Source organism: Trachypithecus francoisi, unplaced genomic scaffold (assembly GCF_009764315.1).
Source record: "Trachypithecus francoisi isolate TF-2019V2 unplaced genomic scaffold, Tfra_2.0 Lachesis_group3, whole genome shotgun sequence".
In the NCBI taxonomy this organism is placed as follows: Eukaryota; Metazoa; Chordata; class Mammalia; order Primates; family Cercopithecidae; genus Trachypithecus; species Trachypithecus francoisi.
The window spans coordinates 119,156,105-119,298,420 of NW_022681468.1; the positions used below are offsets into that span (position 1 = coordinate 119,156,105).

The 142,316-nt window shown below is 49.7% G+C and overlaps 1 protein-coding gene and 2 long non-coding RNA genes across 20 annotated transcripts; all 3 read left to right on the top strand.

The window, feature by feature from the left end:
* Positions 1–17,614: 17,614 nt before the first annotated feature.
* LOC117071599 lies at positions 17,615–18,834 on the top strand. The gene is made up of 3 exons (XR_004432373.1): positions 17,615–17,905; positions 17,993–18,225; positions 18,556–18,834. It is a non-coding gene; the product is annotated as an uncharacterized LOC117071599 (long non-coding RNA).
* Positions 18,835–20,710: 1,876 nt separating this feature from the next.
* Positions 20,711–71,535, top strand: TLE3 (TLE family member 3, transcriptional corepressor). Of its 18 annotated transcripts, none has more exons than XM_033189557.1 (20): positions 20,711–22,086; positions 22,602–22,702; positions 23,218–23,281; positions 24,290–24,334; positions 42,695–42,757; positions 44,236–44,340; positions 53,212–53,416; positions 54,938–54,954; positions 58,770–58,889; positions 59,950–60,000; positions 60,601–60,753; positions 61,117–61,258; positions 61,756–61,955; positions 63,056–63,132; positions 64,127–64,376; positions 64,739–64,986; positions 66,011–66,158; positions 66,865–67,015; positions 67,920–67,996; positions 69,166–71,535. In XM_033189557.1, the coding sequence occupies exons 1-20, from the start codon at positions 22,063–22,065 to the stop codon at positions 69,271–69,273; spliced, it is 2,349 nt and encodes a 782-aa protein (XP_033045448.1). In that variant the 5' UTR covers positions 20,711–22,062; the 3' UTR covers positions 69,274–71,535. The 18 variants fall into 18 exon arrangements, with proteins under 18 accessions (XP_033045448.1, XP_033045450.1, XP_033045451.1 ...); XM_033189559.1 differs by having other exon boundaries at positions 61,117–61,249; XM_033189560.1 differs by having other exon boundaries at positions 61,117–61,249; positions 61,756–61,940.
* Positions 71,536–87,090: 15,555 nt separating this feature from the next.
* Positions 87,091–113,162, top strand: LOC117070424. Its single transcript, XR_004431909.1, has 3 exons — positions 87,091–94,956; positions 111,932–112,425; positions 112,555–113,162. It is a non-coding gene; the product is annotated as an uncharacterized LOC117070424 (long non-coding RNA).
* The last annotated feature ends 29,154 nt before the right edge of the window (positions 113,163–142,316 follow it).

Genomic DNA, 142,316 nt, shown 5'->3' on the forward strand with positions numbered 1-142,316 from the left:
GCCTGAGGGCATCAACTAGGTGGCTGAGCTGAGCGCAGAGAAGTGGGGCTTGGAATGGAAAAGTCCAGACCCAGCTTGCGCCTGCTCCAAGGCCTGGCCCTCAGCCTCTTAGACTATGAGGCCTCTCCCCATTCTCTCCTTAGAGAAACCTGGAGCAAGGCCAAGGGCACCAGGCGATGAGAGGTCAGGACCCAGGAGGATCAGCCTGGAAGGGGGAGAGTTGGAGAGTGCAGGATGATTGTTGGGCCTGGGCCTGGAGTTCAGGGGACTTTTATTATCCCCCACTACCCTTCTATCTGGGCCTGGCACTGCACACCTTGGCCATCCTGGTCCTCCCAGGTCCAACCCTCACAGGCCACTCTGGGGGATGGCGAAGCCGTTTCCAACAAGGGGGAAGGTCACAGGAGAGTCTTCTGCCCTGGGAGTTCAAAGACTCAATCCAGTTGTACCGCTCACAGCTGGGAGACTGGGGCACTGTCCCCTATACCCTAATTCTCATCAGAACTGCAAAGGGACTAGGCAGCGATCTTTAAGGTCTTTACTTCTGACCCACTGAGATTCCAAAAAAGTCATGCCTCCACTTAAAAAGTCCTCCAACTGGGGCGGTTTCATGAGGGAATCTTCTATAAAAGTGAGGGTCACAGATTGGAGACTGAGAAAACAGGATCTCTAAGACCTTCCCTTCTCCAAGATTCTGAATCCATGAGCTTCATCTGTGCTTGGATATGTTTCTTTCTGTGTGTCAAATCTGAGCTAATTTTTAAAAAGTGTTTTAATAGGCTTTATTTTTTAGAGCAGTTTTGGGTTCACAGCAAAATTGAATGGACAATACACAGATTTCACATACACCCCTTGCCCCCACATTTATACAATCTCCTCATTAACAACATCCCTCACCAGAGAGCTGATTTGTTACAATCGATGAGCCTACATTGATGTGTCATTGTCACCCAAAGTCCATGGTTTACATTAAGGCTCACTGTTGTTGTCGTACATTCTACGGGTTTTGGTAAATGTATGATGACGTGCATCCACCATCTCAGCAACAGAGCAGTTTTGCTGCCCTAAAAATCCTCTGTGCTCAGCCTGGGCAGCATAGCAAGACCTCATCTGTACAAAAAGTTTTAAAAAATAGCCAGGTGCGGTGGTGCACACCTGTTGTCCCAGCTATTTCAGAGGCTGAGGCAGGAAGATCACTTGAGCGCAGGAGTTTGAGGCTGCAGTGAGTTATGATTGCATCATTGCACTCCAGCCTAGACAACAGAACGAGACCTTTCTCTGAAATTAAATAAATCCTCTGTGCTCCACCTATTCACCCATCTTTCTCCCCTAATTTCTGGCAACCACTGATCTTTTTACCCTCTCTACAGTTTTGCCTTTTCCAAAATATCACATCACTGGAATCCTAGTCTGTAGTCTTTTCAGGTTGGCTTCTTTCACTTAACAAAATGCATTAAGATTCTTCCATGCCTGCGCATGGCTTGATGTCTCATTTCTTTTTGTTTGTTTGTTTTTCTTTTAAATTTTTTTTTTTGGTAGAGACGGGGTCTCAGTATGTTTCCCAGGCTGGTCTTGAACTCCTGGCCTCAAGCGATCTTCCTACCTCGACCTCCCAGAGTGCTAGGATTATAGGTGTGAGCCACTGCACCTGGCTTCTCATTTCTTTTTATCACTGAATGATGTTTCATACCCTGGATATAAGTTTATTCATTCAACTACTGAACGACATCTTGGTTGCTTCCAAGTTTTGGCAATTATGAAAAAAACACTGCTATAAACATCCATGTGCAGATTTTTGTGTGGACATACATTTTCAACTCCTTTCGGTAAATACCAAGGAGTGAGATTGCTGGGTCATATGATAAAAGTACTTCTGGTTTTGTCTGAAACTGTCTTCCAAAGTGGCCGTCCCATTTTGCGTTCCCACCATCAGTGCATGAGAGTGCACATATACTCTGCATCCTCACCAGGATTTGGTGGTATCAGGGTTTGGATTTTGGCCCTTCTAATAGGAGTGGACTGGTATCTCATCACTGTTTTAATTTGGAATCCTCTAGTGACATATGATGTTGAGCATCATTTCATGTGCTTATTTGCCATCTATATACCTTCTTTGGTGAGGTCTCTGTTCAGATCTTTGGCCCATTTTGAAATCAGGTCGTTTGTTTTCCAATTGTTAAGTTTTAAGAGTCTTTGTATATTTTGGTTAACAGTCCTTTATCGGATAATGTGTTTTGCAAATATTTTCTCTCAGTTTGTGGCTTGCCTTCTTATTCTTTTGATAAATTAAGTTTTTTTATTATCAAGACACTCACGATACATACATCATGTTGATAACACAGATCACAATAAAAGAAAAAATATTCTTGATTATTCTTGATCATTCCTCCAAGGATGATAATAATAATGATGATAGTAATGACTGTTCTCATCTTGAAACCCTCACTATGTTCTGGGCCCTTGGCAATTGTCTCATGTGACCCCACCACAGAACCTTGTGTGGTAGGTATTAGTATCCTTATTTTGCAGATGCTACAAAGGAGGCTCAGATAAATTAAGTGGTGAGACCAAGATTTCACGCTAGTAAGCAGCGGAGCCAGTATTCAAACCCAGCACTGTCAGCCCCACAGTCCTTGCTCTGAATGCTGCAGTTTTAGACTGTGCCGTTTTCATCTTCCACCTCCCATAGTCGGAGACTTCAGTATACAGTTCATGTCTCTCCCGCCCCCAGAACGTCTTTGATTCTTACCATCTTATTTCAATTTCAGGATCTCCCTAGAAGACAGACATTCTTAAAGAAGAACTAATTGAAACTCTAAGAGGTTAAATGACTTACCTACAGTCACACAGCTAGCCAGCCGGTGACTTCAGGTAAGCTGCTTTCCCAAGCCACATCCCGAGCTCCCAGACCCCACAGTCCAACTTTTCCCACTACTTTGGCCCCAGAAAAATTGTCCCTGGATTGCTGCTGTCATTCCTTTCCTGATTCCCGCCTCCCCCACAACCCCGCCCCGCCATACTCTCTCCCATCATTTTTCTATGCCTCCTGGAGGGAACATTCTAAACTTCCAAGCCAATCATGGCTATACCCAGTGCCAGTCATCCTGCCTTCCATTAATCCTCAAGAGGAAATACCAACTCCCTAGCACGGCACACCAGGCCACAGCACCCTACCTATCTCTTTTGCCTCTGCAGCCACAGCCTCCACCCTCCACATGCCCTTCTTGGCTGAGCCAAACCCCCTGCATCGGCCCTTCCTTGAACCTCCAGGGCTCTGCCCACATTGCTTCTCAGGCTAGCATGCTTTCTCCTCCTGCACTCCACCTGAGCCAGCCTCCTCACCCACCATGGCATGAAGAGGAACTGTCTTTCACCAAATGCTGACTCTCATCACTGGCAGTGCCAAGTACTTTATTTGCATTTTATTTAAATCTCATAATAATTTGGTGGCAGGCGTCATTAGCCCCATTTTACAGAAGAGTAAGCTGAGGTTTAAGAGGTGTTAAGTAACTTGGCTAAGGCTACATGGTGGATAAGTGGCAGAGGTGGAATTTGAAACTTTGTCTGTCTAACTTTACATACAAGGGTCTTGACTTCGTTACTGACTCCCATACTCCCAAGCCCTCCCCAACCCCTACCCCAGATTGCTCCCATAACACCTATGCATTTCTCCATGATTACACTTCATGATGCTCTTTTTTTTTTTTAAATAGACTTTAAAAATTCAGTTTTAGGTTTACAGAAAAATCAAGCAGAAAGTAGAATTCCCCAACACCCTTTCACTTCACCCCCAGTTTCCCCTGTTACTAACATCTTGCATTAGCATAGTACATTTGCTATAATTGATGAGTCAATAGTGATACATAATTAGGTGAAATCCACAGTTTACATTAGGGTTCACTCTTGATGTTGTACATTCTTTAGATTTTGACAAATGTGTAAAGTGTCACACAAAGTAGTTACACCGTCCTGAAACTCTCCGGTGGTCCACCTATTCGTCCCTTCCTTCCCTTTAACCCTTGACAGCCTCTGATCCTTTTCCTGTCTCCATAGTTTTGCCTTTCCCAGAATGTCATCTAGTTGGAATCATACAGCCTTTCTCTTTTCAGGCTGGCTTCTTTCACTTAGTAATATGCATTTAAAGTCTCTCCATGTAATTTTGTGGCTTAATAGCTCATATCTTTGTTTTATCCCTGAATAATATTCCATTGTCTGGATGTACCACAGTTAGTTCACTCATTTACCCATTGAAGGGCATCTTGGTTGTTTTCAAGTTTGGGCAATTACAAAGCTGCTGTAAACATCCCTGTGCACGTTTTTGCATGGATATAAGTGTTTAACTCATTTGGATAAATACCAAAGAGACAACTGCTACAGCAGCAACATCCTCTCTTACACAACACCTCCCTCCGGACCCCAGCCAAAGAACTCTTGGAAGCAGAGAATGTGTCTTGTCCTTGTCCATCTCCAAGGCTTATGTATAATGGGTCCTCAATAAATATCTGTTGAAACAAAAAATGCAAACAGCCAATCATATACCTCAGATTTTCCAGGACATTTTAAATTTCATATTATTTTATTCTTTGCAACAAAAATGATTTAATATAAGCATAACCAAATAAAAATGAAAAATGCCTGTGTAAGGCTTTCTATCTTAAAACATTTCACAAACAGTTTTTTTCTTTTTTTCTTTTTCTTTTTCTTTTTTTGTTTAATGCGTCCTTTGCTAGATACTGACTCTTGCTTTGGGATTCCAAATATGCAGTTGCCAGAGGCATGGTGAGAGGGACCTAGACTGGGCATCAGACTTCAGTCACGTCCCTTTCCCACATGGGGCCATCACGTCCTCCTATGACACAAACACAGGCTGTTCTAGGAATCCCTGTCAGATGAGCCTCCCCATCCCACTACACTTTCCAGGAAAGGCAGGGGATTGGAAGGGGAGAAGGCCAGGTCTCTGTTAGCTGAGGTCCCACTCACAGAATGGGGCCCCAGGCCCCAGCAACAGGAAGGAAGAGGGTAGGAGCACCCTTAACCCCTTTCACTGGGGATAAGAGTCATGTTCATTTTAACACATTGATCATGAGAACATTCATGTTCTTGATCGATTGATTTAATTATTATACAGCTCAATGATTTAGGGACTGTTATCTACATCACCGATCTCCACGACTTTTAGCACTAGGGACCAGTTTCATGGACAACAATTTTTCCACGGACAGGGTGGGGATGGTTTTGGAATGAAACTGTTCCACCTCAGATCATCAGGTATTAGATTCTCATAAGCAGCACACAACCTAGATCCCTTGAATATGCAGTTCACAATAGGGTTCGCACTTCTATGAGAATCTAATGCTGCCACTGATGTGACAGAAGGTGGAGCTGAGGCAATAATGCTTGCTCATCTCCTGCTGTGCCTCCCTGTTCCTAACAGGCCATGGCCAGATACTGGTCCACAGCCCCGGGTCCACAGCCCAGGGGTTGGGGACCCCAATCCACATTCATAGATTCAGTTCCACCCACAAATATGTATTGAGTGCATACCACAGGCAAAGGCACTCTTTTAGGGCTATAGTAGTGAACAAGACAGAGTCCCTGGCTGCCTCATGGAGATGGCATTCCAGGGCAGGAGACAGACAGTAAGCAATCAACATAAGCAAGCTTCATGGCTTGTTAAAAGGTGCAAGGGCTACCAAAGAAACAACAGGTAGAGCAGGGAGTAGGGTCAGGAGTGGTGGGGGTGGAACTGGACTGACTCCAGTATGGTAGGCCATGTTAAAAAGGTGAGGTTCTTAGCAGGATGTGAAGGAAGAGGGAGAGAAAGTTAGCCAAGAAAACCTTGCAGGCAGAAGGCTCAACCAGTGTGAAGGCCAGAGGCAGGGCTGGATCTGGCACAGAGGAGGGGATGAGTGGAGTGAGCAAGACAGAGGGGCAGAGGACAATGGGGACAGATCCTCTCCATGATCTGTCTGTGGCCCACCAGGCCACTGAAGGACTTGGGCTTTTCTTGGCTAGAAATGGGAAGCCAGGGCAGAGTTTGGAGCAGAGGACTGACATCATCATACTGACTCCTCTGTTGAGCGCAGACTACACGGAGGGGTGGAAGGGTGGAAACACAGAGGCCTGTTAGGGGCTGCAAGAGTCTGCCAGCAGAGGCAATATGGTGGCTGGGACCTGCTGGTAGCAGCAGAGTGGGTAACAAGAGGTGGGATTTGGGATCTGGTTGGACAGATAGAGCCATCATGATGCCCTGATGAGACTGGTGTCTACTTTAAAGGTCTAGGGGGGAAGCCCTTACCGAAGCCCAGTACTTGGGGCAGCCCTGCCAGTGACCCATGGGAAATGGGAGATTCCAGGCTTGCTTCTTTGCCAGGTAGGCTGCTGATGCTGGGGCCACACAGAGGTGGAAAGCACCTGGTACAACTCCTCTTCTCCGGAGTGCATGGGCCCCAATCCCAGTTCCTCTTGGCCTTACCGTCAATGGCACAATGATGGTAGCTTCCTATTGCACTCCCCAGAAGCTGACCTCCCAGTCACCCGGCCCCAGCATTCCAGTTAAAGAGGAAGCAGGCAGGGCCGGAAGTCGAACTCGTGCCCCAGCATCCTCATACCCAGCCAGGAGCCGGGGCCTCAGGAGGGTTGGTGGGGAGAGCAGGGGAAGGGGTTCCTCTCAGCACGATTGAAATATTGTGTGTCTAGCCATTGAGCTAGGTGGTGTTTGCATATAAGGTCAGAATGCCAGCCTTTCCTGGAAACAGCACTGGCCTTTGACTCGAAGATCTACGCAATCAAGTCCTGTTCTGCAGTTACTAGCTACCTGATGATGAGTACATCAGGAAACCATTCAGGTCTCTATTGCATCATCTTTAAAATGGGGTCAATGGTGTCTATCCAAGAGAGCTATAAGGGAGCAGAGATGTGAAACCACCTCACGAACTGGAAAATGCTGCACGAAGGTCAGATGAATGCTCACAGCCTGGGGGAGAGACCACACGTACCCAGCTAAACATGGAGCAGGACAGCCTGGGATGAGGGTGTCAGACACAAGTAAAGATACCATGCTAGCCCAGAGAGGGAGGTGACTCATTCTGACTAAGGGGGTACAGACAGCAAAGGTTTCACAGAAGAAAAAAGGATCTTGAAGAATGGATGGGTTCAAATAGAGAAGAAAGGACATTCCAGGTAGAGGGAGGAGCATGGGCAAAGGCCTGAAGTGTGAAAGTGCACAGTCTATGTCTGCAGGGTGCTATGGAATGATTCTGAGCAGAGGAGTGGCAGAACCCAATTTGCTTAGAGGTCACCCTGGTTCCTAGGGAGGGATGGAGTAGAATTGCTAGGGCTGGCTGAGCAATACTGAGGCTTTAGCCAGCTGCACTCTCCAGAGGAGAGGGGAGCCCGCCCAGGTTCCCCCCGCAGTCTGGATCTGCGTGGGGGAAAGGCAGATGGAAGTGGAAAGCCAGTGAGGGTGGGAGCCTGGGCCAGGCTGAGCCAGCTGGCTGCCCCCTCCTCCTTCCCCCAAGCCTCCCTCTGCCCTAGCCCACCCCCAGCCCCTGGGAGCCTGAAGACCTGTTTGTTTTCCTTGTAAAGAGGGGAGCCCTGCCCTTTGTGAGATTTCTGCTTGGGAAGGAGCGAAATGTCTACTTGTGCTGCTGCCTGGATTTCCAGCTATTGACAGAGACTCTGACAATGAAAGCAAAGGCCAAGAGAGGCAGAGACAAGGCGGCTGATTAAAATGTTCTTCCAGGGGGTTGTTCAGCCCTGCCCAGGGAAGGCTGGCTGGAAAACCCGTACTGGAGTCCTTTCCTCCAGAGCTGTAGGCCCAGTTCGTGATGGGGCTGTGAAAATAGTTGAGGAGTTTCTGCACCCCCACCCCAATCCAGTTGATCTAGCTCCCAAATCCACTGCTGTTGTTCCACTCCTGCCTTAATAACCAGGGTCACTCATAGGACCAGAATTCGAGGCTCAGTGTTCTGTTTCTGAAATGAGGGCAATGATAGTGCCCACTTGGTGGGGTTTGTTACAGGTCAGGTTCCCCAAAGCACAGACTGAGATGGAGTAGAGCTGCCAATGAAAATATAGGACACCCAGTACAATTTGAATTTCAGATAAACAACGGGTGATTTTTTTTTAGTATAAGTATGTCCCATGCAATATTTGGGACATAGTTATACTAAAAAAAAAATTCATTGTTTAAAGGAAATTCAAATGTAACTGGGTGTCCTGTATTTTTATTTGCTAAATCTGGCGATCATAAAGTGGAGAATATTCCCATGCTCACTGGAGAGTGCTTCATTGCCAGCGCCTCACCTGAAGGCAGGACGGAGCATAGGGAAAAGTACATAGGGCTTGATGAAGTCACAAAAAGGTCCCCGCGACCCCATGGGGGGCTCTGGAGCTGGGTTGGCCCTACAGAGCTGCCTCAAAGGGGCTGGGGCACGAGGCCTCCCGGGACCCTCACATCCCAGCATCATTTGAGTCTGGCTTCCCTGGGGAGGCAGCTGGCTGTCTTCTGCTAGAAGGGTCTCAGCTCAGCGTTTTCCTCTCCCAATACTCTCTGCAGCTGGGGCATGGGGCTTCAGTGCTGAGGGGGTTCTGGGTGCAGCAATCATGACCCTGTTGTTACACAGTTTGATGAAACAATTGTGTAAATGGCTTAGCACAAGGCTGACACCTACAAGTCAGTAATTTTAGTATCCGCTGAATAAAGGCCAGGTCACTTAGCCTGGCCCTCAACCCATCAGCCATCCAGGGCCAAGTTATCTGCTCTTCTGATCTCCCTCAGCCCCTTTTGGGGAGCCCTTTCCAAAATCATGTATGTTGGAGTACCATCTGGGGAGGGGTCCATGTTCACAATTCCCCTATGGGTTGATGACCCCGTGTGTAGGTCCTCTCTATACCTCAATTCTGCGACCCTAACCAACAGTATGATGGAGATCTTCTAAAGATTCGTTCTGAAGTCCAGCCCTATAGACAACAGTCGTGGGGGCTTTGTTCTTGCTCAGTCTGTGTCTGGCCTCATTCCTATCTGAGTTAGAAGTTACAAGTCTGCAGTTAATTAGGCTGAAGAGGACCTTCTCATCATTGCCTAAAAGAGGAACCCTGTGTGCCAACTGTGGAGGGCAGCCTGGTTCTGGCTCTCATTCTCTCCGGGTTTGGCCTCCAAAAAGAGGGAGGCTGTAGGCAGGTGGGCTGGGGCTGCCTCCATGTTTCGCCCTTGCTGGCTTTGGAGGAGCGTCTCCCTACCTCTCACCCCCTACACATACATTCAGGTCTACTGAAAACCCACCCACCTCTGCATTCTCCTTTTTCGAGGACTCCAGGGGCCCTTTGATGAACATTGACTTCTAACATTGAGGCCTCTGGCTCCCCATCTTCCCATCTCTCGGTGTCTCCCATCAATGTGAGACATATTTAAATTCTGGGAGCAGAGAATCTGGCTCTAGTTAGAAAAGCATCCAAGCTTGGATTTAGACAAAGAGGCTGAGGAGTCTGAACACATTGAGACCAAGCGGTTGATGTGTCCTCATTCATTCAGAATCACTCACAGTCATTGAAGGCTTGCTGCCAGCCGCGTTATCCTGCTTAATTCTCACAACAACACCGTGAGCAAGGCACTAGCATTATCCCAATTTTACAGATGAGGAAACTGAGGCTTAGCAAAAACAAGTGTCTTGCCTAAGGTCCTAAAGCAAAAAAGCTGGGGTGTCAGGATTCCAACTTGTGTAGCTGCAAGTAGCACTTAAGCTGAGTAGCATGCTGTGCCTCGATTGCGCGGAGTTACCTGTTCATGTGTATGCTTAACGGCCTTATGTCATCATTACATTCAATATCACTATTCTAATAAAACAGATAAACATCAAGGAAACATAAATGACCCCAAAAAGCCCCAGTCAGGCAGAGATTGACACAGTAGGGAGGTTTGCTGGAAGAAGCAGGAGTATATCAGTCAGAAGCCAGGTGCTGGGAACAAGGACCACCCCAGCTATTTGAAACAGACATTTAATAGAAGGAATTAGTATCTTAAGCTAGAGGAGAGTCCTGGAGGCTTGGCCTGCAGGAACTATGACTAGAACCCCACAGAACTCACATGCCAGAGGCGCTGCCACCTTTTATCTATTTTTTAGTCCTTGTAAAAAACACATAATATAAAATGTATCATCTTAACCACTTTTAAGTATAGAATTCAATAGTAACTATATTCCTGTTGTTGTGCAACAGATTTTTGGACTTTTCATCTTGCAAAACTTAAACTCTGTACTAATTGAACAATAACTCCCCATACCTCTCTCCCATCAGCCCTTGGCAACCATCATCCTACTTTCTGTTTCTATGAGTGTGATTACTTTAAATTCCCCAAATAAGTGAAATTATACAGTGTTTGGGTTTTTGTAACTTAATTATTTCACTTAGCATCACGTTCTCAAGGTTCATACATGTTGTAGCATGTGACAGAATGTTCTTCCTTTTTAGAGCTGAATAATATTTCATTGTGTGTCTATACACACACACACACACACACACATCCATATCACATCACATTTTCTTTATTCACTTATCTGTCAATGGACATTTAGGTTGCTTCCACCTCTTGGCTATTGTGAATAATGCTGCCATGAACATGGGTATGCAAATATCTCTTGGAGATTCTATTTTCAATTCTTTTGTGTATATACTCAGAAGTGGGATTGCTGGGTCATATGGTAATTTTATTTGTAATTTTTTGAGGAACCTGCATACTGTTTTGCATAGAGGCTGTACCATTTTATATTCCCCCCAACAATGCACCAAGGGTCTAATCTCTCCACACCCTTATCAGCAATTCTTTTTTTAAATAACTGCCATCCCAATGGGGGTGAGGTGATATTGCACTGTGGTTTTGATTTGCATTCCTCTAATAATTAGTAACGTTGAGCATCTTTTCATATGTTTGCTGGCCATTTGTGTATCTTCTTTGGAAAAATGTCTTTCAAGTCCTTTGTCCATTTTTAATTAAGTTATTTGGTTTTTTATTATTGAATTGTAGGAGTTCTTTATATATTCTAGATATTAACTCCTTATAGATATGTGATTTGCAAATATTTCTCCCATTCTGTAAGTTGCCTTTACCCTCCCTTTTTTTTTTTTTTTTTTTTTGGAGATAGGGTCTCACTCCAGTTGCCTAGGGTGAAGTTCAACAGCGAGATCATGGCTCACTGTAGCCTCAACCTCCTGAGATCAGCTGATTCTCTCACCTCAGCCTCCTGAGTAGCTGGGACTATAGGTGTGTACCACCATGCCCAGCTAATTTTTGCATGTGTGTGTGTGTGTGTGTGTGTGTTTGTAGAGATGGGGTTTCTCCATGTTGCCCAGGCTGATCTTGAACTCCTGGGGCTCAAGCAATCCTCCCACCTCAGCCTCCCAAAGTGCTGGGATTACAGGTGTGAACTACCACACCCAGCCCCCTTTTCCCCTCTTTTAATCTATTCCTTTCATGCATGGAAGTTTTTAAGTTCTAGTCCCATTTGTCTATTTCTGCTTTTGTTGCCTGTGATTTTGGCATCACTGCCAACCCATCATTGCCAAATCCAATGTCACAAAGCTTTAGCATGTGTTTTCTTCTAGGAGTTTTATAGGGTCAGAGGGCTGCCTCTTCCGGTATAGTCAGGAGGATGGGGAAATAGATGGTCCCCTCAAGAACTTCTGACTTCAGGGAGGTCTGTCACCAAAATTCAGAGCTCAGAGAGTTGCACCCTCCACCCACACAACTTACACTGGACGTTTATGAAGGTAGTGGCTAGATACTGCAACATAGGTGCAGAAAAACTCACCATCTCTGCAAACATATCACCAACCAGAAAGAACAGGTAGCCAGAGACAGTCTTTGTCTTACTGCTGTTTTCCCATCTTGCTTGGGTGGATCTAATGCGGAAGCCATGTTTTCTTCAGAACCCTTGCAGTGAGTAAGTCTAGAAGCATAATGTTTAGCTGTCAGCCTCTGCAGTGTATAACATTTCCAGTGAGGAGGTTCAAATGGAAGACAAGTACCAGGAAGCCACAGTAATAAATTAGGTGATGTATTAGGAAGTGCCAGGCCCCTACTTAGCAGAGAACAGAGCATTATTTCACTGGGATCTGGCATGAAGGAATGGCGGGTTAGTGAGGCCGGATGGTATTGGGTAGGGTAGTGTAGTGGTGATGGGCACAGCCTCTGCAGCTCAACAGGGCTTACATAGAATCCCAGGCCCACCATGCATGAGCCGTATGACTTGGCTAGGTTACTCCACCTCTCCGGGTCTTCCTTTCCTTCCCTGTAAAAGGGTGGGAGGCTGCCCCCAGAATAATCTGTAGCCTGTCCCTTCTGAGCTGCTCAGCCCTTCCACACAGCAAGGCCTGAATTTGAGTCCACTTTCCCTACCAATGAGGCTCTGGGGGTATGAATGGGGCTTCCCAGAGTCTCCCTTTTCTAGTAGGCCATTTCAAGGAGCAAATGAGATGCAAAATTAGAGCTAAAAGACTCCCAAAGCGCGAGGAGACACAAGGTCCTCTGAATGAGGCATCACCAGGACACCTAAACTATAAAACAGGTAAAAATTGGGGCTGTTCTGATTGAGGTGGGGGAAGTGATCCCTGTGACCACTCTCTTTACTTCCTTATCTTCTTGGCATCCCCATCAACTTCTGAGGATCCCAGGACCTCCTTAGAGCACAATTTGAAAGTTTGACTGGTTTATAGAAAGAATCAATTCCAGTGCCAGAAAGCCTAAGTTTGGTCAGAACTCACCCTCGTCAACTGTGTGGTGGTGGACAAACTACCTAACCTTCCCTGGCCCTCAGCTTCTTCATCTGCCATGGGCATCACTTTCCTCGCTCTCCATGTTGTGTCTTAACTAGGAACCCACAGACACGACAATGCTTTAAGCAGAAAACACAAGACAAAAGTAAGATGGCATTGGTTTTGTTTGTACCTTGTCTCATCTTATAGATTTTTTATGGTAGGTTAGTGGTCAAATAATAAGTTGGAACTCCAGGCCCTCAAAATTGAGTCTTTTTTTTTTTTTTCAATTCCACTCCAACATCAAAATCTATAGTCTTCTATGTGCCTTTCTTGCAAGTGAAGCCGCTTTACCCCCTTTTTTGGCCCATCTCTCTCTATTTCCAGAACTCCAAGGTCCACCTGCAGCTTGGACTTTCAGAGTCCCCATCAGTCTCCTGTGTTTGTGCCCCAACCTTGTTTCAACCCACCCCTCTCTTGTTGCCCCTATCTCCCTCCTGCAGAATCTCAACTTCAGGAAGGGCACTCCCCAAAAAGGCAAAGAATACCCCATCACTAGGCCACACCTCCCTGCCAAACTCCATACAATCTAATTCCATTTAGCCTTCCACCCTGACATCTTTCAGGGATGTGCCAATGGTAACTTTTGTGACTATTTTCCAATGTTACACAGGCACCTAATGACCTAGGACTGTTGTCCCCACTTGGAGGAGATGCCAGAGGATCCCAGGACTTCTCTAGCATTAGCTCTTCATAAAGTGACTTTATCTGAATGACTAGATAATTGCTAACTTGTAGGGCAACCTTTAAAATGGCTCAAATGCGGCACAAGGTAGGAACCTAGAACTGGAGGGATTTGAATTACTTTCTAGTAGAGAGGGCACTGAGAGGAGAGGACAGAGGGTAGGCTTTGGAGACAGAGGGGACTGGGCTCACCAATCAGCTTCTTCCCTTCCTGCACATATGACACTTTGCTTCCTGTATCTCAGTTTACTCACCTGCAAAATAGGGACATAGAGAACGGCCCTATTTGTTAAGATTACATGAGATAGTATATGTCAGGGTCTCTCAACTTCAGGACTATTGGCATTTGGGGCTAGATAATTCTTTGTTGAGGAGGGTGTTCTGTGCATTGCAGGATATTTAGAGGCATCTCTGTTTTGTACCCAAAGGCACTGCTACCCTGAGCTGTGAAAACCAAAAATGTCTCCAGATATTGCCCAAATTCCCCTTGGAAGCAAAATCACCCTCAGTTAAGAGCTACTGGTGTATGAGAACACACTTGATACCCAATCAGACTCTCACTATTGCTGGATGTATGTGACAAACTCACATTTATGAACTCATTTATTAAAAAGATACAAAGCTGATAACAGATCTGGGAGTGAAAATCAAATCTGTCAGGCAAATACTCTCTCATCTCTCATTCCCTCCTCATTCCCCGCCCCATCTCAGAACCTCCATCAAAGACCGGGTGTGCCTGGCGCGAGTTCTGCCTAAATGATCCAGACTGACCCCAGAACTCCCCTCCACTGGCCTGGATAATTCTTACAGTGTGGGCCTCCACCCTTGTGAAGTTGAATGCATTAATACCAGCAAAATATTTCTTAATCTCCTAAGCCTCAGCTTTGAATCCTTAAAAAGGACAGAAAGAAATAGCACAAATCTCTTAATTAGAACGCCCAATCACTTCGATAAATATTTACCCGCTTCCGGCATGAGGCATGGAAACCCTGCGCCATTAGTCAATAGAGGTCAGCAAAGTGCACCTTGGGAACAGCGGGATGCAATTCAGCTTGGCTTTGGAGCGGGTGTGGGGAGAATGTTTCCAGTCTTATTCTTCTGCTAAAGACAGGTGAACAAACACATTCCATGCCTACCCTGCACACCTGCCCCTCACAAAGTCTCAGGTGGGCATGAGGGCCTCATTGTAAATCATCGCCTGGTAGTCTGGCTTCCAAAGCTTTCTGGAGAGAGGCAGTGTCCTCTTCCGCTAGTTGGGCCATGGAGCAAACCAAACCATTCCCCAGTGAGTGTTCTCTGGAGTGTCCTGGCTGGGCACCTTTGCTCCTATCTGGAACTCTCTTCCTTCCTTCCCACTGAGCCACAGCAAGGTCCACCCTCTACAGGCAGCTTCCCTAATGGTCCTGGTTCCCCCACCCCCACCCCCACCCTTCTACCCAGTACTATTTCCCTGCACAGGTTCTATTTAGCTCTGAGGGCCTAGATACAGCCTGGAATACAACCTAGAATTGGGGACAGTCTCGCCTTGTGTATGTTTTCGAAGGCAAGGGATTTCCTTAGATTTTGGAGGTAAGCTTTCCATAAATTCTTGCCACGTAAGAAATTAGGTGCCGTTATTCTCATTTTTCAGAGGTAAAAATGGAGACCCCAGGAGTTTGGGGGTCTTGCCCAAGATCTTGCAGATCTTCAGGCCTCCTGAAGCCCAGGTTGGTGCTGCCACACAGTCCAGATGAGTGGATCCCTCTCTCCTGGCTGTAGTAACCTTCAGAGGTATCCTCATTGGAGGCTGAAATGGGAGTGGGGATGGGAGCAGGGTCTTAGAGAAGCAAGCTCTTAGCTTTGTTCCCCAGGGAGCAAAAACAGCTTGTCAGGTGGCAAAACTAAGAAAAGACCCAAGGAAGCAGAAACCACTCAGGTGCTGGGGAAGGGGGAAGGGAAGGGTTTTGTTAGAAATATTTATTCATCCTGCCCCCTCTGCCCACTGCAACTTCTGTGCATCCTTTTGAGCTGAGCTCAAGCGCCACCCTTCCAGGAAGCCCTTCCAGAACCACCCTTCTCACAACTGTTCTTCCCTACTTCACACTTTATAGGCTTATTTCTTGTGGCTTTTCTTCTCAGAAATGCTATGAATTCCACTGTGGTGGCAGACAGATCTCTCTCTGCCTCTATCCTCTCCCACCTCACCCAGGGTTAGCTCTGAATTGCTCCTCCCCATTCCTTCCTTCCCGCCTCCTGAACGCTCCAAGGGTCCTTGGGCTGCAGGGATGCCCAAGGTCATCTGAGGACCCTGATAAAGAATGGGATTTCCAGAGAGGGAGAGGAAGGCCCGGTGACCTCAGGAGGGCCTTCTTGAGAGCCCAGAGGAGAGGAGCTGGGTATTCCCACCTGGGCGTGGCTGTGCCTATGCAGAATAAGGTTAGGGCTGCTGCCTGGCTTGCTCCCCCCAGGGCTTCCTAGCCTCTCTAGGCACGCAGAAAATATTGGAGGAGTTGAATCACCCAGATAGTTGTGTGTTATCATCATGGCCACCACAGCTAACTGTTATCGATCACTTAATGTGCCAGGTTCTGTACTAAGTACATCACATGCATTATCTCCATTGATTCTCAGGACAATCCTCTCAGGTACTGGATTGTTATCTCCACTTTACAGATGAGGAAATGGAGGCTTAGCAAGATTAAATAAGTCCCCCAAGGTCACATAGTTTGAATCAGTCAGAGAATGGGAAGATGGAGTTGGGAGACCCTGGAAAGTTCTCTCCCTCCACTAGCCTCTGTCGCCTTCCCTGAGATGAGGTGGCTGCAGGATGAGCTCCCTCTGGGACCCTCTGGGGCCCTCCAGGTTCCTGTGGTCCCTCTTGCAGTCCTGGCCTGCATTCTCAGGAAAGCCAAGCTTGTAGATACAGCAGGGCATAGTAGTTAAGGGCAGGGACACTGATGCCCAAATGCCTGGGTCCATCGGTCACTGATGTGATCTTGGGCACATCATTGTACCTCTGTATATCCATTTCGCCATCTGGAAAATGGGGGTGATACTCATGGCACCCACTTCATTTCTTGTGTGAGTATTAAATGTGTTCATATTTGTCAAGTGCTTAGAACAGCACTGCACACAGCTTGAGCACTATGTAAGAGTTTGTTAAATAAATAAACATTTCCCTTCCTTTTGCTCTGTGTCGAGGTCCTTGCTTGTGGAGGAAGGTCTGCAATGCCTGGTGAGTGGAGGGGTGGGGGTAGGGGGGACAGAATTACTCTAGTGATGAAGACAAAGCCCAAGAATCAGAGGAGACTTATAGAATCAACCGAGGGGGCAGGGCATGGTGAGGGAGATTTCTGTCCTCTCCGAGCAGTTCCAACAAGAGGCTTCCAAAAATCAAAGCCAGTGGAAGGGATGACAGGGAAAGGTTTGCAACCCCACACACGGCACTGTGATCAGTTCCTCAAATAGGTGACCACAGCCTGGTGGCTGGCCTGAGCCATACCCTTCAATTCCTAAAAAAAAGGGGGTAAAGCATATATTAACTCAGCTAAAGTGCTTGACGAATATTTTAAAAGAATCAGAGAAGTGGCTCCTTGGACTGGCAGACAGTCGCACACCAACCACCTTGCACCCCAAATGAAGGGCTGGGGGCTGGGGAGCCGCTGCTCTGCAAATCCAGGCCGGGCTTTCTGTCTCACCCGGGTGACTTTTTTTTTTTTTTAATGTGCCAGGAATTCCTCTCCCACGTGGGGTGGACTCCGAGGTACTCAATTAAGCAGCCAATGAAAAGTCAGCTCTCCGGTAGCAAATGACCCTGACACTTCTTGTAACATAAACAGTTGAAACGTTTCCAATTAGAACTGGAGACAGAGACGTTTGAACTCTTTCTCTCGACTCCCCTCCTTCTTTAAAATAATTGTCAAGCCTTTGGACGGGGTGTTGTATACATGTTTTTTATTTTCTTTTCTCTTTCTCCAGCATAAAAGACATGCATTTTTCTCCTTGTTTTTCCTAATTTGTGGGGTGGCATGTGGGGGGGGGCGGGGAGATATTGGTGGTAAGCTTAAAGGGATGTTGGCCTGGTTCCTTACCTCCCTGCCCCCTTCCTGCTCAGGGTTCAGGCAGCCGGTGAGAGCGGGGAGCGACGCTGGGTGAGGAGTGAGTGGGAGCTACAGGCAGGAGAGGCCTGTTCTACCAAAACCAGGCTCTCAGTAAGGGCTGGGAATGAATGAATGAATGAATGTCTTTTCTTCAGCAAAAACTCGCACGTATCCAGCTTGCGCAAGCAAAGGGGTCGCTGAGGTTGACAATTAAAATGGATTCGAATCCTGACCCTCTGCCCAGCTCCGGGCAAATGCCTGAGCTTTCTCAGCCTCTCTTTTTTGCTCTATAAAATGGGGTCCCCAGCCAAACTGCTTCCGTCGAGAGTGAGGTAAGGGAGAGGAGAGCGCTGCCTGGGTAGCGGTGCCCTGCCTTGTACCCAGTGAGTGCTCGAGCGCTGTTCTTCCTGACTGCGTAGAGTGGTTCTACCGCCCGGCTCTGCGGAGGAGGCGGCGCTCTGCAAAACCGCGTCGGGGACACGCAGCCGCGAACTCCTCCGGCGTGCCGGGCTCGGCGCTGGCGCTGGGGCTCACAGGTGAACTCGACGTGGGTCTGCCCTGCGGGAGCGTTCTGGCTCGTGTGGTCACCGGGGACGTGGACATCGGGGCAGGAGGGACACCCGGGCCAGAGATAGAGCTGCTGTGCTTTTCTGTATGTACACAGTCCTCGTAAGACCCGCTTGGGTCCCCGGGGCTTCTCGGCCCCCTGCGGGCGGGCGCCGTCGGAGCCAGTCCAGAGCGAGACTGAGAGGGAGGCCCGGCGAGGCGCCGCGTCCCTGGCATCTTAAAGGCATTGTGTTTAATAAATCCAAGCGAGACGCACACCCGCTCTCATCCCCCTCTCCTCTCGGCTCCCAAATCGAGACTTGCTCTAGGACCCCCAGTTTACAGGGTCTTAAAAACCCCTCTACTTTGAGTGGCAGCTTCAAAGAGCTCCCTTTAAAGTTCGCCCCATCCCCCGCCCCCACGTCCCCTTTTACAGGCCACCCCTCCTCCACCACTCCTTCTAGACTTCTGGAGTACGACGACAACAAAACACTAAATGCAAGTTTAGAGGAGGGGGAAGTCTTCAGGCTTCCTCCAGAATGTGGGCTGTAGAAGTGACCTGTTACAGGCGTGCGCAGGAGTCGCAACAAGGTGGAGTTTGGGTTTTCTTTTTCTTTCTTTTTTTCCCCTCTTTTCTTTTCCTTCTTTTTTTTTCTTTTTTTGTTTGTGTGTGTGTTTTTACCTTTTATTATTTAAATTGATACGTTTCATTACTAGGGAGAAAAAATATTCCTTTGATACACAAAATCAAATTGATATTTAGCCTCTGCTTACTTTTTTATGCATGGCTCCTTTATACCACATGGTAGTGACAGATTGTTTGAGCTGGAAGGAAAAGCCATTCAAAGCTAATTAAGCAGCCATTCCAAGCACTATTTGCAAGCGGGAGGCTCAGAAGCCTCGGCATTTGTCAGCGCTCCCCCACCCCGCGTGGTTTTGACTGACAGCTCTGGCCGCGGACTGACAAGGCCCAGCAACTCCGCCAATCAGCAACGAAGAGCCCCTTCGGCGGTCCGTGATTGGTGACGTGCACCTTGCTCGGAGGCGTGGTCGGCGTCCCCCACGTGGGGCGGAGCGAGAAAGGGGCGGGGCGGGTAAGAAGCGGGTGCGCCCACCCGTGACGTAAGGGGGAGGGCAGAGAAGAGGGAGGGGGAAAGGAAGCTCCAAAGAGGAGCCATTTTGTGTCTAATGAATGCTGCGGCCAGATGCTCGCATCTGTCGAGCCGTGCTTCTCCCTCCTCCGTCTTCGGTGCGCGCCGAAACACGATTTATGTTTTTATTTAGGAGAATAAATAAATGAAGAAGGGAGCGCAGTTCGGGGCTGGCGGCCGGAGCGGGCGCGGGGAGATTCAGTTCTGAGGCGGGTGCTCACGTGTAACTCCCCGCGCTCCGGCCTCCGAGCGCCCGCTAGCTCTCAGCTCCTCATTAAGATGCAAAAGCTAACCTCCGGCTCCTAATGAGGGGAGAATATAGATCCAGGGGCGCGCGGTCGGCTCGCGCGCGCTCGCCGCGGGCCCCGGGGTGCGTGCGGGCTCGCGGACTTGCCGGGGAGGGCCCCGGGGGTCCCGCCTTGGCAGCCCACCGGGCGGTGCGCGCTTCGAGGGCCACTCCCTGCTTGCTCGTCTGCCCCGCCGTAACCCCGAGCGCGGAAGGGCGAGGCCATCGGTTTGCGGGCAAGCTGGCCCGGGAGTCGAGTGGCCTTTGCGACCAAGCGGGGAGTCCGGAGAGCGCGGGGCAGGGGTGGGCGAGGCGCGAGTGGGGGAGCGTCCGCGTCCCCCGGGGTGCCCAGGCTGGCGACCGAGACACCTACAGGCTTCTGCCAACGCCGTGACACTGCCGGGAGCAGGCTGAGCAAACCAGGTGGGAACTCGGAGTTCCCGGGCCTCGGCAGAGCAGGGTCCCGACCCCATCTCCAACCCCCTCAGCCTGGGGATGCAGTGCAGTGAGGAGCCCGAGCGGCGAGGCTGCGGCGAGGGTGAAGTTGTCCCCACGGGGAAGGCGCCCCGAATGGGGCCAGCCGTGGCTGAGCCTGTTGTCCACGGGCAGCCAGGCCTTTCCATCTGCGCTGCCCGCCAAGCCAGAGTCCCTCAGACTTCTCGCAGGCAGCCGCCGCACATCAAAGGAGCTGTTTATTTGGCTTTCTGAAAAGAAGGGCGAGTGAACAAAGGAGAGCTGGGGGCTATGGGGGGGAGGCGGGCAGAAGAAGGGGTGAAGAAAAGGGGACATCCTCAGTTACGAGCAAATTTTTAAAGGTCGGAGGCAACTTTGGGAGCCACCATTTTATCAGTCCTAAATCTTTTGAAGTGAAAACATTAAAGTGACAAAGTGATTCTGTTTGTTTTATAGTATCTAATTGGGCTGCTTTGCAGACCTAATGAGATTAGAGGGAGGAATCGTTCGCCGCCGCTGCAGAATAAACTGATACATTACTACCAGCCACAGGTTTTGAAGATTGTACAGCCTGTCTTATTTTCTTTTGTTGTTATTCCTCTGTCTTCCCTCTTTCCTCCTCCCGCCAAATAATTATTTGCTAGTAGATCGTGGGAAAAAAAAAAGAGGAGGAAAAAAACTCTAGCAGCCCAGGACTATAATATATATCTATTTATTATACGTCTTTCGGTTAATTCCTGATCTGAGGAGCGCTGTTTTTCACTCCCATGCGAAAGTCACCAGCGGGTAGGGCCTGATTGCTACTTTTCATGCATAGTTTTAGACACAAGAGGGCATTGTGACGTCGCGCCCAGCGGCACCCAGTCGTAGGCCGAGTCCCGCAGCCCCACGTGGGGGCCCCGCGCTCCCATTGGCCAGCGCCGGACGAAGCTGCCACATTATTTTGTTACTTTTCAGTCCCTATTTGGAACTGCTCTCGCGGCAGTTCAGACCTCGTGCTCGTCCCCCTCGCCTGTCTGTGTGTGGTATCCGTAGGTCCGGGGCACTTTTTTTTGGTGTGTGTGTGTGCGCGCGCGTGTGTGTGTTGGGTGTGTGTGTTTTGGGGGTTTGCCGGGGCGCGGAGAGGAGAGCCGGGCAGAGGGGAAGGAAGGAAGCCTCAGAGCTCCCCGGTCTCGGGCTGCGTCTCCCTTCCAGCGCTCTCCTGCTTGTGCGCTCCGAGGCGGCAGCGGCGGTGGCGCCGAGCGCTCCTCGCTGGGGACGCGGCGCTCGAGCTGGGAGCAGCGAGAACCCTTTGCGGAGGCTTCCCGTACCCGCTGGAGTTAGGATGCCAGGGCGTTTGATTTGCACCTACTGAGCCCGGAGTTCCTCCCCGGCCCTGGGAAGGGCTTGCAGCGGCGGCGGCGGCGGCGGCAGCGTCAGTAGCAGACGGAACAGCAGGCTCTCCTCTCCGAGGGGGGGCGTCGAAGCGCCCGCGCCGGGCTCCCGCCCTCACCCTCCTGCGCTCCTGCGGCCCCAAGCCACCACCTTGTAGCCCGCCTCCTTCCTCTTCTCGCAGCGAGCCCCAGGCCCGGCCGCCTCTAGGATCTGACCCGCGCGTCTCCGATGCTTGGGGCTGCCCCGGCGCGCCCCCCTACAGGCGCGACGCGCTGAGTGACCCAGAGGGGGCCCGAGCTCGCCCCAGGAGGGGCCCCTGGCCTCGGGACCCCGCGCCGGACCTGCCGGGGTGCCGACGATGTCCGCGCAGTCCCAGGCACTGACGCGCTCGACGCAGCCCAGGGAGGGCGGCCGGCCGCTGCCCGCCGAGCCCTAGGCGCACAAAGCCCGCGCCCGGCGCCCGCCGACGACTTTGCCGCCTGCTCCGCGGCTCTTTGTCTCCACTTGGGGCGGGCGCCCGACTCTGGGATTTCGCTGCGAGAACGAGCTGGGGGGGCCGGGGACGAGCTCTCGGTTTCCCGGCCGCCCCCCGCTCGGGCTCGGCTCCCCCCTCCCCCGCACCTCCCCGGCCCGGGCTCTCGGCGCTTCCACGCTCTTGGAATCACGACCCCTCCCTGCCATGTATCCGCAGGGCAGACATCCGGTGAGTAATTGCAACTCGGTTTATTTAAGCATCTATCATGGCAGGGTAAACGAGGCAGTTTATCTGGCACCTCCATTTTGCTTGTTGCTACCTTTATGGTGTGTGTTTGTGCGTGTGCTCTCACACAAAGGGGATGCGGCCGGGGGGCGCCGTTGAGAGAGGAGGTTAATTCCGCGTGAGTGGCGCGGGGGGCTGCCTGTGTTCCAGGGGGAGCTGTTCACGCGGTCCCCGGCCCAGCTTTTAAGTCTCCCAACTCACCCGGCTTGTCTCCCGCCCCCGCCTTACTGGGGAGAGGGAGGCCCTTGGTGAAAGGCATGGGAGCCCCGCTGCCGACGGGGAGAGATGGGGCGCCCCCCCTCCTCCCTGTCGGAGAGCTGAGAAACTTGCTGGGAAGGTTTTGGGCTGAGGGTGGCCTCTCTGGTTGGGCGCCGTCGGGGAGGGGCCGGGGCCGCGGCCGCTCTGAAAGCCGTCTCATGCCCCCGCCCCCTCCCCTGTCTTGTCTTCGCGGGCTCCAGGCTCCCCATCAACCCGGGCAGCCGGGATTTAAATTCACGGTGGCTGAGTCTTGTGACAGGATCAAAGACGAATTCCAGTTCCTGCAAGCTCAGTATCACAGGTAAGGCCGGTGGGGGCCGCCCGGGGGCTGGCGGGGAGGGGCGGCCCCTGCTGGCTCCTGCCGTCCCCCGCGGGGACGGAGGGGGCTCCGGACCCAGGGGCGGCGGGGCAGCCCGGGCCTCCGCCTTTTGTTTCCCCTTTCCGAGCGCGCCGCCTTAACCCTTTATTGCCCGCAGCCGCCCGGCTCCCAGCGCCGCCTGTGGGGTCCCCGAATGAGGGTCTAGGTCGCGGCGAGCGGATTCACTCCGGGTTCTGGGTGTGGGAAGCCAGCGTCAGGGTCCTGCTCCCCTGCGGCCGTGATAAGTCCTCTGACTGGGCCGCGGGAAGTTTCGAATTGTTTCACATCCCCCTCCCCACGGCGGGGACCCAAATCCCCTCGCGTCCCCTGGCTGGGGGATAAAAGGGCGCCCCGGGGGGGTGTCAGGGAAGTGGAAAAGTGGCTCCAGAGGCTCTTGGGTCGGGGCCTCGGAGGCTGCTCAGGCGCCAGGCCTGAGCCAGCTTCTTCTGCCCTCGCAGCCTCAAAGTGGAGTACGACAAGCTGGCAAACGAGAAGACGGAGATGCAGCGCCATTACGTGATGGTGAGATGCGGCAGTGGGCCTGGGGGGCAGTGGGGGCGCCGACCCCGGCCGGGGGCGCGGCGTGTATCTGGGGAGATGAGCGCCAGGTCCCCACCACCCCCAGCCGCAGGGCGGCCTTAGTAGAGGCATAATCTGGTCTTGCCCTCCCCTTCCCCAGCTTCCATTGCCGGGGCCACTTGGAGGAGGGTGAGTGAGGGGAGGGACAGAAAGAGAAACCCTGATTCCAGGCCGGCGACTTCTGTATTATCTTTGTGTGCCTTTAATTTGTGTTTTGAAAGTTGCCCAGGGGCCGATTGCCATTGCCCTATCTTGACTAGTAAGATAGGATTGGACCAGCCCATGTGAAATTAGGGTTGCTAAAAATCTCTCTTAGTGACCTCCTGGAAGTGTTTAGAAACTTTTCTGCTTTGCAGCTGGGATCTAGCCAGAGTGGGACAGAAGCTCTCCTTCCCCAGGATGTTGTGAGGAGTGGAGAGGCCTTATAAAGCCCTCTGCTTTCACTCCCCTCCTCAGGGATCCCCCAGCTGGGTATCTTGTCCATGCTAGGGCAGTAGGCAGACTGTCTTCCTTTTGCCCAGTGTCCGTTTCAGCAAGTTTTAATATTCATTTGTGAGAGGGCACGGCTGCCTGCACTGCTTTCCACATAAGAGGCCTTCGACACAGTGCTAAATAACTCTCAGAGGACGAGAGGGTCCCAGTGTACACACGATTCCCTGTTGAACCTGAACCTTGTATAAACAGGATATAGGGCACATGTGGTGCTTGTGGGAGGGAGGACCCAGCTCCCCTTACTACCACATATATAACATTCTGTTGAGATGAGAGGAATACTCGCCCTTGTCAGCTCTTAAACCGCTCTGTAAGCTGGCTTTGGGGTTTGATTTAAACTTCTTTAGCAAATGTATCGTAAAAGTATGACTTGGCCAAAACCTTTCCAAGAAAAAACTGATTTTCAAAAATGATCAGATTTCTGTGTTGTCTGTTAATAGCCATTCTTTTTACTCTTAGTACTATGAGATGTCCTATGGCTTGAACATTGAAATGCACAAGCAGGTAAGTGCTTTTCTCTTCTGAAAAATATATTTCATTTTTAAAAAACTTACTATGTGGATGTCTTATGGTCTATCTTGTTTGAAAATGAGCCTGGTTCTTCTATTCCTCCCCCTTCTCCTTGAAGAGTAAATGGATCAAGTCCTTGAAACGCAAGGTCTGAGGCTTTGCTGATTTTTTTTTTAGACACGTTGAGCTTTTAGCATTCGAGCTTGTGAAATTAGTCCTGGTCTTGGATCCTGGTGGAGGATAAAGGACCAAAGGGAAAGTTGTACCTCCAGGATCTGCCTTACAAACTCCTGAAAGCCCAGAGGTGGCTGGCTGCTTTTATCTGTTTTAATGTAGAATTCTCAAGAGGAAATACAGGAGGATTTTTTTTCTTTCTCTCTCTTTTTTTTTTCTTTTTGCAAAAATGTGATGTTCTGCGTTGATAAGATTAAACTTCAAGAGCCTTAAAAGCCAGGCTGAGCTGTCGAAATTTAAGGGAATGAAGCTGCTAACTGCTTAAAAATATAAAGCCATAATGAAATATAACTTTAATGCCTTGCATTGACAAGGTGGCTTTTTCATCTCTGTCTTGATTTGAAGGCAGCTGAATTCCCATTTTACAGAGAAGGCAGCTGAAGCTCCTGGATGAAGTAACTTGCCCAGGGGCAGCCTAGCCAGGACTTTTGAGATGGCTGGGGGTTGAGCTCAGCTTTGAAATCCTGAAGTCAAACCAGTTTAGCTAGTGTGGTGTCGTTTGATGGATATGTAAACTACCTGGTATTGTCGCTCTTCTAATAACAGTATACCTCAAACCTGCTACACAAACCGAGCAAATACAAACACCCTTTATCTCAGTGCATATCAGTAACTAGTCCCGGTGCTAGGCTGGGCTGTGGGAGAGGCCTGTTTGTGTATTTGTGTTCTGAGGAAAGGCTGCCTATAATTTGGCTTAGCCAATGATTAGAGTTGACTTGGCATGTATAAATGGAGCAGGCAGGCCGGTTGTTCTTTTTAACAATTGGTGTTCATGAAATCTCAGAAGACTGTTGACTCATTCTAGCCTTTGGTGACCGTGACTTGAATGGATTTTCTGCTGTAAATTAACAGTCGTTTACAAGGTTTCAATTTTGTTCTTTAAGGAGGCAGGACCCAGGGCAGGTGACCCTGGAAAGTGGGCAGATTCCTACCCACTCGAGTGGCTTCCTGTAGAGCCTTTGGGATCTGTAGTTTCCTTTCCCCTCCTGGAGGGAACCCCAGTGTTGAGTGAAGGGAAGCCAGAAAGGGGCCTGAGTTTATTGAGCAATGTGTGGGAAGCCAACTTGTGGCTTCCTGAGGGATTAGTTAGTCCCTTAGGAAGGCACATGAAGGCTACCATGTTTTTACTTCTTGACACACAGAAATAAACAGACAGGGCTTTATATGTAAAGATATTTCTCCTCGGGAAAATAGAATCAAGACAGGTTCTGCGACTGGAACGGGCCGGGTCCCGGAAGAATGCTTGAAATGGAACTGGGGTCCCAGGTGTTTCAAGGACCTTGGGGTGTATGCAGGGTGCCACTTCCTCCCTTTGTCTACCCCCCTCTTTTTTTTTTTTCTCAACGCTTAGTATCTTGGGTGTGTTTAAAGAAGGTAATTGCACCCAGGTTTAAAATTTATAGCAGCAGTTATTGTAAGAGCTTGGTAATTAAGGTGTAATGTCTCGTTGCATGTTGAGGTCTGCATGGGTGGTGTTCCGCATGTCTGTGAATGGATGGTGCTTTGGCACTAAGAATCCACCTTGGCTCGCAGCAGATCTGTTCTGTGAGTCCTGGGGATGCTGTGAACGCAGGAAGAGTTAAATATCTTAACGCATTTGGTGGTGGGGTTTATGTAAAGAGCAGGTGTGTACATCTGGGATTTCTGGCCATTCCCCAAACAAGGTTCTTAAGGGGAGAATGCCTGGGGTTTGGCTACGTTGTCTCATTTAATCCTCTCAACTGCCAGTGGTGGATAGAGGGATTCTTTGCCCTCTTTTTATAGGTGAGGAAACTGAGGCTTCAGGGAGGCCAGGAAGTCAGAGCTGGGACTCAAATCCAGCCCTCTGGCTTTCCCACTGGGCACTTTACCTTGCTTGCCACTCACCTTTGCCCTCTAGCCTGAGTTCCCAGCCTGAACATGTGTGCTCTGAATGCAGTGGCTTCTCAAGCTTATGGCAGTCTCTGAGTTGGGTGAAATCACCCTGTGGCTGTGGAGGAACAAAGAGGCAAGGAGGTGAAGAAACCTGTGCCATGAAATGCAACCCTAACCTAAAGGAGTTGGCCACTCCCTAGGTTTGCAAGGGTTCTGGAGAAGAAAGCCCTGCCACTAATTGTAGTGTGGGTCTTGGGTGCATTTGGCGAATGGTGGTTAGGCCTGAGCAAACAAGTTTATCAGCTGACCTGTTTAGCGGTTGACTGGTGTTTTATCTGCACACACAATCAAGTGACTGGAGTGCTTGAATTATTCATGCAGTGTCCTGCCCTCTAGACTTGACTGTTCGTGTGATTACATCTGCCTGGAACAAACAGGCTGGATTCTTCATCTGTAAGCTGGGGTGGGGGTGGGGACTGTCTGTACTTTTATATAATAGATGATCTACAGAGCTAGCACCTTGGGAAGTGTGGCAGTCCTCAGCCTGCGCGCGCATACGCTCACACGCACTCCACCATCACCACCACATATTTTTTTTAAAAACTCTCCTTTGCTGGCTCTATGGGAAATGCCAATTAGCTGGGAACCTCGAGTCCTGCCAGATGGGCCTGGGTATTGACAGAGGGCAGCTGATGAGGTGCGTCCAGCCCATTTTTATTTTACTGAGAGGTTAAACTCACTGTGGCTGGCTCCTTCTCTGGCTGTTTCTCTGTCTCTCTCTTTTTCCAAGCTGTCAAAATCCCAGAGAAGTAATAAATGGTTTCTCCTCCTACTCTTCTGCCTCCCTTCCTAATTACGGTAAAGCAAAGATTACAGAATCACAGGCCTGGCCCGGGACTTGAAGAGGTCACCCACCTCCACCAAGCCCCCTGCTTCCAGGCCAAATGTCGAGGGTGGTTCAGAGAGGCTGGGGAGGCAGTGATGACTGACTGGCTCATCAGTTGCCATCTTGTTTGTGCAGAGGCTTTCCAGTGTCAGCCACAAATAACAAAGCCAGCTTAGAACCAGGGGCCCCAGAGCGACTGCCATGTGTTGGATTTGAGGCACTGACGCTCTGAGAAGCTGGGTCAGGCAGCCTTTTCACCCACTGTTGGTGAGCACTGATGTTTTTGAAAGTGGACTTGAGCCATTTTGATTTTGGGGCAGTGTTGTGCCAACACGATATAGTCACCTATTTTTTCTGTAAGCTGAACAACCTTTCCTGTAAGTTTCTCTTTGAATCCTGGAACTGGAAGAGCCCTTTGGGTTCTCATGCAAACTTTTCAAGTTACAGATGAGGAAACGGAGGCCCAGAGAAGGGAAGCTGATGTATCCAGTCATACAGTCCCACGTTAGTGGTAAAGCTGCTACCGCTGCTTCCCTTCCAGCCCGGGACTCTTTTCTGTCAGACTCAAGAAATGAAGAGTGCTCCTTTTCTAATGTACTCTGTCTTTAATTACTATTGCTTCTTTCTGCGTTATTATCCAAACAGGCTAAGGCTACAAACCTGGCCCCACCAGAGTCCAAAGTGCCCCATTTTGGGTTGTATAATCATATCGCCGAACCCTTATTGTCCACAGTCCTGTTTTGAATTGCCAGCTATTTGCACAACTAATGATTTGATGTGTGTAATAATAATACATAATGCATAGCTAGCAATCCCAGAGGAAAGATTCATTGACAGAGAAGGGAGGTACAACCTGTGAACTTTTTACCCTAGCCATGGGGTGCCATAAACACAGAGCTGAGGTGGGAAATGGAAAATCCCCATTTGTCACTCCCCTTCCCTCCCCTCCCCGCTCTGGATCTTCTCATCTAAAGGATAAGGGGCTCGGCTGGAGGATCTTGAGGCACACAGAAGTTCTGTGACCACGGTGAAGGTGCAAGGTACAGGTGGCCAGAGGGAGCTACCAGGCAATGAGGTTACAAAAGACTCTGCCAAGGAGTTGAGCCTGTCTTGGTAGGAGAATGTGGGACCACTTGCAAAGTAGAAGGGGTCAAAGGTCCTTAGACTAGGGAAGTGCCTATTTGTGTGGCATCTGAGTTGAACTGTGAAATTTTTTTTTCTTTTTTGCCATAGTGCTAGCATCCAAGAACCTCCCTATGCCCTGGTATCCATCTGACTTTTCCTGCCATATTGATCTTCCCTAGAACAGACTGTAATCACGAGTCCTCTCACTGAGGGGGTGCCTGCCTCGCTCAGCTTTGGGGTCTGGGGGCTCCAAGCTCCCTGCACGCTGTCTAGCTAGAGGGAGGCTGCCCAACCCCTCAAGACTGCCTTTGGACCCCTTTTCTCTAGTTGCCAGTGGGAGTGGTAGAGTGGGGGTTTCAGTGCTTTTGGGGTCTTTTCCTTCTTGTGCATTTGTCATTGAAATGACCCTGGGAGATAAGCAAATGGCCCCTTGTCCTTACTTTACAAATCAAGGGGTGGGAACCTGGCTCCTAATTCAGGACTCATTCTCTGAACTCTTTTGGACCAGGAGCCCATGGCAGACCGCAGAGTTCTTCCTTTGCTTGAACTCCTCCTTCCCAGCTTGCGGAGGAAGGCTCTAGGCTGTTTGTTTCCATTTTGTGGAAGGAGGAGTCCCTCAAGGAATAAATCTCCCTTTGCTTTCTCAGTGGGAGAAAGTCCTTCTATCTCATTGTACAAAATACTGGGACACCAGGGGCAAAAAGATGACAAAGACCTAACCTCGGCAGTGTTTTCCCCTGTGATCTGGCACTCATTCCTCATCTCATTTTTGTAGGTATGAAAGAAGCCCCTCTGCTGAGGTCTCTATAGCACTTAGTATGTAATAGGTGCTCAGTAGACATCTTGGTTTTTCTTCAAAATTTACTCAGGTTATCTGAGAATAGAGTTGCGATTCCCTGAACCCTGAGTAGGAAGTGGGGATTTTAGTTGTGGGCTGGCCGCCCGCTCTGCAGGCTTCCTCCTATGGCCCGGCATCCAGTTTCTTCATCAGTGAAATGAGGGGGTTGGATTCATTCCCAAAGCGGTTATTAGGGGCCTGGGATGTGCTGGGTGTGGGCAGAGGTTGGTTACACAGCCGAATAAGACACCATTCCCTCTGCGGGGGAGTTGGATGTCTAAATAAGTAATTGCAATGCAGTGAGGTAAGTGCTAGTGTGGCCCGAGTGTCACAGGAGGAGCACCCAGCACAGAACAGCTTATTTTTCCTGGGAGGGGAGAGTGGAGTGAGAGCGGACTTCACTGAGGGCTTTACTTGAGGCGAGTCTTAAAGGGAGGGTTTATGAGGCAGAAGTCGGCAGCGGAGGCCCCTCCAGCGGAGGCCCCTCCAGGGTGGCAACAGCTCGCGGCAAGGCAGTGAGATATGTTCTGGAAGCTACACTTCTTTGGAATGATGTGGGGCGGGGACTGCACTTGGGAAGTGAGGTGAGGTGGTGACATTTTGCAGCAGAGTGATCTCCAAGGCCCCTCTGCCCTTGCAGTCGCGGCTCCCAACTCCGTGGCTCCCTCCATCCCTGCATGGCTGGCTCTCCAGGGCTGGCCTGAGTCCATCTGCCGCGGGGTGGGGGCGGGGGCCCGCTCCGGGCCGTCTGTGGCCTGCCCTGCCTGCTTTGCTACCGTAATGCGCTGCTTTGAACTTTATTCCCCAAAGTGGCATTGTCTCCTTTCTCATATTGGTAATTCTGTAATGACTGGTTATGACCCGCCCCCTCCCCCATATTTAATTCTCATCAGCCCAGCTCTCCACTTTGCTATTAATGATAGCAGCCAGCAAAATAGCTTTCAACATGCCATTGACAGTCTGGTTTAAGAGAGCACTTGAAGTAGTGCTAGACAGCTGAAAGCACCCATAATTGTGTACCAGAGTGAGAACTGCGTGCTCAAGGGCCTTGTTTTTATATGCTTAAAGGGACAATATCTTGTTTTCAACAAATGCTCTCTGAGACGCACAGCCAAGATACTTTCTTCCTTTTTTTCCTTTCTTCTTTTGACTTTCTCTTCTCTTTCAAAATACATAGTTTAAAAAAATTCTTCATAAAATAATTGTTCCCTTCAAGTTGGGGTTAAGGAGAAACTTAAGGAAGGGGGAAATGTCCTGCCGCCATGTAAGCGGGGAATATTTGGTGGGTTTGTTGTTTTGAAGCATCGTCCTTTGCAGGCAGCAAACTATGGGTCAGCCTTGCCCTACTGAGAGTCCTTAGGACCTTGCGTTTCTCGAGGTAATGGGGGAGTCTGAATTCGCATCAGCATTGATTTTGAATTCTTTTGTTTGCTAAGGATGTTGCACAATCAGTGGGCTGTGGAGCTGTCACTGTGAATGTTTAGGCAGAGGCCACCTTCTGGGGGAGGGCTGGAGGAGAGGGGTCACCTTGTTGGAGAGTCAGGGCAGGACTGTTAAGGAATTAGATTCTAGGAGGCTGTTAACTGCAGAGTTGGCGGCCCAAGAGGCGCATCTGGAAATCAACAGGGTGGGTAGGACAAGGACTTGTATTCTTAAGTAGAGGTTCGTACCAGGCTTGGAGGGTTAACCAAGGGGCCCGTCTAGTCCACCCCGAAGATTTTATCTGAGAACAAATACCTTTCTCCCCTTCACACCAGCCAACTTCATTATTGCTTTGAAGATGCAGTCCTTTGGAAGAGGTTTCCTTTGCCTCTCTGTCGCCAAAGCCTCCCATTGCCAATGTGTCCTGTGAAGGGAGAAGAGAGAAGCAAGTTCCCATCTGTGGGGCCTGAGAGGCCAGAGAAACCCTGTTGGGGCCTGGAGTCCATGTCGTACTGTTCTCTCTCAGGCTGGCTGCTGTTGGTAAAGGGTAGGAGCATGGATGGGCTTGGCTGGTGTGTCTTAGGTGGTTCCTTCAATCACCGTGTGAATGATAGGATCCAGTGTTCTGGCTGCTGCCACCACCAAGCAATCCCAGGGGAAGTACTTTCCTGAGTACAAACTGTTTGAAAAATTTGATCTTCCAGGTATTATAGATTATAATGATGTGGCCCCTTAGAATTTCTGTAGCACTTGATTGCAAAGCAGATTCGGCATTTTCATCTTAGCAGCTAAAATAATGGGTATTTGGGTCCAGGACAGACAGACATAGGATAAAAGCATCAGAGCATACCCTGAAAGCTTGGAGTGTGAAGATGACCTGTGTACTAGAGGGCTATGTTGTCAAATTGGGGTGGGGGGAGGTGAGGCCTGTGCTGTGACAGGACTGAGAGTTCCATGAGGGACAGGACCATTTTGTATTTTTCACTAAGGGCCCTGAACCCTGAGCAGTGCTTGGCCCATACTGGATATACAGTGTGCATTTTGTGGGGACTTGAGGAGGGAAGGTAATATTCCAGCTCAGGGTTCTCTCTTACCCTGAAGAGTGTTATGGACTCTTTGGGAAGGACAGAGGCTTTCTTAGTTTTCTGACAGAGGCCTGTGGGCTGCAAACGTTGTGATTATAGAAAGAGTTGTAAAGGTGTCATGAATCTTTATTTAAACGTGTCTTTAATGTATCTTAGGCATCTTTTTCTTTTCATCTCACACTACGAACAGTTTTAAGTGCAAAAGGGGAAGAAGGCAGGGTGGGGTGGGAAGAGATAACTGGGAGGGAGAGATGACAAAGCGGAGATGGGGAAGAGACAAGTGCTGAGTGGGTGAATTGGTAAACTGGGCTTGCCATGCCTTGGCTGTTTGGGCATGGAGTTCCAAGTGTTGTGTGTGGCCTGATCTCATGAGCCTTTTAAGTCTGACTATTGTTCACAGCTCTTCTACTGCTATTTTTGTTTGTTAATTTTGAATGAAAACTACCGCAGGCCAATAGAAGTTGCTTTTTCGTTTGCACTGAAGGCTGACGCTTTCTTCAAATGGAGACTCAAATGCAGAAGAGCTCTTCCCACTAGTGTTTTAGCACTGAGTACCAAATGCAATTTGGGTACAGGAGAGGGCTCTCTCTTCCTGGTCAGCCATGAAGACTTGAGGTTTAGACTCCTACATCACCCAGCCAGCTATATGAACAAAAGGTTGGAGGAGGCGGCCCTTCACCCACTCCCCAAATCTTTCCCTTGGACTAGCCTTCGACAGGTCTTTGCTGAGTTTGGATCTGAAACTGATTAATTCTGATAATACTGGCAGGGGCATGCTTTGGAACCGGTGATGCTTTGCAATTTCTGCTGGGGAAAATGAGAAGAGGAAGGCAGTTCAGTGCAGACTACTGGACAAGGGATGGGAGTCTGTTCTAGCTCTCTGGTGGGGGTGGGGTACAAGAACTTCTATTAACCTTCCTGGCCTCTGTCCAGGGAGAAGTAGGACACTCAGAGGGCTCAGAAGCAGCAGGTGATGCCAGATGGTGTGGAATGAGGGTCTAACTGGTTGGGTGGGATAGAGGAAGGAGGAGCAGGGGAGATAGAGGAAGTGAGCCTGTTGGTACTGATTGGTCAATAGGTCTTTAGCTCATCCTTAAACCCTTACCTGCCTATTTTCCTAGAAGGAGGCCCCTTCCTCTGATCTCCATCTCCAGTGAAGAAAGCTAAAGTCCAGTTCTTATTTTGCTTTGCCTAACAGCAGAAGCCCTGGGGAAAGACGGGAAGAATTTCCCATCTACCATCCCTCAATCCCTGGGATCTCATACTTTATCCCAGAGAAACACGGGATCTCCATGAAGCCAGACTTGAAATGGGGGAGAAGCAGCCTGGTTTAGAGCTTGAAAGACCTGCCGCTCCCCCACAGGGTCTTTCCGCTGTTGGCCTGGTTTCAGCCTCCATGTCACCCAGTCCTTGTGTGTGGCACCCACAGGCCCGGCCTGCAGGAACTTGAGAAGTGTCTAGATACCCCTTTCTCTTTGCGTCTTGGATTTTCTCACTGTTCTGTTACCTAGCTTTTCACCTTACTTCTCAAGAGACCCCTACCCAGCGCTTCCTCACTATCCATTTGCCCAGAGATGTTGGGCAAACTCCCTTCTTAAACTCCCAGGACGCTGAATGCCCATTGGGCATTTTCCAGGCCTACTGGGTGATGGGTGGGGTTTTTCTTGGCCAGTGAATTCCGTTTCTCCCTCAGAAGATCACAGGTTCTTGCCGGGTGATCCTGGAGAGTTACGTGTAGAGCACCAGAAGCTGGGAGATTTGTCTTTATGGCTAAGAGGTTGACTTTGGAGTCAGACAGATGTGGGTTTGAGTCCCAGATCAATTCCTGTTGTTGGTGTGTGACTTTGAGCAGACTGACCTCTGTGATCTTCAGTTTGCAGTGGAGATAATAATAACACCTGCCTGTTGGGGCAGTGCTGCCCAGTAGAACTTTCTTCAGTGATGGAAATGCTGTGTGTCTGCACTCTTCAGTAAGGCAGCCACCAGCCACGTGTGGCTCGTAAGCACTTGAAATATGGCTACTGTGAGGAACTGAGTTTGACATTTAATTTTAATTAAATTTAGCTAGCCAGAGGTGGCTGGTGGCTTCATAAATTGTATAGTTACAGTTCTAGGGAGTGCCATGAAGGATGCATATAGCCTGCTTAGCACAATACCTTGCACATGGAAAAGCCGAAGCAAGGTATTCTCACAAAGGGACAGAGGCCCCAAATTGTCAAGACCTCAGACATAGAGGACAAGATCCTTGGTGTTGCATATGTTGTAAGATTTCTCAGAGCCCTTTCCCATATGTGACTTGTTGGCTCTACAATCCTGCAGCATAGGCACCGTGGGCGCCACGCATCAGATAGCAGCACTGACGGTTAAAGAGGTTGAGTAACTTGCTCATTGTTGCACAGCCGACCAGCGGCCAGTTCAGAACTGGAAACCAGGCCTGCTTCCCTCGTGGACCTCAGTGATCTTTATCCACAGACCATATCAAGATGAGGTCTTCTATGATCTTCCCACGTGTCCACCCCCAGACCACCGTACTATAGGCATCAATTCCAGTGCTAGGAAGAAACCAGATGAACCCTTGAAGAATTCAGTAAAACCTGAGTGTCAGCCACATATGGATGGGGGATTCCCAGCCTGGGTGCTGTTTGCATTTGGGGCTGGATACTTTTTTGTGGTGAGGTTGTCCTCTGTGTTTAGGATGTTTCACAGCATTTCTAATCTCTTCCCACTAGTTGTCTTTATCAGTGCCCCAGTTGTGACATCCAGAAATGACCGTAGGCATTGCCAGAATCCCTTGGGGAAACAATTACTATTGGTTGAGAGGCCTTGATATAGAGGGAAGAAGTCTGGCTCTAACCTGGGAGATCTGCTTACCACCTGGTCTTCCCGTGTGGTCTTCCTGTGTGACAGCTTCTTGCCCACTCTGGGCCTCTTTTGCCTCATCTGTAAAATGAGAGGTCAAATGGTGTGACTTGGGAGGAGGTCAGTTTGAGAAGGGACTTATCATGTAAAATAAGTTTCTAAATGACTGATCTTGATTTTCATAGCCTAAGAAATGCCATCACTCCTGCCTTCCTTATTTGGAGAAAGAAGACCCTCTCACCCTTTTTATTTTAATTTATGGAAGAGGTATGCTCTTTGGTTGTGAATAAGATGGTAGGTAGATAGAATGGGGCTCTGTCTCTGCCTACAGTCATTCCTCTTCCCCTCACCTTAGTCTTCCCTCATGCCACTTGGGTTTCCCAAAGAGTCCATGCCCTTAAAAAATCCTAGCCAGCATTTCGTTTGTAGTGCTGACCTGATGTGAGGAGACCCCCAAAATTTAATGAGCTGTCTCTGCAAGGGTAATGTGACTTTTACAGCCTGTTGAGGGGCAAGGGGAGATTTGCATAATGTTCCAAGGGGGATTAGGTGGCTGGGGGTTGCCATGGCAACCCCACAGGGATGAATTGAGAATTTTTCCTCCTGGCAGGAGTTGGCCAATGGAGTCTGGGAAGGTGGGGGAGGGGGCAGGGGGTTATCTGAGGGGAGGGAGGAGGAGAAGGAGAGAGGGAAGGGTGGGGGTGGTGTGCCTGGGATGAATGGGCAGTGTTGGGGGAAGGTGTAATCTGAAAAAGCACTCCCTGTTCTGTCTGTACAAGCAAGCTCTTTGAGAGTCATCTCCCCCCACAAGTAGGGGTGGGAGGCAAGCAGAGTTTAGTGTTTGGGAACCAAGAAATTAAAGTGAACAAATATTTAAAGATTATTGGATCTTGTTAACAGGAAGCCCGGTAGATGGAAACTGAGAGTCTGAGGAATGAAACTCTTAGAGTCCCAAAGCCGGGAGGGACTTGAGCTGTCATATGGGCCCTGTGGTGTCTGCCTCCAAGTCTCTGTTGGGTCTCCATGGAATGCTCCCAAGGGCAGGGCACTCACACAGCACCTAATTCATTTTTGAGAGCTCCGATTATTACACTGGACTCAGATCGGCCTTCTTTATTCAGTGGAAACTGAGGCCCAAGTGCAGGGTGGATCTGGGCTAGGAACACAGGACTCTGGACTGTATGTTGCCACGTCTTTCCGGGATTGGGTTGCCTGGATGCGTGCTCACTCAGCCTCACTATCCCCAGTTCCCTCACACTGTAGACCCCTGGAAGAAAAGGGGAGGTGGGATTCCTTTCAGGGAAGTGTGCAGAAGGGTGGTCCCAACCCCAGCAACCCCAGAGTCCCTTGCCGTTGGTTGGTCCTAGCTGGGGAAAAGTGAGTGTGTTTCCTTCTCCCTGCCCTGGATCCTCACTGTCATCCTTACCCGCCTGTGGAGGGCACAGGGGCTGGTGCCCAGAGTGTCCTCACAGGCTAGCCCAGGCCAGCACCCCCGTCCCTCCCCGAGGAGACAGATCCTCAGGGTCACGCTGAGGGGGCTGGGCCTGTCTTGTACCAAGTCCTCCCTGCATAAAGAATTCAGCAGTCTTCCTCGGAGGGCATAAATATTTAATGGCATTGTAGTTATATATAATTTGATCAATATGTCAGTGCTAAAAGGGCCTTTAAGAAGGCTCACCTATCATTGAGTGATCTGTGATGTGAACCTTCACCAGCCCCTCCAGTAGCGGGAGGGGCTACGTTTCCCAAGGCTACTCCATGGATCATTTGTTGACCCTCCTCCCCTTCTTATATTGTAGCACTGCTTCCTCTCAGAGCCCATGGTGTGCATGGAACAGGGCCTGGGAACCCCATCCCAGCTTTTGTTGGCTGTCCCCCGGCCCCCCATGGATTTCTTCCTTTGTTGATAAAACACCCGCTTGCTTTATTTCAGTGTTCTCTGAGCTCGGCCTAAGGAGAAACTACCTGGCAAGGAATATCTTCTTTTAGTCAAATCATTGAGGGGCTATCCATTTAGTATTGCCTAGGAAATGCAATGGGATATTTTAAGTTAAATGCCCAGACGTGGTGTTCTGAATCTGGGTGATTGGCGCCTGGCTGCTGGGAGGCTGCTGGGAAGGTTGGGGCCAGGGCACCTCTTTCTGCACAGCCTCCCACCCCAGCCTCTCCCTGCAGCTCTGAGATTTCATTCGAGATGAAGCAGACTGTTTTCAAATCCCAAGAACTCAGTCGGAGAACCAGGTAAAACCTGATTAAAATTTAAGAACCTCAGAGCTGACTGAGACGACACCCCTAAACACACGCATTTTCTAGAGGAGTAACCTGAGGCCCAGAGGCCTGCTGGGATGAAAATCATCACTTCCCCATGGCTTTGCAATGTAATTCACCTTTCAAATGGGCAGGTCCCTTCCTCATCTCATCTTTCACACACATCCACAAACAGTCTCTAGACTCACAGTACCATGCTCTTTGCATGACACTGCCCTGATTTTCCGAAGAAGGAATCCTCATTTCACAAATGTAACTAGACGCCTAGTAGCATGGGATGGCCGGCTTGCCTGTCTAACAGACATGGAATTACTTCCCACTGAATGCAACAACTTGGAGAACCCTGGCCTGGTTGTCTTAGCCTCACCAACCAGTCTTCCCTTGTGAATCACAGAAACTGCACAGTAGGGGCTTGACACTTAGAAATATGATATCATTGTTCTTGCCTAGAGGCTCTTCCACAGTGAAGCGCAGTTTTGCTGATGGACAAATTTGAATGGCTCGTGCTCTGAAGGCTGGTCCTTGGGACCCAGCCCAGGTCAGCCAGCTGCCCAGCCAGCAGCCAGCATCCATCCACATCTCAAGGTGGCTTGGCTCTTCTCCGCTGGTCCTTTGTAAATTCATGTGATGCTCTGTTTTATGGATCTTTATGGAGGAAATTATAAGCTGCACAGCAAATCGGGAACATTTAGGGTTCTAAAACTCTGTAAGTTAGCGCTCCTGGATCTTAATACATTATCTAGTTAATCCCTTTATTTTGCAGACGGCAAAATTAATACCCAGAGAGGGGAAGTGATTTGCCCCAAGCCACACAACTAAATGTAGGCAGAATTGGAGGTAGAAGCCAGCTCATTTCTGCGTGGCACTGGAGCATACCACATTCTTTAAAGGGGCAGCTTTCTCTTCTCCTTGCCCTTATTTGGCTGAGTTTAAAAGGAATTGTACATTCAGAGTCCACAGGTACACAGGACAGGGCAGTTTAAAACTAACTAGCAGACAGACCCTCTGGTGGAAGTTGCTCTCGACTGTGTGTTGAACACAGTCACCTAAATTAAAAATAAGGGCAAGGACCGGCTGGGTGCTGCAAGACCAGGAGCAGGAGATTGCTGGGGGGTACAGATCAAGAGCGGACTCCATCTCCCTTAATTTAGTGTCTTGGGTCAAGGGCCAAGGATAGTCTGAACTAGCAGCAAACGTGAATACTAGACTGTGGTTAGAGAAATAGACTTTTAGAATGCTCAAGTACCCTCGGTTTACAGCAAGATGTTCAGAGGTCCTGCTTTAATGAGGAGATGATCATGCAAATGGGAGCTACTAAGACGCATGGAACAGATTGCTCTTTGGGAAATTACCCTTGCCCCCCACTATCTTGTTTTCTGTCATTTATTTGCCTAACAATCTCGACAGAGATGCAGGGCAGATGTTACTCCCAGCGCCCAGTTGGTAGTGCAGATTCTGAATGTAGCAGGACCTCTGTCCCCATTTCTCTGAACTGCTTCTCTGTCTGTATCTAGTAGATTAGTTCCTTCTGAGGAACAATGTTTTTCCACCAACAAAGCCGCCTGCTTTGAACCATACTTGAAAAGAAACTTTCAAAGGCGGCACCAGCCTCCCTGAACACCTTTTCCAAAGTGCTTTCCAAAGGGAGCCGTCTTCCCACCTCCCACCACCTCTCAGGTTCGCTTCTGAAGACCTGGCTCAAAAGCAGTGGCTTTGTGGGACCGAGATGGAGGGAAGGATGGAGGTCGGCCTCTGGAAACTACAGCCGCCTTATTGATAACAACGGATTGTGCCGAGTTGCCAAAAGGAGTTTTCCAGCGTATGATGGAGTTCCAGTTTGTGATTTGTGACCTGTCCCAATTGTTGAAGTCACACTTCAACAATTTTTTTTTTTCCTTTTTTGGAACTGATGTTTAGAGCTTGTTTGAGTTGGATCCAATGCTGTTTTAACAGCTGTTCTAATCAGAAGTGCTGTCAATTATTAACCTTAATGGTGGTTTTTCTTTCAGAAATATTTCTCTAAACTCTCTTGAAATGTCAAAATTCGGCTTCTTGGTAGGAAGTCATTTAGTGAAGTCACTTAATGGCTGGGCATCAGTTTCCCCATCTGAAAAGTGGAGATGTTGACAAGCGCCTTCTCTGCTGGGTTATTGTGGATGCACACATGGCAAGTTGGGTGGGCGATGTCAGCGGCCATTACTGTTGTTAGGAGGGCTTCTGTTAAGCCAGCTTTTCCTTTCCAGGAACTTCCCCTCCCCCAAGCGCCACCCTCCAAAAAATAAACATGTTTTTAAAATGTTGAGCAAACAGCTTTCCTGTTCATGCTTTGACTCTGCAGAGTACACGCAGCCCATTCTCAGGGTTGGGCAACCTTTGTAGAGATGGGGGAGGACCAATCCCTGTTTCCACGTTGTGGGGAGACCCCAAGAGGGTACTAGGAGATGATGGCACAGTGACAGCTGGGAGGGATAGGATGTGCTTGCTTCACACCCCTTTCCCAAGCAAGGGGCTGGGTTTACATTGGGACAACTTTTACCATGAACCAGGAGGTTCTCCCAACATAAACCCAGCCCCTCCCCTCTGTCTGCCTCAACCCCACACAGTCCTGTCTTGTGACGTGCCAAAGGCCTTCCTGCCATGCAGAGAGGCCTCTCTTCATGGAACGTGGGCCTCAGGAAAGACAGCCTGAACGCCACTACCCCAGGCTCGTGGAAGGTTCTGTATCTGTGTGGCGTTGTTGTGATAGCCCTCAGTTGACGCTTGTTTGTGGTGCTGGGAGGCAGGAACTACTTTAGAAGGGTGGAGGGGTGAGAATGAGAGAGAACTTGGCCTGAGCCACCCAGCTGTGGTCACCTGGTTGCCCGGATGGCTACATAAATCCTGGGAGATCCCTTGTTCTCATAACCAGAGTGAGCTGGGCTCCAGACCAGCCCTATGGGAAGATCCTATCTGTGGGAAGCCTTTGGTCATGTGTTTGCTGAAGGGTGTGGGGAAGGGCAAGGTCAGCTACTTTTCTTTTTTGTCAACTCCCAAGACCCTGACCCTTGGCCTGTTTGCCAGTGGAAGGAGGCTACAGTCAGAACCTTTTTATAATCACCCTGCCCCCTGCCCTCCCAGAGACTGTGAGAGTTAATAGTTGCTGAGGAGGCCAGAGTGACTGGGGATGTTCTGAACTTGCCCCCCACCTTCCTGGCCATGGGGAGGGGCAGTGGTCAGAGACCCATCTAGGTGGCTTGCGATTGGCCTGGCTTGGAGGTGCCGCCCCACACCGTTGGTGAAGGGCTTGGGCCACTGGCTACCCACCAGCCAGTTGTATGTCAACACTCCATCCACCACGGCCCCTCCCACGGATGCCGCCCACGCTGGGGCAGGCCCAGATCCACAGCCAGGGGTCACTGCAATATGAAGTCTCAATAAATGCGTAGATGCCAGTGATACTATTCTTTGGGCCAAACATTTGTTGAGCACTTACTGTGTACCAGGCACTGCTCTATCATTGTTTGAGATAACGGGCCTTGGACCTGTGAGCTTCCTGAACAGTCAGGTTGGTTTCTTTTGTTTACTTTTGTTTGCTTTTTATTTTTACATATCTTTCTATTCTTATTTGGCATGTGAACTCAAAGGTGAGCGAACTTGTTACTCTGTGCAGGTTTGGAGTGAGGTGCAGCCTATGCTTGTTTCTAGAACTCCTGCCCTATCCAACCCGGACTTTTTTCCTTCATTCCCCATTCCTACTATCAGTTGATTTAGGCGGGGAAAAAATAAGCAGAGTGAGGAAGGATTCTGTTTGGGAGAGTTCTTCCCACTTAACTAGATTAATAATTTATATAATGATTATTTAGTAATCCTCCCGGGTTCCTTAGAGTATGAATGAAGGGTGTCTAGGAGGTGGAGAAGCCAGGGATGCTGTTAAAAGCCCTACAGTGCACAGAACAGCTCTACACAGCAGTGAATTATCTATGCGTTTGGGGAACCCTGATGTATGGTGTCCTGGCTAGAGTGCCCCACACATGTCAACGTGGAGTCCCAGTGGGTCTGAGCTGGGCAGTTCGGAAGTGGGGGCCGTTGTTGACACAGTTGGCCTGGGATGTGAGTGACAGTCCTTCATAACAGGAATTGTCTCTCCCCAAATGCCAACAGTGGTGCCGGCTGGAAAACACTTGACTCTGTTCCTGAGGAGCTAGAGTGTTCCAGGCAGAAAGCTGACAGCAGTGATTCCTGATCTTCTCCCCACCAGGATCCCCCACTGTAGCGGACAGGCTCTGTAGGTTGGCGAGCCCTGCCACCATGGCTGGCAGCCCAGCACGCAGGCCTGCAAAAGCCCATAAGGCTCTTTAGTTGATGGTCTGCTTTTCCACAAACCAGAGATGTCCTCTTCAGTGGCCACGGGTGGAGGAGGTGGAGGGTGTTAGCCCCAGGAATTCTCCCAAAGTCCAGGGTCTATTTATGCGCCTTCAGATTGTTTTTATTTTAAGTGCACAAGGATTTCTCATCCAGAATCATTTGACATGCAGATACTCACAGATTTTTAAAGGCTGTTGTCATGGTTTTGTCTCTGAAAGATTGCTATGTGCTGATGAGAGCTTTGAAGCCAGCTTTGGGACCTTAGTCCTGGCGGGCTCAGGATTCAGAATGAGATAAGAAAAGCGATTCTGAGAGTCATCTGTAAGTGGTTCTAGGCCTTTCCATCTGGACTCAGTTAACCCTTATAGCACCACTCTTGATCTGAGATCTAAAGTTTACATAGGATGCTGGTGGAAACTGTTGACTTTCTAAATGCAGTCTTTTCTGGGGTGTTGGGAGATGAGGCAGAGAATTGATCTGCCTTCCTAAGATTGACTTCTGTGAGGGATTGGGGATCTAATGAATTACGTCTCTGAGCAGCTTCTTAGACAAGGCAATGCTGTATCCTAAAAAATGAAGTGTTGGTGGGGCGTGGTGGCTCATGCCTGTAGTCCCAGCACTTTGGGAGGCCAAGGTGGGCAGATCACTTGAGCCCAGGAGTTTGAAACCAGCCTGGACAACATGGCAAAACCCAGTCTCTACAAAAATACAAAAATTAGCTGGGCATGGCGGTGCACCTGTAGTCCCAGATATTTGGGAGGCTGAGGCGGGAGAATCACTTGAGCCCAGGAAGTCGAGGCTGCAGTGAGCCAAAATCGTACCACTGCACACCAGCCTGGGTGACAGTGAGACCGTGTCTCAGTGGGGAGGAAAAAAAAAAGGTTTAATGGTAGGATTTTAGGCTGGTAGCATATATATGGGGTATGGATTGATCTTGGTGAGGGAGGGGCTAGTCCCAGGGAACCCTTTGCCACATAGGACCACTTATCAGCTCTGTCCCATTTGTCTCAGAGCTCGTGTCCTATTGGCACTGGGCACCAGCGGGCAGAGCAGTTCCTCTCTCACTAAACTGTGTTTCGCTCTTATAATGGATTTTGCTGGATTGTTGGGGGTGATTTTTATTTCATTTTGCTTTAATTAGGGATTCCATCCAGAGGATGCAAACTATATTCTGATCCAGACATATATACCACCTCTGATGGAAATTGGAGCTCCCCAAAATGTAGGCATCCTGGCTGTGAGGGAGTTGAAAGAGATTTCTTCATGCTGTGGATTTAGCTAGAGCCTCCTGGCAGGAGGCAGACTGAGGGCAGAAAGGATGGAGCCCCATGGAGAGGGGCTGTGGTTTGGGGGGGGGAGTTTGCATTTCCACTTGTCTGTGACATTTCAGTGACTTAATTTATTTGCCTGAGCTTCATGTGGTCTCCTTGCCTTTGCAGACAGAGATTGCAAAGAGACTGAATACAATTTTAGCACAGATCATGCCTTTCCTGTCACAAGAGGTAAGACCTTCTTTTATTATTTCTTCCTTTTCTTTCCAAATCAGCCCAGTGACTAGTGGGGTCTCACTGGAGCCTGAGCCCCAGCCCTAGCCCCAGTCTCAGCCCCTGTCCATTCATACTGACTGAGCTGACAACCTGGAGATTTCCAGAGCCTTCTCCGGCCAGTATGAAGGCAGGGGGCCCTATCAGAGGGACCATTTGCTCCTTCTTCTGATAGAATTGTTTCTCTGCCATTGCCTGAGTCCAGAGATGGGGGTTCTGGCGTGCGACCTAACCATCAGTGGTCAGTGGGTGCCTCTTTCCCATCCAAACTAGCATCCCCAGCCCAAAGGGGACCTCAGTTCCTGGTACAGAGTGTCCTTGCTGGGAGCATGACCACCTTCTAAGCCTGCCTTCCAGGGGACCTCCATTTGGGACAGCGGCTGGACCAGTGCGTGATTTGAGATAAATCTTCCAAAGAAGTCCCCTGGTGCCGACCAGACAGATGGGCCGACTTTAGCAGGCTCTGTTTCTGTCCCGATTTCACTCCAGCCAGGGCAGGCCCTGCCCTCTGCTCCCACTCGGTGGCTGGGACCATGTCGGCTCCCTCACAGACTCCTGGGTCTCGGACACAGAGTGGTGACCAATAAATGATTGAATTAATATATAAGAATCAGATACGGCAATGCCCTCGGAGCTTGCAGCCCAGTAGGGGAGAAAGCTGTGTATGTGGCTGGTACTACCTCAAGGCCAAAGGGAATTAATGCAACCACTTTTTAAAATAGACTTTATGTTTTTAGAGAGCAGTTTTAGGTTCACAGAGATTTCCCATATCCTCCCCAACTATCAGCATCCTCACCAGAGTGGTACATTTGTTGAAACTGATGAATCTACATTGACACATCATCACTCAAAGTCCGTGGTTTATGTTAGGGTTTATTTTACCACTTTTTCTTTCTTTATCTGTTTATCTGGAAACATACTTTGTTTTCTCTCTATTTATGGATAAGGTATATGTAGATACACTTTTTCCCCAAATCCTTTGAGTGTACATTGCAGATATCCTGACAATTCACCACTAAAACTATAACTGCATCTCCTAAAAACAGGGATACCGTCCTTCATGATTACAGTATTGTTACCGTGTTTAGAAAATTAATAATCGTCCTGTAATACCATCTGATATCCAGTTCATATGCAAATTGCATGAAAAAATTTGTGTGTGTGGTTGACTAATAGCCTTCTTTTGGCATGCGTCTTTATTTTAGAACTTAAAAAGAAGTTTCAGTTACAAAACTAATACATGCTCATTGACAAAGGTCTAAAAGAGAAAGGAAAATTGCCTGTCACTCTCCCCGCTGCTTGTGTCCTATGCCTGTTCAGTGGGGCTCCTCTGTCTGCTCTGGGCCTCTCCGAGAGTCCCTGCCAGTGCTGCACAGCCTGTCACCTCCTCTGTCCAGGACAGTGGCTGCATCTAACGCACACCCTCTTCCCTCCAGCACCAGCAGCAGGTGGCGCAGGCAGTGGAACGCGCCAAGCAGGTCACCATGACGGAGCTGAACGCCATCATCGGGGTACGTGGACTCCCCAATCTGCCTCTTACCGTGTGTATAGCCCTTTTATTCCTCTCATTTATCATAACCAGAGATTGACCCTGACCTTAGCTGGCCTCAAAGAATGGCAGTCCCAGGGCTCCGGCTTCTACAAACACCCCAAGGGCTTGGATCCCTGTGGGGCTGTTTCCCCATTGACTCCTAGTTGCCTCCTAGGCCTCAAACTAAAGGGAAGCCAGGCAAGCCTCAAAACCACCTCTTCAGCCATCTGCCTCATCTTCCACTAGGTTTTGGTGTCCTTGCTATTGAGGAGGGTGGGGGCCTAGGGTCACCTTCAAGGCCAGGCCAACTGGCCAGTACCTGGCCACCTCCTCACACTTACCCCAGCACCTGTCTGCCTCCTCCCTGGCAGAAGTCTGCCCTTCTTTGGCCACTGGGATCAGAGCAGTCTCTGCTGTACTGTTGATGTGCATCGTGCTGTGGAATTTGGGTTTACGTCTTGCTGTCCCATGTGCGAAGCTTCCTGACTGAGCATTCATCACATACGCTTGTGAACTCCAGCTGGGGAGCCTAGACGAGTTTTCCTGACTTTCTAGAAGTCCCATCTCCCCTTTACACAGGAAGACATACCCAAGAGTGCTCTGTAAGGCCCACTTCCAGACTGGCCCCTTAGTGGAAAGGGGAAGCTGGGTCTACCTGGCTTGTATCTTTAATGCATTTCTTAGGTTCAAGTGGCATCTTGCTCCTACTTGCTGCTTTGGTGTGAGGCTAGCGACATTTAAGATAAGCACCTGCGGAAGAAGAGTCTTTTAAGTGTGACTTTGGGCAAGGCTCTTACCCTTGGGGTGTGCCTGTCCACCTTTCATCTCTAAAATGAAGGGGGTGGATGGGATCACTGCTTCCCAGTCCACGGAGGAGCTTCTGGACAGTACAGATTCAGGGGCACTTGCACCAGAGGTCTTTTCCATAGGTCTGGTGATGGGACTGGAAATCTGTGTTCCTAGTGATTTCTAAATCATTCTAAAGTGTAGTTAGGCTTGGGAAGCAGTAGACTGATTCAACTCTAACATTCTGGGAACCTGGTTGGTCTTCTTTCCTCTTTCTGTTCTTACGGGAAGTCACTATTTCAAGGTGGAACTAAGGCCCCAGAATTTTCCTCTGCTTGATGGGATACATGATAACTCTTGACTTTTCCGCCTGGGGCAGAAACCTGGAGGACTGTGTTTTAGTCATGGTTGTTCCCCCATGTGACCTTTGGCAAGTCCCTTCTCTTCCTTGGGCCTCAGTTCCTGTATCTGTAAAGGGAGAACGTACACCGGCTCATCTTTTTGGGCACTCCGGACTCCTACCAGCAATGCTGGGAGGCTGGAATCACAGAATGACACTTACGGGCACTGACCCCTCCATCACGCTGTCAGGACCCGTGATGGTTGCAGAGTCCTTTGGTGAAGGCAGCCCAGTGGGTTTACCCTTCTGAGCTGAGCCCATAGGGACACTTCTCATTGCTGCTTGGGCGGGTGGGGGTTGCAAGCCTTGGCCTGGTTTGAATCCTGGCCTACTGTGTGGAATGGGCAGAGAGGAGTTTTAAAACTGGAACGTGAGGAAGTGTTCAGTGCTGGAAGGCAGCACCCCAAGAGGAGAAATCATGATATTTTAATGTTTGAAGTATCATCAGAGATCATCTAGCCCAGGGATCGTCAGCCTTGACACTGTTGAAATTTGGGGCCAGATCATTCTTTGCCATCCTGTGCATTGTGGGATGGTCAGCAGCATCCTTGGCCTGTAGCCACTAGATATCAATAACACCCCCGACACTTGTGACACTCCAAAACATCTCTAGACGTTGCCAAATATTCGTAGGAGGCAAAATGGCCCCTGGTTAAGAACCTCTGATCTAGCTCAATGCCCTGGTTTTACCGAGAGGGGAGGTGATTATGATGTTTAGGAGCAAAGCCAGGCCAGAGGCCCGGGTGGCTGACTCGCAGCCCAGGACTCTTCCCCTGACTCTGGTGCAGCCCTGGAGGGTGGCCTGTGTCATCTGTCTCAGTGACCAGCTCTCAGCTTGGTGGTTCTTCTGTTAGTGGTAGCAGGGGGCTGCAGGAGTAGGACATACCTTGTGAATTCTGTTTTCTGACACTTCTCTTCCAGCTCCTCACCCCTATCCCATGTCCAACCATCTTCTTGAGGTTTCCAGGCCAACTCCTCCTACCCCTGCAGTGGCCACAGCAGGGTCCCCTCTCCTTCTCTGCCTCCCTTCCTCTTTGGGATTAAAATCCTCTTTTTTTTTGAGACGGAGTCTTGCTCTGTCGCCCAGGCTGGAGTGCAGTGGCCGGATCTCAGCTCACTGCAAGCTCCGCCTCCCGGGTTTACGCCATTCTCCTGCCTTAGCCTCCAAAGTAGCTGGGACTACAGGTGCTCGCCACCTCGCCCAGCTAGATTTTTGTATTTTTTAGTAGAGATGAGGTTTCACCGTGTTAGCCAGGATGGTCTCGATCTCCTGACCTCATGATCCGCCCGTCTCGGCCTCCCAAAGTGCTGGGATTAAAATCCTCTTATGAAAATAATTTTTTTTTTAAGTTTTAAGAAAGGAGTAAAATTGGGAGAGAAGCACTGCTTGGATTAGCTGTACTTCCTTTAAGTCGTATTTAGGAAGCTACAAGTTAGGTCGAGGCAGCTCGAGGCAGACATTGGAATTCAATTAAAGCCAACGAGTGGGGCCTGTGACCCCCATTTTCAAGGTAATTGCTTCTCCAGCTCCGAGTGAATGCAGCCATCGCCCTGTCATTAAGCAGGCAGCCGTCTAATCGCTGCGCCTGACAGAGCCTCACAAGGCAGGAATTACGGACAGCCGAGGCGTGCTCGCACTGGGGAGCCGTGCTTGACTGCACTCCAGCGAAGGAGGCCGCTAATCTAGTCAGGGCGTTCTTTATCTCCTCCTCGAGGAGAGCAGGGAGGGAGCCTGCAGCTGAGCTGCCTCTGGGAAGCGAGGTGAAGAAGGATAACAGGGGATGCAGAGCCACCGGCTGAGCAAAAGGGCAGGCATCCTGGCCCCAGCAGGAAAGGGCAGGAGAAAGAGGGTCCCAGGAGGCTCTTGGCAGCTTCCAGTGGCTACCCCCACTGCACTGTTGGATTTGCTGCTCCGGAAGGAGACACGGCCTGGCACCCTGGTTTTGGACTTAGAGGAGGGCTTTGGGCAAGTCGATTTGTTCCTCCAAGCCTCAGTTCTTCCATCTGCCCTACTTGTTTAGTGGCTTTCTTGCTCATAGACTTGAAAGATTCTGAGGTCATGGCTCAGCTCAACTCAAAGAGAAATCAGATGCCTCTGGCATGGGCAGGGAGGTATCCAGTGGCGTGTTTATCATGAGGATTAGAGTATTCCTGGGGTCTTCCTTCCTGATGAGAAAGGGCAGGATCCAAGGTCAGGGTGGTGTGTGTGAAAAGGGGAAGGAAAAGCAGATACAGGGAACTGGGCTCTCGAGCCAAGCCTACCTACTCCCTGCTGGACCACAGGGAACTCAGGTGTCCACCGAGGGAAAAGAGGAAGAAGACTGTCTCTCTTCTAGCTGGGGCCTGGCAAGACTTGGTTACAGTAGCCCTGTTTCTTTTACATGCTTCTTGGATAAAATTAACAGGAGGGGCTTTAGAACGACAAGATTCCTGAGCGCGAGGAGGGAAATTTGACCCTTGGTCAGCAACTTGCAGAAGGCAGCATCTGTCTTTCCCAAGCAGATTTAAGACCCTGTAAGCTGATGTATCACCCATTTCTGGAACCCTCTTTTTAAAATTGCTGTATCATGGCCCAAGGTCTTTGGACTGGAAAGTGGAGGAGGTCTCATCTGCTTACCCACTGACAATTTGGTCTTCATTCCCTTGGAAATTAACAGTAGGGGAGATGTCACAGAGCACTGACTTGATTTTTTTTTTTTAAGTGGGAGGGAGGGGAGGAAGAGGGAGGTTGTAGCTAGTCACAGAATACACAGGGTATTTTGAAGCCATACCTAAGGTTCTTGCATTCACTCCAAGATGTGGATGAGCTGCAATCAATTGACTGAATTTTGTATGAGGGAAAGGATGGCCAAGAGAATGTGCCTTAGGATCCGTCTTTCAGCCAGGCAGCTGTGGTGGAGGGAGGTAATGCCGAATTTGAGTCTGGGCTCTGGTTGCTGCTGGCTTCATGGAGCTGTTCAGCCTCCCAAGCCTGTTCGCTATCTCTGAAGTGGGGATCACAAGGGTTGTTGTGAACACTAAAAGCTATTACTAACCCCAGAAGCTCAATGCGCACGGAGCTATGGTGCCCACTGAGTGATGTGAAAGAGAAGGAGCAGTCGGAGGCCAGAGCTGTTCTCGCTGTCATTGGAGAGCAGGAAGTGTTCATTTTATGCAGTCGGGACTCGGTCTTTGCCTCCTCTGGTGGGAGCCCTTGGCATGTCTTGGCTCTGGAAATGCTTAGACAACTTCACTAAGTTCAACCCAAATTGTGAACCTGAGAAACGCAGCATTAAATTACCTAGCGAAGGCCTAAGGCGTGATGTGCATAATCCAGTTACACATACTCTGCAAGCAAGATCTTCCCTTCAACCTCTCCTGGAAGTGACCGCACCTTCTGAGCCAGGCCACAGGCGCTTATCACTTGTGTGGAGTACATGTTCGTTGTCCTGTTTATGCTCTGGCAGGAAATGTTCAAGGAGAGAAAAGTGAACGCCCATGCATGGGCTTGGTTCCAGGCTCCTAGCCCCTCTTTGGGGTTAGCGGTGCAAGAGGGAATTATTGACTTCCTTTCATATTGTGGATGGAGAAGTTCCCATATTGGAAGGAATGGTATAAGCTGGAGACAGGCGTTCTCTGATGGTGGAATTGATTCCATTTCTCTGCCATGGGGAAAGCTACCCAGTTGCAAACAGTATCAGCCTCCCACTCAGCCATCACTGTGTTTGAGCACATTGTGCTCTGAAGCCAACAGACGTGTTGCAGGGGATAGGAATACAGCCTGAGGATAGCTGTGCCCGCCCGCCTGCGGAGGTGCTGAGCTGTGATAAGGACGGGGGTCAGGTGGGGCGTTGCCTGCTGGCCCCTAGACCTGTCAGGGAAAAATCCTCGTTTCACTTTCTGTTGTACCCAAGATTGTTGTTAGCAGACCCTCTGTCTGACAAGCCCTGGCATCTGCTCTCACACTGAGGAAGGAGCCTCGGAGTTTGGCTCTCCTGTCCCTGCTTCCCAGAGTCTGCTGGGCCAGTCCTCGCTGTGCCTTCAAACCACCCCAAGGAGACCTGGAGGGAGTTTCTGGCTCTTTGCAGCAGGTTGCTCTTGCACTCGGAAATGAGGAACGCTTCAGTTTTGCATGGGAGATTCCTTTTCTCTTTTGCAAAGAGGACGCTCTTACCTGACAACACTAAGGCAGAAAACCAGCCTCTCAGCCTCGGAAGCTTAACAGCTTTGAAAGCCACTGCCTGCCAAACAGCCGCTGCTGCCTTTGTTCCAAGTTTCTGACGTTGGTTCTCTGGTTCATGTTTTGGGCAGGCAGGACACCTCATGACCCCATTGATTCTTCCTGTCCCAACTAACTGTTCTGGCTGCATCTAATTGGCCTTGGAGGGAAGGCGTGGAGCTGAGAGGCGGTTGGCACCTGTGGACACCATTTCTCAGCCTCTTCATATACCTTTTCCAAAATTTTCACTAATTTACCTAGAAGACATGTACTAAGCAAACTTGCTAGGCACTGTTGGAGGTGCTGGGATGGAGAAGACACAGTTGCTGTTTCTGGAACTCACAGGTTGCCAAGCAGTGCAGAAAGGCAAAAGAAACAGTTTTCACCTGGGATCTGTCCATTTGCTAAGACTGAGCACCTACTCCATTTTTACCTGTAATTACACATGTGATCCTTGCACAACACAGAGAGGTCGGCTGACTTGTCCAAGGACTCATAGCTGATAAAGGGTAGAGCTGGAAGTCCACCTTATTCTGCCTGGTTCCATTGTCTGAGCTGTTAGAGCTTGTACAACAGAGAAATCCATTCTGACCTGAGGTGGGAGGGCATCCAGAGGAGACAGCCTTTGAACTGGGCAAAGCTGAGCCTAGAGGATTGGGTAGGAGAAGAGACCTTTCCTGGTAAGATAAGAGTCAGGGTGCGTGGAGCTATTCAACTCCATCTTTCCTTGGGTACAAATGTTCAATGCACATTTTCTCTAGAAACAGACTTGTGGCCTGGCGCGGTGGCTCAAGCCTGTAATCCCAGCACTTTGGGAGGCCGAGACGGGCGGATCACGAGGTCAGGAGATCGAGATCATCCTGGCTAACACGGTGAAACCCCGTCTCTACTAAAAAAATACAAAAAAAAAACTAGCCGGGCGTGGTGGTGGGCGCCTGTAGTCCCAGCTACTGGGGAGGCTGAGGCAGGAGAATGGCGTAAACCCGGGAGGCGGAGCTTGCAGTGAGCTGAGATCCGGCCACTGCACTCCAGCCTGGGCGACAGAGCGAGACTCCGTCTCAAAAAAAAAAAAAAAAAAGAAACAGACTTGTTCGTGAAAGGAGTTAGCTGTGTCTACAGGCAGCAAAGCTACTTCTTTGAAGCCTTCCTTCCCCTCCTCTTCCTTGTCTCTTCCTCGAGGGATCTTATTGGCTCTGCACTATAAAATGCAGATTAAATACCTCAGCCCTTGCTTTCTGGGTTTTACTAAATAGTTACCACCAGCAGAATTAACAGGCCTACTAACAATTGGTCTAAACAAAGGGGCCCTACTGGAGACTCACTTTAAAACCAGGTATCCAGATAAAGTTGTATTGTCCAACCACACCAGGGAATACTACTAGGTAGCCATTAAAAAGGTCAAGAAAATTTCTTCAGAACATTCCTAAATTAAAATCAAGCTGTATAGCAGTATGGTTCACAAGAGTCCATTTCTGTATAAATACATTTGAAATGTGTAGATTTTCATAAATAAAAACCTAGGTAGATTTAATAGTAGAATCTTCCGAGGGTAGGATTGAAGGGTAATGAAAAAAACTTTTTAATGTCTACTTATTTTTAGTATTTTCTTAAAATAAGCATGTATTAGTTTTGTAATAAGATATAAAAAATTACATTTTCTTAAAAAAGAAAAAGTGGAGGAGCTCAGAGTAAGCTCCTATCCTAGAGGAGCTGGAGTTTCTTAGCTGGGAGGGGTTGGATCTCTGCATTGGACTCTGTGATGCTGGCTCCAGAGGCCCCATAGCTTTGTGTCAGCCATAGTGTCTCAGTGCAGATGTGGGGTCAGACCACCCTGGGACCGTGCACATGAACTGCCTAGCAACAGACATCACAGAAGTGCTCTGACAGCTTTGAGCGACGGCTGCAGTGCCAGCCTTTCACCCAGAACTGACAAAGGGAACCCTGGCGAAAGCCATGGCTACTGTGGCTGCCATTAACTTTGGGATGAGGCCAGGTGGGCAGTTTGCAGCTTAGCTGGGGGAGAGTGGGGCCCTTTATCCATAACCTGAAATACTTACTGCCTCCTCCTGCCGGAGCCGTGGGCCTTCGCTGTATTCTGTTATCTGTTCGCAGTTACCAGAAAACCATCTCATATTGACAGGCGAGCTCCCTTAGTAAGGCGTGAGATCTGGAAGCTTCTCAGATCTATTCTTTATGGCACTCTCCACCAACCCCTCTTGCTTTGGGGATCTTGTTAGGAACGAACATTCTTAGGATGAGGGGTGGCGGTTGACAGATTTACTAGTGGTAGATTTGGCCAATTACTAGCTACCTACTCCAGCCTCCTAAGCATCTATTAAATGGGCACAACCCCTCCCTTGCCAGGTGGTTAGAAGGTGCCCAGGCATTCATTCAGGCATCCAGTAAGTGTTAGTTTTCTTCTCTTGCACAAGTTGAGAAGAAAGATGTGTGCATTAGGTGAATACCAGTAGTGGAGAAGAAGTTGGGTGTGGTGAAGGGAGAGGAAAGAGAAGCCCCTGAGGCTAGTGTTGAGTAGGGAAGCTGGGCCTCTGGAGCCAGGGCAGCCGAGTCCTTGACTGGGGAGGAGACAGAGAGAATTGCATTGTTGTTGTTGATAATACTGACTTGCTGCATGGCAAGTTTTTAGAAGGGTTCAGGAATCCATTTAAAACTCTTTGTAAATGTTAGCTGCTGCCATGAGGCTTAGTAGCTGTGTGCCGTGAGCTGCTGCAAACATTATCTTACAATAATCCTCTGGGGTCTGCTGCTTTCCCCCTTTACAGATGAGGAAATTTGAGGTCCAAGACTTGAGGTAACCTGCCCCAGGCCACAGCTAGGAAGTGCCAGAGTTGAGATTCCAATCCTGGTCTGTCTAGTTCCAAAGCCTCCACTCTTCCAGTTACCCCGTTGTCCACTGATGTCCGGTGACATTAGCTCTCATTCCACTGGCCTCCAGCTTATCTGGCTCTGGGGCCTTTGCTGTGATGACCTGTCCTGCCCCTGCTCTGTAAGGCAGGCTTGGAGTTCCTAAGAAATAAGGAGACTTCCCCAGAGTCCAGCCTCAGGGTAGGAGATGCCGGCAGCTAATGCTGAAGGCATGTATGCATGAGCAAACACTGCCAGGGCTGTGAGCTTAAAAATGGATCCCTCTCTACTCAGAGGGAACCCCATGACTCTATGGTTTTTTGATGCATGCATTATTTATCTCAGGCTTGGAAACAAATATTGAGAAATTCTTCCTGAAACTGGGGTACAACGGGTTGGGGGGTGCTTGAAGATGTAAATCTTTACATTGCAGTCTATTAACAGACTTCCTTCAGCGAGACATTCATGTGGACTGAGCTGGGGGCAAAGGTTTTGGGGGTGCTACCTCCTACCACCCACCCAATGAAGGAGCAAGAAGAATGGGAAGAGCCACTCCCTCCCTCCCTCCTGAGGTGGCCACGCCTCCCCTGCCCTCCCCAGCTCAGCTGTACTCACCACCAACTTCATTGCAGCAGCAGCAGCTCCAGGCGCAGCACCTCTCCCATGCCACACACGGCCCCCCGGTCCAGTTGCCACCCCACCCGTCAGGTCTCCAGCCTCCAGGAATACCCCCAGTGACAGGGAGCAGCTCCGGGCTGCTGGCATTGGGTGCCCTGGGCAGCCAGGCCCATCTGACGGTGAAGGATGAGAAGAACCACCATGAACTCGATCACAGAGGTGCGGCTGGGCTGGGGCAGAGGGTGGGGTGGGGCAAGGCTGGGCATGGGCACTCATAGGCCTCACAGTGAGTGGACCCAGCAAGTGCTGTCGCCCTAGGACCAGGAGTTACCAAGGATTTGGAGCCATCTGTTGAATACTTGGTGCATGGAAGCCAGCGCCATCTGCATCCCATGCACCTTTTCCTAATCCTTGGTGTAGACCTGGTATTTCCTGTCCTGAAAACCCTGTCTGTTCATCTGGAGCTCCCTCCCATCTTCCTACGACACCTATGCCTGGCCTTCAGGGGCCAGCCCCAGTCCACCCCTTCAGGATGCCTTCCTGGTCAGATTAGGGGCCTTTTTCAAGTTCTCATAAGAGTTTAAGAGTTGGGATGCCAAAGCTAAGTCCTTGTTACTGTTCTCTTATATTCTACCCCTGGAAAATGTCTTATGCTTACCATGATCATTAGTTCCCTAGGACAGGGGCCAAGTTCTTGGGTGTTTTCCTTACATCTACATCTCACCAATGCAGAAACCTGGGAAAGGTGCACAGTCAGTGCTCAGGTAAAGGTTTGTTAGCTGGCTGCCTGTAAGTGGGAGTAGTGTACACCCCAGCAAGAGATCACATTGACTTGGAGTCAGAACTTGTTCCCTGACCCTCTGTGAGCCCTTACCATGAGGACCCAGGAAGCTGCACCGAACGTGGCCTCAAGAGTGGTTCATTGGATCAGAAAAGAGAAACGCCTGGCTCCCTGGGAGGCTCTTTTCAAAAACTGGTGCCAAATGCACTCTGCCCTTAGATACGGTATTTACCAGGGCACGTAGCCAACACCTTCTGAGCACTGGGGACCTGGAATGTCACCATCCTGCCTTGGCCCAGGCCACAGGGTGGTAGCCGGTCCCGAGAACTGGAGGCTACATTTTTTTGTCTCACAGTGGGATGGTCCTTTTGGTAGAGGAAGAGGGACCTCTGCACAACAGATAGGAGAACTGGGGAGCTAGTGCTTAGCTGGGAAAATTATCAGAGGCTTCAGCTTTTAGGGGTATCCTGACAAAGAATCAGAGAATGGTTTTAATTTCAAAAACAAAATTAAAGAAACCACTCCTAAATTCCTTTTTTTTTTTTTTTTTTTTACAATAAAGTTCTTAACTCCCAGGTCCTGCTGGTATTTTGTATGGCATGATCCTTCCCAAGCTTGTGGTCTTAAGACCCCTAGTCTGCTAAAGAGTAAACTTGGTGCCCTTTGGCATGACAGGAAGAACTGGCTCAAAGGCCTCCCTTCCCCACCCTGGGGACTGGAGGGGTGGGGGCAGCACTGGAATTTGGGTGGCGAATTTCCAAACCAAGAAACGCCACCTAATGGTCCTACCTTGGCTGATCCACAGAGACAGCGATCCAGGCCTTCTGCCCATTTAAAAACCAGTGCACTAGCAAATCACAAAAGCCAGCTGGACTTAGACTGACCTTTTTCCTTTCTTTTTTGTGTTTTTGTCTTGGGGTGCCTGACCTTCCTCCTGTCCTGGCCTTCCTTCCCCAAAGAGAGAGAATCCAGTGCGGTAAGTGTTGGCACTCTGGAACCCAGAGGGGTGTTTGGGTGCTGGGAGGAGGTGGAACTTGGGGCTCCCAGAATCATGGGCCTGAGACCAGTCAGTTGGTGTCCAAAGCTGGCTTCCGGGTTCCCGGTTCTGCTCTGTGTGTTGAAACTGGGGGTTTTGTTGTTTGTTTACTCTTGCCGAGCTAGGAGACCTGGCTTCAGTGCTGATGTCTTAGTCCAGAGCCAGTGGTGGTAGTGGCAGGGTGAGGGGTAGTTACTGTAATAAAATGGGAGCTGCTGTCGTCACCTGTTGAGAGTGACCTTCAGTTGTGGAAGCCCTTCATCTCTCCAGGCTTTAGGTCTGCCATTTGTCAAATGAAGAGCTTGGGCAAAATGAGCTCTAACTCCCTTTCTTATGAGAGGTGATACTCTGAGAGGTCAGCTGACCAGCCCTGGGTCTTCCATTGCAAGGGGCTTTGTAGAGTCTCTGGGCTAAACCCAGGTCTAAGGACCGAAGTGTCCCATGTTGAGGGCCAAGGTTCTTACCCACCCCCCAGCTAGGGTGCCTCTGTATCATCTTGAATCCACCTCATTCCCTTCAAACGCCTGCAGTTTCTCCCTGCTCTGGGCTTTCACTCGATTTAAGAAAGTGCTAGCAAGCAAGCATTAAGGCCAGGCCGCCTGCGTGTCTGCCAGCTCTGAGATTTGTTGTAAATCTTTCTGATCACACTGAGGCTCCGAGGTTCTGTTTCAAGTGAATAAGCCTTCTGAATAAGCGCAGTGGAGTCTGGATAAAAAAAATCCTCCAGCGATTAGCAAAGCTATTTTATTCCTCATCGCCGTCCTTGTATCTGGGGCCATCTAATCTGTTAGGATGGCTTTGGTTATTACCTCGTGTTAAGTAGGACTTGGAAGGTCAGGCAGTTAACTAACCATCTAGACAGCAGCTTCCTTGGGCAGCTCTCTCCAGTCCAGCCCTCCTTCCCTTCCTGGCCCTCCCCCAACCCAGGCTGACTTTTTAAACCTCCCATTGACAGTGAGGCTGGCGTCGCCTCTAACCCTGCCTATATGCTCAGAAATCCAGGACCACATTTGGACTGAGGAATGGCTAGGTACCTAAAAGAGGAGTCATTGAAGCTGAAAATCCATGTTCACTGCCTCCGTACTGATCCTGTAACAGTGGCATTTTTGGAGAGGCAGTTTGCTTAGATAGAAGGAGGACTGGATTGGACATTTTAAGGCTGAGGTCTGGTCCCAGCTTTATGAGACCCTGCGTAGTTCTCTTGGCCTCTCAGAGCGTCAGTTTCCTTATCTATACCATGGGAATAATTCCTGCTTGGCCACCCTCTCAGCTTTGTTTAGGAAGACCCATGATAACTTGACTGAGGATCCAGATTAGCTGGCTAGCAGGGACCCACGGCAGTGGAACTGGAGGGGGAGTGGGAAGGCCAGCACTCTCTAAAGAGCATGAGTCTTTACCTCATCCTCATCCCTGTTGGCTTCTGGCTTTGTGCCTCATCTGTGAAAGTTTTCTGCTAAAAGACCCTCTCTGGGAACCCCCAAGAACTGGGCTCTTTACCATGCTTACTGAGGTTCAGGCATGGCACACATGGGCCACAGGAAACTCCAATGGGAATGAATCAAGATGCAGGGCAGAGGCAGCAGTGGGCAGCTCAGGGCTGAGGCTGTGCGCATGGCATGTGGTGTGGTGATGGTGTCAGGGGCGGTGTAGACTGAAATAATCAGGCTTTGGAAACCAGGTTGTCAACAGATGAGGCCTACGGCAGGAAGGGCAAGGCTGTGTCAGAGTGGGAGGGGGGATGGGGGACGGGCTGGAAGCTGTCCCAGAGGGGTTAGTCTGGAGTCCAATTAGAGGTAGCTTCATTCATATTTCCTTGCCTAGCCGAAGCAATAAAAAATACTTAGTTTTTTGGCCGCCTGCCAGCCAGAGGCGGGCTGGATCGATGCCGCTAAATGCCTGACATGACTCTCCGGTAGCGGCGAGGGTTTTCAGCCTGACTGCATGAGAAGAAAGAGCTCGCTGTTCTCCCGAGCCGAGCACCGGGTCGCAAGGAGAAACACGAGCAGCCGCACACCCCCTCCCCTGCCCGCCCGCCCGCAAGGGGCAGCCAGTGCGAGGGGCTGGAAGCATTTCTGCTTAGCACAGGGTGGCCGCCACCGTCAGAGGAAATGAAATGAAATGACGGTGATTTTTCTGCCGGCGATTGCAGCAGCTAATTGAATTGCGGCTGTGCGCGCATCGCCGCCGCTCCTGCACGGCTGTGGGGAAGGTTGAGCTGCAGTTCCATTATAACCTCCATTTTTTCTTCAAGGCTTGATAACTCTGCCATTTTAATTTGCTTCAGGCAGAAACTTGGCAGGGAAGGGCTGCCTAGAAACCGGCTTAGGAAAGGAAATTAAGTTCTGAGGCTGGTTGCTGCACTGTTCCCACCAAATACTGCCCAGCTCTGTTCCCTCCAAGTGGCCCTTGCCCCTGAGCCACCCTTGGCCTCTGAGAACGTGGAGAAGAGAAGTGAAGCCTCATTCCACTTGCCTTCTGATGCTCTTCTCTTCTGAACAGATGTCCCTCTGTGTCTCCATGTGACCTCCTGTGTTGCATGGGGACTGGGACCCAGGATGGCCTGTCCTTTTCTTCCAGCTCCATCATAACTGGACCATAGCCGCCTTGGAGGGCAGGGATTGTGTCTCGTTCTTTCTGCCACTCCTGGCCTGCAGCACCAGACCTGACCCAGGGCAGCTGCTTGGAAATTGGTGGGTGGGTGAAGGTAAAGTTTGGGCTCTTAGGAAGGAGTAAACCTCACCAATATTGTAGAGGAGCATTGGTCCTGATGTTATTCTTTGGACACAGAGGTTTGCTGGCAGGTGTTTTGCCAGTAGCACTTCCCTCCCTGCTCCCCAGCTCGGTGGTAACAGCCACATGGTGATTTCTGACCACTATCAACCCCCAGGACTGCTCCGTCATCTTCCCTCTTCCCAGGCCTCCCATCCCAAAGGCTTCTCATCCTCATTTGCTTTGTAGTTGAGGGAGAACTCATGAAAATTTGAGGTTCCCTTTGTGCCACCTTCTGCTAGGGGAGCTTGGACACATTCACCAACCTCTTGGGGTCTCCACTTGGTAATGGCTACGGAGGCGGTGACTGTCCCTGGCCTTGTGCCTTTTCCTGTCTCTGTCAGAGGGGAGGCTTCATGACGTGGCATTTCTGTTTCTTCACAACCCTGGTGTTTCTCCAGAGTTGCTGACAGCCTTGCCGTGGAGGCGGGGGTGTTCACACCGAATGCTCAGCTGCTCATCTCCACTGGGAAGTTGGTGGCTGCCTGACACCCTCCTTCCCTATCAGTCTCCCCATTCCTGTCGGGCTCAGCAAATGAAGTATTGCTCATGGCCCCCGCCTGTCAGCTCGGATCCGTCTTACAAGACTCAGTGCAAATTCCACTTACCCCTCCTTTGAGCAAATGAGTGCGGCAGGCTCGAGATGGGTGGTGAACGAGACCCAGGTGACCCTCGCCCTCACGGAGTGTAGTCTCACAGGCCAGAAGGCAGACGGCTCACTGCAGGGTTAATTATTTAATAGCAGTGCAGAGCTGCAAAAGAGAATTGGGGGTGCTCCCAGGGCATCTGCCTGGGAACTCAGTCTGGGGAGTGGGGAAGGCTTCCCTGGCAAGGCTCTGATGGAGCCACGATCTGCAGGGCAGAGAGGAGTTTAGCTTCTCTTCCCTCCTCCGACCTCCCTGTCACCTGCACTTAGCAGTGTGTGGATGTGGGAGTTGTTATATACAGCAGAAAGTTTTAACCCCAAACCCTCTTCTTCCTTCCAGAATAACTCTGTGTCACCCTCGGAAAGCCTCCGGGCCAGTGAAAAGCACCGGGGCTCTGCGGACTACAGCATGGAAGCCAAGAAGCGGAAGGCGGAGGAGAAGGACAGCTTGAGCCGATATGTACGTCTGAGGGGCCGTGGCGCCACTGGGGTTTCTGTTGGGTAGGGCAGGGGGTGTCTGCAGGGCCCAGGCTGTGGCCAGGGTCCTCTTATGGCTGGCAGCGAGTCAGAGAAGCACAGGTGGCAATAGGTGGCCCCATTGAGGAGGGCAGGGTGGGGAAGGGGCTAGGGTGAAGTTCACACACTGTGAGCGTGTGAGCCACTCTAGGGCGAAGGTGGACAGGGAGGTCGTCCTGGCCTTCATGGGGTCTCTTCCCACAGATGGGCCAACAACCCCATGCTGCTGTCACGGTGCTGCCAGAATCCCACTTGGCTCTAAGGAGCTGCTCCCGACGCCCCGCAAAATGTGGACCCTACAGTCCTCTCAGTCGGCCCCAGGCATGCACTCACTTGGCCACCCAGTCATGTCTTTTATTAGCCTTTTAATGGGATGCCCCCGGCACATGAGACCCTAGTGGAAGCATGGCTGTTGTGTTTCCCCTGTGCCAGGCTGTGCAGGGCTGAGAGCTGGGACAGAGGGAAAGGGAGGATATGATGCAGGGCCTCCACAGTCTTGCACCCAGCCCTCTTCAGCTACATGGCTGCTGTGTGGCTTTGGGCACATTGCACACCCAAAGGGCACTCAGCTGTGTTTCTGGGAGAGAAGGCAAGTCACTATCCCACGCGGAGCGGGGGGAGTGACCAGGTGAGAGCAGCACACTGACTGTGAAGGGTGGTGAATGTAAAACCAGCTGGGAAGAAGCTTCTGGCTTCAGAGAGAAGCAGAAAGGCAGGCTGTGGGGGCAGGGGCTTAGAACTGTTATGATGGGGTGGGTGTCAGTGTGGCTGCCCAGTGGGCACAGGAGTGGAGTAACCTAGGGGCTGGGCTAGGGGACAGCTTCACAGGGAGACCGTGTTGAGCTGGAGTGGAGCCTGTGGAAGGGCAGGGCTGGAGTAGAAAGCATGGACTTTGGAGTTTGGCCTGGCGTCATGTCCTGGCCAGTAGAAGGATAGGGTGGTTTGGGCCCAGTCGGGTGGGGAAAGTGTGGCCTCTTACCATTTGGCTTCTCCCTTGGCTGCAGGACAGTGATGGGGACAAGAGTGATGATCTGGTGGTGGATGTTTCCAATGAGGTATGGGCAGGCCTGGTCACAAGGGGGCTCTTGGTTTGAGATGGTTTGGGATTATTCCTCCCCAGGGTGGGATCTCTTCCGTCTGTTTTAATATTGCTGGCAGCCTGAGCAGGGAGACAAGGCCTCCAGTCTTGGGGTCTCAGGGGGTCAAGAGGAGCAGGGCAGGGCTTTGCTGCATGGTGTCCAGGCATTTATGGGCCCTGAGGGCCACCTGCAATGTGTCTCCAGAGAGACACCCCCAAAGATCCCAGATAGGGGCCATCTTCTATTCCCTGTGAGTGACCCTCCATCCCCCTAGGGGCTCAGCCTCAGGGGCCTGAGAAGGAGGAGCTGGAGAGCATCTACACTCGGCCAAACCCAGGCAGGCTGATTGAAGTCCTGAACTTGTGTTTGACATTGGGCAGATCACCCTTCCACCCTCCCCAGGCCTCAGTTGGACCAGATGGTTAAGAGTTAGTTTCCCCTCACTGTGGGACCCCCAGTCTTTGAGCCAAGCTCTTCTTCCCACACCCATGCCCTCTCCCTTCCCACTCCCAGAGCAGGGGAGCCTCAAGGCTGGCTGTTGCTTTCAGTGCATCTCTGCATCACTTGTGTTTTCAGGACCCCGCAACGCCCCGGGTCAGCCCGGCACACTCCCCTCCTGAAAATGGGCTGGACAAGGCCCGTAGCCTGAAAAAGGATGCCCCCACCAGCCCCGCCTCGGTGGCCTCCTCCAGTAGCACACCTTCCTCCAAGACCAAAGACCTTGGTCATGTATGTGGGGTCTGGGTGGAAGGGAATGGAAAGGGAGTGGCAGGGACCAGAGCTGGGGTGGTGCCAATTGGCGGGCAGAGGGGTGGAGTGGAAGAAGCTGGATGGGTGATTGGCCCAGGTTTACCTGCTGGGCCTGGGCTAATGAGTTAACATTTTCTGAGCCTTGGTTGCTACATCTGTAAAATAGGAGTGATCACCCCAGTCCCTGCCAAACAAGGTTGGGTAAGGATTGAGAGGCTGTTCGGCAGAAGCTTCCTACGGGGCTGGCTCAGGGCTTCATGTTGGGACTGGCACCAGTTGTGCCCGGCTCCTAGGAGAGTGGAAGCCTCATGGCCTCCCTTGTTGTGCATCTCCCCTCTTCAGAACGACAAATCCTCTACCCCTGGGCTCAAGTCCAACACACCAACCCCAAGGAACGACGCCCCAACTCCAGGCACCAGCACGACCCCAGGGCTCAGGTCGATGCCGGGTAAACCTCCAGGCATGGACCCGATAGGTATAATGGGTAGGCACCATGGGCTGGGTTGATCTGATTGGGGGGAGGGGGTCTGCCCCTGGTCAGGGCAGGAGTCACACACACCCATGGGATAGAGCACAGGCAGTGTCTCCCAGGGCCTGCCCTTGGGGACTTCACGGTCAGATTTGAGGAGGAGGTGACACCAGGGTGTCTGGGGCCCCTGCTGGGCCAGACATAGGAAAACAGCATCAGACAGGTCAGGGCTCCCAAGCTCTGTTCCCACCCCTGTCATTAGTACAATGAGGCTCTATGCAAGCCCATTTGGACCTCCATATCCTGCTCTGTAAAAACAGGTGGGTGCATCTGCCAAGCTCTAAGTTTCTTTGGCTCTGAAGGCAGGGATCCCAGTTGGGTGGGTTCAGTCTGAGAGGACTGCCTGGAGCAGGCAGCTTAAGAATGCAGGGAGGGTTGTTGCTGGGTGAGGTGGCCGTGGCCATGTCCCAATCACCCTTAGGCCCACCTCCCTGATGCTCACCCCCTCGCAGCCTCGGCTCTGCGCACGCCCATCTCCATCACCAGCTCCTATGCAGCGCCCTTCGCCATGATGAGCCACCACGAGATGAACGGCTCCCTCACCAGTCCTGGCGCCTACGCCAGCCTGCACAACATCCCACCCCAGATGAGTGCCGCCGCCGCTGCTGCAGCCGCTGCTTACGGCCGATCGCCAATGGTGAGCTTTGGAGCTGTACGTAGACCTTTTGGCTCCTTTCTTGGGGACTGGGCGCGGTGTGGGGAGCTGGTGGGGGTTGGAGGGGTGCTCTCCACATGCCAAAGGGGGCCTGGGGGCCCCTCAGGGTCTCGAGGCCAGGCAGCTGACCCTGTAGGGAGAACCTATATCGGAAACAATTGAGACTTAGCTGGAAGGGCACACACTTTGGGGCCAGCAGACCTGGGTTCCATCCCCCACTGGCCTATGAACTGCCCTGTGACCTCACGCAAGGCAGCCTCCCTTTCAGTCTGCAAAACGGGGCTGACATCTGCCTTTCCCAGCTCTGGGGGGTGGGAATCCCAGGGCGAGTCAGGTGATGTTCATGGAGTAGGGGTCTCATAGATGGGACTGGTTGTTACAAGACTTTCTATTGTGGTGAATGAATAATAAGAGTTAGGGGCCTGGCACGGTGGCTCAGTAATCCTAGTACTTTGGGAGGCCAAGGCGGGTGGATCACCTGAGGTCAGGAGATCCAGACTAGCCTGGCCAGCCAACATGATGAAAGTCTGTCTCTACTAAAAATACAAAAATTAGCTGGGTGTGGTGGCAGGCGCTATTCGGGAGGTAGAGGCAGAAGAATCCCTTGAACCCGGGAGGTGGAGGTTGCAGTGAGCCAAGATTGCGCCACTGTATTCCAGCTTGGGCTACAGAGCAAGACTGCATCTCAAAAAATAAAAAGAAAAAGAAGAGTAGTTAGGGTTGGCGGAGAGAGGGGCCCTTTTTTAGGACACAGTTTTCCTTTTTACCTCCTGGACCTTGGGTGGCCTCCTCTCCACTGGCAGGCCCACTAGGACCACAGGAGAGGAAAGAAGTAGGGCAGGGCCAGCTCTGCCTTGCAGAACAGGGAGGATGCTGGTTCAGAGTGGGGTCTACACACTGTCACCCGCTCTCTGCCACGGGCCTTCCTGGGCCTGTGTCTCCTCTGAATCAATGGGCTCTGCTCTGCTCAGCTTGTCTCTTGGGTTATAAAGTGGCAGAGCCATGCAGGTAGGACCCCGGGGTAGGTGGTGGAGGAGGCAGGGGTGGGGGTGTGTGGCAACACGGCTGATGGAGGGCTGTCTTGCCTTGCTTTACAGGTTGGTTTTGACCCTCACCCCCCCATGCGGGCCACAGGCCTCCCCTCAAGCCTGGCCTCCATTCCTGGAGGAAAACCGTAAGCTTTGGCTATACTTACTGCATGCTTTGTAGGGTGGGCAGGAGAGAGCACTCTACCCACCCCCCCGCAACAACACACGTCATCCCCAGAGTTTGCCCTGGTGCATGTCCCTTTGGAAAGGTATCTGTCCCTCTGGAGGCACTGAGGCCTGGTTGCAACCCCAGAAAACTGTAGTCAAGCCATGCTTCTCAGCACCCACAGAAGCTCCCTCCAACAGAGGAGCCATGGGGTTAGCTAAGTACATGGCCACTGGGCTGGGAGAGAAGGAACACTCCTCACCGAGTCACCTGGAGCTGTGGTGGGCCTTGCCAACTCCTTTGGGCTCTACCTGCTGGGAAGGCCCCAGTGCCACTGGTAGCAGGCCCTTCCCTGTCAGCAGTGCTTTCCTCCCCTGGAGGGCACACTCTCCCTGGCCCTTCACTTCCTCAGGTTGCTAGGAAACTGAAAGATTGAGCCTACAGATAATGCGGAGACACTGCCTGACACAGTCCTCTAATTGTCCACGAGAATCTAGATGCTGATTGAGAGGGCGCCCACCAGAGCCTGAAACAGCAGGCAGGCCAGGCTGGCTCCCACCGACTCTGACACGGACTTTCCCATTTGCTATTGGAGGGGCAAGCAGATCCCTTCCCTAATACCGCCGGCTCCTAAAGCAAGAGGTGGCATTTCAGCCATGCCCTTTCCAGGGTTGGCATGTTGGGGGAATGTATGGATCGTGGGAAAGGGCATTCCAGGACATCTGTGGGTTTCTGGTCTGATTTGGAGCAAGGATATATAACCGGCTATAAAAATCAAAGCTGGTCTGTTAAGCACTCTCCACCCTGGTGGAGCCCTCCCAGTACATGGGGTTACTGGATTCGAAAGGTTTCAGAGCAGAGGGGCTTGGAGGCAGGGCAGCCAGTCGGGGGCGGTGCAGGTGACCTGGGCCAGGCCTGTGGGAACTCTGAGGGGCCGGGGTGGATGGCAGCAGTGACGGTTCTCACCTTTTCAGAGCGTACTCATTCCATGTGAGCGCTGATGGGCAGATGCAGCCCGTGCCCTTCCCCCACGACGCCCTGGCAGGCCCCGGCATCCCGAGGCACGCCCGGCAGATTAACACGCTCAGCCACGGGGAGGTGGTGTGTGCCGTGACCATCAGCAACCCCACGAGGCACGTCTACACAGGTGGCAAGGGCTGCGTGAAGATCTGGGACATCAGCCAGCCAGGCAGCAAGAGCCCCATCTCCCAGCTGGACTGCCTGGTGAGAATCCCAGGGCCGCTGCGCCTCCTCCAGCTGGTGTAGGAGGATGGGGCAGCCTGGGCCACAGGGGAGAGCCCCAGGGCCCGGCTCAGCATCATATGGGCTGAGCAACTTTAGGCAAGCTGACTAACCTCTCTGAGCCCCAGTTGTGCCTTCTGTGTGTGGGGCTGATACTGACCTCCTGGTATTCATGAAAGATCAAAGGCTTGTGAATTTGAGGAATGGGGACAGCCAGGCAGCTGCTGGGTGTAGGGGAGGCTGTAAGCAGGGCTGGTGAGGGTGCTCCGTATTGCTGGACAGGACTCTCCTGGTGCCCACGAGGGGAAGTAGGCAGCACTCAGCCCTGCCCCTTCTCCCTCCAGAACAGGGACAATTACATCCGCTCCTGCAAGCTGCTTCCTGACGGGCGCACGCTCATCGTGGGCGGCGAGGCCAGCACGCTCACCATCTGGGACCTGGCCTCGCCCACGCCCCGCATCAAGGCCGAGCTGACGTCCTCGGCTCCCGCCTGTTATGCCCTGGCCATCAGCCCTGATGCCAAAGTCTGCTTCTCCTGCTGCAGCGACGGGAACATAGCTGTCTGGGACCTGCACAACCAGACCCTGGTCAGGTGAGCCGGCAGGAGGGAGCATTAATGCCTCGTCCTGGGGAAGTTTTTACCCATCCTGCCTGGTCTTGTTTGCTGTGACCTTGGTCTTGTCTGAGGTGCTGTGGGGTGGGCATAATCATTGGGATGAGGGATGCACAGGTGAAAAGACAGCTCCGCCTGCCTTATGCGAGGGACAGAGGAGGGAGGGCCATTGGGCCCAGGAGTTTGGAGAGGGCTCTGGGAAGAAAGTGGAGCTAGAGCTTGTCTGGGAAAGTGGAGGTCAGATTAGTGGAGCAAGCAGAGAGGCTGGGAGCAGAGGCCGAGAGACCAGACTGGGGAGACCTGACTGGGAAGCCACATCGTGTGGTGGCTAGACAAGCCTCAGGCAAAACTGCTGGGTTTGAATCCTGCCTTCACTATGACCTAGTGCAAGTAGCTGAACCCCTGCGGCTCAGTTTCTTCCTGTGTAAAACAGTGACAATGGAGCATCTGCCTCTGACTGTGCTACAGTGCAAAGGCAGACGGGGTGCCTGGCCCAACTGACTCTTTTATACATAGGCTGTGTGTGTTATTCAGCGTGTTCATGGATGGCCTCAGCCCCATAGTTCATGCAGGGTGAACGGATAGATTAAGATGGTAAACTGAGGGCGCATGGAGTGCGGGCTAAGGAGCTGTGTCCTAAAGGCAGTGAGGCCCTGCATTCTCTTTATCAGTCATCTCACACGTAGCTTCCCCAGGGCCTTCCTGAGCCTGCAGCTCCACCTTCTCCAGAGGCCCACCCTGGAGGGATTCAGTCTCGGAGGCCTGGTGTGAGATCCCCTTTTCACCCTCCATTTCCCAGGGGAGATGTCCCGGGGCAAACCCTTCTGTGGAACTGGAAAAGAGGCCAGGGCTAGCTTTGCTGCAAGCTCGCTAAGGGACCATGTACATAGTGCACTCTTCTGGGCCTCAGTTTCCTCTTCTACTCAGACTGCCCCTGGGATGGCTGCCACCTGGCAGTCTGTGGTTCCCGGGGCTCACCCTCTTCCCTGCTTGGCTTTCATAGGCAGTTCCAGGGCCACACGGACGGGGCCAGCTGCATAGACATCTCCCACGATGGCACCAAACTGTGGACAGGGGGCCTGGACAACACGGTGCGCTCCTGGGACCTGCGGGAGGGCCGGCAGCTACAGCAGCATGACTTCACTTCCCAGGTGTGCGGCCCAAGACTCCTCCCTTCCCAAAGAGCAGTGTGTTCCCTCCCTCCAGGGCCCCAGTGGCTGGGTCAGGGACAAAGGGATCCTCACAGAGTAGCCATTGCCAAGAGACTGGGGACCAACCTGAGCTATCTGGGAAGGCTTCTGGGAGGAAGCAGCAATGAAACAGACAGAGATGACCTTGGGGTTGGACACTTTTGGCCCAACTGTAGGAATTCGATTTCTTTCTCCGCTGCTATTGAGCACTTTGTCCTCGGTGTCCTCATTCACAAGATGGAAATGATAGTGGCACCCTCCTAGGTCTGATGTGGGCACCGGAAATGATCCCTCTAAAAACCGTAGCCATAAACCTGACTCACAGAAAGCATTCAGTAGATGCCAGGGATGATTATTTCTTATTTGCATTCCCCACTTTAATATTTTAATCTTAAATGTTTAATATTTTAGTAGGCTTTTTTTTTAACTCAGTTTTTTCTTAAGGGAAGACGAAAGTCACAGAGACAGAGTAACTTTGAATGCAAAATGTGTGTGCTTTCTCACCTATAAAATGGGGATGGAAAATGACCTCCCATACTCCTGGGTTATTGAGTGGGTAGGGAGGGACCCTGAGCCTCAGAGGACCTGAGCAGCACCTTTGGGAGCCGCCCTCCTCTTGAGGCAAAGAATGCTGAGCTCAGTCTGTCTCCCCTCCCACTGCCTGCAGATCTTCTCGCTGGGCTACTGCCCCACTGGGGAGTGGCTGGCTGTGGGCATGGAGAGCAGCAACGTGGAGGTGCTGCACCACACCAAGCCTGACAAGTACCAGCTGCACCTGCACGAGAGCTGCGTGCTCTCCCTCAAGTTCGCCTACTGCGGTGAGCCTGGGATGGGCCCAGGCCTGATGGAGTGGGGTGGGGAGCCCAGGGCAGCCTGAGCCAACAGGACAGAAGAGGGGCCCAAAGCTTATAGAATGAACCAGGCCCTGGAACCAGGCCTCCTGACCCCTGGGCTGGTGCCCCTTCAGCACCCTTTAGTAATCTTGTTCGCCATCCTTGTTTCTCGGATGCAGATGTCACCATGAGTTATTGAACTCTCAGGACACTAGGCCAGAGCCAGTTCTTGCAGGCTTGGGGCAAAGGAACAGGACAGTAGCAGTGCAGGCAGTTCCTCTTGGTGGTTGCAACCACTGGCTTTGACATCTGATAGCCTTGGATGGGAATGTCTGCTCCTCCACTGACAAGCTGTGCAGTCTTGGACATCTCACCCTCTCTGAACTCTAGTGGATTTTCCTCTCTGGTCGGGAATAGCATGGTGTTCATGGCTTTCAGGGAGCAACAGAGCTTTAACACATGTAGAGCCCTGGCCGAGTGCCTGCTTGGAGGAAGAGCGCCCACTGACTGCTGTCTTCAGCCAGGTCTCCAGACTCCCAGGGCTTGGATATGTTCAGTATTTCCCGCTGCCTTCTAGTAGTAGAATTTAGAAAGGCCAGTCAATCTTAGTGGCTTTAACAAGAGTCTTTCGGGGCAGTGTTATCACTGCAATTAACTTCAAATCCTACCTTTTCCCATCCTAGCCCTGCCCAGCCCTCCCCCTGGATTTCAAAGAAAGGCCTTCTCCAGGTATCCACGAGTCGTTTGCAAAATGCCTCTCGAAATTGAAGAGTCATACTAGTTAGCAGTTCTCACTGCTTTTCTGTGGCAGCCGGTCATGTCTGGGGCTGGTCTTGCTTTAGAGGGCAGTGAGCTACAACCTGATTATGCCTTTGCATCCCACCTGCAGGCAAGTGGTTCGTGAGCACTGGGAAAGATAACCTTCTCAACGCCTGGAGGACGCCTTATGGAGCCAGCATATTCCAGGTACTGCCCACCATCTGAGTCCTCCTCTGGGTTCCACCCAGAGTTGAAACTTGGCGGTGGTGATGGGAGTGAGGATAGCAGGAGGAAGAACAGGAGGAGCCTGGAGCCAGGATCAGACCTGCCCTGGTCCCCTCCCCACCCCTACCTGATGGGGAAGCAAGATGGGTTCTCCCAAGGACCTGGGGACTCCAGCAAGACATACAATCTGCTACTAATGGCTTCTGACCCCCGAGGGCAAGGGCTTTTAAGCAGGGGCCTTGTCGGATTTGGAGAGCGAGGAGTAGCATAAATGTTTTTGCTCTGGGCTGGATGCTGAGCACCTGCAGGAGGTGCGCTGGGCAGCTTCCCTCCTCGAGTGAGTGAGTGTTTCCACCTCCATTCAGCACCAGCAGGGACATGGACAGGAAAGAGAGGAGGAAAGGAAGAGGCTTTTTATAATCTACCAGGATCTGGGGTCTGCCATACTGCACTTTGATGGGCACACACATGTATGGACACACACACGTGCACTCTTTCCCACACACGATCAAACTCACACTCATTTACTCATGCACACTCGGTCTCCCACACACACTTTCTTCCTCTCTCTTTCTCTCTCTTGCACGCACGCGCGCGCGCGCACACACACACTTGTGTTCTCTCTCACTCCCTCAGCCAACATGCCACTGTCTGGACCCAGACTGAAATGACTGGTGTCCAGCATGTCAAACCTCATTGTTAGGGTCTCTAGTTACAGCACATGCTTCAAACATCAGGTGCCAATCCTTTTCCTAACTCATCAGGCTGTGGGCCTGAGCTGCTGACGCCAGCTCCTAGCTCGGAAATGCTTCTTCCTATTTGTAAACTCAAAGAAGCTCGTGCTAAAGCGTCCTGTTGTGATCATTATGACTTACTGTAAAGATCACGTGGGAGACTGTTGCTGAGCTTTTCCTTGTGGAAAAGCAGGTGGGAGGGGAGCTCTACCTGAAAATGCTTCATGGGTGGTTTAAAGCCTCCCCACCTCCTCTTCACTGCACTGTGCTCCAGGTTGGAGCATCAGAGAGGGGCAGAGGAGGGCGATTGTTTCCAAGAGAACTGAGATGGTGTTGAGCACTGGAAAATGAATTCCTGTCTTTTTTCTCCCCGCACCCCACGCCTTCCTGCTGCTTCTCCTCGTCTTCCTCCTCCAGTCTAAAGAATCCTCGTCTGTCTTGAGTTGTGACATTTCGGCGGATGACAAATACATTGTAACAGGCTCTGGTGACAAGAAGGCCACAGTTTATGAGGTCATCTACTAAACAAGAACTCCAGCAGGGCTGTCAAACTCTGGGAGAAACCGACTCGGCTCTGACAGGGAGACCCCCAGGCGAGGGGCCCCGAGGATGGTGGAGGATGGGCCGCAGGCAGCCGAGCGTTCGGGGCTGCGCTCCGGCCGGCTGAGAGGGCGTGTGCCCCATCACGGTCTGGACTTCTGGGCCTAGACTGATGTGTCTCACAGACTCAGATGGATTCTGCTCCTCCTCCTCCCCCTGAACAATGCTGGCAGTTGCTACAAATAGATTTATTGGAGGCTTATGGCTCCGGTTCCCCACAGACCCGCTCATGAGTCTCTTTGTTCTTCCCCTTTCTTTTGCCCTGTGCCCCACCTTGGGTCGGGGATGCTGGAGTGGACCACATTGTTGTGCTGGGGGAGGGGGTCTCTTTTTGCCGATTGTGCAGTGCACAAGATTTGTGAAAAATGTAAATAACAGACTCTTATTGCGGACTGACCAGTGGGAGAGGCCCCTTCCCACCGGAAACTCTGACCGTGTGTTTCGCCTGCTGTATTTGTAATCCACTCGTGGTGGTGGCTTTTTTTTTTTTTTTTTTAATAAACAGATGTTCTCACCTGGAAAGAGGAGACAGGGAGAGGAACCAATTGAAGAATGAGGAGAAAAGTCTTAGATTGTGGAAAAGGCAACCAGGTTGGCCACAAGGTGCCTGCTGGAATGCCTGTGCCTCCACACGGGTCTGGGCATCTGGACTGAGCACGAGCCGGCCAGACTGAGGGATGGAAGGCACTGAGATGGGGGCCCGTTCGGGCAGACGCCTGCAGAAACAGAGCTTCCTGTGGTCTCTTGCACCCTGCCTGCCTCTTGCCCTCTCTGTGTCTCTCTTTCTTGGTCTTTCCCTCTCTCCTCCTCAGCCTGGTCTTTCTCTTTGGTGCACACTTAGTTATTGTTATGAGCAATGGAAGTTCAAAGGAACTCCCTCTCCAGCTCTTCTGAATCTTGGGACACAGCCTAAAAAGGACAAAAAGTTAGAAGACAGCATAGCAACTCAGCTCAGGGAGCTACCAGAGAAAAATAGCAACTGATGTGGGTGCTTTTTTTTTTTTTTAATTTGAATAAAAAGAATTAGAAGTGATGTCCTTTTATAAAATGCCTTCTCCCCCTTTCTGCCTACAGCCTCTTCCTCTCCCCTTAGAGGGTGGAAAGTGTATAAACCTACAGGGTTGTGAGTCTGAAAGGAGGATCTCCCTCACCCCCACCCTGGGCAGAGCAGTGGGGGTTGGGGGGTGGGAGAGGGGGACGCAGATCCTGGCACACTGTGGATATTTCTTGCAGATTGCAGTCTCTCGTGGCCCAAACAGGTTAGGTAGACTATCGCCTCTGGCAGGTGCCACCTTTCGGTGCCATGTTCTGAGGTGTTAGGATTTGGGGTTTTTTTTGTTTCTTTTCCTTTTGGTCTTTTTTTCTTACTCTTCTTTTAAAGAAAAGCTAAAGGCCGCTGTGAGTCCTGGTGGCGGGCTCTCCATGGATGTAGCATATCGAAGATAATTTTTATACCGCATTTTTATGGATTATTTTGTAACGCGTGATTCCGTCTGCTGAGGAGGAGGGAGGGGCTCCAGGGAACGCCACCCACCTTCAGTGAGGTTGCTCCCCAGCGGAGCGCACCAGGCATGGGATGTGGAGGCTGGTGCCACACCCTGTGCCTCTCCAAGGCTGGGCGCGTGGGGCATCCAGAATCTCTCTGGGTCTCAGATGTCTATCTGCCACCTCTTGCTAAGGCTCTAGCCAGAAGGGAGGGTGAGGGTAGAAGAAAGTTATTCCTGAAGAAAAAAAGAATGAAAAGTCATTGTACTGAACTGTTTTTATATTTTTAAAAGTTACTATTTAAAGGTTGGTTTGATTGTTGCGTCTTAATTGCCTCTCCCCCCAGTTTGTCAGTCCCCCCCGCAGGAAAACAGCCAGGCCAGTGTCGCTCTCACATTCTGGAGCCTGGGCCATTTCCCGTCCATGCGAGCTCTTCTTATCTCACAGCATTCCCACGCGCTGCTCCCCCCGCCCCCCAGACACCCAACAGCGCAGCGGGGGTTTCACAATCCCACACTGCGTCACCTCCCATCCAAGCGTCAGGGAGGGTGTGGGGTAGGAGCTAAGGCTTCCTCTGGACAGATGGGCAGGGCAGAGTTCACTGAGGGGAAGGAAGACCACAGGTTAACACCAAAGTATTGTACAGCTGTCAATGCAAAACTTTTTTGGAAAAAAATTAAATGTAATGAACTTGAAGCGAAACTACAAAGTGTCTGTGAGCATCTGGACCCTGGAAACCTGCACCATTTTATTTTAAACTTAACATGTTTAGGTGGGACAAGGAGATCTTCGATCTCTAGGTCACAAAGGCGTGTTTTTGGATGATTCAGAAGGAAGCATTTGCAGAAGGGGCAGACTCAGAAATGCAGGTCATTGTCCCCAGGGAGGGAGTTGGGGGCTGGGAGGGAAGAGGAGAATGCTGGTGCCCATTCCCAGGGGCGGTACCCAGGCGCTTGGATTTCATGCACCCATTAGCAAAAGCGCTTGGGGCACTGGAGATTAACATGATTTCCAACTCCTTATTTTGTCAAAGTCATTCTCAGTCAGCACAATTGCCTGCTGTCATTTCATACAAGAAAGGGAATCTAACGTTAAAAAAAAAAGGAATGACAATCTCAGCATAAAGCCCAGTCTTTATGACTAGAAAGGACAGCTGGCCTCTCTCCACACAGAGGGGTCATTTAGCTGGGGAGGGAGGTCCTCTCAGGCTTATGGAGGAGACAATGCCAGCAGGTAGAAGGGACCGGACTGAGGCTGCAGTGGGTCACAGCTCTGCCTCAACTGGGGGGTGTGAGGAAAACAGTGCACCTCGGACCATACCTTTCTCGTGTATCCATCTCTGGGCAATGCAAGAGGGCTGGGGGGCTGGGAGCAGGCTCTGGCCAGAATAAGACTACCAAGATCAGGGTGGAATTGGGGCTTGCAGGCCCTGGTTTGGGAGAAGAGGAAAGTGTCCCTCCGGGAATACTCGCCCTCCAGGCTTGTCCTACTAGAAAGCAAGACCAGTGTTACTCTTTGAGGAGAGACTGAACCTCTGCAAGGCTGTTCACTGAGATTTCCTGGGCACAGTCAAGGATGGAGAGATGACCAAGATTCAGTCCCTGCCATAGAAGCTCACAGCTGAAGATGGGGGAGACGATACAGCCCCTTCCTTCATTTGACCTGTGTTCCCACTGCTGCTGTCCTTAATGCCAGCACACTGTGCCTCCCCTGCACTGAACCTCTCACTGCACATGCTTCCTCCTGGTGCCTCTCCCCACCCACCACCCCTCCATCGCTTTCCACCCAACCCTGGCTGGCAGCACAAACCACATCTGGGAGCTAGTTAGAAATCTAGAATGAGCTCCCTCAGTCCTACCGAAGCAGAATCTGCATTTTAACACGCTGCCGCGATTCCTGTGCACATCAGTATTTGGGAAGCATTCCAGTCTAAGAGAAGGGGCCCACTCCATGGTAAAGCTATTCCCATCCTTAATCCCCCCACGTTACCCCCTTTTTACTTAACAGGGTGACAGGAGGACTTGATGCCATTTTTCTAGCCTTTCTTTGTCACCCTCTAAGGGTTCCTTTCCTCTTACGCAGAAATCCAGGCTTGTAGCAACCATAACATTGACAACATGGTCCCTGCACCTATTTGCTTGTCTCTTCCCACCTAGACTAGCTTCCCTGGAGGGCAGTGCACAGGACCTCATCAGCCCACGGCAGTGCTAGTGAATGATGAGCTTTCACCAGTTTTTGAGATTATCCTAATTCACAGTGTCTGGCGTGATACCCAGGGCATCGGATGCTCAGTAACCGGAGCCCAGAGAAGTGAAATGATGTCTGGAGTGTTTTCAATTCTATTGTGCTGTTTTTGCTCAAAGCAAGATACGTTTTTTTAAAAAATGGAGGACCATAGTTGTCAGAGGCCAGGTTTAATGGTTTTAGTTCCCATCAAATTATAAACAAATGGGCTGGGCGCGGTGGCTTGTTCCTGTAATCCCAGCACTTTGGGAGGCTGAGGCGGGCAGATCACCTGAGGTCGGGTTTGAGACCAGCCTGGCCAACATGGTGAAACCCCATCTCTACTAAAAATATGAAAATTAGCTGGGCCTGGTGGCAGGCGCCTGTAATCCCAGCTACTCAGGAGGCTGATGGAGGAGAATTGCTTGAACTCGGGAGACAGAGGTTGCAGTGAGCCCAGATCATGCCATTGTACTCCAGTCTAGGTGACAGAGCGCGACCGTCTCAAAAAAAAAAAAATGTTTGGGTCATCTCTGGCAAGATCTGAAAAAGCCACCCTTTCTAGCTTCCCTCTGAGTCACAGCACTGTTCCCTGCCCCCAGGTGGCCCCAACCCCAGCGTGGGCAGTAATTATGTAACTTGTAGGGTCTCTGAGAAGGTATGGAGACACAGAGATCTGGATGCTGGAGTGAGAAGAGTCCTTAGCAAACCTGCTGAATGTTAGGTACTGGCCGTCAAATAGCCCATGATGATACAAGTGTAATTTTTTCCCCGATAACTTATTCATTGTTTACAAATGAGCATCGTTTTTAATATAAAGCAAACAAATCTGAATTTTTTAAAAAAATGTATGATTAATGGAGCGTTTTTAAACATTATACCACAATTGGACCTTTTATATTTGAAGAGACATCTATACTAAGCCCAATTTTATAGATGGGGCAATTAAGTCCCAGAGAGGGCAAGTGACTTACCGTGAGCAAGTGACTTACCATGACTCACAGAGTCCAAGCCAACATGATGATGAAACACATCCCCCTCCCCTAAACCCTTAGCACACTCAGTTGGAGGACGGAAAGCTAGGAGGGAGCTGCCCAGCTTATAGGACTCGATGTTGCTTGGAGGATAAATATCCAGGGAATGAGTCTTCCTGCTGCTCTACCAACAGGACTGGTAAGGAAATGACTCACGGAAAGGAGATGGCCCAGAACAGTCATGGAAACCAGCCTCCTGCCTCAAGAACCTCCTAGAACTCACTCACCCACCCATCTTGCCCATCCTTCTATCCATCTATTTATCCACCCATCTATTACCCACCCACACATTTATCCATATACCCCTTCATTCACTCTTCCATCCATCTATCTAGCCATCCTATTCGCCCATCCATCCTACCAGTTTATATCGTGAGAATCTAACATGTGCCTGGCATGGTTCTCGATGCTAAGATGCAAAGATAGTAAGATGCAGTGCCTGCCCTCAGAGCTCTCAGCCAATTGGGAGAAAACATAGAAACTGACAATTCCCACTCCGTGAAATACATGAAGGTGCAAACCGGATGCCACCACACATAGCTGAGGCATTGACTTGAGTGTGGAAGGGCAGAGCAAGAGGGTCCTGGAAGGACCAAGAGCTAAACAGAAGTGAAGAATACTGTGGGCATGGCAATGAAAAGTTCAAAGAAAAGTGTTCCAGGTGGAAGGAACAGCATGTGCTAAGGCCTGGGGTAAAAGAGAGCACGGTCTTAACAATGCATCCCTACCTAACCCATCTAGTTCTTGCTCCTCCCTCCAGCTCCATCCAGCCTTCTTACATCCCAGTTCTTGCTGCAACTTCCCCACCCCTCACCCCCACCAGTATCCTCCAGGCCAGAAACTGGGCTAGGATTCTTGCTGAGCAGGCAGGTGAAACCAGAGGAGGGAGCTGGGCAGAGACCACAGTTCCAGCCTGAACCAGAAGAGGCAGAGGAATGGGGAGAAGATGGAGGGAGGCTGAAATTCCATGTCTGAGAATGCCCATGATAATGCCCCAGGGCTCTGAGTCCCCAACACAATTGGCATTAGAAGACCCGGGGATCTGTGACTGGATCATGGTGTATGATCAGATCCTTACCTGGGTAATATACCTACTAAGCTCTCACCACACTCACACAGTTACCTTTATAAACTGCACATCTGGCCCCATCATTGCCTGGCTTGGAGCCCCTCACTGGCCCTCTGCACAGCACAACTCACCCTTAACTCATCCAGGTGTGGGCGCTGTATCTTTAAAGTCATCCCTCCCCACTTATCTTGTTTCCCTTCACACACCAGCAGCACAGTACTTCCAATGCCCTGAAAAGCAATGCTCTCCCATTTTAGGTTTTGCATGTGCTTCTCTTTCAGCTTGGAATGCGGTGCATCCTTCTTTGAATTTCTGCTCATTCTTCAGGAGTAGGCCTTAATGTCACTTCTTCCTGGAAGGCTTCCCCGACTGCCCACCTCCCTACTCCTTGGTGCTCTCAGAGTGTTCTCTCCCAACTTTAGGTAGCACATACCAAGCACAATGTTAGTATTACTACAGATGGTTCTACTTAGGACTTTTGATTTTATGATGGGTTTATTGGGTATTAAATGCCTTTTTTTTTTTTTTTAATTTGAGATGGAGTCTTGCTCTGTCACCCAGGCTAGAGTGCAGTGGCACAATCTTGGCTCACTGCAAATTCCACCTCCCGAGTTCAAGAGATTCTCCTGCCTTAGCCTCCCGAGTAGCTGAGATTACAGTGCCCGCCACCATACACGGCTAATTTTTGTATTTTTTTAGTAGAGATGGGGTTTCACCATCTTGGCCAGGCTTGTCTCGAACTCCTGACCTTATGATCCACCCACCTCAGCCTCCCAGATTGCTGGGATTACAGGCGTTAAATGCATTTTTGACTTAGAATTTTTTCAACTTACAATGGGTTTACTGGGACATAACCCCACTGTAAGTGAAAGACCATCTGTATTACTTTAATGATATGTTGTCTCCTGATGCCCAACTGACCCTCCTACCACACAGTGGGCTCTCAGAACAGCGACTTTGTCTTGTATTTCCAGTGCTTAGTGCATTGTAGGTACTCAGGAAAATGTTAGTTGGGTGAATCAGTGAGTGTGTGATGAAGATAATACACTAATATTTCTAGAGTGCTAGTGCATGTCAATCAGTGCTTCATAAATATTGTTTAATTTAATTCTCATAACTGACTTATGAGGTCATTGCTATTATTATACTCATTTTACAGATGAGAGAACCAAAGTTCAGGTTCCCCAAGGTCACACAACTTGTAAGGTTTGTATGACACTGCTGCTGGATGGATGGATGGATGGATGGATGGGTGGATGGATGGATGGATGGGTGGATTGATGGATGGGTAGATGGATGGATGGATGGATGGATGGATGGATGGATGAGTGGATGGATGGATGGATGGATGGATGGATGGTTGGATGGATAAATGAGTGGATGGATGAATGGGTAGATGGATGGATGGATGGATAAATGAGTAGATGGATGGATGGGTAGATGGATGATGGATGGATAGATGAATGCTGGGATGGATGGACAGATGAATGGGTGGTGGAAATGATCGATGAATTGGATAGGTGGATGGATGAGTGGATGAGAGGATTGGTGGGTGAGTGGAGGATGACTGGTGGACTGCCTGCCTCATGAGGACTGGAGTAGAAGCTTGGACAGAACTGATCCCACGGGCAGAGGAGATCAGTGATCTTAGATGGAAGAGTATGGGAAGAAAAACCAAGAGACAGAAGCTCCCCTGCCTAGATCAGACCTTCCTTACATCCATTTGAGTATCTCAGTGAATGCCCAGAAAACCCCACGTGTGCTGAACCTGACCCAGACTCAGTGCCCCTCTCAGACAGGTCAGAAGTGGGCCCTTGGAGCTCCTGACTGCTGAGGCAAGAGAGGGAATGAGAATGGGGCTGTGGCCTTGTCTCTCCAGGGTATCACAGATGGAAGCTGCCCTGTGCAAGTGTTTGGTGGCAACAGGTTGGAAGATGAAAAGATTGGGCCTAGAATTTCCAATTCAGAAAAATGAAACAGCAAGCTAATAAGGATTCCCTTTGACCATGTGAACACAGACATATTGTATAAAATTAAAACACTTTTGCTAGCCTACATGAAAGAAAAAGGAATCCTTTAATGTGATAAATAAAAGACTTTAAAGGCAGAGTGGGGATCCCTAGCTCAGAACAATACCGAAAAACTACATAAAGCAAAAATGGACAGAATTACAAGGAGGAATGGGAAGTTTTATCATACCACTAAGAGGAACTGGTAGATCAAGTGGAGAGAAATTTATAAAGTTATAAAAGGTATGAACAACATAATTAACAAGCTTGAGACATAGAACCCTACAAGCAACTATTGGAGGCCACAAATTATTTTCTAGAACACCTGGAAGTCTTGGAAAGTTTTACCAGTAAAAAGTAGATAGAGTATTTTACAAAATTCAACACCCATTCATGACTCCCTTAAAGTTACAAACCAGGAATCAAAGAAAACTTTAGTCTGACAATGGAGAGCTATATCAGACCTGCAGCCAAATAATAGATAACAGTGAAGTTTCAGAAGCATCATATTAAGGTCATAAAAAACAATAAGCCAGGACAGCAGTGTGTACCTGTTGTTCTAGCTACTTGGAAGTCTGAGGCAGGAGGATCACCTGAGCCCAGGAGTTTGAGACTAGCCTGGGCAATGCAGCAAGACCCCATCTCTTAAAAAATTTTTTTTAAACACGAGATTATTCATTATTACTGTTTCTGTTCAACATTGTGCTGGAGGATCTAGCCAATGCAATAGGATAACATAAAAAAAAGAATAAATAAAAGTATCATGATTGAAGTGAAAGAAAAAAGTTGTAATTAATTGCAGATAATATGACTAGATATAAAGAGAATATAAAACTGTTTAATAAGAGAGTTTAGTCAGGTTGCTGGATCCAAGATCAAATTTCATTAATCACTAGCATTCCTATTCATAAGCAGCAACCAATTAGAAAATGTAAAGAAAAATGCATTTATAATAGCAATAAAAGCTACCTATGAGTCAATCCAAGTAAAGCTATGTAAGATCTTTAAGGATAAAAATACAAAATTGTATTGAAGATTTAAATGTAAAAAGACCTCTGTAGATCACAAATTATGCCATAGTCATTTATAAGAAAGTCATTTATGAGTTTTTTCATTTAAGAAGCTGTCTTTTACAACTATTTATAAATACAATGTTAAACAAATCCAAATGGAATGTTTTCTGTGTAATTTGATAATCTGATACCAAAATTTATATGAAGAGTAAGGGACCAAGAATAGCAAATATAATTTTGAAAAGATATAAGGGAGGAGGACTTGGCCTGCCAAATATCAAGACTTACTGTAAAGCTACAGTAAGCAGGAAAGTGTGCTCTTGCTGTGTGTGTAGACAAATAGACCAATGGAGCTGAATAGAGAGTCCATAAGTAGACTGCTGTATAGGTGAGAATGTGACTATCACATAGATGGCATTATGCATCAGTGGAGAAAAGCACTATTCAGCAGAAAGTTCTGGAGCAACAGGCCATCTTCATGGTGGGAAAATGGATCCCTACCTCACACAGTACACAAAAATAAAGTCTCAAAGGATTAAGGTTTTTAAGCTTATAGTACAGAATATTGGAGAACAACCTCAGGACTCAGAGGATGGGAAAAATTATTGAACAAGACAGTAAGCAAAAGCTATAATAAAATAAAGAGAGATCAATTTGATGATATTAAATTTTTAAATACCTGTACAACAAGAGATACTATAAAGTAACAAAAAATGAAAAAACATAAACACAATACCTATAACTGACCGAAGAAAGTGGTGTCTGGAATAGATAATGAGTTATTCCAAATCAGTACACTGAAAGCCAACAACTCGAGAGGAAAATGGGTAGGGCACAGAAACAGGTGATTCACAGGAGAGGAAGCAGAAATGCTCAATAAACACGTAAAAATGCCACATCTCACCAGCTAGCAGGGAAATGCAAATTTACGAAACAAAATGAAATGGAACGACCCATTCCCATTAGACTGGCAAGTTTTCGAGTTTGATCATACGAAGCTTCCACGAGGGTGGTGAATGACTAGTATTGTCAAACACTGTGGGAGCATAAATTGGTTCAACCACTTTGTGGTTGCCAAACAACTATTACTATTACTAATATGTTACCCTTGCCAAGCAATTTGGCAATCATGAAGGAGGAACAGCACAACCCTGTGACCCACTAAATCTACTTCCAGGTATGCACCCTGGAGAAACTCTTCAACAACTCCATGAAGAGATATGTAAAGAATCTTCATTGCCTCCTTGTTTGAGCAAAAATAATTAGAAACAACCTGTCCATTAATGGATAAATGGATTTTAAAAGATCTATGCATTTTCCTATAATAAAATTGTACATAGGCATTAAAATGCATAAGCTAGATCTTTCTGTATCAGTTTGGATAAATCTCAAAAACACAATGTTGTGTGAAAAGAGCAAGTTGTGGAAGGAAATACATGATGTGATACTATTTATATAAAATAGAAATCCACAAAACAATTCTATATTTGAGCATATATATATATGAGTAATATGTGTGTGTGTGTGTGTGTATGTGTGTGTGTGTATATATATATATGTAGAAAGAACACCCCACACCACCAGGATAATGGTTCTCTGTGGGGAGGGAAGAAAGGGAAGGGTCAGTGGGAGTTCAGCTATACCTATCACATTTTATTACTTTTTAGAAACTCTGTAGAGAATGTTAAAATGTTCACGTTTTTAAAATCTGCGTGGTAGCTTTAGAAGTGTCGTGTTATTTTCTGTACTTTGCCATGCTTGAAATATTTCATAATTAAAGATTTTTTTAAAAAGCCAGAAAGAATTCGCCCCTGTTATAGTTTCTGGTGACTCAAAGGGGGCCTTGGGTGGGGGTGCCCATGCCCAGTGGCAGAGAGCAAAGCCCCGGGCTCACCACATCACCTTAGTCATGACACGGGATCTCTCCGGTCCTTGATCTTCTCATCCTTTATGTGTTGCTTGAAGGCAGGTGAATAATCAATCCCTGGGTCCTCCCTAGCTTGACTGTTTTGTGGTTCTAATGATTTTGTGAGTGTGCAGGGGCAGTGCTCTCATGCAGAGACAGCATGGATTAGACTTGTTTAGCTTTTCATTGTGAAAAATGCCAAACAGATAGAGAAGTAGAGAGAACAGAATAATGAATCTCCATGTGCCCATCAACCAGCTTCAATAGTTATCAACTCAGGGCTAATCTTCTTTTATCTATACCCCACCCATCCCCACCAGTCACCACCGCTGGAGTATTATGCATCTAATTCCAGACATTTCATCATTAAATTAGCACATATTTTACTATTTCCAAAAGGTAAGACCTGTTTTGAAAATGTAACCAAATACCACTAAACCTAAAAAATAACTTCTCATATCATCAAATATCCAATCTGTATTCAAAGATCCCCAGTTGTCTCATAAATCTTTTTACAAAGTATATTTATTTGAATTAGAATCCAAATAAGATCCACACAGAGCAAGCACAATTGATACGTCTTTTAGATTCCTCCTTCACACCACATTCTCTCTCTCATACACAACCATACACACATTTATTTGCTGGAAAAAAACTTTGTCCTTAGAGCTTCACATAATCTGAATTTTGCTGATTGCTAAATTGTAGTTAGATCTTGGAGCTTGATTAGATCCAGGCTTGATTTTGGAGGGAGGCAGAGTACTTCATAGATTCATTAGGAAACACATAGTAGCTAGATGTTTCTCCTTTTGTATGTTAGCAGTCACTGATGACCATTGTGTAGATTCATTAACTCATTAGGCGCTGCATAAGGATGATTCCAACTGCAATATTTCCTTGAATATTGCTATAAAGAGAAACTGCCCCTCACCGACCATTTGGTTACCTTGAAGTACAGTTCGTATAGGAAAGGCAAGATGAATGCTTGATTCATTTGCTTTATTTGCCAAGTTTCAAAATAATAAGTTAATTCTTTAGTATCCTCAACAATTGACCAATGAGGTATTCTTTTTTAAAACATTATGAATGTGTGAATTTAAACACATTTGATATGTTTGAGTCAAGTGGAGTTATCCTTATTGCTTCTGAAATCATCCTATTTGGGGATCCTCTTGAAGATGCCTCCTGAGTCTTTATAATACGACCATACTAGTCTTTGAGAGCTTCCGTGCTTTCTGGTAAAAGACAATGTCCCTGGCTTATCTTGTACATTTTCCATCCTGGATGTGGAATTGGCCATTTTTCCAATGAACCTTGGTTCCTTTTAGTGGAAAGTGGTATTCAGAGACCATAATCTGGGTGCTTGATGCTAATGAAATGATCATCATTTCTAGGTCTTTTCAGTAGCAGAGCTAAGAAATGCATATGTGCGTATTTATATATTTGTTAACACCATGAGGTCTACTGAGGCTTCTAATTCAAATTCAGAGTTACAGGGTTTTTTACTTAACCTCATTGATCTTCTATCTGTATCTCCTTGCTAAGTAGATTAAATTCTGAGTGGTTTACATCTAAGTGAAGATGAATTTCAAATCCTTCCCTTGTTGCTATTCATTTGCTGCTTGCCTCATTTTTCCAACCAACCGTGAATTTCTTGAGGGCAGAGATCAAGTTTGGTTCACTTCTTTATTCCCAGTTCCTAATGGAGTACCTGTCATGTGATAGGTGTTTGGTAAATAGTTACTAAATGCCCAAAAGAATGCTTTCAATGAAAAGTTTCCTTTCCTTAAAAGGAGAAGTAGAGTGAATAGAATCTAAAAATTAGTTCAGGATTGTAAGCCAAGCATATCGGCCCATACACCCATGCGTTAATTCAATAAATATAGACAGAGCAGATCCGGTGTTGGAGGCTAGGGGCATGAAATATAGAGATAAGTGATCTATACCCTCGCAGGATGCACTTGTTAGTGAAAAAAGCAAATTCTACTAATTAATAATTAGTGGCCTGGACAGCATATTGTGGGGGTCCTCATCAGGGGGAAAGAGGCAACTCTCAGAAGGGTAATAAAGGGCAAGTATTCATGAAGGCTTTCCAGAGGAGGTCACATTTGACTCGGTGTTTAAGGGTGCATTGGAGTTGTAGGTTTAGAGAGGGAAAGGCATTTTAAACATGCCAGTCCCTGAACTGCTTACCTCTCTGCAGTTCTGAGCTAGTTTGTCCTTGGATGAGCCTGAAGAGTTTGTAGATTCCTTGTGCTAGAGCTGGAGCTACTCCTTAGAGAACCTCTGGTGCCTCCCAGGAGGGTCAGCAGGTGGAGGGAGGGAGGAAGAGAGGAGGGAGGAAGCCCACAGTACTGAACCACTTTGCTGAACACCGCACAGAGAGGCCATCCCTCTGTGCAGGGCACTATTTGCAAACTGCTGCCAACTGCTGTGCATGCACTATGTAGATCAGCTTGTTTGTCGACGAAAGTAATTTGCATTCAAGCTTGTTTGGGGACACACTCCCTAGTCTCCAGGAAGCCCTAAGGACAGATGTTACCCAAGACTGCTACTTGACTCACCATCACCTTTCTATCAGTGTGAGGCACCCTCCTCTGGCCCTGGTGGCTCAGTTCCAGGAGGCGCAGGTGTTCAGGATGCTAAGTCCTGCCCACCAACATGGGCAGAGCTACCTAGATCTACTCAATCAAAGAATCTCAGTCATCTAATGATATTTGCCTATGATTTACCTGATAGGTTTTAAAAAATAAATTTACTTTTTAAAGCCTAAATGTAAGTATTTTAAAAGGAAATTTTATATATTATCATAAATAAAATACCAATATTCCTTACCTTAAATTTAAAAGTCTGCATACTTGTAAATGCAATGAAAATCATTCTAAATAGCTGTGCCTCAAGTTCTTCTCACTCCTTCCTTTTTAAAAAAGGGAGATGACCCAGTGTTTGAGAGCTGCATTGGACCCATTCGCACCCAAGTGAAACTTGCTTCTTGTCCAAGTCAGAAATGATTGAATGAGAATTGGGAAGAGAATAATTTCCTGCTCTGCAGCCCATGGTTTTCAATGCCTTGTCATCTTTCTTACAAAACTCTCCTCCGTGCCACAGCTTGGGAAAGCCAGATCTAGTCCAATATCTTTGTTACAGATGGGGACACTGAGGTCCAGAGAGCACAGAGACTTGGAATAGAAAGTTTCATGGAAGCAGGACCTCTGTCAGGCTCAGTCCCTCTGGTATCCCCAGTGCACATGACTTGTACCATGTGCAGAACGAAGGAATGGGTAACTTCACATAACCTCGAGTCAAGACTGAAACGAAAACCCAGGCTTCTTGACTCTTGAGTGTTTCTGTGTTGCAGAGCTTCTCACCCCATCCCCAGCCTCCACCACCCCTCCTCAGCTTCCTCTTTCAGTTCTTCTTGGGGAATTCAGGGGATTGTGTATCTTGAGCAGGGCTGTGTGGCCCTGCCTGGATCTCATTCTTTCTACGCTGTCCCCAGCTGGTTATGTCCTAGTCTCTAGGTGGCCAGACCTGTGATGTGCAGCGGGAGAGAGAGGGCAACTGCCTCCCTCTTCCCTCTTTCTTCCGGCCTCCACAGTCAGCATCTCTGAGGGTCCATTCTGAGCCAACAGCCCTGCCCTGGTGAGCACAGAGTGGGGTTGTATGGGCAGGAACTGAAGGGCTTCAAATGGATGTGGGGAGAGGCCCGAGCCGGCAGGAGGGTGGCTCCTGTCCCTTGAGCTTCCTGCCCTTGCTTTTCACTCTGAGGACACTGATTTCTGCTCCCATCTGTGGGTTCTGTTCTGCACTGTCCTGAGCCAGGCCTCGTGAGACAGTCCTGTGTCAGGTCCTGTCTAGCTACCCTGGCACATACTCATTCAGCCTCTATCCAGTCAACAGACATTTCCAGAGACCCACTCAGCTTGGGCCCCAGACTTCAGAGATGAACAAGACGCAGCTCCTGCCCGCAAGGTGCTGCCAGGGTTGGGGATGGGGAACGGCTCCATCCCCAGATGACCCCAATGTTCCATGATCAGCGCTCCCAGGGCACGAACCGGCACAGGGGCATGGAAGTCCAAAGGATAGGCACCCACGGGCCCCCAGGGCCAGGATGGCTTTCTGGAAGAGGTAAGGTCTGAGCTGGGCTCTGAAGGATGAGGGGGATGAGGAAGGCCATGGAGGAGGGGCAGTGTGGCATATGCAGAGGCTCCTGAGGGATAGTGAGGGTGACAGGACAGGAGAACGCTGAGGACTGAGATGGACTCTGGGGGAACCAAGGAGCCTCCGACAGTATAACAAGGAGACTCTGGGTGGAATTCTGCCATTGGGAAACAAGGTCTACTTGTGGAGTCAGACAGGGCGAGGCAGAGAGGAGAGCGCCAGGCAGCTGGCAGCATGGACACTAGCATGGTGATGGTAGCCTCAGAGCATGCCACAGCCAGAAAAATGTACCCAGTGCATAACCAGGGGAAGAGGGACCTGAACCCATCCTTCACCTCCCATGTCCCACTGCTGCTCAACAGGGCTCAAAAGGGAGACTCTCCCAGATGGGAGACCAGCTACATCTGCTGGTCCATTGAACAGGTGCCCTGTTTCCAGCGGCTGACAAAGCTGGAAGCCTAGTGTTCTGGGATGGTCTGCATCATTGCTACCCCTTGAAAGGCAGCTTACCCTCCTCAACCTTCTACCTTGTGGTAGCACAGATGTCAGTTGTGGGCTTCTGCCTCCAACCCTTCCCCCTGAGTTTCTCTTGGTCACTGTGGCCAGAGCCCACCTGACACAGGCCAACCGTCTCTCCCCAACCCGGGACATTCCCTCAGCAGCCCTGCCCTGTGCCTAGTGCTGCTTGCATTGCCCCGTGGGCCCTCCTGCCACCACCCTTGATGCCTTCTGGGCCCCCAGGGTCTCAGGCCTCACCCTGGCCAACTTCCCTTTCCCTGTAGTCCAGAGTGTCCTCAGCTCCCTGTCTCCCTCTCTGCACCATTCCCAGAGCAGGCCTGAATTTTGGCTGTGCCCCAGGATTACAAGGTGTGATTCTTTGCGCATCTGTGCCTCAGTTTCCTCATCTGAAACAGGGGGATGGAAATCAGACGTCAGAATCCCAATCTCTGCCATGGTGGGCCCAACCCAGAACAGTAGCACCTTGGCCTTCGCACACCCCCATTCTAGATGCCGAGTTTCCGGGGGCGGCCAAGTCTGCAGGGAGGGGTCGCGGCTGGCTTCCCTAGCCAGCGCTGCTGCTATCCTAGTCCCAGTCCGAGGCAGCCCATCTCCGCAGCTCTCTGCTCCACGGTCCACCATTAGCGCGCAGCGGCCCTCGGCCCTCGGGCGGCCCCCGCACTGAGCAGATGGCAGGGGAGGCGATCGGCCGCGTCAGCTGCTGTTATCTCTCGCTGATGACACGGAGTGTAAATTTTGTTGGCAACACTCCCTCCTGCCTCTGCATGCCACCAGCTTTAATCACTGTAATTGAGTTATAATGAATGATTGTGTGTTCGCATTGTCTGAGCCAGGCACAGCCGGAGCGAGCGAGCCGCGCTGGGCCCGCCCGCCCGCTGGGGTAGGGGGTCCTCCCTGCCCTGGGGAGGGGGCGTCGCCTTCCCCCGCGCCCGGGGCGCTGGTCCTGGGCTTTGCCACTGCCCTGGGCTCCCTTCCCCCAGCATGGAGGCAGCCACACATCACAGCAGAGCTTAGTGCTTGTTTTTCCCTTATTATCATTTTCAAATGACACAATGCATTCAGGAACATTGTGGAATATTTGGGAAATTCAGATAAACCAAAAGAAAAGGAAAAGAAGAAAAAGAACGAGCATCACCGAAATCCTGCCGCTCGGCGATAACCTCCCTGTCCCCCTACTTTACATTTTGGTGAATATTGTTTCAGACGTTTCACCAAGCCAATGGAATGATAGCCGCTGCCTCCCGCACCTGCCCCTGTGCGTCTGTGCCCAGTGCCTTGCTACAAGTCTAGCCTCAGTTGACTTCCAGAGGCTAATCTGGGAAGTGACTCCCAATTACTCCCATTTTACAGAGGAGGCAACTGAGGCCCAGGGAGCTCAATGGACCTCCCAAACACAAGCAGCCAGCAAGTGGGCTGCCCTGCTTCAAACCCGGTGGGGGGACTGAGTCTGTTGGCCCCCTGCGAAGTATGCAAATAAAATAAATTTTGAACACCCTTCTCTATGCTTTCCCCAGTCCCCTGGTGCCCAGGATAAAAGCAAAATTGTCTTTCAAACTGTAGTGTTCTTCTTCATTACAACGTGATGGTGTCCATCCAGGGAGAGGGAGTGGTGGGACTAGGTTTGCCTATTTCAGGAGAGTAGCCACCAAGTCCCCTGTGGCATCTCTGGATAGGACTGTCCCTGGTTCCCATGGCCCTTTGGGCTGCTGCCCCTTATGAGTTGGGGGGCCTAGGCAAGACACTGCCCATCTGTAAGTGAAGGGTAAGGGGAGCCTTCTGGGGTGGTCTGCCAGCTCTGGTGGTGTGGGGGTCCCAGGAGGGTGGGCCAGCAACTGGTGTGGCTTCAGGGCTGAGCTGACACAGATTAACCTCCAGAGAGGCTCCCCGAGCAAGGGCAGAGGGAGGTGCTAGTGAGACCAACAGCAGTCGCCCTGGCTCAGAGGCACCATCGGTGGGGGTTGGGGGTGCTGATCCCTTTGCAGGCTGTGGTCCTGGGGCAGGGCTGGAGTATGGTGGACAGCAGACAGGGCTTCTCCCAGCTCCAGCCTGACTGTCTGCACCACCTTGGCCGGTCTCATCCTGCCAAATTTCTCCTCTGAGCACTGATTCTCTGGTCTAAAATAATAAATTTCAAGGTCGCCTGATTGTTTCTCCCACTCTTCCAGATAGCAGCGTTTATTTTTTATTGAGTGACAATAGTATTGTTATTATCAATACACATATTATGTATACTTATATATAAATATTTATGTCTATAAATAATAGTAATATTTTATAATGCACAAATAATTGTGATTATACGTGGCATTTATTGAGCACTTAGTATGTGTTAGGCTTAATGCTTCTGTGCTGTTTATTTTCTTTGGTGACAGAGTACAGTCCTTTTTGACACCAACAAAGTAAAAGCCATTTATAAATAGATGCCTTCAATCCTGCGTTTTTAAAGCCAAGCTCTCCAGCAGAAGTCAACTTAGTCCTCTGCCTCAGACCCACCTTCACCTCTCCGCATCCAGATGGAAGGTGATTTGTGAGTCTCCTTGTTTGAGGCAGCTCTCCAAGGAAGTTGCAATGATTGTTCTTCTTGGAGTATTTCTTGGTAAGGTATTTCAAGGGCCCTTTAGAGAAATGCTTCTCAGAGAAAACAATGATGACTTTTGTGAAGTGTTCTCAGTAAACAGCATTCTCCAGGTTTCAGGTTTCCAGTGCCTTTGGCCTTCTCTTTTGACGATGGTTCTGGTTTCTAGGATCAAAAGTCCCTTCTCCCCCAGCAGGACCCCAGGTGCCAGGCTCCATGTTTCCTGATGCTCTGTGGGCACAAGGGACATTGGTAAGGAAAGCATATTGGGCCCTCTCACTGTCTCATCAAATCCTCCCCACAACCCCAGCACCAGCTGCATTTTACAGAAGAGGAATCTGAAGCAAGAGAGGGTAAGTAACTTGCCCAGGGTCACACAGCTAGGTGATGGTGCAGCCTAATGCTTCCTATGCATTGTGGTTGGCACTGGGGGATGAATGAGACACATACAGCCCCATTCTTTGACACACTTAGGGGTTTCCCCGGACAGTTGACCTATCCCCATGCATCACCCCTGCAGACACACCCCACACATGTGTGGCCATACCCACGACATCACTAATCCCTGCAGCATAGTGGTTGCCCTCTCCACTGTGCACTGCCCGGTACTGGACTTGTCCGTCTGGACTTCGCTGGCAAGGCAAGGCCTTTAACCTGAAGGGGAGGGATTCTTCTCTTTTGCCTTAGGAAGATCACAAAGCTGTGCAACTCCTAGAGACTAAGACCCTCCTCTTACAGATGGATGCCACAGATAGACCCACAATGCAGGGAGCTCATATAAGCCACTGCTCGCCCAGAAGATGTCAGGTTGTAGTGCTTGGCTAGTCACCTCCTTCCATCCCCAGCATCAGGCCTGCCCTCCGGAGCTGCTGCTGCTTTCTCCAGGGCTGGGGAGCAGGTCTACTCTGCGGAGGTCTTACCTTTCCTTCAGTCCCCATACCCTAGACACAGCATGCTGGCCCCCAGCCTCTGGGGCTTCTGCTGTAGGGTGTCAGGAGTACATAGGGTGTGGGGTATAGGTTCTGCTGTAGGGTGTTCAGCATAGGCCAGCAATACAGAAAGGAGGGAGGAAGAAAAAGGTGGCCATTCCCATGAGCCAAGGAGGACCCCTGATTGGGGTGAGGCTGGCAGTCTCCTATGTCCCTGTATCTTTTCTAGTGACTTGGTTGACTTCATTATGGGCTCTTCCTCTATCTCTGCTGTCAGTGTTATCCTGACAGCCTGGCGTAATCCACTGTCTTAGAAGGTGTTCATTCATTACTCTTCTCTTGGAAACTATCTGAGGTCTCCCAAAGGGAAAGACAGAGGGAAAAGGAGGTGGCTGGAGCTTGACCACTCACTGCAGTTTTTATTTCTGTCATTGGCACCCAGAATTTTGGATGTAGGCCTCTAACTGGACCTGAAGAATCCTAAGTAGTTGTGCTGTAGACACGTGATTGCTGGCCTACTACCTTTGGACTCCTTCAAGTTTTCCCCATAGGGGATGCAGTGGCACTGGGATTGGGCAGCTGGACACAGCTTCTTCTTGGTAGATCCAGGCAGTGAGCAGTGTAGGGGGCAGAGTATTGGGCTTGGAGTCAGAGCTGTGTCCAAGACCTGGATCTGCCCCTAATACACTGTTGACAACAGGGGAGTCAGTTTGTCTGGTTCTGAGTGTCCTCATCTGTGAAGTGGGCCTAAATAAAGCTATCTCCTAGGGTTACAAAGTTTGAGGAGTGCATAAGTCAAAAGGGGCTTTGTGAACAGTCAAGTACTGCCATAGGAAGGACGAGGAACTTAGGTGTGTGACCACCCCAAGCTGGCCCTCAGCTGCCATGGGAGTTGGTGAGGTTTGTCTTCCAAGTTGAGCTCAGCCCCCTTTGTGCTTTATCCTGACTTTCAGTCCTGTGCCTCTCTCCCACATAGGTGCCCCCATTGCTGTGTTGCTGCCTCTCCTAAGACAGGATACATTTCTTTTCAAATGAGATGCCTAGACAGGACAATGCTTAACTCCAGGGCAGGCTCTGCAGTGGCACCCTGACTCCTGCACAGAGGTATTTTTGGATGAAGTTAGAGCTTCCTCTTGAAGAGTGTCGCAAATGGCAATGGTAAGTGACCTCTTATCTTTTGGTTTTTCAGGAAATGTGATGCCTACATTATGCAGCCTGACCACAGACTCCCTCCCTGGTTTTCACAGAATGCTTAGCTGGTGGAGCTGAAAGAGACCTCAAGAGTCCTTTCACCTTCTGCCAAGCAGTCAGAGCTTCATCTTCACAGCTGCCCTGGAGGTGTTTATCATGTCCCCCATTTTTCAGAAGATGAAACTGGTACATAGATTAGGTCATGCCCAAGATCATGGAGCAGGATCTGAGGCCTGGAGAGTGCCATCTGTCTGGCCCCTCCTTTGTGCTGCCTCTAGAGGATGCTGGGGAAGCCTCCTCTTGTCTGACTCTGCCAGGATACCCTTGGCCGTCAAGTGCTCAGCTAAGCCACAGTACCACTCTGGGTCAGGCTGACCTGGGCCCAGCTGCGCAGGATGAGGTACAGGAGGCAGCTGCCACAGCTGCTGCCATTTGACGTGGCCTCTTTCCCAGTGGGCTTGATGCCACCCACAGCTTCACTCAGGAGGGTGAGGAGTGACCAGGGCACCATGGTTCAGCCTGATTATGTGACCATAGGAGAAACTGGTGGGTGAAGTAAAGCAGGGGTAGGACAAGGGAAAAAGTGGCCCAGAAGCTTCAGAAGAGAGGCAAAGCCAGACCCTTGTCAGTAGAAAAGGGCTCCTGATTTTAGGAGCCAGACCAAGAAAAGAGAGCTCGGATTCTGTCTATGGGCACAAACCTGGGAAAGGGTCCAGAACTCCCCAAATGAACTATGGATGGCTCCACAGTCAGAGATTCACAACCCAGGGGTCTAGCGGGAACTCATATCTGACCGGAAGGCTAGGAGGACAGGTAAGCTTCAGGACAGCGCAGGCCCAGGTAAGCAAGGCAGGTGGGAGAAACCCTGAAAGGCTTCTAGCCTGTTTGGAGGAAGAGAAGCCCAGGAAGAATGGACTCGCTGCCTTGGCAGGTAGAGAACTAGAGGCTTGGGGTTCTGCTTGGAATCCCTAACCTGGGAAAGTGTCACAGATAGGGCAGAGCAGGTATCACGGCATAATGGCTAAGCTCAGGCACAGGTAGTCTACAGACCTGGCTTTGAGCTGTGACTCTTCTCTTCACTAACTTTCCACATTTATAGGCAGTGGAGTGGAGTGGCTGTGAACACAGATTCTAGAGCCAGACTGCCTGGGTTCAAATGGTAGCTTTGCCAGTGATCACCTGGGGCATCACCCAGGTGCTGTGATGGTTGATTTTATGTGTCAGCTTGACTGGGCTACGGAATGCCCAGATAGCTGGTAAAACTATGTCCGCGTGTATCTGTGAGGCTGTTTCCAGAAGAGATCAGCATTTGAATCAATCAAGTAAGTGAGAAGACCACCCTTACCAGTGCAGGTAGGTACCATCCACTCCACTGAGGGCCTGAATAGAATGAAAAGGCAGGGGAGAGGGAGAATTTATTTTCTGTTGGAGCTGGGACATTCATCTTCTCCTGCCTGTGGACATTGGCACTCCTGGTTCTCAGGCCTTGGGCCTCGGAAGAGAACTTAGGCCCCCATCCCCACCCCACCCACCCACTCTTAGGCCTTTGGACTTGGACTCAGACTGAATTACGTCGCCAGTCTTCCTGGTTCTCTAGCTTGCGGATGACAGATAGTGGGACTTCTTAGCTTCCGTAATGGCGTGAGTCAGTTCCTATAATCAATCTATCTATTTATCAAACAATCAATCTATCCTATTGGTTCTGTGTTTCTCTGGAAAACTCTTGACTGATAAAGATGCCTAACCCCTCTGTGCCTCAGTTTCTTCCTTTGTAAAATAGAGGTAATAATAGTGTCCACCCCATGGAGTTGGTGTGAGGATCAAGTTAGTTAAAGTATTTAAAGTATTTTGAGCAGTTCTTGGCACCTACAAATGAATCAATGAATATTAAGGATTATTATACTAGTGGCTTAACTTCTCAAGTATAAAATAGAGCAAAAGGCATGTTAGGAAGATTCCCAACACTGACACTTTGTGGTCACCTGTGCTATTCATGTCATCGCTGTTAGAGAAGCCATTACCACAGTCGGTGAGAGTGCAGCCCTGGACCTGGCTGCTGTGTCTAGTATAGTTCCAGCATCTAATAGCTGTGTGACCTTGAGCCAGTTACTTCACCTCTCTGTGCTCCATCTTCCTCACCTGTCCAATAGAGATGGATACACAATAACACCTATCCCATGGAATTATTGGGGGAATTCGATGAATTCATATGTGTAAAGCACTTGGCACACTGTCTGGCACATAACTGCTTAGTAAATAATGAAGAGGAGAAAACATGGAGGCAGGTGCTTTGTCTGAGGCTCATCCACAGGGCCCTGAAGGACCTCCTGGTTATGAGAAAAGAACCTCAAATCCTTCAGGGATTGGGAAGGCCAGCCTCCCTCTGTCATCCCTCCCTCCCCCATGATGCAGTCCTCTTCTCTCTCCAGCCACTGGGGTCCAGACACTTGGTTTTCAGAGAGGGACACTGACCTTCTTGAATTCAGGCAGAGATGGGGTCTTGTTCATCTTGTACCTCCAGTGCCCAGTGCAGGGTCTGGGGACAGCAGCTGGGCAGGGAAGGGAAGGTGAGGACTCCTGATCTCTTGCTGGGGATTTGGCTTCTCAGTGTATTGTCTTTGCTCAGCAGGGGCTTATGCCACGTCAGGCATGGGGCCCAGGCAGATTCACGGTTTTGTGTTGCCTTGCCTTCCCTGAACCTTGCTGCTCCTCTGAGCGGCCAGCGCTTCCAGGAAAGGCTGGTGGAGTTGTGAGTGGAGAAGCACCAGGTGGAGCTCAGGTGGTTCAGAATGAAGGCAGGAGACTGAAAGGTATCAGGTTGGATGCCCAGAGCCTGGTGGGCCCCTGTCCCACTCCCCAGCACTCTTTAGAAGCAGATTCCTGCTCATGTGCCCAGCCACAAGTCCCCAGGTGTGACTGTCCCTACACTCTAGCTCGCTCTCCAGCCAAGTCTTGTCTTTTTGAGGGGTAATGAATTTTAGGTCTGCAGAATTCCTTGATTATCTGTATTAGTTATTCCCTCAGCATCCCCTCATGTTTTCTTATATTTTACCCACTTACCCATTGATACACATCCTTAGGATCTAAAAATGAAGTGATTTAGCAGCATCAATTTTAAGACTCATTGACTTTTTAAAAAACTAATTAAGGAATGGAGAGAGGAAGCCTGCCCCAAAGCTGCAATCAGGCTATCGGCTACTGGGGGACATGGGAAGAACCCTGGTGGCCTTATCTTCCCGTTTCTGAATCCTGGATATAGGCTGGACCTGGGCTCCTTAGGGCTCTTCCAGCTGCCAGTCAAGGAGCACAGCTGGTTTGCTCTTTGGGCTGTGGCTCTGGGTCTGGAAGGAACAAGAAACCCACACCTGGGCAGAAATCTCGGGTGAGAAACTGGATACCAGAAGGGCTGTGCAGGATCTCTAAGTTGGCCTCAGCCTTTAGTTGAAACCACTTAGTTGTCGAGCAGGGAACATGGGGGCTGGGGCAGGGGAGGGAGGCACAGGTCCCTCATCAGAGAAACCTTCTGCTTTCCCTACACAGCAGCCAGCATCCCGTCCTGAGCCTGCAGGGGAGAAACCATTTTAAAGTAAAAACTTCCAGATGTGAGGGATTCTCACATTTTACAATGACTTCTGCTGCTCATTTGACCCTTGTGGCTCTGTAGTGGAGTATCTCTATTTGACAACGATGGAACCTGAGACTCAGAGAGGGCAAGTGAGTTACTCAAGGCCACACAGTTGGGCAAGGGAAGCCGTACACAGGACTCCATCCACAGCTTGCTCTTGCCCCTCTACTCAGCTGGGTTCTGAGGCCAGGTCCTTGCCACAGTCCTCAACCCTGGCTGGCACACAGCAGGGAAGGAAGAGTTTTCCAGCAGCTTCTGCATGTCCCTTCCCTAACAGGGACTAAGAAGGAGGGCTTAGTCTCTAAGCCAGGGAACTGAAAGTCCTGGCCACGGAAACCTCTAGATTGAAGAGCACCAGCAGCTGAAGAGTGGGTCACAGTTTTGCAAGCTGCCACCAGGCTGCCTGTTTTCTGGTGCTTAGAGATGAAGGCTGACCTCGAAAGCCCTCACCATGTCCATGAAGCCTTACAAGACCTGGCCTCCGGCTACTTCTCCAGGCTCATTGCTCCCACTCCGCTCTCCTCTCCGCTCTCTCAGCACTGCCACATCGACTTCCTAAAGCCTACCCAGCCTGCCCAGCCTTGGAACTTCATCAGCTCTGATCGGCTGGCTTGGAATTGCCCTTCCCAGACACCCGCTCGGCTCCCACTCACATCCTTCCTTTCCCCAATCCCTTTGCTGCCTCCAGACTTCCTGCATGATGGGCCTATTTCTTCACCACTTGCCGTCACCCCGTGGGGTGGGCGGTGTGTTTCTTCTTCATCACCTTGGTCAGTGCTGCATGTTGCTCTGTAGCCCTTGGTTGCTTCTCTCCCCTACCAGTGCCCACAGGGCATGTCTTTTGTACTCTGTTATATCTCCAGTTCCTGGCCCAGGGTAGGCACCTGATAAAAATTTAGGGAATGCTTATATGGTCTAGAGACCAATTTCCCCTTTAGATGTTTAGATGTTGACTGTCCCTTTTCTCCAAGTAAGGAGAGTTGTGATGGGGTGTGGAGAGGCACAGGGGAGAGAAGGAGCGGTGTTACCAGCGAGTCTGTCTGTCAATGATATCTCCCCCAACCCCTTTTTGTCCCAGAGGTGTAGACGCAGGTCAGACAACTTTCCAACTCTATGTGGCTTTTGCCTGTCCCTCCATCCCTGCTGTGGTGAGCCTCTCATCTGAGCCTCCCCAACAGTTTGTGCAACGACTCCACTTAACGTTGGTCTGCCGACTGTCATGGACATCTGTGAGTTTCCTGTGCCTTCTTGTTTAACAACGATCTCAGCTTGTGTCAAGGGAGTGGTGGCGGCATGCGGTAGAGCTGTCAGAGGGGTCAGCTTGGCCTGGGTTTGGGCTCAGGAGTGCCAGCTTCCTCGAGGAGTGGGAGGTCGGTCATGCAAGGGAGCACTGAGCCCAGGCCCCAGGATAACTGAGACTGTTTGGAGGTGGTGCCCCAACCCTTGCTTACGTGGGCAGGTCTCAGAGGGGTGAGGCTGGGCTTGCCTGCTGAGCCCTGCAAATGCAGGTGAGGTGGCTCAAGCGTTTCTACCTGGACTGCTGTGGAGCTCAGGCCTCTGCATCTCTCTCTTCCTGTGTGTGCAGAGTCAGCTGCTCTGCCCTGGTGGGTCTGTGTGTTTGTGAACGTGTGTGTATTCGTGCCATGAGTGTGACACCTGTGGGTGTGTGCTTGTGTGAGCTGTGTCTGTGTACATCCTCACATGTATCTTTTTCTTTGTGGGGATTTCCTTCAGGCCTGTGATTCTAAAATCAACACAACCAAATTCACACTCATCGCCGGCTTTCCCTGTCCTACTGTGGAGCACATGAACCCGAGGACGCATTCGACTTTCCTCTGGAAAGCGAAGGGAGGTCTTTCCTCTTTAAAGGTAAATTCCAGGGGGATGAACACTATAGAGGAATTGTCCCGGAGATAGCTGGCTGGTGGCCAATTCCTCTTGTAAAAAAGATCCCCGGTGTCTGTGGAGCCAAGATGAAACAATTCTTTGGAATTAACCAAGCTAATTTTGACGAGCAAACATTTTGCTACAATGAAAGTTTTTATTGTAACACATAAAAGTCAAAACAACACCCTGTCCCCTTGGGGGAGACAGGCGGGTGGTAAGAAGAAAAACAGCGCACACACAAGCTCTAACTAATCATTGTGAAATCAAAAGTGCTCCTAGCTGCCAAATTAAATGCGACTAAAAATAACCATGGATAGGAGCTGCTGAGGGGCAGCCCCCGGAAGCTGTTGATTCTTTGGCTTACTTGAGGAATCACAAACCCTGAGCCCTTCAAGAACAAGCCATTGTGTTCCAGGGAAGGGTAAGGCCCAGACAAAGGGCATTGCCAGCTTCTGGAACATTCCGCAGGCCTGGGCCAAGGCAGCAGTGCCTGGTGGAAGCAAGGAAGGAAGCTGTGAAGCTGCCATTTCTACGGTGCCTGGTGCTCTCTGAAGCCAGCCCTAGCTGTCCCGTAGGTCCACACATTTGATTCCTACTGGGCTCCTCTCAGGGAATCGCCACCCCCCACCAGTACCCCCCACCCCACCCCTCACTGCTCCCTCCGCCTCTCACTCTTGCCTGGACCTCAGCCAAGACCAAGCTTCTCGGCTGTCTTTTGTGATGACTGTTTGATGTCTTGGGTTCCCCGAGGTTTACGTGACCACTGTGCTTCTAGGCGTGTCTCGTAATAAACACCCCACATTTTGATGGAAGAAGCTCCCTTTGGTGGACAAGGATTTGTGTTGAGCCCTGGGGTTGTGTGTCACAATAGGGGATGAACCCAACCTGAGGGAGCTGCCTTTACAGAGTGTGTGGTTAGCACTGAATGTTGTCATGTTAAACCAGAAAGCATTTCCTGCACTGCTGAGGTAGGAGGTGGGACTTGTCTCCAGAGGCAGGGCTCAGACACTGGACCAAATTGAGGACTAGCTAAGAGAGAGATCAGGTGGAAGCAGCTTTCATAAGCTTTCCAACCAGTGTGTCATGTCAGTTTACCATTGCCATGGCAACACCCAGGAGTTACCACCCCTTCCCATAGCAATGACCTGATGACTCAGAAATACCCTTTGAAATTTCTGCATTGACCACCCTTTAATCTACATACAATTAAAAGTAGGTATATATATGACTGCAGAACTGCCCTGAGCTGCTACTCTCTGCCTATGTGAGCGTAACACTGCTGCTTCAAGAAAGCTGTTTTCTTCCATCCCACCACCCACTTGCCCTTGAATTCTTTCCTGGGTGAAGACAAGAACCTTCATGAGCTAAGCCCCAGTGATGCCCTGCATCAGTCCTACTTGATACTCAGAACTGTGCTGGCCCTAAGACACAGTCTGACCTCCCAGGAGCTCACACTCAGTTATGAGAAGGGGTACATAGGCACATAAATCACTTTAAAAATCTGCCCATTATAAGAAGTGTGCAAATATATGCCCTAGGAGCCCAGTTCTGTTCGGCACAGTCAGGGCAGACTTCTTGGGAGAAAGGTCACTTGAACTAACCTTGAAGGATCCAGACAGGAGAGAGTGGAAAATGTGTTCTTCTTGGTGTTTTTCACTGCTTCTTCCCAGGTGAGTGTCCTGGATCCCTAAAGCTAGCACAAGGCTTTGACGGCAGGACTCATTTCATCCTACACAGACCCCATCCATTCATCTCTATTTTTTCTCAACTCTGAAACACATCATCTGTCTGACAGGACGTTTTCCAACAAGGATGTTCACTGGACACTTGGAAATACGGTAATTTAGAGACAGATCTAGGAGAGGAGGAGAAATCAGCTTTTTATCTGATATCCTTACAGCAGGAGCCAGCCCTCTCTGTGTGGTGGTTTGGCACACAGACCTGAGAGTCAGATGGAATGAGGTCTAAATCCCTTTGTCTCTACTAGCCAGGGAGGGGTGTATAAAGTGGGAAAGTTGAGTTGAGGCAGAGCAGGCGAGCCCCAAAATTGGGGCTTAGCCCAGGAGGGTTCTTGGCTTTGCCCAGGAAAGAATTCAAAGGTGAGCTGGGGTGTTAGACAGCATTTTAAAATCCATGTGGCAGTGGACAGCAGCAGCAGAGGTACTGCTACTTGCAGAGGAGGGCTACCCGGTAGGCAGTGTGCCCAGAATATCCCTGCTCTGTGAGGCTCACCTGCCCTGCATCACAGTGTCCTCTCCAAAACTTAGCTTTTTTAAATGTAAAACAGATATCAGAGTGTTGACTTCATAAAGTAGATCCCTTTATTACTACTATTATTATTATTATTATTATTATTATTATTGAGACAGAGTCTCACTCTGTCATCCAGGCTGGAGTATAGTGGTGTAATTTTGGCTTACTGCAACCTCCACCTCCTGGATTTAAGTGATTCTCCTGCCTCAGCCTCCCAAGTAGCTGAGATTATAGGTGCCCACCACCACACCCAGCTAATTTTTGTATTTTTAGTAGAGACAGGTTTTGGTATGTTTTCCAGGCTGGTCTTGAACTCCTGACTTCAGATGATACACCCTCTGTTGGCCTCCCAAAGTGCTGGGATTACAGGTGTGAGCCACCATGCCCAGTTCCTTTATTATCCCTTTTATGGGTTAGGACATGCTGGCTGCAAGTAAAAATACCAAACAGATAATGGCATAACCTGTACATATATATGTGATCTTAGTTGACAAGACAGGTGGTTCCAAGGCTGGTGCAGCAACTCAACAATGTCAGCGAGGGCCCAGCTTCTCTCTGTCCTCCTGCTGTGACATCCTCAGCAGGTGCTGCCCCATGCTCACAAGGCAGTCACCTTGGTTCCAGGCATTATATCCTTTCCAAAAGCATCACCAGCAGGAAGGAAGGGGGAGTGGGAGAGAGAGGGCCCAGGGTTCTTTTCTCACATGTGTCTTCATTCGGGAGGAAAATCTTTCCTGGAGGTTCCTTCCCATTTACTTCCTTCCCATCTTGTTAATTGGAACTGTGTCATTCAGCAACTCACAAGCCCGTCAAAGAGGAAACGGATTATCATGATGGATTTAGACCCATCACATTTCATCACTTGAGGCTGGGCATGCTGATATCACATTGATACAAAAATCTGAATGACTCTTGAGTAGACAACCAGCAGTGTGAGCCACTCCATGGGCCACCCAGGCTGTAGCTGACACTGGGATGGGCACAGCAGGAATGCAGCTGTACTGGATACAAACTCCACATTGGGCTGGGTCTCAGGGAGAAGAGGAGAAATGATTGCCCACGTCTCATCAGAATCTAGATCACAAGGCATCAAGGGTCATACCTAGATGCTTTTAAGGACACACAGAGATCTCAGAAACACTGCCCTCTCTCCAGCATCAAATGCCCCCAGCCCCACCAAGTACATGTAATACAAGGCTTTGCAGCAAAAAAGCCTGCAGGAGGAGGCTGGACTCCCAGCTCAGTCTCAGACTTGCTGTGTGGTCCTGGGCAGATTACGTGACTTCTTTGGGTGTCAATGCCCTCCTCTGAATGGAACCATACTTGCTCTATGGATGCCATGTGGCTGGTGAAGGCCTTCAGATGCAGAGAATCATCTGGGAAGTTACGATGCAGGTCAGGGTGAAAAGGAGATTTGATTTGTGACGCAATATGGGAGCAGGGCTCTCAGGCTCCTCAGCAGTCAACAGCTGGTTTGACCTGGTGTGCTTTTAAGGTATCTTCCAACTTGGATGTGCTGGGATCCTGTGCCTCGTAAAGTAGTGAAGTAGTCACCATTTGGATTCAGACTCATGGTCTGCCACATACAAGCTATGTGACCTTTGGCCACATTGCTTAACCTCTCTGAGCCTTAGTTTTCTCATCTATAGAAGTAGGGACATCTACAGAAGTAGGGATAATTAAAAGGTTGTAGTGGTTGAAATTATGCATGTGAAGCCCTTAATGGTGCCTGGCACACTGGTAAGCGTGGGGCAAACATGGGCTATTATTGTTGATATATTATTTTATATAATTCTCACAGCAACCTCATGGTGTAGTGATTATCATCCCATCTATTGTCCTTATATGTGAGGCTCTGAGTGACAATGAGGACTTGTCTACAGTTCTTCATCCAGTACAAAGGCAGAATTTGAATCCAGGTCTTCTGACTCCTGACTCTTCTCCTTTCTACTGCATTCCATTCAGTCTGGAGAGAGATAATACAGCAAAGATGGGGTGAATACTCAGATGGGGGCAGAACACACACACACACACACTCTGCCTGTGCTAAGGTCTCAGTGAAACTGTAAGTAATGATAATAGCTAGTCTGCTTCCGTGTATATAAAAGGCTCCCAAAAGGAATTGTTCTTATCTCCATTTTATAAATGACAAAATGATATTTAGAGAGGTTCAGAAATATGCCACACAGATGTGCAGAGCTCGATCTGCCAGGTTCCAGGCCCCAAGTCCTTGACGCTGGGCCAGGCTGTGGTAAATCAAGCTGGTATGGTCTTCCTGGGTCCCGTCTGGCTTCCCAAGCCTCTTTTCCCCACCAGTCACTCCCAGGTCCCTAGGGCACTTAAGCCAGCAGCTCACCCTCTCTGCCCAGGAAGCCTCAGAGCAACCAGCGGCCCTCTCCCTTGGCCTTTCCAGGAAAGGCCCTCTGGGTCCATCCCTGCAGGAGCCTCCTCCCTCCTAGCTTGTGCCACCTCCTGAAGCTGACCTGCTTACAAGTCACACTAGCATCGTGAATGGTGCGAAGTGTACCTTCACCCCTGCCTCTGCTTCTGTCAGAATCCTTGGTTGTAAATCAGCAGAATCTTCTGAATATCCTTAACCCAGAGGCTAGATCTAAGGATAAAAATGGCAGGGATCAGCAGGCAGTTGAGGAGGACATCTGGGCTGGAGAGTTGCTGGGGCAGTCCTCAGGTCATGCCTGGAAATAACCTCTTGCACAAGTGGATCCTGCCTAATTTACTGAGTGCCTTCACCTGCATTCCCCTGCTTGTGCCTCCAGCTCCCCTGTTCAGGAGGCTGGGCAGGTGTTGCATGCCCATCTGCCAGATGCAGAAAGCAGGGCTTGCCAGTGCCTAAGATCACAGAGCTGGTAAGAGGAAGGTTCTTCAGCCCCAGTCCTGAGCACTTTCAGTTCCCCAGGGGCTTTCTCTAGTTAGCATTGGGGCAAGCACTCTGTCCAAAAGCCTTCAACCTCAAGATGTTGGAGTGTCACTTGGAATGTTTGCTCCCTGGTGAGGGGCCTGGACTTGGCTCTCTCACACTGGCATAGCCTGTATGCATGAAATATTTGTGGGGGAGAAAGCAGGGTTTACTCGTTGGGGAGCAGCTTCAGGGAGCTGGTGGTTCTCAGAGAGGTTGGCCCAGCCCTCTCATGGCAGCACATCTGGCTGAACTGGCTTGAGCCCAGCATTTTGCAACAGGTAAAGAAGCAAAGCAGGCCGGGCGCGGTGGCTCAAGCCTGTAATCCCAGCACTTTGGGAGGCCGAGACGGGCGGATCACGAGGTCAGGAGATCGAGACCATCCTGGCTAACACGGTGAAACCCCGTCTCTACTAAAAATACAAAAAAAACTAGCCAGGCGACATGGCGGGCGCCTGTAGTCCCAGCTGCTCGGGAGGCTGAGGCAGGAGAATGGCGTAAACCCAGGAGGCGGAGCTTGCAGTGAGCTGAGACCCGGCCACTGCACTCCAGCCTGGGCGGCAGAGCAAGACTCCGTCTCAAAAAAAAAAAAAAAAAAAAAAAAAAAAAGAAGCAAAGCAAAAGTTCGTGTCAGCCAAACACGGTGGCTCATGCCTATAATCCCAACACTTTGGGAGGTCAAGGCAGGTGGATCACTGGAGGTCAGGAGTTTGAGACCAGCCTGGCCAACTGTCTCTGGTGAAACCCCGTCTCTACTAAAAATACAAAAATTAGCAGGGCGTGGTGGCTCTACTCAGGAGGCTGAGGCAGGAGAATTGCTTGAACGTGGGAGGCGGAGGTTGCAGTGAGCCAATATCACACCACTGCACTCCAGCCTTGGCAACAGAGTGAGACTCCATCTCAAAAACAAACAAACAAAACATTAATGTCAGCCAGCAAAACCTGGAGCCATACACCAGCTCTGATTTTCCTTTCTGCCTCTTATCTTAGACCTTGGGTTGTGAATATGGTGCTGTGGAGGCCTAGGGTCCAGGCTTGGTCATTTACCCTCTCTGAGCTCTATCTGTAAAAAGAGGGTGCTCGTGTCCCCAGAGAGCCCTTCACCTCTATAGCCCCTCCTATCCCCTCTGCCCTGCCCTCCAGGTCTCTCTGTCACACACACAGACTCACATGCACAAGTGCATTCACAGAAACACACACAGACAACACATGCAGACACACACACACATACACACAGGCACATTCACAGGCACAAGCAGGGACACACTTATACCCAGAGACACACAGACATATGAAGACAACATTTCTTGTGTCACATCTGCTCTCAGTCACAGGCTGGAATTTTGTAGAACTGACCTCAGTGTCCTGGTTCAGTGATCCTCAAACATGACTCCACTTAGAATCCTCTGGGAGCTTCTGAAAATCCCACATGCTCAGACCACACCCCAGAGCCATTGCATCACAGTCTCTACAGGCTGCTTCCAGACACCAATATTTTTTAAAGCCCCTAGGTGACTTTGATGTGCAGCCGAGGTTGAGAACCAGTGACCCCCAATTTTTTTCCTCATCCAGGAAGGAGCCCCATAGAGTGAATTACAGAGAGGCACTCCAGCACCAGATACAGAACTCACATTTCCAGGCCCAGCCAGTCTTCCTCCAGCTTGTCTAATCAACTCTTGACCCTAATTGCCCACAGCAAGGGGCAGAGTTGCATCACCACCAGCCAAAACTCTGCTGCCGCTTTAGGGAGAGAACTGATCAAGAATCATTTTCTTTCCTCCACATGTTGGGGCGGGATGTTTCTCAGATTGGAGGAGACCACCCACATGAGAATTCTTGAGAGCTTACTAAAATGCAGATTCACAGGCCCCAGCACACACCAGCTGAGCTGCAGTCTCTAAAGGCTGTCTTGAAGCCTCCTGGTGACACATGTTGGGCTAGTCTGAGAGTCAGAAGACCAGGGCTTGAGTCCTAGCTCTGTCCCTGATTTGCTAGGTCACTGTTGGGGGGTCTGGCTTCTTATCTGTAACCTCTTGAGGAGTCTCCTGAAAAGCAACAAAGTCTGTCTGGAGGAAGACTTCGCAGACACGAAGGCGCTGTATAAGTTGGTTACTTTATTGTAATTGTTGGTTTTGTGCTTGTCATTTACACTCTGTGGGTCCTGCTGTGACCTGATGCCTCAGTGAATGAATGCGGGTGGAGAGCTGGAGGGCTGATAAGGCCTGGAGATGCTGTAAAAATAGCCACATGCTGGTCATGCACAAGATGTGGTGTGAGAGTGGTGTATCTATCAATGTCTTTGTGCCCTACTAAGCAGGAATGATGAGCAAGGCCTTGTAATTATTATAGGGATGTTCTGTTGCTCCAGTGAAGCCTGGACTTGAATTAAGTCTTAGAGAGAGGAACGAGAAAGGTAGAGGAAACGGAACATTTTGGAGCACTGACTACATACTAAGTAATCCATGGGGCACTTTCACGTATCAGTGCATCAAGTTCTCATGCGCAGTTTTACCCCCATGAGATGAGAAAATGGAAACCCCAGAAGAGAAAACAGAAACTCAGACTTATGACCTGTCCCAAGTCACTCAGGCAGCAATGGCAGGGCTGGGGTTAGAACCCAGGAAGGTCAGTCTGCTGATGCCCCGGGTGTTCCCATGTACCACATGACTCTCCACTGTATGAGAGCTTGCAGGCTTCATGAACAGCCTCTCGCTTAGCCTGCTGGAGGTGTCCAGCCTGAAGCCCAGGGCCCTTGAAGGATCTTTGCCCATGGGATGTTGGGGGATCACCCAGCCAGACCCCTGCACTGTGTTCCCTCAGGTTTCTGGGGAGGATGAGAACATCTGAAGTCAATCGCATTCTAACAACACAGGTTTTCAAAGATAAAGATCAAAGGAAGAGGAGGTCAAAGAAGCCAACATCAGATTCTCCCCAGATTAAAGCAAAAGGAGCCGTAGTCCCTGCAGGCTGAAGTCTCCAGGAGGTCTACCTGGAACCCGAAAAACTTCTCCAGCCTGGAATCTCAGCAACTGTCAGCTAGTGCTGTAGTACAGAGGGAGGGTCACAGATGGGCAGAGTCACACAGAGCAAGTCAGGAGGTCCTGAGAGAGAGGGAGAGAGAGAGGGACAGAGATGGAGAGAGACACACAGGGAAAGCAAGACACAGCGAACCAGACATAGGTGTTCAGAGTGAGGTGGAGAAGAGAGATGAAAGAGAGAGAGGGAGGGAGGGGGAGAGAGAGAGAGAGAGAGGTGGAGAGAGAGAGAGAGCAAAACAGGGAGCCACAGATGCAAAGTGAGGTATCGAGGCATAAAAATAGAGTGTCGGAGTGAAGCAGAAGCCGAGCCAGGCTGGGAGAAAGCCTGAGCGCAGCAGGACAAGGCTGGCCCCGGAGGTATCACTGTGCTGTTGTGCAGGCAGAACTTTCCACTGAGGCCACCCCCCGGCCGTCAGCCCATCCTTGATCTACCGTCCTTTGCCTCCATGTGGAGGCTGGCCTGATATCTAGATGGAAGGCCAAGGCTCCCGGGCAGAGACTGGCAAACAACCCACCAAACAGGCTGGAGGGGCTCCCTGGGGGTCAGGAGGGCTACGGAGACCTGGGTCCTCAGGCCCCTTAGAGACTGGAAGCCCCCCAACCCCTACTCTGCTCATGGCCTGGCCAGGCCTGCAGGGCCCCCATGGTCCCAAGCCCTCCCGCTGCGGCCTGTGCCTTCCTTTCTCTCCTCTACGTGTGTGCACCAAACCTGCGAAGGCCAAACCAGCCTTCCCCTCCTCCAAGAAGCCCCCTGGGACCATGGCTCCCAGTGATTTCTCCAGGCTTCTTTTGTCTGCATTGCAGCCTCATGGTTCAGTAATGCAGTGTTTGTGTTCTAAATGCCATGCACAAAAGTTCTCTGTTCCCTCTTTCTATCTAGATGTCAAATTCTCTTGCCTTTCCTCTTCCCTCCCCTCCCCACCCAGGCCTCACGGCATGTGCACTAAAAAGCTTCCATGAGGTTCTGAAATGTGCTATTTTCGTTCAGAGAGTGCTCATTCCTTGACCGCCTTCAGCTGATCCTCAGTTTGGAGGGTAGGAAGCGGAGGACAGCATTGTGCCTACCCGACGGGAGAAGGAGGCCCAGGCAGGCAGCTTGTGGAGGTAGCAGAGTGGGTCTGAGGTAGGCTCAGCTCTCAGCCTTTTGTCACATGCTGCCGCCTGCCTCCAGCCTCTCTTCCTAAATCTCACTCAGGACAAGAGTTGAGCACCTGCGTTAGGGAGAGGCGGGGTTATTCCACCTTGAGGGCCTGGCTCAGACCTGAGAGCCTCATCCCCACTGGCCTGAACCTGCTCTCTCACTTCCCTTTCTCAGTGATCAGCACCTGCTGAGCTCCCCACGCCCTTGTTCCCACCCCTGCCAGGCACACCCTCTTCCTTTCCCCAGAGGCCTCCTTCTGGGCTGGTCCTGCTTGGCCAAAGCCAGATGCAGGACCACTCAAAGTCCAGTGGGGGGAGAAATGTGAACCCACCACCCAGCCAGAAGGAGTGAGAGCCAAGCCATCAGGGACTCCCACACTCCCAGCAGTAGTTTCCCCACCAGAATGGAGTGTCTCTAAGGCTGCGGCCATGCCTGCTGGTCTCTGTATCTCCCAAGCCTAGCCTGGGACTTGGCACTTAGTGAATGCTTGGACCATTGCTGAGCAGGTGTAGAGGGTCCAGGCAAAAGGCTGAAGCCCTGACAGCTTCGCGCTGCACTGCCTTCCTTCCTGCCATCATGATGCCAATGACAAGGTGATGTAAAATAAAAATATCACTGAGCAAAGCACCAACAGTATCACAGCTGACACCCACAACAACTCTGGTGCCCGAGGCACAGGAGGCTTGGTGACTTTCTCAAGGTCCCCCAAGCTAGTGAGTGGGGAGGGCACGGTTGGACCCTGAGTGTAAGCTCTCGGGCACACAGCTGGACCCCAGGAGAGGCGGGTTCTGGCAGCTCCCCTGTGACCTGGGGTGAGCTCCATTTCCCCTCTGAGCTTCAGGCTCCTCGCCTGTGAAATGAGGACAGAACTCCTTGGGTTCTTCATTCCCTTTTCTCGGTTAACATTTCCTAATTTAAAGGAATGAGATCACTTCACCTTCCTTGATTAAGATTCATGCAATAGTTCGAGGCAGGACGCCTGCCTTCAAAGATCTTACAGTATAGTGGGGGTGAGACGTAGTCTATTTAATATTCAGACAATGGGGCTGCGGAAGCCTTGGGGACGGGAGCTGGAGGCCTTCCTGGAGGAGGACAGGAGATGGGGTGGGCCTGCACGGAGGAAGCATTTTCCCTGTGGATTGGTCAGGAGGGGAGGGTGGATGTGAATGGGAATGTAGTTGAGATGAAGAGTACAGGAGGAGGACACCGGCCAGCTGGAATGGAGAAAGCCGTGACTTTCTAGCAATTTCCTTTTCCAAGCCCCTCTTGCAAGTGAGCATCTTTAATTTATTAAGGGACTGATTTTAAATCATCCTCCCTCTCTCCCTGCCCACCCTCCATCCTCCACTGCCTATATTTCCCCTGACCATAAATTTCTTTTTAATGACAGTTTAGAAAATGAACAAATCTTTAGTGACACTTTTATCACCCCCAGAATACTTTTAATAAGAGGTTTCGGTAGATTGCATTCCGGGAGTGGGGAGAGGGGGAAGGCAAGATGTTAGCTTCACCAACCTGCGCAAAGCTGTTCTCCCTGGTCCCAGCCCTGCAGCCCCCAAACCAACCCTCTCCACCCCACCCCTACCTGGAGGCAGGGGGTATCCCCTGACCTAGGACCCCAAATCCCTGGGTTCTAGCCCCCATGCTGACAATCCATTTACCTTGTAGCCTTGGGCACATCCCTTTCCTCCTCCTCTCCCTCCCTCTCTCATCTGTAAAATCTTGCCTATGTGCAAGAGATAATTAGTGCAGACCTATTAATAATGGTTAAAAGTAATTAGCGGCCGACACTTGGTGCCACACCTAGTTACTCAGACTGGCAAATCAGGCCCCAGAATATTTCTCAAACTAAAAACAGGGCCAGCTCAACTGGATTTGAAAGCACGGCTCCAACCACTCCATTGGTCACCGGGAAGTGTGTGTTGCAGGCCTCTTTTTGTGCTCACCCTATGTTAGATGTGAATGTACTGGAAAATCCATGGAGTACCTACAATGTGATGTCTCCTTCAAGAGTTTTCAACTGAGCTGGGCAAGCAAGAAAAGCTGCCCAGAATAAGGTTGTGTTGGAAAGACAGCCTGACAGGGCCAGAAACAGGGTGGGGCAGCAGAGGGGTCGCCCATGATGGATCCCTAGAAAGGGGAGATTTATGACATGGGGTTGGCTGGGAAGGGGAGGATCTAGAGGGAACTGTCACAGTTCAGGAGTAACAAAAATGCTGAACAGGAACCATGAGCAAGGCCTGGGAAAGAGAGCCATTTAAGGAAAATCAACAGGATTTGGGGGCTGGCTGGATATGGGGCATGTGAGCATTGAGGTTTGGAATAATGGCAAGGGGAGGTACCACAAAGAAAGGCAACCCTGGAAGATGGCAGTCCATCATTGAGTGACCTGTAAAATGATTCTGTCCATTTTAATACACACAGGAAAAAAATTTGTTTTCTTTAAGAAGCACACTGTTGAGGGCAATTTGAATTACAATTAGTCTGAGAAAGGTTAGTCAAGCCTATAATCACAGCATTTTGGAAGGCTGAGGCAGGAGAGGGTCCTTGAGCATAGGAATTCAAGATCAGCCTGGGCAACATATTAGACATGTATTAGAGACCCTGTCTATATATAAGCATATATATATATGCTTAAAAGACAAAGAGGGATTAAAAGCTAACTGAGTAAAAAAGTAATTTGGGTGATTTGGGTGCTTAGGGATCGTGACATTTACTGAGCACCTACTATGGGCCGATCACTGTGCTTTGCACTTTTAGGAACTGGTGCATTGAAAGAGTTTATTGCTGTGTACAGCTTTCTAAATGAAAGCTATCCTGCTTCTTATCTTTATTATTGAGCAGAAATCATTATGGCCATGGATGAGAAATGAACATTTAGGGCATAGAAAATAACAGTAGTAGCCGGGCGCGGTGGCTCAAGCCTGTAATCCCAGCACTTTGGGAGGCCGAGACGGGCGGATCACGAGGTCAGGAGATCGAGACCATCCTGGCTAACACAGTGAAACCCCGTCTCTACTAAAAAATACAAAAACTAGCCGGGCGAGGTGGTGGGCGCCTGTAGTCCCAGCTACTCGGGAGGCTGAGGCAGGAGAATGGCGTAAAACCCGGGAGGCGGAGCTTGCAGTGAGCCGAGATCTGGCCACTGCACTCCAGCCTGGGCGACAGAGCGAGACTCCGCCTCAAAAAAAATAAAAAAAGAAAATAACGTAGTAGCTAATAGCTCTTGAGTAGTTACTAAGTGCTAGACAGTGCTCTAAGTGTTTTGCGTGTGTTAATTTGTTTAATCTCACAAAAATCCTAGAAGGTAGGTGATACTATCATCAACCTCATTTTATAAATGAGAGGTTGAGTGCCTCTCCCAAGGCCACACAGTAACTGCCAAGTCAGGGTTTGAACGTGGTAGCCTGACTCCAGTGCTCACTAATTCAACTACACTCCAGACTGCAGCATCTTGTCTGTTTCTTCTTTTTTTTTTTTTTTATTGAGACGGAGTCTTGCTCTGTCACCCAGGCTGGAGTGCAGTGGCACGATCTCGGCTCACTGCAAGCTCCACCTCCCGGGTTTACGCCATTCTCCTGCCTCAGCCTCCCGAGTAGCTGGGACTACAGACGCCCGCCACATCGCCCGGCTAATTTTTTGTATATTTAGTAGAGACGGGGTTTCACCGTGTTAGCCAGGATGGTCTCGATCTCCTGACCTCGTGATCCGCCCGTCTCGGCCTCCCAAAGTGCTGGGATTACAGGCTTGAGCCACCGTGCCCGGCCGCATCTTGTCTGTTTCTAACCCTGAAGAGGAGTCAGTAGCAGTGGGGGTCACTTTAGAGAAGGCTCCAAAGGGTTCCCTGAGAGCAGACTGGCTCTGAGGACAGTGAAGTCTTGAGGGGAACAGATGTGAGGCCTGGGTTCTCAGTTTCTCACCATGCAAAGATGCAGGAGAAAAACGTGGGGGGCTTTAATTGCCTTTGTCAAAGGGCTGCAGACAGGTGCCTGAGAGTATGCCTGGCTCATAAGGTGTTCCTGGCCTGGAAGCAGAGCTGGCACCAGGAAACATAAAATCTGGAGAGGGAAGATTAAATTCCATTTAACCTCGAATCGGAGACAGATACACTGAAAGAGAGGTGGCTCTTGTTCTGATTTTTTCTTTACATTTGCTCTAAGTGTATTTAAAAAGGCCTGAACACAAGAGAGAGGATGACACAGGAGTGAGAAGCTGTAGCTTTGCCACCCAGTGTCTGTGGGGTGCTGGGCAGACCACTGGCCTTGCTGAACCCCGGTCTCCTGGCCTGCAAAATGCAGCAAAGCATCTTTATCTCAGAAATCGGGGAGCTTGCAACGTGTTTAGCTCCTGGCCCAGATTTGGCCTTCCGTATTCTGTAATTGGTAGCTATTATTATTATTATGGCTGTAAATATAGATCATTAATTTACAGTTTAAAAATGCTTCACCTATTTCACTTTGCACTATTATCTTACAGAAGAATTACATTTTTATGGGAAATTCTCCTAATTGACTGGATTCAATGTCATCCTGCTTCTTGCAGCACGGATAGGCATTACCAGCCATGACTTCTCTCTGCCGGTGCCCACTGGGCCCCTCTTCTTCATCTCCTACCATCTATGGAGGGTCAATTCTGTGCCAGCACCATCCTAGGTGCTTTGCAGACATTCTCTTCAATTCTGAAGACAGCTCTGCAGACAGGACTTTTTCCCTACCTTGCAGATAAGGAAGTGGAGCCTCTGAGAGTTTGGATGGCTTGCCTCAGGTCACACAATTACAAAACACTGAGCTGGGATTCAGGACCAAGTATGTCTGTCACTAAAGCCCAGGCCTCCCAGATGGCAGATCCAGGGCTTAGGGGATTCTCTGGAATGGCGCTGGCCTTGCACAATGGAGACAGTGACCCGCGAACGGTCCTCTCGAGGACAATATAAGCTCTCCAGAGATGGTTCCCTTGGGCTGAGCAGCTCCAAGAAACCCCAAAGAAGCATCAACCAGGGGCATGCCACCTCTACTCACCAAGTGTCCCCCAAATGGTAAGGGGAGCCAATTCCTCCTCTGGAACCCCCATGTCCTTGTCTCCCTGGCTCCCATCCTAGGCTCAGTTGCCCATGTTCAAGGGACCAGATGTGATGCAGGGAACCGAGCCATAATAATCCCTTATACTTGCCTGGCCCTTATAATTTGCAAGAAGCCATTTCACATACCCCATGGCCTCTGAGCTAACAGGGAGGCAGTGACCCTGTGAATAAGAACACGGGTCCTTGGAGCACACTAACTCAGATTCAAGGCTCTCTTCCACCCCTTCCTTGCTGTGGAGCCACAGGCGAATCCCTTCACCTTCCTAAGCCTTGCTCTCCTTACCTGAGGAATGGGGAAAATACCTGCTACATAGAATCTTTATGAGGGTCCACTGAGGCTATGCATCTATACATATGCATTATGTTTATTTACATAAAATCTCTCTATTTACATGTCTCTTAGTAGCCCACAAATAAATAATAAATACTGACACATATTAATGCTTTAACACGTTCATGTTAATTAAGCATAGCCATACTCAAAGGAGGATGATAAGAACTATTGTTTAAGCCAAGACCTTATATTTTGTTTTATTTTCCACATTGATCATCAACTCACCTACCAGACTGTAAGGCCTGTGAGGCCAGGGCCATGTCTGTCTGCTCCAGACTCCCCTGAAAGCACTTAGCTGAGCCATGGGCTCAGCTAATCCTTGTGTGAATTAGCTACCTTGTTTAATGCTCACAACAGCCCTTTGAAGTAACAGATATTATCATCCTCATTTTACTGATGAAGAAATGAAGGTTCAGAGAGATAAACAGGGTCGCAAAACTAGAAATGGCGGGATTAAAGTTCAGATTCAGGTTCCTGACTCATGAATCTGTGCCATGAGTCACATCATCCTGCTGGGGAGTGATCTTTCTCTTGACAGATGGAAGACTAGAACCCCACTTCCCAGGGTTTCACGCCCTGAGTGTCCCCCATCCCATGAGAGAATGTGGGTGGAGTGGCCCCAAGGCCCAGCCGCTCAGCTTTCGGGGGAGCACCAGTTGGTCAGTTGCCTGAGAGGTCCTGCGAAAAAAGCTTGTGGATGAAGAAAATGACAGTGGCCACCACATCCATGTCTCCACATGGCAAGAATTAAAGCAGTCTGGGGACACTGCACACTTCCGTTTTCCCAGGAAGCCCTTCCTCATGGAGCTATTTCCTCCACAGAAGGGAGCCCTGCCATGCCGGGGGTGCTCATCTCTTCAGCAGGGCAGTGGGCTGCCGTGAACTAGGGGAGCCACAGGAGCCGTGGCCCTGGTCTAGGCCAGCCAGTCTCACTCCACCTGAAGTCTGGAGGGAAGCTGTCCTTGGGCACCCATCAGGTCTCGTGTTAACTACCAAGTACCTGTTATTTTGCTGGCCTCAGGGAGCTGGAATCACTTGTTGAAGACCATTTGCCCCATGAGAAAAGAAGCAGAAATTGAAATCCAGACCTATCTGACTCCAAGTCTAGTGTTCTGGGGCCTTCCCTAGCCTCAATCTGTGTATTTATAATTGAGTGCATACCCAAGAGGGCTCTACTGCCCAGGGACATCCCCATGAAGCTACTGCCCCCTCGCTCAGAAGGAGGGTGCTGAGGGCCTCAGGAGAGGAGGGGGTGTCACTCAGGGGGAGGAAGAGGCAGAAGGAGGCTGAGTTCTGTGAATGTCAGGCTTTCCTTCCCAGCACCTCAGTCTGGCCAAGCATGTTTTTCTGGCTTCTGGTAGTGCTGGGGATGTGGAGGCTGAGAGGTTGTGTGTGTGTGTGTGTGTGTGTGTGTGTGTGCGCGTGTGTGATAGCACATTAGATTGGGAGCCTAGGAACATGGCTCTATTCCCAGGCTCTGGTGCAAAGAAGGCAGGGGACTTGGAGAGTCACACTTCCTCGTCGCACTCTGTTGCATCAGGAAGGCTAGCTAGGTGCTCTCTGAGGTCCTGCCAGCAGCCCCACCATCATCCGGAATTTCTAACCTGAACAAAGACACAGATGCTGAAGCCTGACTGCCTAGGTCCAATCTCAGCTCTGCTACTGAGCAACTGTGTGATTACAGGCAAGTGAATTAACCTCTGTAGGCCCTCAGCCTCTGCTACAAAACAGGGGTAATGACAGTCTCTGCTCTCATGGAGTTGCTGTGAGGATTCAATGAGCAAATGCATGTAAATCAGTAAATGCTCAGCAAATAGTCACTACTATTATCATTACTATCCAGAGCCTTTATCCACAATCCTGAAATCCCAAACACTCTGAACACAGAGAGCTTTTTGAAAATTCATTTGGCAACTATTTTAAGTCTTTATTTATCCCATGGACTGTGAATATTCATTAGTTTCCCTGCAGAAGTGTTAGTGAGTTTGATTACAGGGCACTGTCCCAGATCATGCTGGGGTGACAAAATTGTGGCATATCCACCATATTCCATTTCTGAAATCCAAAAAGTATTCTAAATCCTGAAATACTTCTGGTCTCAAGGAATTTCAATAAGTTATTATTGTCCTGAGCTCTCTCTTTCAATTCTTCCAATAATCCTGAAAAGTAAATGCCCTTTATTCCCATTCTATAGATAGAGGAACCTAGGCTTGGAGGAGTTAAAGAACATGTCCCGGATGCCATGGCAGGTACACAGCAGGGCCCAGACTCAAGTCCTGACCTCTGACTGCAGACCTGACAGTGGCCCCCTCTATAGGCCTCCTTGGTGGTCAGATCCCCAAGGCTCCCGAGAGCCTGTGTCTGGTTCAGTGTTGTCCCTCAGAGACCTAAACACACTGCCCCTTTGCCAGTGAAGGTCCACTGAATGAATGACGGCAGCCATGAGCAAAAGACATGGAATCCTCTTGGATGGGCAAGCAGCTCCGCAAGAAGACTTGGAGAAAAAACGGTGAACTCGATGAGAACTGTTCCCCTAGGAGCCTCCCAAGGTGCCCTGCCATCTGCGCCCAAGACGGAGTCAAGCTGAGTTGGGCTCGTTTCTGACTCTGCCCAAGCCCACTTACAATCGGACCCTAAGCCAGTCCCTGACCTGCTTGAGCCTGAGTTTCATCATCCCTGTGAATGAGGGTAATAACAATTCTACATCATATAGCCACTGTACTTGGCAGGGTCTTGGGGGCAGATTTGGTGAGGGGACCCAGGGCCTGTAGCACTCAAGGACAGCTGGAGCTGAACTAACCAACTTCTTTTTCCCAGGGACTTCCTGCCACCTTCCCCCGAGCGTGGGAAAATGGGCTCCTCCAGTCACCTATGAGGAATTCCCCAGTGCCCAGAACAGGATCTTGCGAGCTACTGCTGAGCCTCCTCTCTGCAAAGCCTTGGAGTTATAGCTTCCTCCTAGGCTCCAGGGAGAGCGAGACTAGAGAGACCATGGCCACAGCACCCGTGCCCCTTGTCCACCCAGCTCACTGCAGCCCACAGCTGCCCTTCCTTCTGCTATACCCCTCCAGCAGGTGCTACCTTCTGCAGAGTAAAGAGCCCCACATTCCCTGGGGACACAGAAAGTGTGTGTTGGCCCCAATCTGCTTTAGGTCTTGCCTTCTGGGGACATGGTCTCAGTGGGCACAAGGTAATTTTGGACAGGTTTCCAGTTTAATAGAAGAAAGCTGTTCCTGTGGTCGGTTAAGCCTGCAATTCCTGCTTCAAACAACTCCCTAAACCTGTTTTTCTTACATGTTGGGGTCCCCCAGTGGCCGTCCCCACTTGCCCGCATGCCAGAACCTGGCTCCTCCTGACCAGGCTTACCCAGCATTCGCTGCAAGACCCTGCCTGCCTCCCCTCCCAATTCCACTGTTGAAATAAAACATCCATCATGTTTCATTTGCCTAATAAGCCTCAGTCTCCATTCTGCTGGGTGATTAACCAGTCAGAATACCATGAGATCCCATCCGGCGCTTGGCAGTCGCCATGGGAGGGGCAACCTTCCTCCTTTTGCTACCACCACCCTTCCCCCCATCTTCCTTTTCAAATGACTGCGTGATTCCATTAAGTTCCCTGTGCTATAGCAATCATTCTGGAAAAATTGATTGTGACTCTCTTAATGACTGCTTGGTCAGATGTTAATGTAACGGGGGACAATTTACACTGTCCTGCTTGCTGCAGCCAGAGCTGAAAAGGATTCCAGGCCAGTGCAGGTGGGGCATGGATGCAGGGAGGGTGGGGCATAAATGCAAGGAGGGCAGGGAATAAATGCAAGGAGGGTGGGGCATGGACCTAAGGTTAATTGGCAGAATTTTATTAACAAAGTAATGTCTGTGTTTCTTAGAAAGGATTTCTCCACCTGTCAGGGGTGTCTGGGAGGAGCATGGTCATTCCCCACCTTGCTTTGGGAGCCCTACCCCTGGGTGGCCAGGCTGGGGTCTTGCTTCCTGCCCTGGCTGTGTGCCCTAGGACATATTACCAGAAGGACATACTAGGATAGAGCAGGAGATACAGTCAGAGGTCAAGAGCTGACTCTGCTCTGCTGTATCTGTGTGACCTTGGGCCAGACACCCACCCTCTTGGCAACTTCCCACCGAAAATTAGTACAAGCCTGTGCCCTGCCTCCCAAGGCACTATGAGGCCAGAGGCAGACATTGCCTATCCAAGTACCCATCCCCTCTGCTCCTTCCTTGCTAGCAGAACCCAGGCTGGGGTGTCAGGTCCTGCAGGACAGTGCAGCCTAGAGAGTAAAAGGCTCTCAGTCCAAGCTAGCCAGTGGTGGGTCAGGAGAGGCCACATGATGCCATTCTGGCCAGAAGGCAGAAAGCCTACTGGGGCTTCTGGAAAAGTTCCTCTCGCTCCTAAAAAGTTACACCAAAAAGGGACATCTTGCTTCCTACTTCTGGACACTGCTATGTGAGAGTGTGATGCTGGGAGCTGCAGCAGCATCTCACAAGCTTCTCACAAGCATGAAGGGATGTACCTAAAGACCAATGCCAACCTGCAGGGGATGGCAGGGAGAAAGAACCGAGAGTGACTGGGTCCTCGATGGCATTGTGGAGATGCTGAATTAATCATAGCTGGAGCTGCTCACCTCATCCCCAACCTCTTCTGAAGGCAGATAATACATTTGCATTACTGTTCAGCCAACCTGAGTCAGGTTTTCTGTTATATGCGGCCAACAGTATCTCTGTAGAACCTGTGCAGGTAGGAGTCTTCTTTAAATGGTAAAGTTCTGAGCAAATGTAAGTGCTGGTGTTATTCTTTTAAGGACCCTAATTAGAACCTAAATTGTGTCAACTATGAGGGTCAGGATGTAGCAATGATGTGCAGGAGAAGCAGACATGAAATGCATGTGCAGGGCGGGCAGAAGTGCCTTCTGGGAGAACCTTACGCTAGGGTCCTCACCCAGTAAATGCCCAAGTCTTAGCTTTTGGAAGGAAATGGGCATTCCCAATGTTCTAGAACCTGTCACTTGGTTTCTCTCTTAGCCCAGTTCCTAGGGACTCATGGCTGACCCCTTTGGGATGAATGGCAAGGCCCACCGTAAGTCAATCCAGATCAACCCTGGTGCCTAGCGGGTCTGCTTCAGAGCTCTCTGGAAGTGCAGCCCTCATTCCCCTCCACATGAATAGCTCAACAGAGCTGCTCCAGGGCCCAGAGCCAGGACGGGGAGAAAGAGGAGTCCTTACCAAAACCTGGACCAGGGGGTTTGCTGTGGGTCCCAGCAGGGCTTGTTCATGAGCACCTGTGAGATTCCTTCTGGAGATGCTCAGAAACACTTGGGGACCTCTTCGAGGGCTGGGGTCGTGCCTTAGTGGGTGGGAGTGAGAATGGTGAGTTGTGCTGATACTGTGTTATCATTCATGGGACCAGAGGAGGTGGGCCTAGAGGCTGGCCCAGAAGGGAGCTTGCACCCTCTCAGGCCCCAGCTCCTTTCTCCTAGCCTTGGTGGTCTCTGACTACAATGGCTATAGGGGGAGACAGGGCAGTTCTGAAGCCCAGGGAGGGACCTGACCACTCAGGAGCTTTCAGTTGGAGTGATTTTTATGGCAGGGATTAGAAACTATTGTAATATTTTTCTTAATTGATTCTTCTAATTGCAAATCAATAGAACCAATTTGCACCCTGGTTGGGTTTGTTTTGTTGTGAGATGATGGGGGTCCCAAATGACTCACTGTGTGAAGGGAAATTTAGGTGAGGTGAAATCAAACATACTTCAAACCGTCACTCATGGATGGCCGGAGGAGCAGGGACCGGGCACAGAGGGGCAACTGGTTGCTCTCCTTTTCTACACCCCTGAGCTCACCCGAGCCAGGCTACTACTGGGTGTGTAGGTGGGGGGGAAAAACCCAAAACATAAAATAGCAGGTGGGAAGGGCTGGCTGCCAAGCTGCCCCCTCCAGTCCAGAGGGTTGTCTCCTGACCCAGAGTAGAAGTAGCCTTTTTCTCCAGATTTCTCTCTGCAGCAGTAAAGTAGTCTGGGAATTCATTCACCTAGGTAATATGTCTCAAATGTTTCTTGGGCATTTACTATGTGCCAGGCTCTAGATAGTGACTGGGGTTTCAATGGTGGACAAGAGAGCTGTGGCCTCTGCCCTCATGGAGACACTGGCATTAAATGACTGAGTCAGGCAGGATGCAGCACCAAGAACTGAATCCACTTTGGTTATTTATGCAGAAAGGGGTTCATCATAGAGTATTCAATGGCCATCAGAATCCCAGGGAAGTCTGGAGAAAAGAGCATTAGGCTGAGTGTCTGGGAGTGACTCTTAACAGCCAAGCCACTGAGAATATTCCTGTCTTAGTCTGTTTTTGTTTGTTTGCTTGTTTGTTTTTGAGACAGTCTTACTCTGTCGCCCAGGCTGGAGTGCAGAGGCACAATCTTGGCTCACTGCAACCTCCACCTCCTGGGTTCAAGTGATTCTCCTGCCTCAACCTCCAGAGTAGCTGGGATTGCAGGCACCTGCCAGCATGCCCAGCTAATTTTTGTACTTTTAGCAGAGACATGGTTTGGCTATCTTGGCCAGGCTGGTCTCAAACTCCTGACCTCAAGTGATCTGCCTGCCTCGGCCTCCCAAAGTGTCTTAGTTTGTTTTGTGCTGCTATTACAGAATACTTGAGACTATGTGAATTATAAAGAACAGAAATTTGTTTCTTACAGTTCTGGAGGCTGGGAGGTCCAAGGTCGAGGGGCCTGCATTTGGCAGGGGCCTTCTTGCATCATCCTATTCCAGAAGGCAGAAGGGCAAGAGAGCACGAGAGGGAGCAATAAGGAGCCCAATTTGCTCTTATAACAAGACCACTCTGGTAATGACTAGCTCACTCCCACCATAACATCAATCCACTCATATGAAAGTTGCATTCAGACCTAATCACCTCGTTTTAGGCCCCAATGCTGTTACTTCCACAGCTACATGTTCTAGAATCTTATTCCTCTGCATCAAGGTGGAAGCTTCATGCTGCCTCTCTTCCCTCTTGGCTCAGTTCTGAATTTCAGTTTCACGTGAGTCCATCCATAAGCAGAACCCAAATCAACGTGGAACCCTAGCTGCAAGGGAGTCAGTGTGCACAGGTTGTAGCTCTCCAGGAAGAGCCACTCAGAGGAAGAGGTGGGAATACGTCATGGGTGAGCAAATTGACAATTTCCCACACAACAACTGATCATTTAATTAAACTGAATGCCCTTGTGATGGTGCCTCCTAGAGAAATTGATAAAAGCAATTGTCAAAAGGAACTTTACTAAACCCTTGCAAGAACCAAGAGGGAACTGAGACTGAAAGTGGATGGTGGGGCCACCCCGTGTGGACCCTCTAAAAACAACAGCCTTAGGCCCAAAGGCATGACCACCATGTCCGCTGAAACTTGGCTCTGCTCCCTCCCCTTCCCAGTCCTGAGGCCCATATCCCTGTGCTCCTGATGCGTCTGTGTGACATCTTGATGGTCTCAGTCTCTCCTGACACCACAAGCCCCTATCTCCTGTTCAAATGATGTCCTGGGGCCTGCCCTTTGCCCTGAGCTCCCTGGCTAGGCAGTGGTCTGGGCACAGTGAATGACCAGCCCTGCCTGCTCCACACTGACCCTTTCTGTGTGAATTCACCTCTCACCATCAGGGGAGTGACCTGACCCATTGTAGAGGACATATTATCCTCACACCTTATCCCAGTGGTTCTTGAAGTTTGATCCATGGGCCAACCAACATTAGATTTTTAATTGATAACAATAAGTTTCCCAGGCCCTCCCTCAGACACACTGAATTGGGATCTCCAGGGGGCAGGAAGCAGGGAGTATGCATTTCTGCAGACTCCCCAGGTGGCTATGATATGCCTACCACCAAGGGCCACTTCTCTGAGTGCACAGGTTAGAGGGAGGCAGTGTGGGGCATGGGAGGCAGTGGGACTTTGCATCACAGCCCAGGTTTACCTCTTATTCTTGTTTAACCATCTGATTCTAGATGTTTTGCTCTGAAGCTCAGTTTCCTGACCTGAAAAATGGGAGTAAAGATGCCCTCTGCTTCACTGTTTGCTGTGGCTGTGAAGTGATTATGCGAAGTCTTTGGTCAATAGGAAGGCGCTGTTTAAATACCCAGATAGCTGTTATGAGCCTCAGTGAGCGTGACATGTAGGAGGCAGAGTTACACAATCCCAAGTAATTTTTTTTAAATTTTACTTTTGACTTAAATTTTTCAAAGGATGTTAAAAGGGATTCAAATACACAGTCCACAACTACATGTATTAACCCCCTTCCCTCAAATCCCCTAAACCTCCCTCTTCCCCCAGGCCAGGGGGCCTTCTTTCCTCCTCTTCCTCTTCCCTCTCTCTCAGCCTTATATTATGTATAGAGTTAGTTCTCTCCCTCCCCCAACAACGCCAGGAGGGGGAAAAAGGGGGTAACTGAATGGAGAATGAGGACATTTTCCCTGGGGGATTGGGTGGGGCTGAGGGAAGTTGGTGAGCATGACCACCTTCATATATTTTTGGTCTGTTGAATTAATTTGTACGAACATGGCAGTACCAGCAGAATAATCATTTTCAGTGTTTATATGTGATCAGTGTTAAGGGTGGGAAGTATCCATTCTCTTGTGGGAAAATGAAAGCCATCTTCCCTCTCTTTCTCCCTCCCTTCTTCCTTCATTCCCTTCTTGCCTTCCTCCCTTCTTCTTCCTCCCTCCCTCTCTCTCTTTCCTCCCTCCCTTCCTTCTTTCCTCTCTCTCTTGCTCTCTTCCTGTCTGTCTGTCTCCCTTTCTTCTGCTTGTAAAACTGGGTTATTCTTTTTTTTCTTTCTTGAGACAGGGTCTCATTCTGTCACCCAGGCTGGAGGGCAGTGGTGTGATCTCGGTTCACTGCAACCTCTGCCTCCTGGGCTCAAGCCATCCTCCCACCTCAGCCTCCTGAATAACTTGGACTACAGACACCCGCTGCTACGCCTGGCTAATTTTTTGTGTTTTTTGTAGAGACAGGGTTTTGCTATATTGCCCAGGCTGGTCCCAAACTCCTAACCTCAAACGATCAGCCCACCTCAGCCTCCCAAAGTGCTGGGATTACAGGTGTGAGCCACTGTGCCCGGCCAAAAAACTGGGTTATTCTTTTATCCAACAATCATTTATTTAATATTGAACTAGTTTTCTTTCTGATTTCAAAAGTAAATCAATACTTGTGTGGCAGTGTTCAGATAGGGCAAATGAGCACAGGGTCCAGAAGCCAGAGTCCCTCTGAGTGTCAGTTGCTCTGCCCATCAAGTGGGGGAGACTCACACCCAGGAAGGGCTGAGACTGTGAGGCTCCCGTTGTCTTGCCTGGGCCTGGGCGACTGGCACCCTGAGCACTTCTCATGCTACTAAAAGAGTGGGAGCCCCTGGAGAGGGAGGCAAGAGCCAGTGCTGGCTGGGGTGTGTTATGGGCATGTTTGCACCTGTGAAAATGTGTCTGGAGATGTTAGGGTGCAAGCCCTTGCCTTGGCCTTGTGGTGATGTGTCCTCTGTTCCCAGCCTTTGATCTGCAGCATTGCCCCAACCCTCTAGCCTGGCTCTTCTTGCTTCTTCCCTCTTCCCAGTACCAGGTGGCTCAGAGCACCCAGATGGAGCCCCACTGAGGCCTGCTGTCTCAGGGCAGGCAGAGCTGAGCAGGCATCAGGGCTCTCAGCAGGAGGGAGAGGGGAGGATGGAAGGGGAGGGGAAATGAGAGACAGAAACTGATTCTGGGAGGCCTGGCTGGGGCTGCGGCAAAATTCTTCAGGCTGGAAGGGATCCTCCAAGCCACCTGAACACCATGCACAGTGAGGCTTGAAGAACTCAAACTAGTTCCACCTCCTACAGGTGTCCCTGTCCTGCATAGGATTTATTTATTCATTCAATCAATCATTTCTATTCAATACATTTTTATTGATCCCCTTCCATTTAACTAACACTATTCTAGGTACTGGGACACAGTAGTGGATGGAAGAAAGAAAATCCCTGTCCATGTGGAGTTCCATTCTAGTGCAGGAGACAGATCATAGGTAAGAGAAAGTAGAATGGATTATATGCTACCGTGGATGAGTGCTATGGAGAGAATAAAGAAGATAAAAGAAATATGACGGTCCAGGGTTGACATTTTCAAAAGAGCTGCTAGGGCAGGTGAAATGAGGATGGACGTATGCATCATCTAAAATTCACATGTTGAAGCCCTAACTCCCAGTGTGATCATATCTGGAGGTGGGAGCTTTGGGACGCAGGTAATTAGATTTAGATGAGGCCATGTGTGTGCCCCCGCCCCCAACCATGATGGAATTAGTGTCCCTGTAAGGAGACGATGAGACACCAGAGCTCTCTCTCTCTTCACCATGTGAGGACACAGTAAGAAGGTGGCCATCTGCAAGCCAGGTGCCTTGGCCTTGGCCTTCTCAGCTTCCAGAACTGGGGAAAAGACATGTCTGTGGTTTAAGCCACCCAGTCTGTGGTGTGTCATTACAGCAGCCTCAGCTAAGACAGAGCCTCTTTGAAATGATGACTTTGAGGAGAGACCTGGAGAAAGTGAAGAGGGGAGCATGTGAACGTGTGGAGGAAGAACATTCTAGACAAAGGGGCAAAGACCAAGGCCCTGAGGTGGGTGGGTGTGTGGCGTATTGGAGGAGTGAGGGGCAGTGTGGCCGGGTCAGAGTGAGGGAGGTGGAAGCCATAGGAGGTGGGGTGAGCAGCAACAGGCCTGGTCAGGCAGAGCCTCATCAGTTGTACACAGTGGAGATTTGGGCTTTACCTCTGAGAAAATGGCAACCATTCTCAGAGTTGCAGAAATGTAGCACAATCACACTGAAGCTTTAGCAGAATCCGGTAGCCACTGGGTGGAGCCTAGGCTGTAGGGTTAAATATAGAATGGGGAGGCGAGGTGGGAGACTGTTGGGAGCATGTAGGTGAGAGGTGCTGGTGGCTGGTGCCAGGCTGGGAGTAGTGGGAGGTGGTCAGATTCTGGATCTGGATGGAAAGTGGATCTGGCTGTGTTTGCCAGAAGATGGGCCGAGGGTTCTCAGGCAGTGATGCTGCCCGTAGCCAGGTGGCCTGCAGGCCTGTGGTTCCAGTGGTCAGTCCACTGAGGAGCCCCCGATTGCCTATGGAGAGAGCTGGCAGGAGCTGGCAAGTGTGAGGCCCAGGCTGTCAGAGCTGGACTCACTCCTGGCCTTGCTGTGTGAGCTGGTGAGGCAGCCCCGTGGAAAGGTGGCTGAAGTTTGGGAAGCACACAGTGGGGGTGGGGAGTGGCAGGAAGTCAGGGATGACGAGAACAGAGTCCAGAGTTGGACCTGCCTCAGCAGGGCCCCTTCCCCTGTGGGCTGGTGGGACTGAGACACGCTCCCCTGGCCCTGACCTGCCCATGAGTGCTGTGCTGAGTAGGGCTGGCAAAACACGGGGGCTGTGTTTTTAAACTGTACCTCCTGCCTCTCACTTTCAAAGCCCCTTCTCCCGGGGCTGGTCCGCACTGAGGAGAGCCCATCATGGGGTCCAAGGGGAGCCACTGCAAGAGGCTTGGGAAGCAACTTCTCTGGGGCCCTTGCTTTAGAGCAGCGGTCAGCAAACAGATACAATGTTCCCCTTCCATGGAGGCATTAGGTGATGTCTGGAGACATTTTTGTGTGTCTCAACTGGGGCAGTGCTACTGACAGCTAGTAGAGGCCAGGGGTGCTGCTAAACCTGCATTACACAGAACAGCCCCCAAACCAGGAATCACCTGAATAATTCGTCCCAACATGTTGGCAGTGCCAAGACTGAGAAAATCTGGTTTAGAGACACCTTAATTCACCAACCTTCCCAAGTGTGGCAGGTTGCAAAAAAATGGGCACAAATTCCCCCCGACCCCAATATGTACACCCTTTACCCCAGTAAGAGGTGAAGTGGATTCCTCTGCCTCTTGGGACTTGCACTGACCAATTGAATGCAGAGGAAGTGATGTCATGGAGCTTCTGAGCCCAGGCCTCAAGAGGTCCTGCAGCTTCCACTGTTGTTCCCTTGGAACCCCTGGCAGCAATGAGGAACAGTCATGGGCCAGCTGCCAGATGAGTGCAGCTGCATGAGTGACTCCAGACAAGACCAGCGGAAGACCCGCCCAGAAAAGCCCAGCCCAAACTGCTGACCCACAGAAGAATGAGGAAATAGAATGGTGGTTGTTTGAAGCTACTAAATGTTAGGGCTGTTTGTTTTGCACTGACTACACTGAGAGCAGGTGCATTTTAAAGGAGACGTCTGAGGACCTGTGGAGGCTGAAGTGACTCCATCTTGGATGCTAATGTGTCATGCTGACTTCTGATTAACCCCAGCTCAGGAAAGCCTCTAAGATCTCTACTTTCATGTACTTGCTGTAAATCCTGCCCTTAGATCAAAACAACCTTGATGTTACCATAAACACATGCTTACTATAAATCATGCCCTTAGGCAAATTCCCTACGGTATATGAGCCCTGGGTCTGCAGGTAGCAGTGTGGGTGTCCACCATGGCGCCTTGCAGCCGCCCAAGACATAGGTTGTTTGTGAGTCCCTATTAAATGTTTCTTTCTGAGAACCTGGGTTTCTTGGCCTCTTTCTTTGGTCTCCCAGCTTCCTCAGGCTTTGGGGCTAGGTTTGCACAGACCTACTCACTACAGAACAGGACCATATGTTTTAACCCAAAGGATTAGTGGGCTCGCCTCAGTCAAAGGAAGGCCGTTGAAGTGGATTTTGCAGCAGCAGCAGCAGCAGCAGAATCCTTCCTGTTGATCAAATCATTCTAGGTGAATAACTGCCAGTGCAATCTGGATCCAGTGTGCAGACAGAACAGGCAATGATCCAGGCCTATTGGCCACAGGTCGGGTGAGAGGAGCAGCTGGGATAAGAGAGAGCAGATCGGTGGCCAGCCGCTGGGCAGAGGGCGGGGCTCCAAAGTGAGATAGCGTGGGCAGGGCTGCCAGCTCCACCGCCAGCAGCCACCTAACCTTGAGCAGGTCACTCTTCCTCTCTAGACTTCTGCTTCTCCTCTGGAAAGGGATGATAATACCTCTCTCAGGTTTATTGGGAGGATTAGATCAGATTAGATGAGACTATGTATATGAAGGACTTAGCACTGGTCCTGGCACTGAGAAGGTACAATAATGGCTTGTTGACTGATTAAACAGACACACTGTTTGGACTAGGGTTTGGCTGACGGTAAAGGGTATAAAAGGATCTTTCAGGCTGTGTGTCCTCTTAAATGCAAAGGGTCTTTCAAAAGAGAAAAAAAAAAAAAGAAGAGAAAAGAAAAAAAAAGATTGGGAGCTGTAGGAACTAGGTTATTGCTAGATACTTCCAGAATGAATGTCCCTAGATGGAAAGGAAACGGTTTAAATCAGTTTGGCATTGATAGCAGGAGACAGGAAAACAGTTGGTCTTAATATTATTCCTGTGTGAGCCGCATGTGGTGTGGGTTTTAATTTAAAGCAGGCATTTAGTGAGTTGATAAACAGGAGTGTGCACCTCCTGCCCTCCCACGCCCTGAGCCCCAGAAGAACAATTATCCTGGAGAGAAGATGAAAGGAACATATGGAAATGAATTCTAATAATATGGAGCAGGCAGGCAGCACCTGCTTTCTCACGCGGGCTTTGAGGGGGCTTGAGTTGATATTGTGTACACACCAGCAGGTAGCAGAGGTCAGCCAAGGCCTCCCTGGCTGGCTCACTCCGCTGGTGCAGTTCTGTGCCGTGGGATGGAGACAGGGCTGAGAACTTTTGGGTCCTCTGTTAATGGCATGGTCTGAGGCATGCCTCCACTGGCGCCGTCTCCACAGTGTTGCGCATGTGCAGATAAGCCAGGCTGATTGTTTTGTTTCATTGTTTGTTTGTTTTTGTCTTCCCCCAAATGCTGACACAGAATGGGCACATAGGAGGCCAGCCTCTGTCTAAGGTCACCAGACTCAATTTGGAGATAGTAGTTTGGATTTTCAGTTACAGTTCTGGCATCCACTTCAAACCAATCAGGCAAAAGGGGAGATTCTCTGAGCTGTGGGATTCACCTACAGAAGGAGCAGGGGCAATGGGCTCCATCAGCTGCTGTCACCAGCGTGGCTCTCAGGGGCTTTCACCCATGTCAGTGTCACTCTCTGAGACTGAGCACCGGACTGCTCATAATTCCCAACCATAGATTTCTGGTTTTGCCAACAAGGGGAAAAGACCCTCTTTCCTTAGTTCCCAATTGAAAAATCCCTGGGGAGGGCTCTGCGGGCCCAGCTTGAGTCACATCTCCCACCCCAGTGCCATGGCCCGCCATGGGTGCACTGGTTCACTGTCTCCTCTGTAACCTCACTGGTGGGTGGATGAAGGGAAGGGACAGCTCCCAAAAGAAGTGAGAGTGCTGTCGCCACAAAGGTGAAAAGTAGTGGGCAGATAACACTGCTGTTACCCTGTGGGGCCATGGAAGTCATAATGGGGATTTCTTGAGTTATTTCTACTCTTCCTTAAAGCCCAACATGAACTCAAACTCCATCCATGAGTCGGTTATCCATGCCAACTGAAATGTAGCTCACTACGCCGGCCCAGTCATATCCTCACCTCCTCCTGCTGCCCTGAAGTCCATCTCTGTAGTTTTACGTCTTTAATGATTCAACTTGGGGGAAAAATTAATTTTTACAGAATGAATGAGGTTGATTTTTTTATTTCAGAGTTGTTAAAGACAAATATTCTATTTCTGAGGACAAATTTGGGGCAGACTATTCTCCTCTAAGGGCCTCTTTACACAGAGAACACATGCTTATCTGACACGAGGAACAAAGAACAAGCCGTATTATGGTATTACTTAGCACCCGGTTCAGCTGCATATAACATTGAATAATAATGTCTTAAATGCACTGGGGTTGTGTCTTACTCAGAAGTTTGGAAGCAAATGCTGGGGGACGATGCTCCATAAGTCTCCCACATTTTCTCTTGTCTTATAAGCAGAACCATGGGTGGCTTTTGTTCCAGGTCATCTTTGCAAAGATATTTTATAGGCTCAGAACGTACAGATAGTGTCATTCTCTGTGTCAAAGGGTGGATTTGCTTGCTGTCCAGTATGATAAAGATAATGTCTTGCTCAGGGCAAGGGTGGGGAAGGTTCATTACCAGCCGTGTTATAAAGGATTGGGACTTCCCAAGCTTGGGTTCCTCAGCTGTGACCTAAACCTCCTGCATTTGCAGCATCTACCTGGACTGCTTTGCATTGCCCCAAGGGACCTGGGGACAAGAGGAACTAATGCAAACTGACATGAACAAGAACTTCATGCCGCTTGCTGTATCGTGAGTGATAAAGTCCATTGTCTCTGACCAGGAGTCTTATGTCTTCTGCTAGTATGCATGACACTCTGGCAGGTTAACTTGTTAACTTGCAAGTAGGGTAGAATTTCAGACCTTTCACAGTTCTTGACACTATACAGTAAAGGGCTGAAATGCTGACTCCACAAGTAATCTAGGCCAGGCTTCTTTTGCTTTACCATTCTCAAGATTAGTTCATGGTCCAAGATGGCTGCTGGAACTCCAGTCAGCACATCTGTATTCCCAGCAGCAGAAAAGAGGAAAGAGGAAGGACAAAGGCAACATCTCCCAGACCTCCTGGATTTCCACACAATACTCCACATGCATCTCACTGGCCATCATTTTATTATTTGGCCTTGCCTAGCTTGGAAATGTAGTCTTTTTATTTTTATTTTATTTTTTTGAAGTCTCACTCTGTCGCCCAGGCTGGAGTGCAGTGGAGTTATCTTGGCTCACTGCAACCTCCATTTCCCAGTTCAAGCTATTCTCCTGCCTCAGTCTCTGGAATAGCTGGGATTACAGGTATGTGCCACCACACCCAGCTCATTTTTTTGTGTTTTTGGTAGAGACAGGGTTTCACCATGTTGCCCAGTCTGGTCTCGAAGGTTTGACCCGAAGTAATCCACCCACCTTGGCTTCCCAAACTGCTAGGATTACAGATGTGAGCCATCACGCCCAGCCAGGACAATGTAGTCTTTAGGCACAGTGCAATGCTGTCCCAGGCAGGGCTTTGTTACTACTGAAGAAGGGAGAAGAAGGGACCTGATGGGTGGCAACTAGCAATCTCTGTCCCAGTCCCCACCTGCTGCTGTTGTTCCTAGTCTGGTGGTAGAGACAGGAAAGAGTTCCTCATCTGAGCACAGTGCCTGCTGAGGATGAAGAAGGGGAGAGGAGGCCCCATGGTAAACAAGTTTAGGGAAGGGTGCACTAGTTGCCTTACCCACTCTCAGCCGAATAAAACACCCTCTGTTCCACCCCAGAGGCTCCAAAGCTACATGGATGGATGGGCATGTGGGTCATGAATCACAAAGTATGGGGAAAAGTAGTGATCAGAGCTAGGTTGAGGTTAGCCAGCCTAGGGAGTTGAAGGAACACTGACAAGGGATGGCTACGTTAACTGGGGATTAGGGAAGATTTCCTGGAGGAGACGATGCTTGACTTGAGTCTGGAAGGATGAGTACAAGTTCACTGACTCATGGGTTTGGAGTAGGGCTGCCAGATAAAATACAGAATGCTCAGTTAAATTTCTTTTTCTTTTCTTTTCTTTTTGTTTTTTTTGAGATGTAACCTACTCTATTGCCCAGGCTGGAGTGCAGTGGTGCGATCTCAGCTCACTGCAGCCTCTGCCTCCTGGGTTCAAGCAATGCTCCTGGCCCAGTCTCCCGAATAGCTGGTACTACAGGTGCATGCCACCATGCCTGGCTAATATTTGTATTTTTGGTAGAGACGGGGTTTCACCATGTGGCCCAGGCTAGTCTTGAACTCCTGACCTCAAGTGATCCACCTGTCTTGGCCTCCCAAAGTGTTGGGATTATGGGAGTGAGCCACCGCATCTGGTCTAAATTTCAATTTTAGGTAAACTAGGTATAATTTTAGTGTAAGTATAGCTCATGTAGTATTTGGAGCATACTTACACTAAGAAACTATTTGTGGCTTATCTGAAATTCAAATTCACCTAGCCTCCTGTATTTTTATTTGCTAAATCTGGTAACTTTATATGGGGGTGAGGGCATTCCAGGCACGAGGAACTCACTAGAGAAGTCCAGGGGAGGGGGAGCTGAATGTAGGTTGGCAAGCTGCAGTGATTGAGGAAGGTTGTTCGGAAGGGGTGTGGGGGTGAGGCTGGGAAAGGAGGAAGGGCAAGGCATTGTTCGCTTAATACTGATTAGGAGTATCTATTATCCAACAGTTATTGGAGCAATTACCATGTGCCGGGAACTCTGTCAAGCACTCCGGTATTGACTCACTTAATTCTCACTCCATCACTAGGAGGGAGGTGCTTGTATTATTCCCATTTCACTGATGAGGAAATCTAAAAGTTAAGAAACAGCCAGGCAGTGGCTGGTGTCCACCAGTCCAGAGGTGTCCACACCCTGCACCCAGATGTCCTTATGGGAGCTGAGGTGTCCCTCTTTGAGGGAGCCTTGCAAGCGGAGACTGAAAATGCACAGGACTCCTGCTGGAGTACCTCTGCTTTTATGCACGGTTTGTACTGGGCATCTGTGAAATGCTGCACTTGAATAAACCGCTTGGTACCTTTCAAAATAAGCATCTTGCTGGTGACCCAACTCCTCCTTTTCCAGAAAAGAAAGCTGAGCTCTAGGAGGGGTTGAGTAGGGGTGATATGCTTGCTAGGGCAGTGGGGTCTCCAGCTCTTAGTTTTGTGAAGCCTGAGGACCACTTCCCACTCCCACATTCTCTGCTCCCCGGGACTCCATGGCACCTGCGTCTAAGGAAGCCGTGGGCTGGCCTGGCATGTACATCAGACAAAGGCACTTGGCTCAACTGCTGAGAAGCATGAAGGGCTCCCCAAGGGCCTGCCCAGCACACCCGGCAGGGAGAGCAGGCCTTGAGCCTCAGCCTGCCTGCAAGGCAGGTGCTCAGAGCTCCACACTGGGGACCTGTTCTGCTGGGCTGCCTGGACCCTCCTGGGCAATGGTGTTCGGGGTCTGGATTTTTGGGCTGGGCTATGACTGGTGGGTCCCAAGGGTTTACAGAGCAGTTTACATCGCATGGCTGGGGTGGTCATGCCAGGGGCCTGGGGGCCAAGAGAGTCCCCATGGATACCTGCCCCATGCCATCTCCCCCAATCCACACCTTCCCCCCCACCCCCCACCCGCTGCTGCCTGGGGTGGTGGCTTGGCTGGGCAGCCTATTGTTGCCCACGAAATGTTTAGGAATCAGCCATTTAATGAGAACAAAAGGAATTAATTGGTGGTTTAGGCCTAATGAGACCGCTGTGCAAATTAACAGTCCTCATCAGCAGAAACAAACAGATCCCTTAAATGAATTGCCCAACAGCATTAAACTGAATAAGCTTTTGCCGGGATGATAAATAGCAGGTCAGGGGAGACCATCTGGCCCCTTCCCTGCAGCTTCCTTCCAGAGAGGAGGGAGAGAGGGAGGGAGAGAGGGAGGGAGAGAGGGAGGGAGAGAGGGAGGGAGGGGCCCAGCTGGGGCCAGTCGAGCGCACACTCACACTCACTCTGTCACACTCACACTCGCACACTCACACACTTTCACACGGTCCGTCTGCACATGCACAGTCCATGTATCCATTCCCACACTCACCGACATATTCACACATTTATTCACATATAGCCACCCACAAACACACATTCCCACTCACACGTTTCCATTTGCACGAATACTCACACACATACACCCACACACACACACACACTCGCTGATAGCCCATGTAGGCAGAAGGCGCAGTAGCCAAGTGCTGCATTGGTTTCTAAGGCCAGGTGTTGTGCCAGGGGTTTTCTGCCCGATCCCTTCCTCCTCACAGCCTCCTACCCTGGCCTCCTGTGCTCCCGCCACCCCTGCCCTGTGTGAGCAGGGTGCAGTAGCAAATCAGAGGAGGTCACAAGGCTGTCCAGGTGACTCTCAACCTAACTGACATCTCCTCCTGCAGGAGCAGCTCCTTGAATAAGGCACATTGGGTGGCTGCAGTCTCCTGCACTGGCCATCCCAGCTCCTCATGCACAGGCAGTAGGAGGCACCTGGCTAACACATAGTGTGGATTCAGGGACAGAAACCCCCAACGGCCCCTCAGTGCCTATGCAGTACAGAGTGAGCATGTGATATCTTTTAAATAAGATAATTAATTTATTCATTCACTCATGTATTCATTTAACAAGTATTTTGGAGTGTCTGGCCCTGTGCTAGGTGTTATGTAACATAGTAATGATTTAAATTGGCCAAGGTTCTCAAGGGACTTACATGGGTTGAGAGATGAGACAAGAAAACTTATGTTAAGTGCCATGAAGAAATTGGTCAGTTTCTGTGATAAAAGAGACAGTGGAAGGACCTACTGTAGGAAGGTGGTCAGGGAAGGCCTCCCTGTGCAGGTGATGTCTAAATGACTCCTGAAGGATGAGGAATCTGCAATGCAAACACAGGGTGGAAGGACATTCCTGGAGCAGAGCACAGCATGTACCAGGGCCCAGAGGTTCATGTGTGGTCTTAGCAAGGAGAAGGAGGTAGAGTGGGGCAAGGTGAGCTTGGCAAGTTTAGCAGGACCCCAGCATGCAGGCATGGGGAGTTTGAATGAACGAATGAACACCAGTTGTTAGAGTTTAAAGCACAGGCAAACACAGAAAACCATAAGGAATCTCAACTCCAAATTTAGAGATTTTCAACCAACTAATGGTCACTGAGTAGCTCCTGGGTGTAGCTCTGAGCCAAATGCTATGGGAAACAGAATGATGTGCGTGTGGCCCCTGGCCTCATACTGGTGACAGTCTGCTTTGGCATGGATGGCCTCTCCACACCCAGCACCTAGTGGGTGTGACCTGGATCTAGCCTAGCAGGGAACTGCAGAGATAAGCTGAGGCTCCTGGGGTCTCCTTACCACTGACAATCTCAGACATTCAGGAGGAGGTAACAGGAGGCTTGGCATGGTCAGGAAGCTTCCCAGGGAGGAGGGAACATTGACTGAACTGGGCAAATGGGTAATCTTTTTGGGTACTACTGCTTTTCTGCCAGGCACTGTGCATACCTACAGCCTTCTCTACCTGCCTGTAAGGGTCAGAGCACTAGCCCATTTCATAGCAGAGGAAACTGAGGTGCAGACAGGGAATTAGAACCAGTGCATAATGGAAGCGGGATTTGGCCCTAGCTCTGCCTGGCTTTTTCTCTCCTCACTGAGAGACCTTGATACCGAGTGCCTGGGTCATGGGCTCTGGGCCTTTTGCCCTCACGGGCCCCTTCCTCCATATATGTATATCTGCACTGGTATAAAGATAAACCTAATCCAAGCTAGATTATATTCATTATCTTCTGATTTTAGAGCAATTAAAACATGTTCACAGACCCCTGAATGCGTGGCGGCCCTGGGCACTGTGCTGACTGTGCCTAAATAATAAATCAGCCCTCCTGGGGAGCATTCCCTGCTGCCCCTCCAGAAGTACCTTGTCACTCCTCCAGATCCTGCAATGACCTCCCAAAATTCCAGGAGCTCATCCTCCCTCACCAAACTCCCAGACGGAGCCCGGCACCGAGAGACACGCCACTGGGGAGGCTTTAGCTCTAAAGTTGAGCCGCTGAGGGCAGCTGGACAAATAAATTGGCTGCCTGGGAATGTGTGTCGGTGCTGACGCAGGGACAAGAGATTGCTTGTCTTTTTTCCTGGAACCAGAGCTTAAATTCATCGGCGTGATAAATGGTTTGGCCTCCACTATTAAGGCTACCTCCATAACTCAGAGCACCAAAGAGGCCTCAGAAACATCAGTCTTGTTTTCGTTGTTTGTCTTGAGGCAGGCGAGGGCCACACTTAAAGGATGGAGAAAAAACTGGTCCAGCCCTCCTGCTGGGCCCTGGGGGGGCAGGGGGTGAGGCTGGGAATGCTGGAATTCCATGTTAATGTGCCCCAGTGGCCAACCCCCGACCATTATCAGCATAAGGCCCCACTTCCCACTGCTTCCAAAGAGCTCTGGAGACCACATCTCTGTTGGGGTGCCTCCCTATCTCAAAGACCTTTGGTGCCACCCCTTCGCCTGCAGAAGGAAAGCCACATGCCCCAGCTTCATTATCCAGGACTTTCTAGGATCAGGGCTCAGTTTACTTCTTTATAACATTTTCCCATGAGCCTTTTTTCCCACCCTTAAAAACCTGTTCAGTATCTCCAGGTCCTTGTTGGTCCTGGCTGTCTTCCCCTCCTGGAATGTACTTTCTCCTCTAGGGAGCCCTCTAAGAAGTCCCATTTGTTAGAATTAGTTTTCCCTTCTTTTTATGGTCACAGACTGTGTTTGGATCGCTCATCGTTGCTTATGTGTGCCTCTGTCTCCTCCTACTGTGAGAACCCTTCAAAGATGGGGACCTGATTTGATTCATCCTTGTTGCTCACACAGGCTTAACATGGTGCTCTGCACACATAGGAATGCCTCCTAAGTGTGAATGAAGTGATTTGAATTTTCAGTGGGGAATTACCTTGGTCCAATTAGATAGTCTGGTGGGTACACAGCTCTATTTTAATCAGAGACCTTTGCTTAGAGGCAGACCTGGTTTCCCCATTTTTTAACTAGAAGAAGCCTTGACCTTGACTCATATGCCCCTTTGGCCTGGAAGAAACTCAGGACACCAGGTTTGGCAAATGCATTGGTCCAGGAATCCATAAATATTGATTCATTGTTTGCAGAGTAATTTAAATGTCAGTTATAAGCCCAGGGCAGTTAAAGATCTGTATCAACAATAAAACTGGATACAAGCCACCAAGCCCTGGGGAAACAGCTTTGGGTTAAGATGGAAATGGAATATGCAGGCCTTGGGGAGAGAGGGCATTAGAGGGGGAGACAGATCAATGGCTCTGGGAGACTTGGCTGCCAGAGGTACTTGGGCTGGGAGATGCTTGCTCATTACCATGTCTGTCGTTTGTGGATGGAGGCTGTCCCCCATTCATCCATCATCCATCCATCCATCCTTCCACCCACTGTGGAATTTCATTCCTCAGCTATTCAGAGAGCAACAGACAGATACACATTCACACTCGGAGACATGCACACCAGAGTAAAGATAAGCACTTCCGTAGACACAGAGAAACAGCGATAAAGAGACAGAGGGAGAGACGGAGATGGAGATGCTGACACCCTCAGAGAAGGAAATATATAGAGAAAGAGAGGCAGGTGAAGGGAAAACAGATAAACCCCACAGCAGGAGGGCACCGGCAGGGCTTGGGCACAATTGTGCATCGAAAGGCAGTGGGCCAGACTCTGGTCTGGAACAGAGACCCTACCTAGTTCTATCTCCAAGGGGTAGTGTTGCTCAGTGGTTAAGATTCAGAGCTTAGAAATTAGATGGAGTTCAAGTCACAGCCTCTCACATTTTAAAGGTTTGCGGTATTGGACTACTAACTCCATTTCTTCACCTTTAAAATGCATATCTCGTGTAATAGATGAGGATCCTTACCTCATAGTTTTGGAAAGGTTATGTGAAGTGATGAATATTAAATGCTTAGTGCACTATCAGCCCTCTATAAATGCAAGGTCTTGTCACTGTAGGTTGCAGACTTTCCCTAAACCACTGTGTGAACTTGAGGAGATGGACTCCTCTCTCTGTGCCTTGGTTTTCCCATCTGTGAAATGAGGAGGGATAGCTTTGAGAATTCCCGAGTCCCAATCTTCCTTCACTGCCCTCCCACCTCCACGCCACCTTTTGTCTGTGGTTCTTTGTGGCTGCCCTGAGTAAAAGGCTTCCTTCTCTGGCAGAAGGTGCCCTCTCTGTCTTTGATTTCATTTAGCCGCAGTCAGACCCAACAAATGAATTGCTTCCCTCCTCTCAGCTGACACCAGGAAACAGCCAGCCTGACAGCTCTCCAGGAGGGATCGATTGGAGGATGTCTGATTTCGAAATGAACCAGAGGACAGCTTTGGGATGTTGAACCAGACCTGCCATTGTTCCGGGTCAGGGCTGCTGGGCAGGAGCTGCTGTCTCACCTTGTGATCCTGCTGGGGATGTCAGGGATGGCAGAGCGCAGGCTGATCTGTGTGCTGCGTGGGCTCCCCGCCGTCCACGGGAGGCCCCTGGGGTCCATGAGTCCAGTCTCTCATCCAGGAAGTACCCACCACCCTCCTTTTCCTAGGCTTCGTGATAAATATCTGCTGACCTCAGAGGCTCAGCCTGAACACCCCAGCACCTGGGAGCTCACTAGCTCTCCACTTTTGAATGCTTCTTAGTGTTAGAGAGCTGTTTAGCCTGTTGACGCAGAGACACTGTGACAATGATGAGAATGAGAATCATCCCTTACTTCTGTACAAGATGTGTTAAGAAGGCGATGCCGCTGGAAAGAAGATCTTAAGTTCTCTGTTAAGAGGCAGGTAAGTAGAAGGAAAAAAAAAAAAAAAAAAAAAACCAGGAGTACCATCACTGTCTCTGTGGAGCTTTCTCTGCTCAGTGCCATTGCCACACATCGTCCCTGCCCTGTCAGAGCACTCGTGTGCTACGGGGACATGGTCACTTAGTAGGCCCGTTTTCCTAACCAGGCGGTGAGCTGTGGAGGTGGGAAAGGTGTCCCGCTCCACTGTTTCTGCAGGTGGCTAATAAATATTCGCCTAATGAATGTATACTACGTTCTGTAATTTTAGCACATGTGAACCTCCATTGATTTTTACAATTTAAGATTTTATCACAGTTATATATACATACATAAAATAAAATATACTGTGTGTTTATCTATGTATGTGCACATTGTCTACAAAGCTCACTGATATTACCATACTTCCAGGGGAAGAAAGCAGTTCCCTGCCATCCTCTTCCCCAGCCTCCAGTCCTGCTTCCTCTAGGCAATCATTTTCACTATTTTTTTCTGTAATTTTCAGTTCTATATATATATTTTTTATTTTACTTTAAGTTCTGAGATACATGGGCGGAACATGCACATCCATATTTTGATTAATACAATTTTGCCTCTGTTTTCTGACTTTTTTTCAATTTTATATATCATTATTGGCTTCACATATTAGAATTTAGCTTACACACACACACACACACACACACAAACACACACTCTTCTCCCCTACCCTCCCAATATAGTTCTACCACAAGCTTTGGTAACATTAATATTTGGTGTTTATGCCATTATGACAATTTGAATATGGTTTGCAGCTGAGTCACGCAATGTATTATAATTATATTTCCTTTCTTTTACAATTTCAATTTTTCCTGCAACTAATAATTGCCTTTTATGAGGAATTTCTCTCTACATTCTTCAGAGGAATTGTCAAGTTCTTCTAAACATGACTATCAGCCCTCTATAAATGCAAGGTCTTGTCAGGTGGCTCACTCCTGTAATCCCAGCTCTTTGGGAGGCCGAGGTGGGTGGATCATGAGGTCAGGAGATCGAGACCATCTTGCCTAACAAAGTGAAAACCCGACTCTACTAAAAATACAAAAAATTAGTGAGCTGAGATTGCGCCACTGCACTCCAGCCTGGGCGACAGAGTGAGACTATTTTATATATATATATATATATATTTTCATCTATTCAGAGACATTATATACATATATAATGTCTTTATATATATATAAAGACATTAGATAGTGGGTCAGTCTTGTTTTTTCTACGAAGACATCCCTTCTAGAGCTCTTGATCTTCTGCTCCAATCTCGACTGGTGCTCTTCGAGTCCACTGTATGCACGGCTATCATCGTAGGTCTCCCTCCAGCATCGTCCTGGCGTTTTTTGTTTGTTTATTTTGAGGGCCTCTCTCCTACGTTTGAGTTCCCATTTCTTGGACACCATCTTTCCTCTCTCTTGGTTTACTCTATTACTATGGTTGAACACAACTTCCCACCAAATCTACATTTTCAGCTTCTCCCAGCACCGTTGCCTTCAGGAGTGCCTGGTGTTTCCAACTCCGGAGACTTTGTAGAATTTTGATGCATAAATTGGATTGCTTCTTCTAGTTAACTCTTACCAGTACTTGTAGAGAGACAAAGCTGAAATGGAAGTCGTTCATCAGTTGTCCCTCTGTTTCTTATTTTCCAAACTTTTCTTAAAACCTCATTTGCCATGTTCTCTTTCATTCTCCCAATCTCTTTTTTGGAGTTTATCTTTCTTTAAACTTCCTGACTGTAATTTAAGTAAAGGTTTTGAGAGAGAGCAGAGATGAGCTGGAAGTCCAATTGATTTATTTTAAGAATGTTTAATGAGTGTAATAATTGATTCTTTAGGTCATGTATTTTCTCTGAATGGGGAAAATGTATCTTAGCCTTAATTTAAAATTCAGAAGCCAACAAATAGCTTTTTCTCTCCAAGTACTTTTTGGCTACATTGTCTTAGAAATCCGTACTTGGGATGGAAGAGAGTCAGGGACACAACTACTCATGGTCAACTATCAGATGAAAATAAGTGGACTAACCGTATGTTACCTATTGCCACCATGATGCTGCATTCCAAACAACCACACAACCTCAAAGGCACGTAATAACTGCCTATGGCTTGCATGAGCGGGCTCAGCTGCAGGTAGGCCAGCAGCTTTCCTCCTCTAGGCTGGGTTCTTGAACACACCTGGGGTTGACTGGCTGTCAGCTGAGCTAATGTGGCCCCACCTGGGCAGTGGGGCAAGCGGATTCTGCTCCTCATCCTCAGCAGCCTACCTTGGGCAGCTTCTCAGGCCGGTTACAAAGGCACAAGTCCCTGAAGCTTGGACTAGAAAATGACTCACTGTCATGTCACTTCTGCAACATTATATTGGCCTAATCCAGACTTAAGGGTGGGAAAGTAGTCTCCCCCCTTTTAGTGAGAGGAACTGCAAAGTCCTGGGGCAATGGCTGCGGATATGGGGTGGATGTGTGCAAACTGTCAGGGCCATTCAAGCAGTCAGTCTACTATACTAAGATCAAGACTTCTTCAAATGCAGCCTGCCATAGCAGAGGAAAAGGTTGCCCTTAAAATCTGGCTTCTTTATTAACTTTTGCCTGTATTGTGGTACTGCTGAAATAGTACAATACACAGTAAAAGCTTGTGGAGACCGTGTAAACTGACAGCTCTAACCTTCACTCTGTCTGCTGATCCTAAGCTCATAAAGGGCATTCCTTGGTATGTTAAAAAAGCCAGATGGTTGACTGGCTTACCAAAAAACCCACCCAGGTCCTCCCTGTTGGGAATCCTCTCTAGGTTTTTCTTGAAGTCTCTACTCTGTTGAGCCAGACCCTGCCTTTTGTTCCCGGACCTAAACTGGGGGTCCCAGAGCTCTGCTGGGGAAGGGCAGGCAGCTTATCTGGTCATCACTTTCCTGGTAAGCAACTAGAAGAGCTTCCTTTCCCTCTCCCATTTACCTCCTTGAATTATCCTTGGGTCACTTTAACCCAAAGGAGTGGCTCTAGGGGTAAGCATTTCAGGCTGGACTTGTGCAGACATTCCTGGTCCCCAAACCCCATCTCCTGTCCCACTCTCAACCAAACACTGGGCAGCTTTTCGTTTTTTCAGACTTAGTATTTGTCTTTCCCAAGTGGAGCTGAGTGGTATTTGAAATGGAACCAGTGTGTTGCCTTGACTGCAATAGTGGAGTGGGGATGATATGACAGTCTCCCTCCTAGGGGTGCTCCAAGGGTTAGAGGAGCTGGTGCTCACTGTGAGCTCGTGAAAAATCCGACCATCTATTGTCTTCCCATAGCTGTCAACTGACCTGTCCCCCTGCTTCCTCGCTTTCAGAGGAGGCTGGTTCACATCAGTTCCTCTTTTGTCCCTGGTGTCTGGCTCAGGGTGTCCCACCCTGCCTCTGCTCCTCAGGGCTGACTCCAGCCTGACAAACTTGTCCAGTGTCTTGGCTGCCTCCAACCCTCTCCCTCCCATCTGTGAGGTCACCCCAACACCTAGGAGGGGAAGTGCCCTGCTCATTCCCAGAGGAGCTCCTATGAACATAGCCCTGAGCAGGGCTCAGGGAAAGGAAGGAAGCTGACTGCTTCCTGGAAAGGAAGGGGCTGACTGCCTGCTGAGAATTCTATTTCAGGGTCGCCCCTGGGGCTGGTCCCTGGAAAGTTTGCTCTCCCTGAATCTCCTCCCAATTCAGGGAAGGAAGACTTGGAAGTTATGCTTCTCTCAGACAAGTACATTTGTTAAGAAAGATATGGATGAGGAAAGGGTCATTGTTGTTTGAAAACAGAGAAGTAAGTGAGGCATCCTCTCAGCAGCTATATCTGTGCCAGACCTAGAAGGGGAAATGCCACTCTGGAAAATGCAGAACCCTGCTGGTCTGTGCTGTGGCTCTGGGGTAGCGAGGACTCCTCCCTAGCAAGCACCCCCTCCCTGGTGAGCACCCTCTCCCTGGGGACCACCTCCTCCCTGGGGAGCACCCCCTTCCTGGTGAGCACCCCCTCCCTAGGGACCACCCCCTCCCTGGGGACCACCCCCTCACTGGTGAGTAGCCCCTCCCTAGGGACCACCCCCTCCCTGGTGAGCACCCCCTCCCTGAGGGCCACCCCCTCCCTGGGGACCACCCCCTCACTGGTGAGCACCCCCTCCCTATGGACCACCTCCTCCCTGGTGAGTACTCCCTTCCTGGTGAGCACCTCCTCCCTGTGGAGCACCTCCTCCTTGGCAAGCACCCCCTCCCTGGTCAGCAACCCCTCCCTGGGGAGCATCTCCTCCCTGGAGAGCACCCCCTCCCTGGTGAGCACCCCCTCCCTGGTGAGCACCTCCTCCATTGTAAACACCTCCTTCCCTCCAGGTCAGGTTCCTTCCCCATAAAATGAGAGCTAGCACCAGATCATTGCTTCTTAACCCAAAGAAGACTGCAGACCCCTAAAATGCCTGTGATCTTTACTGGGGACACAGGGTAAAGGAAAAGGAGAGGGTTTCTGGCAGGTCTGGTTGCAGGGAGCAGCCAGGAGGAACCACTTTGGGGCCAGAATGTGAGGGAGGCACAGCAGGGCACAGGGGCCTGTGGGCAGGTGGGCAGAATGGGCCAGCGGCCCAGACACCTGCAGAGGCCGTCCAGTTCTAGATTTTATGGCTTTATCTTTCAGTCCATTTAATGTTTGCTTTTATTATTATCCATAACACTAATAAGAGCTATGATATATTAAACACTTAATACGTGCCAGGCAGAATGTTAAGCATATAGTACACGCTGCCTCATTTTACTATCATGCCTTCCCTATGAAGGCATGATTCATATTTCTATTTTATAGCTGAGTAAATAGGTTAGGTAATTTACCCAGCATCATCCCTGACTAGTAGTCCCAACAGAGCTGGGAATCAAACTCAGGACTTACCTAGGGCCAAAGTCTTTTACCTGGTGGGATTTCCATGAGTCAGGTCCTGGGCCGGGCAGCCCGGAACACAGAGATAAGGGAACACTGTCCCACAGCCATGGGGGCTGAAACTCAAGGCTTGTTCTAAAGGTCACAAGGTAGCAATAGAGGGCTATGGCAGTTTCAAGGGCTTGGGGACAATTCAGAGGCTTCATGGAGGAGAAGGCGTTTAAGAAGGGCTCTAAGGGAGAAGAATTGCAAAGGTAGAGGGGAATTCTAGGCAAAGGCACAACTTTTGTGGAAAGCTAGGTGTGAAGGTTGCAGAGCGTGGGCGTGGTTTGACCACAAGTGGTTTACTCTTTTTTTATTTTTATTTTTTAATAGAGACTGGGTCTCGTCCTGTTGCCCAGGCTGGTCTTGAACTTAACATATGGTTCATGGCATATTTTGGTTGGAACATGGTGTGCAGAGGGTACCAATGGGAAACAGCCTGGAAAGTTAGACTGAGGCCATAACCATGGCAGCCTCAAATGCCAGGATAAGGAGCTATACACAAGACAATGGGAAGGGGACAGGAGACTAGAGAATTTATCACTTGATTCTGTGCTGTAGAAGAAGTGAAAAAACAGACACTGACAGCCCTAAACCACAGAGAGTACAAAACACAGCTGAGAAAACTTCAGGGAAAACCTAAACGTATCGTGAAGTTGGGGGTGTGTGTGTGTGTGAATGACTCCATCTGAGAGATTGGAGCAAAGTCCATGGGATGGCTGGGAAGATAAATGACCAATTCCTTTCTAACTTCAGATTTCCTATTTGCAAAACCTCACCAATGCCTAGAAAAGCCTAAAAAACATTCTACTTCTCAGCCTACACAGAGCAGCTTACAATGTTTGTTCATGAATGAAGAGGTGGGTGCCCCGTAGTTCCTGGGTGGAGGGGAGACAGTTCATCTCCAAATGGCTCAGCCTTGGGCTCCACTGACCACACATTCCCTTTGTTTGTAGTAACAGCCATGCACACTGTGGATGTGCATGGTGTCACCTGCAGATGTCCCAGTTCCTGACGTCACCGTGGCTGCAGATCCAACCTCAGGCTGAGCGATGCAACCAGGGCAGAGGGAGGAAGGGGCACTGTGGACCTGGATGGGGCTGAGTTCCAGTCTGTTTCTGTCACCACAATCCCACTGTTGGCCTTGGACAAGCCCCCATCTCTCTGCAGCAGCCCCTTCATTCCTACCTCCTTGAGGAGCCTAAACTGGATCATCACTTCTGGAAATAGTCATTCTTGTCCCACCTTTGAAGGTGTCATTTCTCAGAACTCCAGACGATTAGTCAGTGAATATTTTCTTTAAATTGACTCACTTTTAAAACATACCATTTATGTCAACTTACCATTTCTGTACATGATGCACCATTTACTATAAATGGGCATTAAAGTTAAAACCCATGAAAATAGTAAATGTTCACTCTTGTACCACCTAAAGTCAGGGTACATGCCCGCTGTTGCATGAGTGCACACCCCCAGGGGAAACCTGCATCCTGGAGCCAGGCAGCTTCTCAAGCATGACTGTGTACCGGAAACACCTGGAGACCTTGCAAAAATGCAAATTCGAATTCAGTAGGTCCGGGTGGGGCCTGAGAGTCTCTGTTTCTGACAAGGTCCCAGGAGATGGCTATTCTGCTGGTCCACAGACCCCAGTTGGTGTAACAAGGGCACATGGGGTGTCCAGCTCCCTATTGTCGGGGTAGGGCAAGAATGTCTACAGAAACACAGCAGCAAGTCCTCCTGAGAACATGCGACGTGAAACACAAAGACCATGTCTAAAAATTCAAGCAAAGGCTTCACATCAGAGGAAAACTCAGAGAGCTATTTCACCTTTTCTCCCAAATATACATTTACTTTATATTTACTTTATACACTTAGAACTTTTGGCATCTCTGTTTACTGCTTCACATACCTCCCCACCTCTTCCTTAATGCAAATACCTGAACCTGGAAAGCCACTGCTGTTGGGAGCTTCGTCAGAAATCATGCTGGTCATGCTTCCAGGCTGGGTCCGGCTCTTGCTGGGAGGTAGAGGCCAGGGCTCTGTATTCTGGCATCTTCGGGGCTTTCCCTTCTCTGATCTCCTGCCATGCTCAGACAGAATGACACGCCATCTGCTGACTCACCATGGCTTCATGTGTTCATGTCCTGTTTTCCCAGGTGGTCACAGCTCTAGGAGGAGACAGTGCGGGGTGACTGGAAGGGGAGAGGAGTGAGATTGCCCCTCAGGGACCCACACACACTGAGGACATGGTGGGCTCTTGACAAAATGTCACGTGAGCCCAGGACAGTTAGAGAGGTTGGCTTTGTAAGTGGTACGTTATTTTTGGTGGCTTGAATGGGTCACCCTTATGCCCATTTTCTGGAGGGAAAAACTGGCTCCAGGTAATGCAAAGTCATGCCCCTGTGGCATCAGTTGCAGAGCCCAGAAGTCCTCTCTTCCAATCCAGCTTCTGACAGGTCATGAGGACAGGCCTCCCAGCCATTCCTGGCCTCCCTGGTAGAATTTAAGGCTGCCTGTATTGTGCATCTGCTGTGTCCCAGGCACTCAAGGAGGAGAGTAAAGGCAGGGGCTGAGGGCAATGAAGGGGACTTGCTGGGGAGCATGATCGTCATCTGCTGAGCAGAGGCCTGACCTGAGACCTCAGGGTGGCATTCCTTTGGGTATTACAAGGGCTGGGAAAGGCCTCACCCCTGCTTCAAGCCCAGGCCAGCAGGAAAGTGGCCGAGCCAGGCCCACATGCTGGTCTCTGCTCTCTGATGGGGGCAGTTTCCTTTGTGTTATATCATCAATTCCTCAACCTTCTGTGGCTTCTGTGATTTCCGAAGAGCTTGCCCTGATGCTGAAGGTGGCCTGGACTGGGCATCAAGAGGGTTTCAGCCTGAGAGCCAATGACTGGCTGCATGACAGCGAGAAATTGGCTTCTCTCTCTGGGCCATGGTGATCTTCAAAGTTTCTTCCAGCACTAGAATTCTGCTCTTTCTTTGCATTGCAAATGGAATACATACTTGTGAACATTTTCAACAATATAGAAAGTAAATATAAACAATCAAAAAATGAAGTCATCATCTTCTTATTACTGATAGAGGAAGCCATTGTGAATAGTTTGGTGTGTTTCCTTAGAAATGATTTTTTTCTCTATGTATAAACATAAATAAGCATATGTACATTTATTGATCATCTTAAAATTTATTTTTTTCACTTAAGATGTGTTCCTGTGATCTTCCTGTGCCATCGTATAGAAATTTACTTTATTATTTTAAAGTAATATATCTTGGACATTTTCACATCAGTAGATCCTTTTCAATGATAAACTGCATTTTGTATCATGGATATACATAATTTGTTTGGGCCTTTATATGATTTCCATTTTTTTGCTATTATAAACAATGCTGAAATAAACACCTTTTTACATGCATTCTTACTCATATGTGAGTATGTTGCTTCAACATGAATTCCTAGAAGTAGAACCACCAGATGAAAGAACATATACATTAAAATTTTGAAAGATGCTGTCAAAATCACCCTCCCAAAATACCAGTTGTCTGTCCTCTCTATAGCTCAGGGAGAAGCATGTTTGCATTCACCTTCATTGAGCCTGGATTAGGTGCAGGTAATGTTCCTATTGCATATGAGACCATAGAAGCTTAGAGAGAACAAATGAGTGTCTCGAGGTGCTACAGAAATGGGGCAGAGCTAGGATCAAAACCCTGTGCCCCACACCCAAGTCTGAATGCTCTGCAGCTCTGACATGATGAGGTGTAGTAGAAAGAGCTCTGACTTTGAGGTCCAAATGCTTGAGTTTGAATTCTTGCCATGCAACTTGCCATCTCTGTGACTTTGACCAAGATACTTAATCTCCCCAGCCTCAGCTTCTTTCTCCATAAAACAAAGACAACAATACTCTCAAGAAGTGTTGTGAGTATTAATGGAAAATTTATGTAAGGGTCTGGACCCTAGGAGATGCTCTCTAAAATCTTCTCCCTTCAGAGAAGTTGGGGACTCAGGAATTCTACTGTACTCTGGAGCTCTTCTGCCTTCACTCAGGAAGGTAACTAGAAGTTTATTGCCCAGTCATGCACAACTCAAAAAATTATTGCTGAAGATTGTCAAAAAGGCTTACCATTCAGGAGGATTTTGTTCATTTAGAAGCAAAACAATCAGTTTTGTGGTTCAGCAAGATCTCGAAGTATGCCTCTGAATGTTGTGAAAGAGGGTTCGAAAAGACTTTCAACTGCTCCTGACACAATTATGAAAGTGATTTTGGCAGAGGGCAAGTGGACTCTGAGTTTAAAACAGCTCTGTGGGTAAAGTTATT

Bases quoted from the DNA above. Each gene is read 5' to 3' on its own strand.
- TLE3 (XM_033189557.1), top strand. From the start codon at position 22,063: ATGTATCCGCAGGGCAGACATCCG. The intron at 22,703-23,217 runs GTAAGGCCGGTG...CTGCCCTCGCAG, and splicing joins CTGCAAGCTCAGTATCACAG to CCTCAAAGTGGAGTACGACA. The intron at 63,133-64,126 runs GTAAGCTTTGGC...TCACCTTTTCAG, and splicing joins TCCATTCCTGGAGGAAAACC to AGCGTACTCATTCCATGTGA.